The sequence below is a fragment of the Pseudochaenichthys georgianus genome, chromosome 24 (genome assembly GCF_902827115.2).
Source record: "Pseudochaenichthys georgianus chromosome 24, fPseGeo1.2, whole genome shotgun sequence".
In the NCBI taxonomy this organism is placed as follows: Eukaryota; Metazoa; Chordata; class Actinopteri; order Perciformes; family Channichthyidae; genus Pseudochaenichthys; species Pseudochaenichthys georgianus.
The window spans coordinates 16974836-17119014 of record NC_047526.1 but is presented as its reverse complement, the minus strand read 5'-3'; the positions used below and the strand labels follow the sequence as shown (position 1 = coordinate 17119014).

At 42.0% G+C, this 144179-nt stretch overlaps 1 protein-coding gene across 1 annotated transcript; it reads left to right on the top strand.

The window, feature by feature from the left end:
- Positions 1-43567: 43567 nt before the first annotated feature.
- Positions 43568-104079, top strand: syndig1l (synapse differentiation inducing 1-like). The gene is made up of 4 exons (XM_034075412.2): positions 43568-43858; positions 54955-55615; positions 86795-86932; positions 101249-104079. The coding sequence occupies exons 2-4, from the start codon at positions 55112-55114 to the stop codon at positions 101405-101407; spliced, it is 801 nt and encodes a 266-aa protein (XP_033931303.1). The 5' UTR covers positions 43568-43858; positions 54955-55111; the 3' UTR covers positions 101408-104079.
- Positions 104080-144179: the final 40100 nt, after the last annotated feature.

Genomic DNA, 144179 nt, shown 5'->3' with positions numbered 1-144179 from the left:
AGAGAATACAGGAGAGAGAAATGAGTAGGTAAATGAAGTGTGCACCACTGATGATCATTCTCTTTGATGGTGTATGGGTATAGCATCGAATAGACTGTGCACTCATTAGAAGATCAGAACAGAGTGCCATTTCCCTCCAAATGCCTGGTGAAAGCAGGCCAAAAGTTAAGATGACAAAACCTTAGAATATTACCCCTGCTTTATCAGCAAGATAACGCAAACTTCAAAGTCCATCTTTTTATGTATAGCCCCTCTAATGACAACTGACCGGAGTCAAAGGGAAGATGTGTCCCAGCACCCAATGGGGACATGATGTCAAAAATGTCACCTGTATGCTGTATGCTGAATGCTAGGGCAAATATTGCATCCTTTTAATACTTTGTAGTAGGTTTCTGGGCCACTGCAAGTGTCAATGCATTTGCAATGTGTGATGAATTGCCAAACTCCCTTGGTTCTAAAAGTGAGGAAAAAAAACCCTTCTAAATGACTCTAAAGTGCATTGTGTGATATGTGTTTACCACATATCACAGCTACCATCACCGAGTGATTCTCCTCTTCCGTCCTCTGGGTGCAGTTTGTCCTTTGATTTGTTTCACTTTCACACACTATAATGAACATTTGTGAAAATACATAAAAGGGTATTCGCATGCTTTCATCTCCGAGGCAGATTAATATCAGCCAGAAGATTGGTATTATCATGTAAAAGATAATACAAACTGCCTCGGATTAAAATGAAACCATATAATTTAAATACACTTTTTGTTGTTCTAACAATCTGTGTGTGTGCGCCTGGCAATGCTTTATCAAAGAATAGGCTTCCAAAAGCTTTCCGAGTGTGTCGCCTTTGTAATCTGCTTGAAATCATGAAGCTAACATCACACTTGCTCCTCTTGCATCCTCAGAGGATGTTGACGGAGGAGGTGGTACGGGGGGATAGGGGCTTCGAAATATTAATGAAAGAAGGTAGAGAACTCCTCTCTATTATATCTATTTTTGAAAAGCATTGGAAGAGGAGGAGAGGGAAATAATTGAAAGCGGCAGAAGCTAAGGGTGCATATTGATTCATTAGAAATTATTTGTAAGCTTAGTAAAATTCCCTGCTATCTGTCTCTGCAGACATGAAATGGGTATTTTACAGACACAGTGGGAAGATGATAATAATAATAATAATAATAATAATAATAAATAGTATGCTCTGTCCATTGGATCAACAGATGGACGAACAGATAAACAGAGAAGCATCATGTCAGGGTTGGGGAAAATAGGACCCAAATGCAGATTGAGGAGGGAAGCGGGTTTCAAAATGAAACAAAATGAGAGCTTTATTTACAAAAGCTGAAAAACATGAATCCATGAACAGGTACTGTAGCACGAGGTAGCATCCAAACAAAAGGTGACTGTGACCAACATGAAGGGAGACATGAAAGACAAAGAATGAACCGACAGGGGAACACAGGAAGAGACAAGACTAAATACAGGGAGGGGTAATCACGAGACGAGAAACAGCCGGGCAGAGGAGGAGAAACACAAGGGCAACAGGTGAACACAATTAGACAATCAGACACACCAGGGAAACGACAGGGAGGAAAACACAGGGAGAAAAGAACAGCAAAACAAAACCCATTACCAGACAAAAAACTAAAACCGTGACATGACATAAGAATCGTGACAGAACCCCCCCCTCAAGGGACGGAATCTAGACATCCATAAACACACAAACAAAGTCCAAACTTCGAAAAGGGTGGGTGGAGGGGGTCCGGAGGACGGGTCTCGGGCGAACTCAGGGGGCCGGGCATGAGGGCGAAGGCAACGGCTGGAAGAGTCAGGGGGCCGGACCCGAGGGCGAGGACCACGGCCGGGAAAGTCAGGGGACTGGGCTCGAGGGCGAAGACCGCGGCACTCAGGGGGCCGGGCTCGAGGGCGAAGACCACGGCTGGAAGAGTCAGGGGGCCGGGCCCGAGGGCGAGGGCCGCGGCCGGGAACGTCAGGGGGCCGGGCTCGAGGGCGAAGACCGCGGCACTCAGGGGGCCGGGCTTGAGGGCGAAGACCGCAGCTGGGGAACTCAGGGGGCCGGGCACGAGGACGGGCAGGACCTGGTGGAACCCATGGCGGGTCAGGCGTAGACGGGACCCTGGACGGAACATGGGCTGGTGTCAGTGGGACCCACGTTGGAGAAAGGGCTGGTGTCGATGGGACCCGAAACAGGACAGGACATGGTGTTGGCAGGAAACCCGGCGGAGCAGGTGTCGGCGGGACCCCTAACAGGACAGGATATGGTGTTGGCAGGAAACCCGGCGGAGCAGGTGTCAGCGGGACCCCCAACAGGACAGGATCTGGTGTTGGCAGGACCCCCGGCAGAAGAGTAGTTGGCGGGACCCCCAACGAGACAGGACATGGAGTTGGCAGGACGCCCAGCGGAACCTCCAACGGCACAGGACATAGGGTTGGCAGGACCCCCGGCAGGAGAGTAGTCGGCGGGGCCCCCAACGGGACAGGACATGGAGTTGGCAGGACCCCCAGCGGAGCCTCCAATGGCACAGGACATACGGTTGGCATGACCCCCGGCAGAAGAGTTGTCGGCGGGGCCTCCAACGGCACAGGACATAGGGTTGGCAGGACCCCCGGCAGAAGAGTAGTCAGCGGGACCCCCAACGGGACAGGACATGGAGTTGGCAGGACCCCCGGCAGAGGAGTAGTCGACGGGACCTCCAACGGCACAAGACATAGGGTTGGCAGGACCCCCGGCAGAAGAGTAGTCAGCGGGGCCTCCAACGGCACAGGACATAGGGTTGGCATGACCCCCGGCAGACGAGTAGTCGGCGGGACCCCCAACGGGACAGGACACAGAGTTGGCAGGACCCCCAGCGGAACCTCCAACGGACCAGGACATTGGGTAGGGACTTGAGAGGAGACTCGAGAGGTGACTTGAAAGGGGACCTGAGAGGGAACTCGAGAGGTGACTTGAAAGGGGACCTGAGAGGGAATTCGAGAGGAGACCCGAGAGGGAACTCGAGAGGAGACTTGAGAGGTGACTTGAGAGGGAACTCGAGAGATGACTTGAAAGAGGACTCCAGAGGGAACCCGAGAGGGAACTCGAGAGGAGACTCGAGAGGGAACCCGAGAGGGAACTCGAGAGGAGACTCGAGAGGGGACTTGAGAAGGAACTTGAGAAGAGACTCGAGAGGAGACTTGAGAGGGGACTCGAGAGGGGACTCGAGAGATGACTTGAAAGGAGGCTCGAGAGGAAACTCGAGGGGAGACTTGAGAGGGAACTCGAGAGATGACTTGAAAGAGGACTCCAGAGGGAACCCGAGAGGGAACTCGAGAGGAGACTCAAGAGGGGACCTGAGAAGGAACTTGAGGGGACTCGAGAGGAGACTTGAGAGGGAAATTGAGAGGAGACTTGAGAGGTGACTTTAGAGGGAACTTGAGAGGTGACTTGAGAGGGAACTTGAGACGGTCGGTACGCCGACAGGACACGGGGAGCTGGCGTCGGCCGGAGAGCCAACAGGAGACGAGGGGCTGGAGTCGGCACCATGGCTACAGGGTCCGGTACTGAAGCCGGAACCATGGCTGCTGGGGCTGGTTCTGGAGCCGAAACCATGGCTGTTGGGTACGGAACAGAAGCCTGGACCCTGGCTGTGTGAGCCAGGTAATGGAGCACGGAAGCATGGCTTTGCTCCACACTGGTTGCTCCCCTCCATTTACCATAGTTGCAAGCCAGCAAGTAGGTACATGAATACAACTCCACTTCAAATGGATCATCTGCTGGGTCCTCCATATTTGGTAGGTTCATTCTGTCAGGGTTGGGGAAAAATAGGACCCAAATGCAGATTGAGGAGGGAAGCGGGTTTCAAAATGAAACAAAAGGCGAGCTTTATTTACAAAAGCTGAAAAACATGAATCCATGAACAGGTACTAGCACGAGGTAGCATCCAAACAAAAGGTGACTGTGACCAACATGAAGGGAGACATGAAAGACAAACAATGAACCGACAGGGGAACACAGGAAGAGACAAGACTAAATACAGGGAGGGGTAATCACGAGACGAGAAACAGCCGGGCAGGGGAGGCAGAAACACAAGGGCAACAGGTGAACACAATTAGACAATCAGACACACCAGGGAAACGACAGGGAGGAAAACACAGGGAGAAAAGAACAGCAAAGCAAAACCCATTACCAGACAAAAAACTAAAACCGTGACATGACATAAGAATCGGGACACATCAACAATCAATAATCATTTTTAAATGTCCATGATAGGGAAGGGTGTATTAAAAGTGGACAACATGCAGAAAGGAATCTATGATAATGTTTATTACTGGAAGCACACATCATATAAAGGAGTGGTGTTTTCTTTGACCTTTTACCTAGCAAGCCATTAATAATCCTTTTTCTGATATGCTAACATAATGCTAATCATAATGTGTGTCTTTGTAGCGTCATGAGTCCGCTGAGACCTCACCCTTTAATCATGGAAGAGAACATATTTAGCCACCTTGCCATGCCCTTCATTTAATTTCAGCACATTGTCACCATCTTTATGCTAATATTCCATTAAACTAATCGGTGTGCTAATACGTGTAAGCAGACAGTTGCTATGAAGAAACTCCCGTCACAACATGTTTCTATAGTGTAGAGCACGCCTTACCTAATATGTGGCCTGTATGGATATTTTTCTCACATGTCAAATATAATGTTCTGTCCTTTTGTCCTAGCGCTAAGAATAAAGTGTCTTCATTAGCTAAGTGAGTTGCGAGCTAATTGTGATTTCATACATCAAATTAACTAAAAGGCATTGTGCATTGCAGCAAGGGCAAAGACCTTTATTGCAAATATCTGCAGCTGCCTTCAGGATGTCTTTACAGAATTGCATTATGGTCCACATCTATTATATAATGAAAACAACATTTGGGATGAAAAGCGTTATCTTTTCACAACATTGCTGGAAGAATTAAACCTTGTAAAACAATGAAAAACGTGTCATGTGATATCTTACCAAGAGTTATTCCTTATTCATTGTGCATTGTCCTACACATTTCCAGCAAAACATGTATTTTTGCATTGTTTGATGCGTGAACAACTTACAAAATAAACTTCCTTCTTCACTGGAAACAACTTTGTTTGGCCAAGGCAGCAAAACTACTTGGTATTGTAGTTTGGGATACATAACATAACATAACAAATTAATCACATTTATGATAAAAAAAACCCTCCAAAGTGGCAATAAGTGTGGAAGATAAGTGACAAATATATTAATTTTGGTTTCCTACAGGACCCAAACAGAGGTCTCCTGGGTAAAAGTAGTATTTGTATACCTCCATCATCTCCTTACATGGACTTTGCTTCTTTTTTCTAACTCACCATTACATGGCTTGAATACAAATAGATTTTCTAGGTCAGATATAGAATACAATTAATTACTTTTAGTGGATATATCTAAAGACAGTGTATGAGAACAGTCTGACATTGATGGGGGTTGTTTTTTATTTTTGCTGCATTTGTGTGTATACGTGAATATTTGTGTGTGTGGGTGTGTGTGTGTGTGTGTGTGTGTGTGTGTGTGTGTGTGTGTGTGGTGTGTGTGTGTGTGTGTGGGTGCGTGCGTGTGTGTGCGTGCGTACGTGCGTGTATGTGTGTGTGTGTGTGTGTGTGCGTGTGTGTGTGTGTGTAGTGTTGTGTGTGTGTGTGTGTGTGTGTGTGTGTGTGTGTGTGTGTGTGTGTGTGTGTGTGTGTGTGTGTGTGTGTGTGTGTGTGTGTGTGTGTGTGTGCATGCCTATCCAGATACTGCTCTAGCCTCACCTTTACATCTCCTGTGCATTTAAGATCTAGCACACAACAGAGTTGACATTTTCTCTGTTGGATTTATCTCCGTGCTCAGAGACTCGCGCCTAATGTTCCAGACACAGAGCACTGGAGGCTCGTTCCTTCCTGCAGAAGGCTGTCAGTTCCCATAACATGCCCCCTATGACTTAATTGAAATGCCAAGCAATGGGAAAGGTAATTCAGAAACACATCCTTTTGTTTTAATCATAGACTTGTCAGATGGAGAAATTCATAATGAACTCTCTTAGTGGTCATATAGGAATTTACATGAAAATATATCCATCCTATATCTTAAAATGTCGTAGATCAAGCATGTGAGGCTCATGCTAATGAATCTATAACGACCTAAAAGACTGGTTCCCTGCTAAGTTAAGAGAACATCTGTTTGATTGGAGAATAAATGTGCTAACTCAAATGAATGGTGTGAGTGATTATTCACACCCATCGCCAAATGGTCGCCAAATGTCTTTTGACAACAGTAGTAAAACAATTTTTATTCCCAGCAATTATCTTTTGATTTATTGCTAGAATCATCATCCGTAAAACACCCGTTGATTATTTGGCATTCAACTGAACACTCATTTTCAGTGTGTAATATGCAATATTTTATACACTCCATTAATGTTGTAATATGCTGAATTGGGCAGGAACACACAAAAAATATATAAATTACTTCAATTTCAAGTCACGATTTCATATTTATTTGACATGTCCTGCATCATAAAAAAAGGTGCAATCACAAAAGAATGCATAGAATTATACAGATTATTGTGCAGAACAAGTCGAAGACAAAAAAAGACATGTGACATGGCTGTCAGTTGTCTGCTTGAATAGCTTGCATTCGTGGCAATTCCTGTGACAAATGTCTGTTTGTATTGAAAAAGCATCTTTTAGAAAACAAAGGCAGCTCCGGGAAGACACAAAGACCCAGACATGAGGGATAGACAAGAAAACAAAACACATCAAACCCGATGCCAAACATGCTGCATCTCATAATACTCTATCCTAAGCAGACACTGTCAATCTTTGTCTGTCACTCAAAAAGCCAGCTTTCTCCTGGCTATTGAGATTATTTTTTATTTAAGAGACAGAGAAGAGAAAACACAGCATTACAGGCAAGGTATGCTTATATCCTCGTGAGCATTTACAGCCTACATAAACACTGGTGAAATGCAGCGAGAACAGACAATAAGCAGATTTAAAGACCCAATTTGGTTTCGACAATGTTGTGCCGCTTTAAAAATAGCCTTTACGTATAAAGCCATTTAAATGGCTCGGCCTGTTCCTGGCCTTAATTGAGCCTGTTCAGCTTGCCACAGCATAATGGAGAGAAAATTGCCTCTGCATGCTCAGGGATGAGGATGTTTGGGAGGCAGGAGCAGAGTGGGCTGATGTCGACAGAAACAAACACAAATCATGCTATTTTTGCCCGGATTGCTCAATTTCAATATTGTGCTGATATGAGAAAATACTATATATAACTCCAGTGTCTGAAAAATATGTTCATAAAAAGCTACAGCAAAAGTAAGTATTTTGCGCAAGCATGGCACCTAAAATGCACAGTGGACTATTAACAGCTGTATGTGATATGTAGCGCTATTAGTTTGCTCACATTTATGTTCCCGATGTAGCACTGGCCTTTTAAGATGTGATCAAAATCAGTTTAAAGAAATACGCTAGCACCTACTAACATCACACTTTCTGAAAGAAGAAGAAGAAAAACATTCTCTAAGATGAACATCATTTAAGTTGTTAGCTCAGAAGGGATTCATTTACAGTTGTATCTTGTCCTGGGGTTAATAGCACTTATTGTAAATCGCTTAGGTCAAAATGGGCAACTAAATAAATTGAATGTGGCATTTATTGCATGCGTTCCTGTTTTGGATGGATTTGGATGTGAATCATACCCATAGGACAACAATAATCAGCTTCTTTCACTTAATGCATGCTCCCAGGATGATACACTTTTGATTTAAATGATTGTTATCCTCTGTTAAAGCTCTGGTATTATTATGCGTTTTGAACATGTAGTGTATCAACATAAAGAACAGTGCAGGGCTGCAGCAGAGCTTTGGACTCTCTAGTCTTGTTTGTATGTATCCCCTGCTCTCTCATACATCAAATTAGTGCGGGTGTGAGTCACTGCCTGTATGTGTTGTCAGAAATAATGTCAGAGCACTCAATATCATTTCAGTGATAATCTACGATGTACCGAGAGCAGGGTGGTGCTGGAATACTGATAACATCACACTGTTATGAAGCTAGAAAAAAACAACAATACAGATGAATAAATCTCCCCATGACAGGACTAATGGCTTGGCAGCTGTATTAATCAATCCTCATCTGTAGAACATGTCAGATTTATGATCTTCTCAAAGAGTTGTGCTTTGTCTCTGTCCGTCTACTAAACCGAACCTGATGTATAAGAAATTGCAATGGATTTGTACGCAAAAAGCAGACGTGCTAATTATGTATTACTTTACTCTTCTGAACTCTCTGGATGTGTTTTCTATTAAATTATGACATTGACCTGCCCAGAGGAAAAGTTAAAAGAACAAAACAAAGGAAGAGACCATGTGTCTGCCCGCATTGATATGTCATTTCTCTTACATTAGTGTATAATGGAAATTAGAAATGCAAATGACAAATATAGATTTAAATAACACCGTGAATACCATGCAACAAAGGTCATTCTCTCCGAGTACTATGTGGCCTTTTCTCTCTTAAACAGCACAATAAATCATGTTCTTTCAAAGAAAAATTATTTTACCAAATGCAAATCCTTTATGCTCTGTAGCCTCTACTTTTCAGACATTTGTGAGAAGTCAACCAAACTTTCATTTAACTTCCTGTCTTCTATTCCACATTTCTGAGGACTTTGTTGCAAGCTGCTTTATAGAAAAGGTAATTTCATTACAGCACAACCACTCAAATCTCAAACACCCCCTCGCTGTCCTCCATTTCAAGCAATGTATAATACACCCTGACGTTATGCATGGACCAACATAAAGTCAGATATTTTTAATTGAATCTACAGAGACAAGGCTTTGACAGCCAAATTCTCTCAGCATGGTAGAGTAACCCCAAGTTTTATTTTCAATATCCACCTCCAGCTGAGTCACCCAGTCATAAGGTCCGCAGGTGGAGGGTGTCATTACTTTTTTGCAAAGTGAGAGGAATTTCATTGCTCCACGCATAACCCCCTTTATACGTGCTTTATGAGGCTTTCATTGAATTGGGGCATTAACGAGAAGCATATGTCCACAAACCTATTCATTTATTTCAACCCCTATGTGATTCAGTTGTGAGCGTGCTGCTACAGTATAGCTGTGAACACAAAATCACAGCGCAGTGAAGAGATGTAAGTATGCCTGTTATAAATTAATAGGCCCCCATATTCAAACAGAAGGGTGATAACTCTGCAACACTTGACACAATTATTTTCACCAGAGCAATTCATTATTAACAAGTCATTTTATGTTAGGGCAAACATTGTTGGGAAATAAAATAAATAGAAACTGTATGCGTTGATCTACCTTTGACCTTGCAATCCCAAATGTAAATAGTCATAGGAAATGAATTTTAAAAAACGCAAATTACAAACAAACATAACGGAAATATATATTTGTAACTATTTGATGAAATAGCCACATCTACATTTTGTTTAAAGAGGACATATTATGCTTATTTTAAACAAAAATGTGTATTCTTTGTCTCTGGACATACTTACTGTACATTCAAGGTGTTTCAAGCAGGGAGCGAGAGAATCTCCCTCTGGTTTTATCTTTGGGATTTTACCCTTTGGAGAACATTCACATTCACACAAACCAAAATAACACAGTAAAGGAAAGAGAAAGCCCCAAAAAGAACAATAGGGCCTCTTTATATACACTGAACAAAAATATAAATATAACGCTATTTTTTTTGCTCCCATTTTTCATGAGATGAACTCAAAGATCTAAAAACATGTCTATATACACAAAATAACCATTTCTCTCAAATATTGTTCTCAAATCTGAAGAAATCTGTGATAGTGAGCACTTCTCCTTTGCCGAGATAATCCATCCCACCTCACAGGTGTGGCATATCAAGATGCTGATTAGACAGCATGATTATTGCACAGGTGTGCCTTAGGCTGGCCACAATAAAAGGCCACTCTGAAATGTTCAGTTTTATCACACAGCACAATGCCACAGATGTCGCAAGTTTTGAGGGAGCGTGCAATTGGCATGCTGACAGCAGGAATGTCCACCAGAGCTGTTGCCCGTGAATTGAATGTTCATTTCTCTACCATAAGCCGTCTCCAAAGGCGTTTCAGAGAATTTGGCAGTACATCCAACCGGCCTCACAACCGCAGACCACGTGTAACCACACCAGCCCAGGACTATGGGCTCAGAACAGTCTCATAATACACACATGCACACAGAAGGATTCAAACTTGTATTTCCGGATCCATACTTGTGTTTTTCAATGCACACACAAATGTATTCCGTTTCATATACATGTAAATAAAATCCAAATACAGAAAAAAGTTTTACATATGTATTTTTGTTCCTCACATATTAGTTTCCCGTTTAAATCCCCTGAACCTGCAAACACAAACAGCTTTCTGTGCACGGATCGCTGTGCATTCGTGTGTGGGTTTTTTGAGACTCCCCTGACTCTCAGCCGATTCTTACTTGTAATTTTTTCTATCTATAGCCAATCAGATGTCTCCTTCATTCTAAGCCAATCACATGAGCGCACCCCCACGAGGGGAAGATTACTTCATATACGCATTTTGCGCAGTCCGGTCAGCTTGCTAAACAGAGGGCGGAGCTTCAAGTGATCATGCAGAGCAGTGTGTCTCCGTTAGACTCAGCAGCTGATCTGATCTCTCTCTCGCGTCCAGCTATACTTCACTCGCGTTTATGTCCATATCGATCAGATCCAGCTCTCCTGATCGGCCTTTATAGAGAGCACCGATCAAACTATTAAGAGTGAATATCGGCCGATAATGACCGGCGGGGCTCCGTACATGCATACATGAAGTGCTACGTCATGAACGCAAGAAATCTACCCTTGTGGGGGCGCGCTCATGTGATTGGCTTAGAATTGAGGAGACATCTGATTGACTATAGATAGAAATAATTACAAGTACGAATCGGCTGACCGTCAGGGGAGTCTCAAAAAACCCACACACGAATGCACAGCGATCCGTGCACAGAAAGCTGTTTGTGTTTGCAGGTTCAGGGGATTTAAACGGAAAACAAATATGTGAGGATCAAAAATACACATGTAAAACTTTTTTCTGTATTTGGATTTTATTTACATGTATATGAAACGGAACACATTTGTGTGTGCATTGAGAAACACAAGTGTGGATCCGGAAATACAAGTGTGAATCCTTTTGCGGATCATGAAATACAAGTGTGAATCCTTCTGTGCGCATGTGTGTATTATGAGACTGTTCTGAGCCCATACAGGACCTCCACATCCAGCATTTTCACCTCCAAGATCGTCTGAGACCAGCCACTCCGACAGCTCCTGCAACAATCGGTTTGCATAGCCAAAGAATTTCTGCACAAACTGTCAGAAATCATCTCAGGGAAGCTCATCTGCATGCTCTTCGTCCTCATCGGGGTCTCGACCTGACTCCGATTCGTCGTCGTAACCGACTTGAGTGGGCAAATGCTCACATTCGATGGCGTCTGGCACGTTGGAGAGGTGTTCTCTTCACGGATGAATCCCGGTTTTCACTGTTCAGGGCAGATGGCAGACAGCGTGTGTGGCGTCGTATGGGTGAGCGGTTTTCTGATGTCAATGTTGTGAATCGAGTGGCCCATCAATCAATCAATCAATCAATCAATCAATCAATGTTTATTTTTTAGCCCAATATCACAAATGTTAAATTTGTCTCAGTGGACTTCACAGTTTGTACAACATATCAGTATGACAATACGACACCCTCTGTCCTTAGACCCTCACATCGTACAAGGAAAAACTTCCGGAGAAAACCCACAGTTTTAAAGGGAAAAATGGGAGAAACCTCAGGGAAAGCCAAAAGCCAAAGAATTTCTGCACAAACTGTCAGAAACCGTCTCAGGGAAGCTCATCTGCATGCTCGTCGTCCTCATCGGGGTCTCAACCTGACTCCGGTTCCTCTGGATCGGCGTATACGACAGCGTGTTCCAGTTCCTGCCAATATCCACCAACTTGGCACAGCCATTGAAGAGGAGTGGACCAACATTCCACAGGCCACAATCAACAATCTGATCAACTCTATGCGAAGGAGATGTGTTGCACTGCGTGAGGCAAATGGTGGTCCCACCAGATACTGACTGGTTTTCGGACCCCCCCAGACCCCCCCAATAAAGCAAAACTGCACGTTTCAGAGTGGCCTTTTATTGTGGCCAGCCTAAGGCACACCTGTGCAATAATCATGCTGTCTAATCAGCATCTTGATATGCCACACCTGTGATGTGGGATGGATTATCTCGGCAAAGGAGAAGTGCTCACTATCACAGATTTTTTCAAATTTGTGAACAATATGAGAGAAATGGTTATTTTGTGTATATAGAAAATGTTTTAGATCTTTGAGTTCATCTCATGAAAAATGGGAGCAAAAACAAAAGTGTTGCATTTATATTTTTGTTCAGTGTAGGTAAAGTCTATACATTGTAGAGGTAAAAGTGTGCATGTAAAGCTTAATATGTCAAATATGTCAAAATGAGCTCAGCACGACATCTGTTTGAGCTAGAGACCAGTAAAGCTTGGTCCTGATTCTGTGTCTTGTTTTGCAGTAATTCTGGTTTCCCCAGGTGTGTGTTTCTCTTGTGTGTGTTTCCAAACTGATTCTTGGCTGCATTAGACTCCCTTGCGTCCTCCAGCACTCAGTTGTGACATTTCCTGCTGCAGTCCCTCATGGTTCATTCTGACGCATCGAGAGATTCCTTCAGATGTCTGCTCACAATGAACTCCAATAACCGCCTTTCTGCACTCTTAAGGCAGGTTTACATTGTCAATAAAGGATAAGGGTGCTAAATATATGCAGGTAGGTTGCAACCCCTTTGAATTTGGCATTTTTGTTGACCTTATTTAAATAGTGGAGTTTGTTTGTTACTGTCAGCTCAGTATCACAATTATGACTCATGACTTTCTTAATGATTTAAAGTGTGTCTTCATGTCTTTGTTTCTTGCCATAGTTTCAAAAACAAAGTGCTGTGATAACCAACAAACGGATGTGGTTATTAAAAGGCAAGAGACCAATGGGGAAATGAAATGCAAATGATTAGATGATTACGCACTTGTTACGAATGGGTGAAGCAGGTAGGACTTAAAATGCAGAATAACGAAAAGCGAGCTTTATTAAATAAATTAAAGCTGTGGCAAAACAAGGCAGAATCCAAAATATCCAACACCAACGAGCAGCACAAGGAACACAGACTGTGGAATGACATGGAGGGGAAACAATGAACCGACATGGAACACAGGGGAAGACTAGACTAAATACACAGAAGGGTAATCACAGAATAAGACACAGCTGGGCAGGGGAGGAGAAACACAAGGACAACAGGTGAACACAATCGGGTAATCAGGGAGGGAAACAGACAGGCAGGAAACGGGGGTGAACACTTTACACAATAAAACCCAAAGACAAGAAAAACACCAACACAGACAAAACTACAAACGTGACATAATGTGAGAATCGTGACAGAACTCCCCCCTCAAGGGACGGATCCCAGACGTCCCAAAATTAAAAGGTCCAGCAGGGTGGGTGGAGGGGGACCGGAGGGAGGACACATAACTAGGGCCAAGAAAGGGTGGGTGGAGGGGGTCTGGAGGACGGGTCTCGGGCGGACAGCCCGGGAGCAAGGCAGAGACCAAGGACGGGGTCTCGGGCGGAAGGCCCGGGGGCAAGGCAGAGACCAAGGAGGGGGTCTCGGGTGGACGGCCTGGGGGCAAGGCAAAGTTCAAAAAGGGGCGAAGGCCACAGCGGGCAAACTCAGGGGACCGAGCATGAGGGCAAAAGCAGCAGCAGGAAGAGTCAGGGGGCCGGGCCCGAGGACGAAGACCGCGGCTCTCAGGGGGCCGGGCTCGAGGGAGAAGACCGCGGCTCTCAGGGGGCCGGGCAGGACCCGGTGTTGGCCGAACAGGAACCGGAGCCAGTGGGACAGGCTTCGGCAGGATCCCCCACGGAAGAGGACCAGTAGTTGGCAGGACCCCCGGTGAGACAGGTGATGGTGGGGCCTCCAACGGAACAGGACAAGGGGTTGGCAGGACCCCCGGCAGAAGAGTTGTCGGCGGGACCCCCAGAGGAACAGGACATAGGATTGACAGGACCCCCGGCAGGAGAGCAGTCGGCGGGACCTCCAACGGCACAGGACATAGGGTTGGCAGGACCCCCGGCAGAAGAGTAGTTGGCAGAACCCCCGGCAGGAGAGTAGTCGGCGGGACCTCCAACGGGACAGGACAAGGAGCTGGCAGGACCCCTGGCAGAAGAGCAGTCGGCTGGGCCTCCAACGGCACAGGACAAAGGGTTGGCAGGACCCCCGGCAGGAGAGCAGTCGGTGGGACCTCCAACGAGATGGGACAAGGAGCTGGCAGGACCCCCGGCAGGAGAGCAGACGGCGGGACCTCCAACGGGACGGGACAAAGGGTTGGCAGGACCCCCCGGCAGGAGAGTAGTTGGCGGGGCCTCCAACGGCACAGGACATAGGATTGGCAGGACCCCCGGCAGGAGAGTAGACGGCGGGACCTCCAACGAGATGGGACAAGGAGCTGGCAGGACCCCCGGCAGGAGAGTAGACGGCGGGACCTCCAACGAGATGGGACAAGGAGCTGGCAGGACCCCCGGCAGGAGAGCAGACGGCGGGACCTCCAACGGGACGGGACAAAGAGTTGGCAGGACCCCCGGCAGGAAAGTAGTCGGCGGGGCCTCCAACGAGACAGGACAAGAAGCTGGCAGGACCCCCGGCAGGAGAGTAGACGGCGGGACCTCCAATGGGACAGACATACGATTGGTAGGACCTCCGGCAGAGGAGTAGTCGACGGGGCCTCCAACGGGACAGGACATGGAGTTGGCAGGACCCCCAGCGGAACCTCCAACGGACCAGGACATTGGGTAGGGACTTGAGATGTGACTCGAGAGGGGAACTAGAGACGGAACTCCAGAGGGGACTAGAGGAGAGACTAGAGGAGGAACAAGAGGGACTAGAGGAGGGAACTCGAGAGGGGAAACTAGAGAGGGGACTCGAGGAGGGACTAGAGAGGGGACTAGAGGAGGGACTAAAGGAGGGACTAGAGGAGGGACCTCGAGAGGGGACTGGAGAAGTGACTAGAGGAGGGACTAGAGATGGGACTAGGGAATTAACTAGAGGCGGGACTTGAGTAGGAACTAGAGATGGAACTCGAGAGGTGACTGGAGAGGGGACTCGAGAGGGGACTCGAGAGGGGACTAGAGAAGTTACTTGGGAAGGGACTAGAGAGGTGACTAAAAGGGGGACTGGAGAAGGGACTAGGGAAGTGACTAGAGGAGGGACTTGAGAAAGGAATTGAGTAGGGACTAGAGAAGGGACTAGAGAAGGGACTATGGCAGCCGGAACCATGGCTGCTGGGGCCGGAACCATGGCTGCTGGGGCCGGAACCATGGCTGCTGGGACCGGCACTGGAGCCGGAGCCGCTGGAGTACGGGCTGGAATCCTGGCCTTGCATCTTCCAGAGACCTTTTGGAGGCTCCGTGGACCTCCAAACGCCAGACGGGTTCCTGAGAAAAAGTCTGAGGTTGGAACTGGAGCCGCTGGAACCGGAACAGAGGCCTGGACCATGGCTGTGTGGGCCAGGTAATTGAGCAAGGAAACATAGCTCTGCGGGCCGGTACTGGTGCATGGATCCATGGCTGTGGAAACCGGAACTGAAGCCGGGATCATGGCTGTTGGAGCACGGGCTGGAATCCTGGCCCTGCGTCTCCTAGAGGCTTTTTGGAGATTCTGTGGACCTTCAACAGGACAGTAGTTGGATCCCAGGAAAGGGTTAGAAGCTTGTGCCAATTCCTCAGGGCTACTTGAAAAGGTTTGTAGCCACTCCGGCAACAAGCTCCTGAGCCAGGGCTTGCGAGCAACCTCCCGGCGTGCCTCCTTCAAAGCAGCCTCTTTACCCCGTCTAGATGAGGCGTTCTTCCAGGTGTAAAAAATGTACTCCAAAGAATACCCAAGACATTCCGCCTGTGGGGCCAAAACATCGAAATCTGCTGAGTCCAAATTTGGTCGGTTCATTCTGTTACGAATGGGTGAAGCAGGTAGGACTCAAATGCAGAATAAGGAAAAGCGAGCTTTATTAAATAAATTAAAGCTGTGGCAAAACAAGGCAGAATCCAAAATATCCAACACCAACGAGCAGCACAAGGAACACAGACCGTGGAATGACATGGAGGGGAAACAATGAACCGACATGGAATACAGGGGAAGACTAGACTAAATACACAGAAGGGTAATCACAGAACAAGACACAGCTGGGCAGGGGAGGAGAAACACAAGGACAACAGGTGAACACAATCGGGTAATCAGGGAGGGAAACAGACAGAAAGCAGACAGGCAGGAAACGGGGGTGAACACTTTACACAATAACACAGGAAACCCAAAGACAAGAAAAACACCAACAGAGACAAAACTACAAACGTGACATAATGTGAGAATCGTGACAGCACTAGTCTATATACGTAAATAAAAGGACAATATTAACTTTAAATAAATAAAAGGACATTAGTAATTTGGTCAAACTACAGGGCGTTTATACTGCAGAGGGAAAATGTAAAAGTGAGCTTGGAAATATATGGAGAAGAAGAGCAGCACAATATACAGGAGGTAGAGAAGCACTAACCTCCTGAGAGGAAATCGAACTGATCAGCTGAGTGTCATCTTCAAACGGGAGGAGAAGTGTGTCAAACATGTAAATGTGATCACCAAGAATTGACATGAGCACTTAGGGATACCATATGGGAAGACTATTTTTAATCAAGATAAATCATTAGCCATCTTTTAGTTGGCACTGAAATCACGACAGTGCTGTGTTGCTGACGCTCATGTAATCTTAAATAGATTTAGAAAAATGCCATGATTGATTGCATGAAATTGTGCCTGGCTCAGAACTACGGTTTCAGAGAATGTGGTGTTGAGAAATACATCATCAGCCACTTTTGTAAGGGCAATTTCAGGCAGTTCCAGTGAGTCTCAGAGTCTAATCAGGCTGAAAATACTCAAAAGGATTATAAAAAAAACAAAGCTATGCAGCAATCGGTAAGATAAACATTCAAGCATTTGAGGATGAATGTGACCAGACGTTTTGCGATGCTTGACATCCTTCTTTCCACGCACACAAACTGTATCGAGTTCTCTCCCATTAGAAACCTGGATATCACCTTGTCTAGACTGCTGTCCGTCATGACCACCACAATGGGAACGATGTTCCAAATTCTGCCAGAGCTGCAGTCTCTCAGATTTCTAACACAAGCTGAAAATATATCTGCATGTCAATCCTGATTTAAGAGAAGAAAATAAATGCTTAAGTCAGCAAGGGCATCAAAAAAAGACTACGTCATTTCCCTTCCAGCATGGAAAGACAATGTTACAAGCTGGCTCCTCTTTGCAACAAAAGGAAAGGGAGTTTCAAAAAAAGGTGCCCCCAAATCATCCTTAACAAACAAACAAAACCCCTTGAACCTGGTGTACAGACAGTTTAAAGGATTTTTATTTTGTATTAAACTCTGGAATACCTCTCCCCTGGCTAACGGCCTATCCAGTACTATCTGTCTTGTGTCAACCCTACCTGCATGCCACAAGAGGTGTTTTAAACACTAACCCAATGACCCGGTAAAGCCCCGGCAAAGCTATTACTCACCAACAGCCACGGACGTGTACCCATAACAATGTCAAATCGTGTTTATGCACAAAAATACCGAAGACAACAAACCAACAAGCCCCGCAAAGGAGACAGTGTTGCTAATGCCTACCAAGAAAGGTAATTCCAAAGTTACCCCTTGATGCCTTACACCAGGAAAAAACTGTTTGCTAATATCCTCGTTCTTGGATCGGACGAGCCTCCATTTGTTACAGGCTGGCTCCTTAGAAAAGAAAGAAAGGCTTCAACAAAAGCTGCTAAAAACTCAAATGTATTTATAACCTCAAAACCAGTCATAATTCAGATAAGATAAGATGGAGCTTTATTCATCCCTGTGGGGAAATTCACAAAGTGCAAACTGAGGAGGGCTGGTGTGGAGCACAGGGAATGGCAGCCGAAACCACAGGGTTGTCACAACATGGAATTTCATTTATATACATTATTTTGAAAAACCATGGGCTAGTAAAGAGAACTGTATTAAACATTTATGTAAAAATAAGTGGTGATAGAAAAAGCAAAAGACATCTGGGACAGGGGCCTGAAATATTTTAATATTGTTCCCTTAAAACTAGGAACTGTTTGATATAGTTTAAAAATGTACACAGTTTTCAGGATTTGCACATTCGTTGAGCTATAATCTTGAGCTCCATGGGGTTGGTTTATTTTTTGTTCGCTTGTTTTCTTTGTCATTTACTAGTTTTGCCTTTTGTACTCCAGTGTATTGTTTGCCTTTTGTGGTTAAGCATCTGAAATTAGGCATGCTATCCTCTCCACAGAAGTCCAGCCATTTCGGTAGAGCAGATGACATCACCACAGAGAAAACATATCTAAAAGCTCAAACTGATTATTAGAATCTTCCACAGGGAGCCGCATGAAATATCAATTGTGCCCTTTGACTGGCATTTGGACATGCTGCTCAACTGATTACCCAAGGTAGCCAGCACTGTATTCTCTACAAATAGGGCAACACTGACATGCTGTTCATTAGTGAGGCCAAGTAATCAAAGGGACACAGGCCCTCATTAAACAGTTGCCAATCACATTTCCAGGATGTAGTCAGAAAGAGCCGCAGGAGGATTTTGCTCAGCTCTAAGCTAGGGGAAGAAAGTCGGCCTGTTATTCTGACAGGCACACTTCTCGAAACCAACTGAAGGATGCAAATGTAAAGTTGAGTTTAATTTTGTTCCATGCTGATTCTTAACCCCAGAACAACAAGATTCACCTTCCCTGAAAAGAAAGATGAAAGGGACTGCACCAATTAAAAAAAATTACAGACTATTTAGAATTACAGAGGCTCATTTTACTTAGCTGCAATATATTTCCATTAGGATAATTCAATTTGCGGTTAATTAATTGCCAAGGAGACTGGGCTCCTGCAGTCATTATAATGCACGCCGAGGCATTTGCTGGGGACACTTTTTTGAACATCGATGGTTCAGTTTGTTGTTCAGTATTCACCAGTGGGTCGGTGGTGTGATCGTAAAGCAATCTTTAGGGGTTATCTGTGGTCTCGCAGGCAGAGATGCTGACTGGTTGGTGGCTGAGACAGTTATTGTCAGGCACAGCACAACAAACCCTGACAGGTGGTGGAATCAAAGAACCAGAAAGAGAAGCTTAATAGGACACCCAAAGGCTGGCAATGATGCAACAGAGATGGAGAGGATCCTGATCAAAGAGGGGATGAGCTGAGAGCAGTCCCAGAGAACTGAAATAGTATCTAGTAGGCTCAATATGAATGCAAAATACAGGCAAGATACCATATAGAGAACAATACATTCAATGTATTGGCAATTTGAACACTCACAAAGAGAATATTGGCTTTATGGTCAGTGTTTTGTATTCATAGACGTTGATCATAAGTCTCCTCCATGCCTATAAAACTGAAACCAATATAGAAGTGCCTTGCACTCGCATTCTTCCAATAGCCTGGTGGCAAAAACAATACATTTTTTATAGAAGTCTACGAGAAAATTACCCTACTTTGCACTTGATTTATTACCTCAGTAGACTTTTACCTGATGAGTTTATGGTCTCAAACTCAAGCTCATTTGGTCAATTATGGTCCCATTTAGACAACAAAGAAGCTTATGCTTTAGTATGTGGCTGCATGTTGATGCACTATAAGGTGTTTTTTCCGGTTTAGGTGCTGCCCGTTTTTTCATTTTAGAACTATAACCCTTTCACAGTTTGGTTTAGTTTGGTAAGACAAAACTAGAGGACTCAAAACCGTGGTCCACAAACCAATGGGAAATGTCACAGTGACTTTGCCCACTACACATAATGAGGCTATGCTCTGTGCAAACAAACATTGTCAGATCAACATAAGGCTTAAGCCTCAAACCATGTCTTTACTGGTTCAACTTCAGGCCAATGCCTTCTTATTCTCCCTTCTCTTTTCCTATCATTAAAAGGGTTTCACTTCAATTACACTTTGTTGTAATAATGACCGTTATTTCAACTCAACGGCTGCTCAGAGCTTATCAGTCATACCATACCACAAGCCAGTCCACCCAGTTACACAATGGAAAGGTTTACTGAAGACAGAACACATTTGTGGTTATTTAATTTTCTTATCATTAAAACTCATCATTAAAATAACTGACAGTGAAAAATTACTATTCACAGTTGAACCACCAAACCATGTTCAGTTTGCTCTGACAAGAGATTTTGTCGTAAAGGATTAATCTCAGTCTGAGGTTCTGTATGCCTGAATGAACTTTTCTCGATTTTGTTCAGCTTCTTATGTCTACTTCCACTTTTATGCACCAGAATTCATTCATCTGAGTTTGAATAAGAAATTAAAATTGTAATAACTTACTTACAGTCAGTCTTACTCAGTGAGTGGTTAACAGACAGAGATATTACCTAATTTAAAATAAAGATGAAATATGAATCCTATCATGGTATAAGCAATTAACTTTTGTTTTAATTTCAGAAGTGAGTATTTACTGATTTATGAAAACAATAAATATCCAGTGGTCTGAGGATTATCAGACTGGAGACCTCACAGTGAAGAAGATAGTTATTTTTAGCAATCTAATACCAAATTAAATGGATCTCTGGTTGAAGATGAAAATTGTGGCATGATTTTTATAGCCAAAAAGTGGGCAAAATGCCAATCTCAACCAGGAACCCAGTACTGTTAAAAATAAAATGCCCAATTCCCAATACAGCTTATTAGTAAAAGGCCAGTTACTATAAACTGAAGGGTTCTCACAAGCGTAAAAACAATTAGTGTTTGACATGGGGGTGGGCAAGAAAGAAAGCATTATTTAGCCATGAATGTACATTAAAGACAAAGCTGGGTTGGAGAGATATGTCTAGACACGGTTTGTATTGAGAGCCTCAGTGCATTCTCCACTAATCTGCTATGACTGCTCTTTTCATATTCAAATCACAATACAAGTCATGAAAGACTTTCAAAGTCCTTTTTATGGCAGAATAGTTAGAACCAAGGATGAGTCCACTTTTAGCTTGAGTTTCTTCAGACCTTTTTTGTTCTCTGTAACGTTGGAAAAAGCATAAAGCTGTGTATGAAAAGCTACTGTGATATGTTCTCGTTAGAGTAACCTCTCAAATGAATGGCATACCATTTAAATCACCAAAGCAATGTCTTATATTCAAATGCACTTGAAGGCAAAAGATTATAAAAAAGCAATTAAAAAATACCATTTGGATTTTCTTCATGTGCCCAGTTCAGAGGGATGCCAATGGTGTGTTGATAGCATGCATCTTCACAGCTCAACATTCTCTTTCAAAGAGTGTGTAGGTGTTTCGCTATAGTATGTGACTGATATTCCTACTGATCTTACCGTTAGTAGAGAGTTTAAAGCTCACAAAATCTCTTTTTTTTGTTTACCTTGAGGTGGTTGTGTTTAGTATGCTGCATTTCAAACGTTCAGCTCTTCTGCAAATACCATATTACACACATGTAGCAAAGGTAAGACTCTACTCATCTTGCAGTTAATACCATATGAACACACTTTAGCCCGGGGGTCACAAGTACAAGTATATGGTGGTGAATTTCACTTGAGTTTCAGCAGATTCCGGGTAACTTTTATAGAAATAGATTATTATAAAACATATTATTACTTATTACCATACTATTTGAAACAGTGGGGTAATCAAGACCAACTTAATCAAGTCCAAGTGGTTCAAGACCAAGTCCAGTTGAGACGGAGTCGAGTACTGTTCAAGACAGCAATAGGAACAATTGTTTTTTTCAATGCTAATTCTCTAATCTCATGCATAACCATGCAGGAGTAAAAAGGAGATTACTAGCCCAAGGCACAAGGCAAGACAAGTTCCAGATTTAGAAAACATTGGATTCCAGTCCGAACCTGAAACCAAGTACCAGATTTCAAACTTTCCCTGCCACAAAGTAAAACCAATGTATTGCAGGTTGGTTGCGGGTATACAGTTGTAAAGCTGGTTATGTTAGTTTAGCATAACGACTGTTAGCAGGGGAAAACGGCTAGACTAGCACTATCTTGGTAAGTAGTATCAATCTTCTCATCTAACACTCTGCAAAGAAGGAAAAACGTTTCCCAAAATGTCAAACATATTCCTTAAATGTACTAGAATACATACAGTCGACTGAATTCCTATATGTATTATATTTACACCATAGAGCAACTGTCCTCTATCAGTCCTGATGTTCAATGTAAGCGCCTTGTGTTAAAAACCATTATCGATGTTGAGGTTCAAGAACAGATGGCAATTCACCCATATTGCCAGCAGCACATTTCTCCTGTTGTGACTTAACTAAATTGTGGCATAAACAACTATGATTTAATAACCTTTATGTAGTAGGTGTCAACATGAATGTTTTTCAATTTCAAAATTGATAGACACCCACACACACACACACCTAAACACTCACAATAATACATGCAAACAATATAAACACTGCATAATGCATGATGATGTACATCAGTGATTACCATCTGTAAACATCACCATCATCTGACTCAGCTGTATAAGTTATGGCTTCTCCAAACTTTATTTCTACATTATTGCTCATTTGTATTCCCTACCGATCTTTCTCGTCAATGTCTGCCGAGAGGTGAGAGTGACTCAGATGTTGTAACTCTGAGCACGACACTGTAGATGAAGCCTCTACCTTCTTAACTCATTTGGGAGAAGGTCTCTAAAGGTGACAGATGAAACCATGAGGGAAAGGCAAGAAAAAGAAAAAAAGGTGAGAAGGGAGAACAAGGGTTTATAAAGACGAGCTACCGCAGGTCTTAAGGAATTCTCTCCATGCGTCTGCCATTATCCCAGTGTGCCTGTCTCCTGTCTCGAAACAGACCTGTGAGCCGCTGAGCCCAGGGATATTAATTTGCAGCCTTAATGTTTGGTGGCAAAGGAATTGGAGTCATCTCAACACAAACAAATTGCATCTTGCAGCTCATCTGTGATGCAAGTCATGCCTGAAGCAGTGACGTGCGGTGAGGTTCATGGCTGGTGAGGCACTGACTCTTTAGAGTCAGATTTACAAATATTATATTTTGACCTTAATCGAAATATTCGGTTATTTTCAAAAGCTTTTTTAGTCTGATGCTTCGATTAATTTTAAACAGATCGTTCAACAAAAGGATACCCAAAATCTAAATATTGGATTTTTCTTTCTTAGTAAGATCCCATTTTCATTACAATTGTGGTCTTACTTTGACTTGAAGATGAAGTCCATGCTATCCTTCTGGACAACAATCTCAATTACTTTTTTGTAAAAGTCCTCCTTATCTTCCTGTAGTTTCAAAAGTCTAATTTGTTGTTTGCGTCTACTGTCTGTGCGTAGAATAACAGTAGCAACAAGAACCTGTGGGCTCACTTGCGCCCCCTTCAGTGCGGCAGAGGTTATGGCTGCCTCCCCTGGTACTTTTTTCATTGCCGTTGTATGATGAGAGCAGCGAGCCTAAATATCATATATACGTGAAATAAGTTATTTATAGACTATGGATGGCGAGGATATGTACTAAAGGGATCTACAAACATTACATTGGTGACCTACAGTGAGATGGTAACAGGCATGCGTTTAGGGCCCGCTTTCCAGCTAGTTCACCGGCCCGTCCACACAACGGCGTGCGTTGAAGCTTCAACGCTTCTGCCCATTCACTTTGAATGGGGTGACGTCACGTTTCGCCGAACTGCATTGTGGGAGCGAAGCGTAGAATTGCTCGCGACGAAAGTTGAGCAATGTTCAACTTTTGAAGCTTCGGCGGAAGCGTCAGCCAATCGAATCATATGCCAGTACAAGCTCTAGCCAATCAAACCACGTGCTTGTGTGTCCGGGGCGGGAGATTCATGTGATTGGTTGTTGGTCGAGTTTCAGCCCCACCCCCCGCCGGCAAGCGACAACGCACGCCGCAGTGTGGACGGGCCGCCACGTTTTGTCCACACGGCAGCGTGCATTGAAGCTTCAACGCTTCTGCCCAGAGGTGGGAGTAAGTCCTACATGTGCAAGTCATGAGCAAGTCTCAAGTCTTGACCTACAAGTATCAAGCAAGTCCCAAGTCACTGTGGTGAGAGTCAAGCAAGTCAAGTCATTGCTCAGGTCAAGCAAGTCAAGTCAAGTCATACGAAATTCTGATGAATAAGCACAGTTTCCGCATTTAAATCACAGTGGTTATGAAAATGGATTTAACCCACACTATGATCTTCATTACATACACAGTTAATCATTTGAAATCTAATTTAGACCGATGACAATCATATTAGATTCATATTAACCCTAGAACTGCAGACAATATAGCTAGGACTCAATCAAAAAGTCTGTTCAAAAAGGCACAATTCCAGGTAAGAAAATCATATATGGCATTTGCCATTACACATATTTAATTAAAATGTCTGTTAACACAAGAACCGCCAACAGCGTCAGCACCTACATAGATATCATTTTCAAATCATTTAATTTGTTCCTCTTCATAATTTCCTTATAAACTAAGTAGGACGATTTAAAACTCAGTTAATTGGTTTAATTTAGAAATTGCTTCAGTTTATCACCATAACAGATCAAAAAGTTCAGATTCATTTTTACAATAAATCAAGGAATGATAAACTTCTACAAACAAAAACAACATAATTAAAACATTTAAACAAACTACTAAAAGTAGATGAACTACATTATTCAAAAGTTTACAGTAACTTCTGATAATAACACAGGGGAAATAAACGAGGCATCTCTTTTCCTCTCTCTCTCCCTCTCCTGACAGCCCGTCAGTATCAGGGTTAGTCAAAATGAATCCCTTGGCGGTTCTAGTGTTCATTTACCGTTTTGTCTACTCTTTGCAATGCTTAATCGATTTGAAACCAAGTCTAACGTAGCTTAAACTTAAACTCAACACATGCACGCACCTTTCTCTGTGGTTTTCTTTGTAGTGACGAATTAAGTTGGATGTTTTGGTGGTCGTGTCACTGATCTGTATGCTGCAGACCCTGCATACCGCTGTTCTCTTCTTATTACCGTCATCGACAAAATAATCCTTGACTCCAAATTTCATTATTTTTGGAGTAACGCTAGCCGCTGCCATGTTAACTGAGACTCCTGCCTTCTAGTGGGTTGCCAGGTTTGCGCGCATGGTGCTATACTCACGTATTTCGAAAAAACTAAACGTAATATCTCACTACAAAAACAAACGCAAATATTTCATTTTAAACAGTCAAGTCCTTTCAAGTCATCTATCTCAAGCTTAAGTCAAGTCTTTTATCAATGTTAGTCAAGCACGTCTGAAGTCAAAAAATATGCGACTGGAGTCTGACTCGAGTCAAGTCATGTGACTCGAGTCCCCACCTCTGCTTCTGCCCGTTCACTTTGAATGGGGTGACGTCACGCTTCGCCGAACTGCATTGTGCTTGCGTTGCTCGCTGCAAAAGTTGAGCAATATTCAACTTTTGAAGCTTCGACGGAAGCGTCAGCCAATCGAATCATATGGCAGTACAAGCTCTAGCCAATCAAACCGCGTGCTTGGGACGGGACCCCCTCATGTCCACTGATCCGCCGACCGGCAATCAAGACATGGGGATGTCTGCCGCAGAGATGGAGCCCCTCACTGCGGTCTGGGGCTCACCGACAGCGGCACCCGCAGAACCGGAATCCCGCGCCATATCAGGCCGAGATCCGGTGGTGGCAAGAAACGCGGGAACGGGGCCCCACGCTATACCAAGCTGGGGCTCCCGACTGGACCTCACCACGGTTTCACCCGCGGAAGATGTCCTGGAGTTAGACTGCATGGAGGACGAAGAGTACACCTCTGAGTTCCTCCTGTCTGACTCGGATGAGCAGGAAGACGACATCTTCATGTCATCGACTCAGGCTGCAAAGCCGGGAGCGATGGCTGCTCCCCCGGGCGACAGCACACCAGCTTCGCCCTGTCTCAGTATCGACCTACAAGCCGTGTGTCAGCGCGCTGCGGCCAAACTAGACATCCCATGGCCCGAAGTGGCCAAGGAGACCTCCAGGTCCCGTTACGAGGGAAAACTTTTTTCCCAAACAACGAGGGCAAAGAGGCAACTCCTCCCGGTCTTCCCGGAGATGTTGGATGAGGTATCGGTCTCGTGGAGAGACCGGCCCTTTAGCAACAAGGCCCCAATCCAGGGTGCCCACTCCCTTGACTGTGACGGTATGGAGAGGCTTGGCCTGCTCCACATACCACCTATGGAACCGCTGGTGGCAGCCCACCTCCTACCGAGGATGGGCCAGCCGCCAAGCAGGAACCCCACGCTGCCAGCAAAAACGGACCGATTCCAGTCTACCATGACGGAACGGGCCTACAGAGCCGCAGCATTGTCCGCCAGGGCTCTGAACGTTTCCTCGATGCTAACTGCATACCAAGCGGAGCTCTGTGAGGATATGTCGAGCAATCCTGGACCGGCCACTCTGGACGAGATAGCCGCGGTCACAGACATTTGTCTCCGTGTCCAACGCTGCGGCCGTCCAGGCCACGGGCAAGGTAATGGGGATCATGGTGGTGCAGGAAAGAGCTAGATGGCTCAACCTCACCAACCTCCCAGACCGGGAAAAGGAAGATGTGCTTGACATGCCCATCGTTCCCGAGGGGATTTTCGGCTCCGCTCTCGCTTCCATGCAAAGGAAGTGCGAGTCGAAAAAGAAGGAAGACGAGGCTCTCCACCTTTGTCTCCCTCGAAGGGTCCAGCCGCGGCCTTTGCAACGGCGGCCCTTCGCCCACGCTGCACCGCGCTCTGCTGGGTTCAAAGTACCAGGACAGCAGAGGGCGCAGCCCGCCCCGAGTCCCCAGCCCAGGCAGGAGACGAGGGCGAGTTGGTCTAGAAAATCTCCGGTTCTGGCTGTAGCCCAGGCACAGCCGACCCAGAATTTCGGCCAGCAGGCGAGGAAGAAGAAGCGAGCGGCCTGACAGCCCCTCCTTCTCCCCTCCGTGACGGAGCTGGAAGTTCCTTCCCCGGCTCTAAATGTGTCCCCGCCGCCTCGAGAGATGCCTCAACGCCATCCTCAAGTCCGCACAAGACACATGTCATATCGTTATTGTCTGAATAAACCATTTTCCGCTGACGCATCCAGGCTCCGGCCAAGGGCGCAGCCCAAGAAAATGAAAAGAAAGACAATAAACAGTCCGTTAACCATAAATCCCCTTCTGAGAGCAGCTACGGCCTCTCTCAAAAGGCGGATAATAAACGGGTCTGTGAAGGCACCACCGCCACGCGCATGCGCAGTGCCGGTTGGGGCTTTAAGGGCACTACCGCCACGTGCGTACGCAGTGCCGGCTAGAGCTGTAAAGAACGGCCCGTCAATCCTTCCCCTTTCAAGAGCAGCTACGGCATCTCTCAAAGGACGGATTATTGACGGGTCCGTGAAGCCACCGCCACACACATGCGCAGTGCCGGCCAGGGCAAAATAAGATATACTGCTGTTTCTGGTTTAGTTTACGACGAATATTATTTTGTTATTGTTTTGATATTTGTAACACAAAAGTGATGGAAAAACCCCACAGCAACACAGAAAAGATGGTCTTAACACGACCCAGCGGTCTAGTAGTTAATAAAAAACAATAATATCAAAACAAAATATGACTACTAATTTATTGTGAAATTAAAACAGAACAGTAAAAGAATAGTTTCCGGTCTATTCTGATGCCCGATCTCTGGAGATAAATAAAGAACTATGACAGATGTGTAATATTTAATGCAGCCAAACCATTTATTACAATGCATTCATGTGATGACTTTCAAAGAGTAAAGCAAGCACTGCTGAATAAAGTATGATTTTCTCTTTTACGAAACCTTTACATGGAATGCAGTTGGAGGTCAACCAATCAAAGAGCTTGAGGACTGATCACGGGGTTTGTCAAGCTAAGCACATGGTGTAGTCCCAAACGATAGCTGAGGATTCTGGGTAGTGTAGTGTCTTCTGCCATCCAAAAACTCCGAAAAAATCATCTTTGTTTCTCCGAATTGAAGGGGGAAAATACAAAAGCATTGTACACAATTCAAACCAATCAATGTTGTGTAATTAACAAGGACAATTTTGTGTTTTTTAGTCGATGAGTAGTGCAGATATCACTGTAAAATCAATCGACAGTAAGGATAATTTTTACTTCCGGGTGTACAATTCTCCGTTATCCAATGGGAATGGACGCTCGTAATACAATACAGGGGACATGATCATTATCTTTTAAATAACGTTAACTAAAGGGAACAATCTATTTGACACAGCTGAAGCTCTGGCCTTCCTTAAAAACTAACACATTTAATAAAAATCACAGTTGCATTACACACAATGCACTGTTTTTTGAGAACACAAATTCGTAACTAATGTAATTTGGGGAGGTGGCAGAGACAGTGGATGAAACTGGTAGGTTTTCGCCTGTTTGGGGATTTTATATCCAGTTTACTTCGTTTTAACATTGCTATTGCTTTGTATGACGGGGGCGGGCGGGAGATTCCTGATTGGTTGTTGGTCGCCTTGGGCGCGAGAAATCGCCAAGCCTCAGACACGCGCAGCTTCAAGATTTTTTGATGCCTGTAGTGTAGACGGGCCGTTACTGTGGGCTTACGAGAGGCAGAGCTCGTCCCTGCCTCACTTCTCATCGCTACCCATAGTCGTAGTGGAGCTTGGCAAATTTGCTGATTTTGACTTTAAAAAGCGATTGGAATCATACATAAATCACACTTACAACATAGATCAGTGGAGACATTTTATTATTATTACTATTTAGTTTGTCTTTAGTTGTTTTTCCGTTACATTGGAGTATGACAGGAGAGGCTCTGCCTCCCCTGACTGCACGTCGCTGGCCTGAAGGTACGAGCTAAATTACCCTGTCCGGCAAGCAGAGGAGGATATGACTAAATTCATTGTCTTTATTGCAGTTCAGTGGTCAAACGGGGCTCAAAACAAAAGTAGTGAAGAAGGGAAGAGTTGCAGCGTATGATACATATGATTGATTGATTGAGTTAGGGTTATGGTTATGGCTAACTTATTCTGCGTTCCAGCTATTCAATGGTCAAGCTGGGTTCAAAACAAAAGTACTAAAGGAAGAAAGAATAGCTGTGAATGATACATGATATGATTGACAGGTTTCTGATGGGTTTCCGAGTGCAGCTGGAACAGTGGATCGGAATCCATTTGTCGGATTTGATTGCAGTCATATTGAGTTATAAGGAAAAAGAGAATACCGTTGATATGGAAAGAAACTGAAATACTGAGAGTAAAAAAAGAAATAACAGTCACTTCAGGGCAAGAACAGAAGGTGGTTTGTGAAAAATGTTGAAATGGAGGTGTGATCAGTGTTTCGGAACACTCAGGCTATTACACAGCCTGTCAGAGCCACCTCCCTTTGTGCTTGCCCTTTTTTCACTCCCCCGATGTCCATCCTCTGGTCACACCTCAGCAATGTTCTGCTACAAGACTATATTTGATCCTCTCACTTCCAGGCTGTTTGTTGACCTTTTTTTCCCCCTCCTCTTTCTCTGTAGTGCTCATGTTCACATGCCAAACACAAAATACATTGCTCATGAAAGGAAGAAAGTGTCAACACTTAAGATTCCTCGCTGAAAACATACAGAAGAAGCATTTTCTTTGAAGATCAAACTGACAGGTTGTTGTCCAGACTCCACTTATGTACTTTTAGAGAAGATCTCAGATAATGACATTGGATTTCAGAACTGGTACAATGCTACCTTCGAAGTTCAGATACTTGAACCATGTATTAACCCAGCAGAGGCTTGAACTTTATTTAACCAGTTAAACCCCCACGGCCCTGCGGGCAAGAAACAGCGTCTTAGGGCTTCTTAATATTTAGCAAACTATGAATGTGTCATACCCACTTAACGGGAAGAAACACAGCTTTCAGACAATATTAACCATTTTTAGCTAAACGAAACAATAGGGTAATAACAAAGGCTCTAAATTAGCCCTGAGCAAAAACATGCTAAAGCACTTAGCACAGAACTCAAGGTAAAATACCCTTATTACTTATCGGATCTGCACATGCAAGATATTGATTAGCAAACTGGGATTCCACAGATTCCATACATATAATTATCATCACTGAGCGATCAGAATTCGCGGCGAAACGACAACAAACAACAACAAACAAATTAGCTTTACGGAGCCAAAACGGCTAAAAACGTCTTACCTTTGTTGTTTTCTGATCAAGTTGTGTTCAATGGCATTACAAGGAGAAAAACGCTGCTGAAGGTTAATCCATAGGTTAATCCAATGTGTCTGTGTCACTTTGAAAAGATTATTGATAATCCATCATTCCATTTTTATGTCAATAACGGAGATTTCATATTAGCTGCTACAATAGCTAGAGTGTATGACAACTTCTGGTTCCGGGGCATTCTGGCTGCGCATCACTCACACACCAATGGGTAATGTTTAGATTAATTTAGGAACTTCCCCTCGATTCTACTGGCTCTAACGGTTAGAAAGAGGTGTCAATCATCAAAATCGACCGAGGGGGGCCAAAGATATGGAAAATGCACCCAAATGACCCCAGAAGTGGGTTTTTTTTTCTAAATCTCTCTAAAAAGGTCAAATGTCACTTATTTTGCATCAATGTTGATACAGGGTACTTATTATATGTTATAGTTTGGATTCATAAAGCTTTTAGTATACTATCCCATCATTCAAGGGTGGTTTTCACTATAAGTAATGTTTTTGTTTGGGACGGACACTATAATTTACATTTTTTTGCATTTACATGTTCAATCTCAATTTACTTTAAAATAAAACAATTCTATATTGATTCTGATTTTTCTACATCCAACTCACAGGTTTATCATTGCTTCGAGAAAAAAGATTATTCATTTACCCCTTTTAGAAGTGAAGATATAGTCATTTGTTCTGGGAATGTCATTTTCGAGCCTGAGGCCTGAAAAACCAACACACTCTCACTCCATAATCGTCCAGGAGCGACGTTTGGTCAGTGTCCGTGGCGTGCAGTTGTGACGCTCCTCGGCTCCTTCAGCTTCATAAAGGGACGCAAATAGCTTTCAACTGAATGCAATGTATTCCCATCTGCGGCGGGATTTGACGCTCATGGAAGCACGGCATTCGTTTGTGTCGGCTGCCCTTAAAGGCAATGTGAGCGTCCATTCTCATTGGATAACGGAGAATTGTACACCCGGAACTAAATATTCCCCTTACTGTCGATTGATTTTACAGTGATATCTGCACTACTCATCGACTAAAAAACACCAGATTATCCTTGTTAATTACACAACATTGATTGGTTTAAATTGAGTGCAATATTTCGTATTTTTCCACTTCGATTCGGAGAAACAAATGTTTTTTCGGAGTAAAGGATGGCAGAAGACACTACACTACCTAGAATCCCCAGCTATCGTTTGGACTACACCATGTGCTCTGTTTGACAAACCCCATGATAGTCCTCAAGCTCTGTGATTGGAGAGTGTGCTCCGAGGGTTACACCGAGCCAGTGGCGAGCCGTGACTTTTATACCTAGGCCCTCTGACCCCTCCATCCCTAGAAAAAAAGGAAGAGATATTACGTCTCAACGTATATTTCAGCGGAATATCAAAACAGTGGTCCGGGGTGAAACGCATCAATGACAGCGACCCTCTACCACACAAAATAACATAATGTATACCTACACCTATCATGACAGGGCACACACAGCCAAGTAGCAATTACAAATGAATTAAGTCGGCACGGCGGCCCGCATTGAAAATGACTTAGGCCTACCTTTGATGATCAAATCACTGAAACACAAAGTCCATCCTCCTGTTCTTTTGGATGAAGCACTTCATGGCGGGGTCATGCAGCTGATCCTTTGCCACTCCAATTTATCATTGTAACTCAATCTTGAAAATGACTCGGTTAATAATTTCGCAACGATGTCCTCACTATCACTGAAGTGAGCCATCATGAACGAACTTATGCTAATTATAAATCTATCGATCATAAATCTATCGATTAGATTTATGATTCGAAAATAATAAAAGTAGGGTAGACATGTGGATATTATCCGGCTGAACAAAACGTGCATTTATCTAACAGGTTCGTTTTCCACAGACCTTATTTCGAGCTATTTTCCAAAACCCTATGGAGAAATCCCACTGCTTTCTGTCGAGGGAATCCGAGCAAAGCTTACTTCCGGGTTTTAGGACGCGTCACTTCACCACTTGCATAGACCTCACAGCGGGCGGAACTTGTCATAAAGTCCGCGAAAATAAAGCCCGCCCATTTAGAGGGAAGATATGATTGGTCAATTGTACTGTCATTTGACATTACTCTCTCATTGAGTTACTATGGCGGGCCCTCTGTGAATCTACAGAGGGACCAACAAGCCCTCCGGTCTTCACATAACTCGCAGAGACGGCATTTAACCCTTCACATTCCAACAGAAACTGAACAGGCAGATTCGAAGGATTTATTTCTTTTAAATACAATTAAATCAAGTTATTTTGGTAAAACTAATGAAAAATGTAACAACAACAAAATATAAAAAATAATATTTAAAAAAAACGTTTTCTTTTTTAATGTTTTCAAATATTATTTTTTAGAATATCTTAGGCCCTCACAGAGGGCCTAGAGGGCCCTGACGGCTCGCCACTGCACCGAGCCTCGAACAGCACTGGAAATGGGATGGAACCACGGCAGACTGTCCAAAACTGGATTTGAACGGGTCCACCGCGTCCCCCCTCCCCCACCCCCAGAACTACACATGCTGGCTATTGTGTTTCGCAACATGTTCTCTATCTATGGCACGTCTCTACTGGGAGTTGTAGTTTTAAAAGACGTTTTCGTAAATGTCCCATAATAAGAAGTTGCCAGTATTAAACTGTGTACATCCCTGGAGGTTTAGGGGATAGGAAACACTCAAATTTAAAACATATAATTAATAAATGGGTGAAAATTGCTTGTGCCCATAATGGGCAGCATTAATATATATACACACATGCCAGCTAAGGTCAGAAGAGCTTTATTTAACAGCTGGTCTTATGTTTGTGAACCCTGTTGTTAATTGATAACATTACATCACATATAATTGATAAGCCTGAAACATGCACTTGTCAAGGTTCAGAGGCAAATTTTGCAAATATGGCAATAGCCATCGATCAGCTTAACCAAGTTGGAACATTTGCGTTACATCAGCATGTGTAACAGTTGTAAATATGCAGTTTTGTTTATTTGTAAATCATTTAGTATAATCACCCAAATTCTGTGTTTTATATTTAACAATTCTGTGTTCTTTATTGATTGTTCAATACCTGACAAGGCCGGAGATTAAATATCTACATACATCTTATAAGAGTATAATACATTATGTATAATATCAGTTAAAATAAGTGCTTCAACATAGTTAACATTGCTGGAGGTATGCACACATATTGATAGATGTCTTGTAATGCACTATTGAGGAACCTGTGACCCAAGTTTTTCATTCAATGCATAACTACACCATAGTTGTGTAGGCCTATATGATATGTCAATAAACCTTAGAAAATATTGAAATATTGAAAGGGATGTGCAAAATACATTATATACAGTCTTTAATTAACTATTAGTAGAGAATAACGAGTAATGAATATACTTTATAGGGATCCTATTCATATCTAATAATAAAAATAATGAAATTCAATAACATGCTTTAACCACTAGGTGTCCCTTTATATCAGCTGTGCACCTTTATGGTGTAAATACAGCCTATCTACCAATTGGATCAAATATAAAAGTCAGCCGAATTAGTGTTGATACTGCAAGGAGACGTATTGTGTGAAGAGAAATGTAAGATGTTGTTTAATGGCTGATATATTTATGATCCACGTCACGTTTTCAGTTCCTCATGTTTGTCTATAAGTCTTCTCATCAGTTCTCTATAATTACAGAACTACGGCAGATATGTAATATTGAATGCAGCCGAACCGTGTATTACAATGCCGTTATATGATGACTTTCAAAGAGAAAAGCAAGCACAATCGGAATAAAGTATTATTTTTTTTTTTTTAAATGTTTTCAGTCTGTTTCAGGTATTTGTTAATGAAGATCTGCTGTGAGATGTGAGACTGGAATTGCACAGGGGAAAATAACGTAGGCTATCTTTAGATGCGGATTTTGTTAAACTAATATGTTTGCGCTGTGGACCAACACTATACATTGACGGGGAAGGGGGTAGCAATAAAGATAACACCATTAAACAGTTACACAACATAACAGAAATAATATCGATAGCAGCGTCCCTAGCAACCACCTTGGTGTCAGGGTTTAGTGCTAGTATGCTGTTAGCTGTTGTGTTTTAGTGTTTTGTCTATCGGTCTGTTGATAATAATCACTATACTCTCTCTCTCTCCAGGTGTCGGCACTTCCTGTCCGTGTGGCACCTGCTAGACTGATTGTTGTTCCCGCCCCTGATTGTGTCCACCTGTGCCCCATTACCTAATATGTATATTTAGCCCTTCTCTCCCTTTGTCTGGTGTTGGTTCGTCTTGTGTTATCGTTAGATCCATGCCTGTTTACCAGAGATCGATATTATAGTACCTAGTAGATCCTAGTGATTCCATGGAGAGTCCTAGTAGAACCTAGAAGTCCTTGATAGCTTTGGTTTCTTTCCAATAAAGAGTATTACCAAGCAACAGAATCGAGCATCTGAGTTCTTACGAGCCCATCGTATCAGAACGAACCAACCTAACAAGATGGACTCAGCCGATTCTACAACGCTAAAGACGGCCCTGCACGTGCAGGGTAGACTCCTTCATCAGCATGAGGAACAGCTGTCAGCTATTAACCAAGGGGTCCAGAGTTTTAATGTTCGTCAAGACAACCTTCAAGCTACTGTGTCAACGGAAATAAACCTACTGGCTGAGAAGATGCGGGAAGTACTCACTCATCTCGTGGCAAATCCTGGTGTTCCTGCGGCACAGTTTTCCGGTCCAGCGGGGGTCGGGTCTGCTGATATTCCCGTTCAAGTCCCCGTACATTCGCCTACGATCCGCCTCGCTTCGCCAGAGAAATTCTCCGGAGAATCTGGAAACTGTCGTCCTTTCCTGGTGCAGTGCGATCTCCACTTCAAACACCAGCCCGCAGCATTTCCCACCGATCAAGCTAAGATAGCTTTTATTGTTTCTCATCTGACGGGGAGAGCGGAAGCCTGGGCAACAGCAGAGTGGTCCCGGAACTCGCCTGTTTGTCAGTCATTAAGACTGTTTTTGGAGACCATGAGCAAGATTTTTGATCTGACATCACCCGGGAGAGAGGCAGCGAGAGCCCTGGTGAACATTAAGCAGCGGCAGAGGAGAGTGATGGATTACGCAATCGAGTTCCGTACTATGGCAGCGGAGAGTGGGTGGAACTCAGCGGCTCTCTTTGATGCCTTCCTGCATGGATTATCGGATCCCATAAAGGATCAGTTGGCTCCATTACAGCTGCCTGAAGATGTGGACTCGCTCATCGCCATGGCTATCCGGGTTGATCAACGTCTAGCTGAAAGAGAGTGGGAGAAAAGAAGGAATACAGGATCCACTCCACCTTTCAGACAGGAATTACCGAGGGAATACAACGCTTGGCAGAGGAATTCCCAGTCTTCACCTCCAGAGCGACCAGCGCCCCCTATCGCCGCGGAGGAACCGATGCAGCTCGGTAGAGCCAGACTCACTCCGGAGGAGCGTCAGCGCCGTCTACGGGAACGGCGATGCTTCTACTGCGGCCAGCAGGGTCATGTTTCGGCAGCCTGTTCAGTAAAAGATCGGGCTCATCAGCGGGAAGGAGGACGCTGGTGAGCCGAGTGACTTCCGTCGACTCTCCAGTCAGAAAATTAATGCAGGTACAAATCAAACTTGGTGATAATACTATGACTCAGGATGCATTAGTCGATTCTGGGGCTGATGAAAGTTTGTTAGACTGGGAGTTGGCTAAAAGTTTAAACTTAAAGGTCGTTCTTTTAGATCAACCCTTAGAGGCTAGTGCCTTGGACGGACGCCTTTTATGTACTATTACTCATCGCACGGAGCCCATGGTATTAGTTATAGATCAGGAACATCGTGAGCAAATAAGTTTTCATTTATTTAACTCTGCTCAACATCCTATCATTTTGGGGTACCCCTGGCTTGTTAAACACAACCCTCACGTTGACTGGCAGACAGGAAAGGTTAAAGGGTGGGGAGTTGAGTGCTCTCGTTCATGTTTAAGTAAAACAGGGTTGAGTAAATTGCATGGATCTAGTAACTCTAAGCAGGGGTCAGGCAATAACACTGACACTTTTTCTAAGCCTTCTGACTTTCCTGATTTGGCTAAAATTCCGGCGTGTTATTTAGATATCAAGGAGGTGTTTAATAAGACACGAGCTACTTCTTTGCCACCCCATAGACCGTACGATTGCCCCATAGACCTTCTGTCAGGCTCTACTATTCCCAAGGGACGGTTGTACTCACTTTCTGGGCCAGAAAGGGAGGCCATGAAGGAATATATCGATTCTTCACTCAAAGCTGGTTTGATTCGGACATCTTCATCCCCAGCAGCGGCAGGTTTCTTTTTCGTGGGGAAAAAGGACGGGACATTGAGGCCCTGTATTGACTACAGTCCGCTAAATCAGATCATAGTTAAGAACAGATATCCCCTTCCACTCATCTCTACGGCATTCAAACTGTTACAGGGAGCTAAGATATTCACCAAGCTTGACTTAAGGAATGCTTATCACCTTGTGCGCATCCGGGAGGGCGATGAGTGGAAAACAGGTTTCAATACACCTACGGGACATTACGAATATTTGGTGATGCCTTTTGGATTTTGTAATGCACCTGCTGTTTTCCAAGCCCTCATTAATGATGTGTTAAGAGATTTTCTGAATGTTTTCTGTTTTGTGTATCTCGATGATATTCTCATCTTTTCTCCAGATGAAAAAACTCATGTTAACCATGTGCACCTTGTTCTTCAGAGACTCCTGGCTAACCATTTGTTTGTGAAGGCCGAAAAATGTGAGTTTCATGTCAACTCAGTGTCATTTTTGGGCTTTGTGATTTCCCCTAACAAAGTGGAAATGGACCCAGCTAAGGTCAGTGACGTGGCTAATTGCCCAACACCAGACAATAGAAAGAAAGTTCAGCAATTTTTGGGGTTTGCTAACTTTTACAGACGTTTCATATGCAATTTCAGTGCTATTGCCTCTCCTCTCCATGCCCTTACCTCTCCCCATGTTCAGTTTGTGTGGAATTCACAGGCAGAGAAATCTTTCCTGGAACTGAAGAGGAGGTTCACCACAGCTCCCATCCTGACGGTACCTGATCGCCACCGACAGTTTGTGGTGGAAGTGGACGCCTCCAACGACGGCACTGGTTGGAGGGAGCGGAGCAGGATTTCCTGGTCTGGACGGATCACAAAAACCTGCAATACATCAGGAAGGTCAAACGCTTGAACTCTAGGCAGGCCAGATGGGCTTTGTTCTTTAATAGATTTAGGTTCACTCTGTCATATAGACCTGGTTCACAGAATGGAAAGCCTGATGCACTCTCCAGAATGTATGATCCTGAGCCATCCCCCAAGAGTCCAGACCCCATTCTGCGGCCAGACCGAGTGATCGGGAGTGTGACCTGGCCCATTGAAGCTAAGGTCAAACAGGCTAACAGCGGGAATCCTGTTCCTAAAGGGTGTCCTCAGAATCGCCTGTTTGTTCCAGGGACACTTCGTTCTAAGGTGATTCATTGGGCCCATACATCTGTTCTTTCATGCCATCCTGGAACCAAGAGGACCCTCTTTATGGTGAAACACAGATTCTGGTGGCCTGCTATGGGGAAAGATGTGGCAGAATATGTGGCAGCATGTCCTGTGTGTGCTAGGAACAAGACGTCTCGTCAAGCTGTGGCAGGTCTTCTCCGACCTCTGCCCATTCCCAACAGACCATGGTCGCACATTGCGTTGGACTTTGTGACAGGATTTCCACCTTCGGCAGGTTACACCACAGTACTCACAGTCATTGATCGTTTTTCCAAGATGGTACACCTCATCCCCATGTCCAAATTGCCTACGGCCAGAGAAACAGCACAGGCCATGTTGTCCCATGTTTTCCGTATCCATGGTTTCCCAAACGATGTCGTTTCAGACCGAGGCCCACAATTTGTTTCACGTTTCTGGAGGGAGTTTTGTCGCCTGATCCAAGCCACTGTGAGCCTGACGTCCGGATACCATCCCCAGTCAAACGGCCAAGCGGAGAGGATGAACCAAGAAATGGAGACCTGTTTGAGATGCCTGGTGTCCCAGAAACCTACCACCTGGAGCAAACATCTGATTTGGGTTGAGTATGCACACAACACCTTACCCACATCAGCCACCGGAATCTCTCCTTTCCAATGTGTCCATGGATACCAGCCTCCATTGTTCCCGGAGCTCGAGCAGGAAGTTATCTTACCATCAGCACATGCTCTGGTTCCCCGCTGTCGCCGGGTATGGAAGGGAGTTCGCCAGATGCTGCAGAGAAGTGCGACCGGCATGAAGAGGTTGGCTGACCGAAAGCGATGTCCATCTCCTAGATACAAGGTCGGTCAACGAGTGTGGTTGTCCACCAAAGATCTTCCTCTGCACGTCCCCTCCAGGAAACTGGCTCCTCGGTTCGTTGGTCCATATCCCATTTCAAAAGTGATTAATCCTGTTGCTGTTCGCCTATGTCTCCCAAAGTCCCTCAAGGTCCACCCCACGTTCCATGTCAGCAAGCTGAAACCAGTTTTAGAGAGCAGACTGGTTCCCCCCTCCACACCACCGCCACCTCCCCAGGTCATCGACGGAGGTATCGTCTATACAGTAAAAAAGATTCTGTCAGAAAGAAAGCGGGGTAGAGGGAGACAGTTCCTGGTCGACTGGGTAGGGTATGGAATAGAGGAAAGATGCTGGATCCCGGGCAGCTTCATTGTCGACAAGTCCCTTATCACAGATTTTGACAGACTACGGTCTCACTATTCAGGGACGTCTGGAGCCGTCCGTAAAAGGGGGGGTACTGTCAGGGTTTAGTGCTAGAATGCTGTTAGCTGTTGTGTTTTAGTGTTTTGTCTATCGGTCTGTTGATAATAATCACTATACTCTCTCTCTCTCTCTCTCTCCAGGTGTCGGCACTTCCTGTCCGTGTGGCACCTGCTAGACTGATTGTTGTTCCCGCCCCTGATTGTGTCCACCTGTGCCCCATTACCTAATATGTATATTTAGTCCTTCTCTCCCTTTGTCTGGTGTCGGTTCGTCTTGTGTTATCGTTAGATCCATGCCTGTTTACCAAAGATCGATATTACAGTACCTAGTAGATCCTAGTGATTCCATGCAGAGTCCTAGTAGAACCTAGAAGTCCTTGATAGCTTTGGTTTCTTTCCAATAAAGAGTATTACCAAGCAACAGAATCGAGCATCTGAGTTCTTACGAGCCCATCGTATCACTTGGTAACAATGAAAACGTTCTATGGATGCAATTTCAATGCAAGTAATCTTCGTAATAACTAGCATGTACATGTACATCCACTGCACACATAATCTGAAATAACAACTCATATTTCTCGCATAAAATGACATCAAAACGCATTTTAATGGCCAAACTAACTTTAAAATAGGCATTTTCCACCGAGAATAAAACGAAGTTCGGCCATGTTTTCTTTTTCTGCAGGGAGAAATTTGAAGATCACGTGACATAGACTCCAGCCATTGGAATGAATGGTGAAAAAAAACGGGGTTTGTCAAACAGAGCACATGGTGTAGTCCAAACGATAGCTGGAGATTCTGGGTAGTGTAGTGTCTTCTGCCATCCTTTACTCCGAAAAAATATTTGTTTCTCCGAATCGAAGGGGAAAAATACAAAAGCATTGCACACAATTTAAACCAATCAATGTTGTGTAATTAACAAGGATAATCTGGTGTTTTTTAGTCGATGAGTAGTGCAGATATCACTGTAAAATCAATCGACAGTAAGGGGAATACTTACTTCCGGGTGTACGATTCTCCGTTATCCAATGAGAATGGACGCTCACATTGCCTTTAAGGGCAGCCGACACAAACGAATATCGTGCTTCCATGAGCGTCAAATCCCGCCGCAGATGGGAATACATTGCAATCAGTTGAAAGCTATTTGCGTCCCTTTATGAAGCTGAAGGAGCCTAGGAGCGTCACAACTGGATAATGACCTTCATTTAACAGTGGGACAACGTATTTTAAGGTCAAACCCTTATACATATATAAATTATAATTGTCGTATCTACATTGAATCAGAACACAGCAGTGCAATTTGTGATCATATCACATTTATAAATATATAAGCTAGAGATAAAATGAGTCCATCAACTCAATAGCATCAAATTGCTGCACAGTTCAGTTTTCAGTTTTCATATCCACAGCTTTAATATATCTCCCCGTCACTCTTAATACTTTTAGAGATTTTGTTGATTTTTTCCTTTTTTCAATCGCACTATTCTTCAAATTATGTCCGACCTTCTTTGAACTCCAAAACATGGATTAAAGCATCTCATGTGCTCATTTTTTTTTTTTAACGTGCACACAGAAAATGAAGTCTGACAGAATTTGGATCAGTCGGATCAAAAAAACGTCTAATGATGTGTGGTATTTGTAGACCAACAACAACAAAAACACATTTAAAACAAGAAGACAGCTAGCCATATATAAAACATAATGATGTGCGAGTGCATGTGTGCTTTAATATATTCTATAGCATGAATGGTAGAGATAAGAATAATTGTCTCACTAATGTCTGGTAGGGAGGTGTAGAGTAAATGATCAGGCATCAGCTCCACCTACAGGGAGCTAGAAATATGTAATACATGAAAACCAATTCTCCAGATAGCTGATAGAGAACAATAGAGATGTCTCATGTGGCAGTCTTTTTCTATCTTTCCAATTACTTTAAGTATTATGATTTCTTTGCTATAGTTTATGAGGGTCAAATTAGGTAACTAGCATAATTGAAGGTTTTAAACTTGCTGAGATTGCCAGCAACTTATATGGACCACTCTGAGCAATTAGGGTCATAATTTGTGTACAAAATAAGGAAAAAAGGAAACAGTTCCATAATTGTCAAGTTCTTGGTTGGTGTCACTTTTCTTAGCAGGCCCTGGGGTGTCTCTATAAGAGGGTTCAGAGGGGTGGTTCCATAAGAGAGGATAGTTTTGATGGATTTTCATATCTGCATTTAGTGTAATAATTGGATCAAAGAAAGGGAATAGGTTTTTGGAACAACCATTTGTATAGCTTCCTCTTTGATATGTTCTTATGATTTAGCACCTGGTTGCTACTTTTTTAAAGTGCTTAATGCCCAGAAATGTCTTGAAAAAATAATAAAATCGAGGCAGAAGGCTGCCGTATCTCTAAAGCCCCTGTCACACTGTCCCGAAATTGACACCCGATGGACACACGATAAAGGAAATGTTCAAATTCGGCTGTGATCGTAGCAACATCGGGCCATTCGTGAGGGCATCTAAGCCATCGTATGACCGCCGGTGGAGTTTCTCAGACTCCGGCAGCAACTTCGTGAGTGGCAACTTCGTAAGGCACTCGTGAGGGCATCTTGTCAAATCATGTCATCTTCGTGTTATCATCAGTGCATTCACCCTCACTCTGATCGGGGCCAATTCAATATTGGTGTGTCCATCGGGTGTACATTTTGGGACAGTGTGACAGGGGCTTTGGCCCCGAACCACACACGAAGGCAACATTTACATTACATTTAAGACATACAACTGCAACGAAAGTAACACAAACAATTATGTTAAATACTATGATACAGTACTGATATTTCCGACTTTGTTCTTTACTTTATCCGTCTTTATATGTAGAAGATATTAAGTTTTCTCCGTCATGTTGTTTCCATAGCAACAACAACTTCCTGTCAACTCGCCTTCAAAATAATATATTATATCCTTTTTAATTTCACAGAACACAATTTGGGTTATTTACATAATATGTTTACATGATTTTGTTGTGCAATAAAACAACCCGACACACGATAAAGGAAATGTTCAAATTCGGCTCTGATCGTAGCAACATCGGGCCATTCGTGAGGGCATCTTAAGCCATCGTATGACCGCTGGTGGAGTTTCTCAGGCTCCGGCAGCAACTTTGTGAGCGGTGGCAAATCTTTGGCATGCCAAAAAATTGCAGAAGGACCTTGCGAAGATTCATTTTCGTGTTGAATTCGTGTGTCCATTTTGCCCTTCGTAAGGCCATCGTGAGGGCATCTTGTTATCATTGGTGCCATCGGGCATTCGGCCCGATCAGAGTGAGGGTGAATGCACCGATGATAACACGAAGATGACACGATTTGACAAGATGCCCTCACGAGTGCCTTACGAAGTTGCCGCTCACGAAGTTGCTGCCGGAGCCTGAGAAACTCCACCGGCGGTCATACGATGGCTTAGATGCCCTCACGAATGGCCCGATGTTGCTACGATCACAGCCGAATTTGAACATTTCCTTTATCGTGTGTCCATCGGGTGTCAATTTCGGGACAGTGTGACAGGGGCTTAAGGCCCTGTCACTGTCACACGGCCTTTAAGAGACACCACCACACATTTCTAGTGGGTTGAAAGTGTTGATTAAGTTCAGTTAAACATGTTTTAAACCAAACATATTGTGCCTTCAGTTTGCCTTGATAACATACAATACTTACGACTCAATAAGCAGCAATCAAAGTTATGTCTAAGATATCTAAGAAAATATTGATTAAGAGTTCATGTTTAAAAAAACTTAAATACTCAAAAGTCAACTTTTCTGCAGCATCACAATTGTTGTTGTGACAGATGGATGGAAAGATAAGCAAACAGCCCCTATACTGTTTAAGATGTTGCTATAAACCTGATTGGTGCGTGAAAGCAGGTGACATCACCGTTATCCAATTGGGCCACGTCCACTATGAGCCAGTGAGAACAGCCAAGACAAAAACTCAACTGTCATGTGAATAATATGAATAATACAACTGTTCTAAATGTCTAAAAGATGATTGGTCGTGATTGTGTAGCTCGTTGCTGATAATAAGTCCAAATAAGTCTCCATTAAAATCATTCCATTACAATTTGTCTTTAATTCCTCCATCGACTATTATGGTAAACTCAAGTACCACTTGTAAGCATTTATTTCAGTGTAGGCTCGCCATCTGCCTCCAAACTGTAGCTCCTGGTTGCCTGAAATTATTTCTACTGTGTTGTCCAAGATGGGGCTGTGATACTGCTGTCTGGTGATGATTTGCAGGAAATACATACTCTGTTAGTGAACTACCCACTACACACAGTGGAAATATTCCGTGAAAGTGAGCGCATGCATGCAGGGAGGGTGAACGCTGTTTCTGTTTTGCGTGCATCGGACTCTCCTCCTCTCCAACCGCGCCTGCCTCTCTGAACCTATATCTGAACCCCCCCCCCCCCCCCCCCCCCTGTCTCACAGAGGGTGTTTCAACTTTCAGAAGGCGACAACATTTCAGTCGACTCTCAAGGTAAACGCTCTATCGGCGAGGGAGACCTTCATATTTATAGGAGGAGAGAGATAACGAGCCGTCTGTGTCGGCGGCGTTTTTTGCCGAGCGGAGACCTGCTCAGTTCCGAAATGATTGGCTATTTCTTGAAATGAGAAAGTCTCAGAAATATATTTTTCTCTGGGCGACACCGTCAGAATCCCAGCCATAATGTACAGGCGGAAACCAGCGAGTGTTTGCATCCTCAAAACAATATTTGGATTGTCAAGAACTCAAAGGTAAGGCATTCAATTATAAATAAAAAGCTTAAAACTGCCCAGACTTTTAATAGCGCGCAAAATGTAAAACTGCAACAGTGCAATCAGTGTGTCTCATAATGGGCAGTACATTGTGTTAAATGTGCAAAAGGTGTTTTGTGTCATTGTTTAATAGAGAGCATCGCAGTGTGTGTGTGTTGTGATGGAGGATATTGTTGATTAAGAACTCTGCACACAGTTCCAACCTGCGTCTGCTGGAGCATAAATCTCATCTCATTGTCTTTGTCTGTGTTGTGACCTGAGAAATGCTCATCTCTGGGCTTTGTACTGTAATATTTTAACACTTTCAATATCAGGGAGTGCATTCCAAGAACATTTTTCACTAAAAAGGGAAAGGGAGCTAAGAAAAAAAAAAGATACAATATATGTTTATGTTATTCTCGTGATTTTCATAAACTGCTGTATGAGTTGCAACCAAGATTTAGCAGCGTGGGGGAAATAAAGAGAGCATGCAGCAAGGAGCGTATGCCATGTTTCTCTATGACACACACACACACCACCACACACACACCACACACACACACCACACACCACACACACACACACACACACACACACACACACACACACACACACACACACACACACACACACACACACACACACACACACACACACACACACACACACACACACACACACACAACACACACACACAGAGAGAGAGAGAGAGAGAAAAACAAAGCTATCTCTGCCAACCGTTCCCTCCACCCCTGGTGCCTGCAACAATTGGGAAGGCATAAGTGATGTCAGTCTGATCGCTGCTTGAACTGCAGTCCTAAAAAACCTTCCCCGGAAAGTAGTTGGTTTTCAATTCGTGGAAGATAAAAACGTTTTCTAAAATCAATTTCTCATTCAATCCACTACAGATTCATTCCACTGTGTTGGATTTTGAGTGTTTTGTTTACTGCTGTACTGAAATGAGTTGCCATCTATCTATCTATCTATCTATCTATCTATCTATCTATCTATTTTATCTTTGAAAAAAACGATATGATATTTGGTCTGCTTCAATACAATTTGATTCAACTCACAAAAAAGGAACTTAAATATAATTTGCTCTGTATAAATGAATTCATTTCATAGACCTGCCACATTTCCCCCGTTTAAGCATGGTTTGGATGTTTAGAAAGGAGGTGCAATTGGACATAAATGGTGGCACAACCATCAGATTTTTGGAAGCAACTATTTTAAGTATGATTATATGTTTTGATTTTGCATCGATGATATTGTATTGTCGAGTTGATACATCAATCTATAATGATCTATATCAATGTATCGTTATTTCACCATCCATCTATCCGTTTATCTACAAACAACATGACATGCACTTTCACAAATGCCAAGGAGGAAAAACACAATCTACATTCTCTTGCCTTGCCATCACCTCCTGACTTCCATGATCAATAGGCAATGAAGGCAACTTACCCAGAGCCTTCCTCCCACTATAAACAAGCCACTCTGTACATGGCTGCTATTGACAACAGCATCCAATTGAATTATTCAAACACATGTGGAGGAGATTTTCAGTGGAGGATTTACACATCAAGCAACACTTTAAATCATCTGACGGAGGTGTGGAAAACACTAAGCCGAGTGATAAGAGTGCAGCTGTACACTAGACAAGAGTCCTGACTCCTCTGGTGAAGGCTCCTCTGCTGTGGCTTTAATGTTTTATCAGGTCCGCAGATAGACGTGCAGACAGAGGGGACAGAATATCAGCAGTGGCTGCTCACACAGGAATAGGATTCAGATTAATTTCAAGTGGATTATGACATTTAACACAGTCTTCTTTGATGATAATAGTTCATAAAGGGATCAGTCAACGCGGTTATAAACCCATTACTCACTTCATCCTCTTGTGTCGCTTAATCTGTCGGTGGACTTTCATGTGCTGGGGGCCAGGGGGTAAGGTTCACTGACGAATGTGCTTTGGGATGCATTTGCATTTTCCGCAAGGAGCTCTCATGCATTTCCCCCTGACCTGTGATCATCAATAACTACCTGGCGTTACCTTATTATGCACATTATACGCCACCCACCGTTTCCGAAATGAAATTACAGAAAGATGAAGTTGTTGTTGTCGAGTGCAGAGTGAGCAGAACTCCAGGAAAATATCTGTGGGAGACACAGGCCGGATGAAGTGGGTAGGTAAACATGGCCGACAGATAAGACGCATTGGTATTCAGCTGCATCCAGCCACACTGACTGATAATACCCTCTCTCGGCTGCAGGGTCAGAGGTCTGAGGTTGATTGGCAACGGGCTGACACAGGGAAATAGACTGTGCTGACTGGGGTGTAATGGGGTTGAAGCTCACAGACGTATCAGCTTGGCTGGCATGTTAGCGATGCCACGGTCTCACTCTTAGCCTCGCGCCCCTGCGCTTACAGGTTGTTCACAAATCTTTTAGCCCCTTTGTCAAACACCTCTGGGCTCGATCACACGGCAACACTGCAGCACACAGGCCCCTGCTTGCCTGCTATCTGTATTGCTGGATTGTTTTCCTTGCACACAGAGAAGTGCTCTGCCTCATTCGCTTTCAGCTGTTCCTCCAAGCTCTTTATACCTCCCAGCAGGGTTCGAGTTATAAACTGAGCTCTAAGGGGGTCTTTAAAACTAACGCACACACACACACACACACACACACACACACACACACACACACACACACACACACACACACACACACCACACACACTTGAATACTTTATTTGGTTCCACAAATTATATTACATAAGACAGGGAATCATATATATCGGGGCTAAGCAGCACAGAACACTTAGGGGAACACATAGCATCTCCTTCTCAACACAGCTAAGCTGCCAATAATAGCTGAAACAGAGCAATATTTGGCAATTTGTTTGGCTTTTCTCTTTGACATTCCAGCAATTCTCGGACCAATCATGGTGCATTTATATACATGGCCATGACTTCTGAATATAAGTATGCTATAACTACACTTGTACCCAAAGCTGGTTATCACATCGAGCATTGGTTGGTATTTGATATACTTGTCCTGGAAAGCCTGGTCCATGTACAGGTCAAAGGCACAGCCTACTTCTAATATTAGCACCTCCCTGTGGTTGGTGTCAACAAAAACAACATCAGGTGTATTTGGGATGTTAGCAAAGACATCATTTGTAAAACCAAACCATTCTGGTAGCACTCTAGCGTGCTTGGACATTGCTGCGCTAGATGGTAAGATGTTTCGTACCGCATCAGACACAATGTCCACAATGCGGTCATGACGGGCTATGTACAGGCATTTGTATGCATTACATCCATTTGTTATGTGTGCAATGGATTCTAGGTGTTGTTGTGAATCCTGATGGTTTAAACAGAATGGAGTGTGAATATGAGGGTACCAGGTGGACAGATTGTACTTAGTGGGTAACAGAGATGTTCACAAGTCTTTTTTTGCAAGTCCAAGTCAAGTCTCAAGTCTTTGGTCACGAGTCCAAGTCAAGTCTCAAGTCTTTGTGGGGTGAGACTTGATCAAGTCTCAAGTCTTTGGTCACGAGTCCAAGTCAAGTCTCAAGTCTCTAAAAAAATAAAAGTCTCATGTCTCTTCTGGTTGTAATAAGCCTTCTATTGTCTGCTGCTATCCGTCTGTTAAGAATACTGCACAGCTATATCTAAGCAATTCAAAGCATTTACTGTGTTATTATACACTGGGTCTCTAATGACATCTTTTAAGTCTACTATTAATAAACATATTCCTCTATCCTCTCACTCAAAGCCAGTGTCATGGTAACCTGATAAACCTGTAACATTAACGTTACGTGGTCAACAATAAACCTGTAACCTGCCTATAAATCCACAGATGTATTTATGTATGTAACTATGTATGTTTCTACGTTTAACGTTAGCCAGTAGATGGTGGCAGCGGAACGTAATGATTAACGTTACCGACCTTTTTTATGTCATGTCAAGAGTTGGATGTCGACGCCACTCAACTCAAACAAGTGTGACAAGCAATTCACTAATCTTTTCAAATAGTCAGTTACAAAGCTAGTAGCAAGCTAAGTTAACATTACATAGCTGATGCTGAGCTAAACATGTTTGCTAACCGTCCATGCGTTAATGTGACTGACCTCTCCGGGTGACTTTTCAAGTGCCTGATGAAATCCGACGTTGTTGCGCCATCATCCTTGATTTTGCAGACTTTGCAGTGTGCGCTGCTTTTGTTGGTGCCGCCGGCGTTTTGTTCGAAGTGTTTGTAGTTGAACCTAATTACAAGCGGTACAGCCGCAGGTGTGCCGCCGGTCGCTATTGTGTTACTACGAGGTAGTAACAGAGGCGCGCACGTCTGCGTGTAATGAGCCCGGCTAAAGTAACTGGATGGCCTACCTGCCTGTCAGCCTTCCATCTGGGCACAAACTTATCTCGTGCCCTCATTGGTCATGTGCGCGTTCGTGTGTGTTGGAGGAGGCGGGCTCTATAAGGAAGTAGCAGCCTCTAGCAGATTATCTCCGGTTGTGTATTTTCAAATTCCAGCGATCTCGAGCCGGTTTCTCTCAAATGTACCTACCCCACCTTTAATACGCCAAAAATAGAAAACACTATGATTGTTCACGAGTCCCAACACACGAGTCCAAGTCGAGTCTGAAGTCTTTTGGTCACGAGTCCAAGTCAAGTCTTAAGTCTCTGTGTGCGCGACTTAAGTGCGACTCGAGTCCGAGTCGCAGACTCGAGTCCCCATCTCTGGTGGGTAATACCTGCAGTCTTGCTTTGATGGTAAATGTCAGAACATCCTCACCAACAGCGGCGTTCTTAAACACTGAGTGTGAGACTGAATGGTCAGCAAACCCCAAACAGGCTAGCTTTCCCTGTAATCTGAGTCCACACCAGTGCTGCCTGATCTCAGACTGCTTCGTGCTGATCAGAACCCTCCTTGCAGAGTCTCTGTGCAGATCCACAGTCTCTTCCTGAGGTCTTGTGATGTCGGCCTTCACAACCACACTGGGGTCAGTGATCAGTTCATCAGAGACGGGGACTTCAGTCTGTGTGTTGTTGAGTCTTGTCCATTTCAGCTGGACTCCAGTCCGATTGCAGAGGTCATTGAGATCTGGCCAGTCAGACCAGACCCCGAAGCCCCTGGCCTGAGAGTCCAGTTTCCCAGAGTCTTTCCTCCTGAAGCCGAGGAAGTTGTTCTGGTCTGCGCTGGTCAGGGGGATCTTCCTTCTTTGTAGATCCAGCAGGAGAGAGGCCCTGGCCATTTCTCTTACGGTGACATCATCATTGTTAAGCATGTGGTTTGAGATGTGGATCAGGTGGGCTAGCCTGGTGGCTATGTAGGTCCACTCGACATTGGGGACTCCCAGCCCCCCCTCTCCACATGGGAGAAAGATGATGCCCCGTGTGGAGTGTGTGTTGAGGCCCACCCACTTTCTGACCAGCTGGACAGTTTTGTTTGTCATTTCTCTCAGTGCCTTGAGAGGGATGTGTACATTGGCAAAGAGATGTTGAATTTTAGCCAAAGCCACCTCTCTCACAGCCTGGAACTTCATGAGGACGGGGAGGGGGGAAAAGTCAATCAGGTGGAGACGATGGAGAAACTCTGTAGTGAGCTCCTCGACCTGCTCCCCCCACTCGCCAGCAATGTTAAACCTGTGGCCAAGGTATGGGTAGGTCTCATTACGGGAATACACCTTAATAGGTTGGCCCATTACAAGAAAGGAGGGGGGCTTGTCGTTCTTGGCCTTTTCTTTTAGCCTATTTACCTCTTTAACGTAAATAATACTCATTACATTGACACATGCATTATTTGTGATTAAAATAATGGTTGTTGGTAATGTATTAGCGACCCCCACAGATATATGATTTCACTGCATCCGTGGGAGCCCTCCTTATGGGAGCTCAGCTCCCATTGGCTCCCACATAACTCGAACCCTGCCTCCCAGCCTCTTCTGTCTACATGCCCAAAGGCACTCAACTAGAGAATCGCATAAGGATTATCTCTCTCTGCCGTTCTCCCTCCTCTCTTACTCTGTCTTTTATCACTCTCTTTCTCTCACACCTCCACCCACTGGTGCACATGTATATTTACTCACAGCCGTCCATGCACAAAACACAAACGCCCACATACAAATGTGCACACACATAAACACGTGTATTATTTCTATGACTCTCCACTGATTTCGGAGGTGTCCTACATTGCTCAGCTCTCACGGAAACAGCTTATTCACACTTGTATTCCCATTTGGCAAAATAAAAAAAATAGCCCCTCTTTGCACTCTTTTCAGCAACGTTTTTGGAAGCATGACGAACCAAAAAGATTTCTTAGAGCATCCCTAAGTAATGACATGAAAAGTAATCCACTGTCAGCTTGTGGATTTTGTGCAGAGCAGAAGTGCAACAGTGGCAGAAACAGGGATGTACTTAGAAGAATCCTTAAAGTATTATGGCTATATGCATTATTGTGTTGTCACGATACCAACATTTTGGTTTCGATACCGATACCAAGTCAAGAATTGCGATTCCGATTATTTTTCGATACTTTTCTTAAAAAAAGGGAAACAGTCTTAAATGTAATTATTGTGCTTTATATTTCAAACCATAACCACATTGGTAAGTTAGCGAAAAATATAGCCATATTAGACAGTTATCATTGCCATTAATTGCCTCGGCAAACTACGAAAAATGTTAATTTGTCACAAAATAAATTACACTGGTTTGACTTAGATTTGAGGGCATGGTCTTGAACATGATGTAATTATGTTATCTATCACATTCGCTAACCTGTCTGTCTTTAAATTCTGTAAACAGCTCTGGATGCCAGTTGGCGAGGTGCTTAGCCAAGTTTGATGTGTTGGCTCCCTTGGTTTGCAGGGATCTAAAACATTTCTCACAGACAGGCCTCGTGGTGTCCGTAGGCTTGCCCTCACTGTCAGAGATATAGCTCAAATACTTCCGCATTTCGCTTCTGGCGTCTTTTTTGTCAACAAGCCGAGGCGCAGCGGCAGTTGCACTCCCACTTGCAGCCATGCTTCTCGTTTTCTCACATGCTCTGGCAGCTAGCGCGTGCATGAGAGAGGGGAGGCACTTAGAGCGTGCTTGAGAGGGGAGGGACTGCAGGCACGGCTGCAGTGTAGGGAGTGGAAGCAGAGCGCTGAACACACAGCTCTTATTAACACGGCGCTTTCTCACCGGAGTACTTTCCCCCGTCATTCTTAAAGTACCGATACTAATGAAACGGAGGAATCTGAATGTTTTTAACGGCAGGGTATCGCGGTACCTTTCAAGTATCGGTACACCGTGCAACACTAATGCATTACCATGGATGGATTAGTGAATGCTGGCACAGGACCAGGGGCCAAATTTAACGAGCCACCATGACCTCAACCAACAAAATGTTAGTCTTACTTAACGGAAGGGACTCAATATACCACAAAGACACATTAAACGACTACAAACACACCAAAATGACTAGAATTAAATGAATGACTGCTGGAGAGAGACACAACAAGACCACAAAGAGACTCACAATGACATTTAAAAGGGGCAAAACAACCACTAAGAGATGCAAAATGGCTGCAATTGGACACAAAGTTACTACAAAGAGACACAAAACAACTGCAACGAGACTTAAAATGCCCACAAAGAGAAAAACAACAACAAAGAGACATTACTACAATGAAGCACAAAATGACTACATAGATAAATCAAAACAACTACAAAGAGACACAAAATGGGCGAAAACACACAGATAAAAGAAACTCAAAAGACACTGAAACAATTAGTACAAAATGACCTAAAAGAGACAACAATGGAGACACATGAAAGAGTAGATACACATTTATAAAGCCTGTGTGTGGGCAACTATGTTTGTGGTGGGGCATTGTGTCTCATAATCTGCCAGTGTATATGACGGCCATTGGACCTCTTTAGACTAAGAGGGAGTGAGTTAATTACAATTGATCTTTATGTCTTTATTAGGATCCTCATTAGCACTAGCATGAGCATTGGCTATTCTTCCTGGGGTCCTCACACACACAAAACATACATAAACATACATGCAACAAAATGAATACAAAACAGCTCATCATTTCATGCAATTTACAGTGCTGTATGAATTGAGAACTAAAATAGTCATCCAATTATCACCATCCTAAGGCCAAACAAAAGTAAATACAAATAAGTATACATAATAATATATGCATACATAGCCACAGGCACAGTTCAAATGTACTTTATAATACTTAAATAATTAGTTAGCAACCTTTTCAAATGTACTTGAGAATGTTCCTGAATGATATGGACGGGTAAAGAGTTCCAACGGACCATGGCTCTGTACATGACTGTTTTCTGTCCCATATTTGATTTAGATTTGGGTAATACGAACCTTCCTTCTATTGCATGTCGTGTTTGATAGTTATGTTCAGTATACTGCGCTATAAGCCTTTGTGATAATATCTGTTTGCAATACCTTATGCCCTTTGCTTACTTAAGCGATAACAAAGTAGTCATTTTGATCCGAGGCTCCACCACCAAACTCTGAATCATAGGCTCTTTTTAAAAGGGCAACAGACTGTCATGTGTTGTGAGGCAGTATCCGTTTGAGCTGGAAAATCCCACCATCAAATCTAAAGAGTGGCGTAGAGGCCAAGCCAGTGGAAGCATGTTCTCTTGCAGGCTGTCTCATTGGATTATGGTTCATCAAAGCCGAGCTCCAGTATTAATGCGGTGGTGATTTATTGATGTTAAAATGCTATTTGTAGCCCTTTCAACTTAAGTGGCTATCCTCTGATTTGAAAAATATGCTTTCTGATATTCAAAAAAACTTACGAGGGTGCGTTATTTAAAAGTTGCCTTTGACACCCAGTTGGAACCAAGGAATAGAAAGTAGTACAGATTAAAAAATGTACTTCATGTCCTCAAATTCAGTTTTTATTATGCGTCAACCCTATCTAAGGTCACAGCCAGCAGAGAAACTTTTAAGAACTCTTTGGACTTGAACTTGTTTTGAGACCATCCTGCCCCAGAAAAGCAGCAGTGGATGCAACAATAGCATCCTGAGCTGATGCAAGCCCCTTGCTCATCTTTAGTTTTTCATGAGAATTTGTTCATAAACCTAAAGTACTCACACTTTACCTCAATGAACTCAGGAACTGCAGAAGTGTGCGATCCCTTGAGCTAAACGTGGACTAAAGTGAGCACTGGTGTGGAACAACAATGTCAGCACATTCAGACGCAGGAGGTCCAACAGGGAGCAAACGTGAAAACTTTGTCGGCTGTCCGGTGCTTACTGAGCTAAAGGAAGCCCTGGGAGTGTGGGGCTTGTGTTTTATTCATGGGGCAGAAAACATGAAAAGTAAAGCAAACAGAAACACGCTACAACGGGGGAAATGAGGAAGAGAAAGACACTTAAAGAAAAAAAAAGAAAATGCAACATAAGGTAATCTAGGATGCAAGTAATGACTACAGTATACTGTAAATAAAACCAGTTGAACCATTACATGATATTTAACAGTGAATAAAGAAAGAGGTGGAAGGCAAAATTACATTTAGACAGTTTTCTTTACAAGAAATAAGATAGAAAAATCCCGACTTTTCATTAGTCGTCTTGAACCTCTCTCGGAAAACATAGTGGATTTCTCTCCTTTTACAATAATGTATAATGTAATGTAAAGGTTAAGAACATTGTTTAGATGAATCAAAGATGTTGTTTATTTCAAATATAAAGGAATCCTCTACAAGATAATGAACCCGTGCACCACAATGTTTTTGGCAGTATGTTTAATCCTATTTTCTGCAACTGTAAAATCCCTCTATTTAAGCATTTGTTGTTGGGAGAGGGTTATAATTTGGTTTTGATTCTTGTGATAGTTATGCAGGTGTTGATGTACCATCATAACGCAATATGATTCACTATTGTTGTGGAGAAATTGGAATTCTGGCCAATCTCCACCTTGCAATGATTAATAGAGCAAACTTGATATATATATAAATTCATTGCAGCACAAATCTGTTATCAGACCTTGGTACAGCATGTATGCAATAGTTAAGATGGACCATAAAAAGGAAAGAAACATAACCTTTGTTTAGATTCATGCACTGTATCCACTTTACACATAATCACCTATAATCACGGCACCAGGGAGGAAGCAAAGCAACATTGTGTAACCCTCAGTGCAGACCTTTTATCACAGGAAATGGGAACATCATCAAGGTCTTCATCTTATCTTAACCTCTGAATACTGGGGCTTCCTCACATAAAGCTTGCCAAGCGTGAAGGACTCTGACCCAATTACATACTCAATCTGCCCCCTACCACCACCACACCAAACTCCATTCTTAAATCAAACACTTTAAGGTTTCTTTAAATCTGTTTCAACACAAAACATCAGGTAACTCAATTTGAGGTCAGACACAAGAATTGTATCAAGTTCAGTTGCTTATAAGATTACTATGTTTATGTCCATTGGTGATACAAATGAAGTATACACTGAGCTATCTTCAGTAACTCATTATCAAAAAAGGAGTTGGCAGCCATTCATATTTTGTCATTTTTTGCATATTTAAAATGTGTTTTAAGTGTTTTATGCTCATCTTCAATACTTATAGATTCACATAGTTATGAACAAGTGTAAACACTGCAAAACCAATTAAGGTGTAGGAGGCATTACAGTAACTGATCCTTATCAGAAAGTCAAGCTAATGACATGTTGATGACACCTAAGAAAACCCAAACAATGGAGCAATCACATCAAATTATTTTAAAGTAGATGGCAACGCTTTGATGTATTGCTGCTACTACTGCTCTGGTGTGTGTGTGCGTGCGTGTGTGTGTGCGTGCGTGTGCGTGTGTGTGTCAGTTACTTAATGTGTCTAGAGTCAGGAGGCAAATTAAACTTAATTGAATCATCTGCAGCTTTCGGCAGGCGGGATGCTGTAAAAGTTGTTGCTGCTGAGGGAATGACGGCCAAACTTTGATCAGATGCGAGCATGTGTTTGGGTAACTGTTACCTGCTGGTAGATGTCAAATGAAATCCTCCTTCCAGTTTTTACATTGGATCTAAAAGCTCTGCCTGTCTCCGTTTGTTTCCTCTTCAGATCTCAGTGCTGAATGCCATTGAAACCTTGACTGACATCAACGCAGGCCAGTGAGCACCACATCCCGTCTCAGTTCACCTGTCACTTTCCCCTCTTCTACAAGAGCTAACGTCACTAAAAAAAAGCTTCTCCCGGTCACCTTTTGACCCCCGTTGCTATGGAGAATCTCAGTGAGCTTCAGAACCCGTTGTTGGACAAAAACAGTAAGCACCTGGTCAACGGTTACGGGGGCGACTTCCCCAATAACCAGTACCAGGAGAACATTATTAACTACTATGCTGGAGGTGGAGGGGAGGGAGGGGGAGTAGGAAATGTAAATAACGGCAACGTAGTGAGCGGAGGTAGTTACAACACCAACGGGAAGATTAAATCTCAGCAGCTTTTAGACGCCACCTCGTTGCATCTGGCGGTCGAGGCGTTCTACCGGCCCAACTTCATCCTGTACAAGGAGGACAGTGGCAGCATCAAGGCTAAGGAATACAAAAGCGAGTGCTGTGAGACCACGTTCACAGAGAAGAAAGCCAAGGAGGCGTCCAACACAACGGGGGTGGACACGCCTGCCACAGAAGACCCTCAGGCCAAGCTGCTGGAAGACGGGGAAAACATCAAGATCCAAACGGTCTCCTATGAGGTGGAGGAGGAGGAGTACGTGGAGTACGAGGTAAGAGAGAAAATGCATGGGTGGAATATATAAGGAAAACAAGAAAGCTTGCGTTTGAACAGAATTTGGCGGCTATTGATATTCAGCTGTTATGGTATAATTTGATTTAGTTAAAACAAAAACCTTGTATTGTGGGTAGCACTTTAATTCATATTATGTAGATTTCTGCCACTAGGCGTCAGGTTTCTGTAGTGTTGTAAAGTAGTGTGGGATCAAGGGATTTTCTCTTTCTCCAATTAAGGATTTATTTTTTGTTTATCTTATCCTGCAGCCTAATTATCGGAGGAGTCGATTAAAACAGTAGAAACACTGAATAAAGTCGTTTTATGCTAAGAATCAGTGTCTCTCAAAAGCAGTTTGGCATACAAAAGGGCGAGGCTGTAATCTAAATGCTTTAGTTTGTTAAATTCTTATTTATTAAATTCTTATTTCAATAAATTAAGATTCAAGAGAGCAATCTCCCCCGCTCTAAAACGAACTGACCAGTTGATTAAAATTCAAAATAAAGCTGTTTAAAATGTGTGTGTACAAAAGGTCTGGGGGGAAGATTCTGCAAAAGTTTGTGCATCCAGTTTAAGATTCAGACATTCAATGAGTACAATCTTTCATCTGGTGAACAAATATATTACCAAGATCAATAACATTTATTGTAAAAATGTGACTTAAAACTGGATAAACTGACAACCACAACACATGGACAAAGGAGGTACAGCACCATCACAGCGAATCAAATTAAACAGGATGTTACCTTGAATAATGTTGTGTATTTGTGTCTTTTTCTGGTTTAAAAGTGGTTGGTAACAGTAGGGATAATGTAAGTTCACAACTCGGCACGCAGAAAAACAACATATTTTTAACTTAAACGGCAGTATTATGCTTTATAACAGTGTAGACCAGGGCTATTCAATTAGTTTGGAATGGGGGCCGGTTGATGAAAATGATCCAAAGCAAGGGGCCGGGAAAAAGATGGCTTGAAATATGAGCAATCATATTAAGAGCTTTGGATACAGTAAATACTACAACAGCATAGTGGAGTGCATATATTGTGTTTAATTAAATCAAATAACATAGCCCCAAGGCCTTTATAGATCTAACTGGCAAGTTCAGAACTCATTAGGCCTACATGTGAAGCTAATTTAACCATCAACATCATTTCATTATATTTAATTTAGGTGAAATGATCTAATCATTCACGCAGAGATGCAATAAATGACAGGAGTTGTCACTACAGTAGCTTGTAGGTGGGTTCGAAACCCGAGCCCGCAGAAGTTTTCAGGCATTGTCTTCCCCTCTATCTCTCAATGTAACACCCTCTCTGGAATAAAGGCACTCAGGCACTTTTTTTTTTTAAAGTAGATTGCTTTTACTTTTTAACATTATAATCAAAGGGCCAGTAAATATCACCCCGGGGCCGGATTTGGCCCGCGGGCCGCCAATTGAATAGCCCTGGTGTAGACCATCAAGGACTCTCAAATAATCCGCACATTTCTATACAGATGAATGTGTTTTAGTTAAGTTAGAGATTCTATGGCAGGCGAAGTGCATTACTTTGGAGGTCAAGGAGAAACTGTGATCCAAGTGTTTTCAATTAAAGGCCCAGAACATGCTGATATATCAATCTAACTGAGGCTTAGACACATGTGTTGTGTTTGTTCTCAATGTGACAAAGAGTGAGCATGATTGTATCCCTGTGGTATTTGTACGCTTGTATCATTACATGATTGGGCTCCACGCCTGGATCGGACTGACATTTTACTAACCACAAATCCCATTTGATCCACTGACCTTGGCCTTAATTCCCAACACTGGTCAAATTCACCGTCAGATGATAATAAATCACCCATGCCTGGCTCACCAAGGGATATTAGATGCTACAGTATTACACTCTCAACTGGCGCGGCCAATAGCACAGAGCTCTCTAAAGGATTTAGGGGATTGGACATGCGAGATAGGTTGTGAAGTTTGACCAATGTCCTGTAAGACCAATAGACTGACTGCCACACACTGAGGGAGGCTGCTAGAATGAATACTGTGATGAAAATGAAATTGTAGCTGCTGAAATTCAACGTGACACTGGTACATATAGTCTGGGGACAATGCATTTCACATCATGAAGAAAGAAAACAAAAACATGTTTTCTCTCTCACTTCACTCAGAGAAAGAGAAAATAAAAACATAGATGTACAGATGCATAAGAGCAAATAAATAAAAACATGGATGAATGTGTTTTCACTGTACCATTTCACTGGTAAATGTATGTGGATGCACAGAGAAGAGTAGAGATGAGTTAGACACAATGTTATTGCACCAACTCGAAGCTCTTCAAAGGTTAAGTGAACCCATTACCATATTGTTCATATATTCACACTTCCTCTTCACAAATGAACAGGCACATAAAAAAACAGCATTATCAGTGCGGAGATGCACAGAGGGACTTATTATGTATCCTCCCAGCAGCAGATTGTTGACACCACAAAGAGCGAGGTGTTTCCACAGCCTGCTCACAGTCTGACACAACGCAACTTAGACTAGAAAACTCCCCTGCTGATACTAGCAGGCGTTTCAGCACTAAACAAGGTCCGTTTATTAAAACCTGAATCTGAATTTGAAGCAAACACAGAACAATTAATCTCCCAACCTTTTGTATCTTTCGTTATTTATTGCCTCCTTTCTCCTAAGGGGTTTTACCAAATGCTTTGAGGGCAAAACATGGTTTTGTGGGCTTGTTTGAAAATGATATTAATTATACTAAAAAGGTACCGTTTTGAGTTTTCTTTTAAACAAGCAAATGCTGTGTGTATTCTCGAACTATAGCTGGTGTGTTAGAAGGGTTTCCTTTCTCATAAAACATTAAGAAAGCTGATTTTATGAATATTTAAACATGTGCTATACACACACATGTTTGCTACATGCGGTGTTGCTCGTCGCTCTCTGTGCTCTTAACATTTCTACAGACTGTTAATCTGATGAACAGCGTGTAACTCAAAGCATTATGTTGCTCACAACACCGACAACAATAGGATTCAAAGGACACATCATTGTTACAAAGCGCTAATAGAGGTCAGAAACTGAAAGGGCTGATTAAAAATGCCCATTTAAATGTTACAACAGCAGCAAATTTGCCTTTTTGTATTTTATTCTCTGAGCTTTGATATAAAGACTTCAGGTGAAGTTCATATTTTTGAAGCTGTTTTGAAACCGGGCACTTTTCTTTGCTCATACTACTAATAGGTAATAACTTCTAAGGGTACATTTCAGCAGGAAACATATGGAGTCCTGTTTTTATGGGTCAATTGACATCATTATTTAAATAAAACACTGCAACGGGATTACAAACCCAGGGAGATCTCCCAAAATCTCCCAAATCTCTTGGCTATTGAATGAATTGATTATTTTTATGAGGTTTAACTGATGCTTAAATTGGATTAAATTGAATACCTGTTGGTTCAAGTAAATCAGGGGCGTAATGTGTGAGCATACAAACAGCACAATCATCATATCAGTCAGTGTGCAGTGCTTAAATCCACTACATTTACCGACTGAACCTTCACTTGAAATGAAGCACAGCTGAACTGAAATATATCTCCAATTCTCTTTGTGAAGGCGGTACTAAAGAAGAAAGGTTTAGGTAGGGAGGCTTCCTCTACGGAGGGAAGGCTTTTGAGATTGACAGGGATGGAACATGATGTCCAATTTCTGGTCAAACTAAACTGTTCAGTTCTTCTGTCGCACAGCAGCTTTGTGGGAGACTTTTAGGAAGCTCTCTCTTTGAGAAAAATATAGTTGTTGCACAGCATGATTTCTCACTATTTTTTAATGGGTACAGTATGACAGTAAGGCGGCTTGATGCAAGAATACATGATCGTGCAGCTTATGCTACAATCAGTATGACAGTTAAAGAACATCTTCAAAGGTGTTCATCATGACTGACATTAGTGTTCAAAATGTCAGTGCTTCATGGTTTTATCTGTGAGAGAATAATTCTGTCTTACTCCTGAGATATTTAACCTTTCTGTGTGGGGACGTTTACGACCAACCCTAAGTAGTTTGTTATCTCCCGTAAGGAATGTGATAATGCAGTCTTGTGATGTTATTCTCAGTTTTACTATCGGTCATAGAGGGTTTTATGACTGTGAGAACGCTGGCTTTCTAAGCCCCACAGACAGGTGATTGAGTATTTCCAGATATCGGGGATATCTCCCGTGTTCTCAGTGTTTACGAGCCATCCCCCAATATGTGGATTAACTCTCTGTAAACTAGTTAAATGGTCTATCGAGAGATAGGCTGGTCAGAATTGATGTGGCAACCCACCCGGGCAGTCAGAACCTCTGGCTGCTCTTTGACTTGTGATGTGAATTTCTCCGGCCGTATACTTGTAATAAATATCAGTGATTGACATCAAAGCTCCAACTCTCCTCGTGTCTCTCTGAGTCCTGACTCTCCATTGCTGCAGAAGTTTCCCTTACATTATCTTTTCAGACATTTGTGTGAAATTGTCAAAACAGGCTTTATTGAGTTATGATGAAGAAATCAAGGGGTTAGTGAGGTGACAGTGTCAAACATTTGCACGTGCACTGCTCATTAGCAGGGTTTCTCCCTAGCTGAAGTTTAAATTGTCACACAAACTTGACATTTAACAGTTATGATATATGATTTAAATGTTACAAATATATAGCACCTTTTCAAGAACTGGGATGAGTTACTTTGAGTTGGGGTGACTGATTTGTTGTGTGACAAGGCCTAAAGTCATTTCAACTGTGTCTTCAGAGTTTTTAAATCCCTCCCTGTATGCAGCTCCGCCTTAGTGATTCATATTGGTTTGAGAACATATTCAGTAAGATGAAGTGTTTTTTACCTGATTCAGCTCAAAGCACGAAAAGTCTCAATCCCTAAAAATTACGTTTTCCACAAATCATGTTGCTTGACTGAATCTGCTTCTTGTACGATGTCTAATCCATAATCATCTTAATCCGGTGATGTGGTGCAATACAGGCATTCAAAAATGAATATTGCACATGTTTTCTGAAAATCAGCATTTTTTAACTATAGCTGAGACAAAAACAGTGACAATGCCAGAAGGCTGATTTACCTATAGCTTACTTGGAGATTAGCAGGCTTTTCTTCAAACCAAAACACTCATGTTAATACGGTTCAATATGTAACATGCTGTATAAAGAAGAATTACACGGAGCAGAAGTATTTTATGTGTACTTACTTTACTAATACTTGGAGGAGGACTTAGCTTGAGGAAGTGACAGAAGGGTTTAAGAGGTACAGTCTGTAATGGAAACATGCCGAGACTCGCCAGGTGTTACACACAATACGGGAAACTGTGTGAAATAATGAGCTTTAAATCCTCACCAATTCATAAAAGGTCCTTTACTGGAGGTGGAACAAGATGTGCTTGTGATTCTTTCACTTTAAATTGCAGACATTAAAAGCCTGCCCTTTTCAGAACCCGACATGAAAAATGGAACAGAAAGAGAAAATATTGCAGTGGAATATAACACTTTATTTTCTAAACGGATTCATTAAATGCAGCACGAACTTCACTTTACAGGTCAATAACAGCTGCAGAGGGCAAACCTTTCATTCCAGCCTTTTATTATCATTTTTTTCATATACATTTCCTGCAAAGGTTTGAACAAAATGTATTCTCACTGTCAAAAACATTTTCGTGCCTTGCAGTAAAGCTCCACATAACAATTTATTACCTTGAAATAACAAGAGACTTATCTGTTTATATACCCTTAAGCAACAACACTTTTTACCCTCCTGTTTCATTAACTTGCACTTATTATTCCCTAGTGGTTATTAGAAAATAATCAGTGCAGTGTGTAAGCATAGTTTATAATATACGTGAGGGTACAGAGAGCACTATTCCTGCCGAAGTGCCTCCAAGCAAGGTGCTGGATGGCTCACAGCTGCAGTTGTGCACTTTACCCGTAGAAGATTAAAGCCAAGAGAATTTTGCTTTCAGAGGCCGAGAAGCCATATAGATAAAGTCCTTCCATATACTGTAGGAGGTGGAGGAACAAAACAAAAAATGAACCTCTGCTGTGTCCTTTCATCAGCTCCAGCCTTCACATGTGTACAGTAAGCAACAGAGGTGTGCCTCTTTCCACTTCCTGCCAACTAGAGAAAGCTTCTTTGATTTGCCTCTCCATCCATTTTCAAAAGCACATGACACACTGTATACCTGCTGTGAGACAAGCATTATCACCTCACTCTTTCATGTCTCTGTGAACCGTCAAGTTGCAGTTTAAATCCAAACTGTAACCACGTTATAATCTTCTCATATTAGACGTATGAAATTGTACTACAAGTAAATGAATTATCAAGTTATGGCCTAAAACAGGTTTTGTGAGCGCACAGTAATCTTGACCTTTGACCAGCAATTTTAGATATGTCCATCCTTGAGTCAAGGTTTGTGCTAAATTTGAAGAAATTCCGTCAAGGCAATCCTGAGATATCGCATTCATGTAAAAGTTACAGACCAGAAAACATGAAACTGATCTTTGCTGTTGCCGGTGCAGAGGCCTACAAACTCTGCCAACAGCAGATGACATCTGAGAAGCAAAGCTGTATTTATATCTATTCTATCTGAAGATTTCTAAAGCGTGAAACGGTGATGTGATTGATGTCAGCACCCAAATTGCAAAAAGTTAACAGGTAGCATTTATAACCTTGGAGAAATTGCTGCTTTACTTCATACTCTTCTGTCGTCTGGCGACACAATGTCAATGACAACAAGCAAGTTGTGTTTATTGCTTTGCATTCAAAGTTATAGTGGGGAGTAGGTGTTGATGGAGCTGTATTTTCAAAAACTAAAATGATCAGTGTTGACGGAAAGCTTTTGAAACTCACCTGACATTGTGTCCAACACAGTGCTGGCTGAAGGGAGACAGCAAACCTAAGTCGACTCGTCAAGACAGTTGCTTGGATTTGGAGAGCAGCGAAGAAGTTCATTAGAGAGAAACAGCAAACGGCAAACAGTCCAAAGTGGGAGGCAGTGTCGTCTTTGCAAGTCATCTCAGTGAAAGAGAGAGAAGATGCCCTAAGAGACATCTTTCTTGCGGCACAGCAAGGTGCATCCTTCCCAAGTACAACCACAGACAGGCTAGTGGTGTACAGAGACCAAGAGACTGGCTTGTTGGTCTGTGGGGGTCGCGTGCAGATCTTCAATGAAGATAAAGTTGCTGTCCCCATCTTGTCGTATGAAGCCTGGGTATCAACGCTGTTAGCACAAGAAGCCCATGAGGAGAACCACGATGGAGTGGCCGGAACCTTTCTCAAGATGAGGAGAAGAGCATGGGTCGTGAAGGGTCGGAGGATTGCTCAGAAAGTGGTCAAAAACTGCATGCTCTGCAGAAAAACTAAAGCAAAAAGATGCCAGCAAATAATGGGTGATCTACCTCCAGAGAGGACAGAACCAGCTGCCCCCTTTGAATACACAACAGTAGACCTCTTCGGACCATACCAAGTCAAGGATGATGTCAAGAAAAGAGTATCACTGAAGGTTTGGGGAGTTGTGTTTTGTTGCATGGCTTCCAGAGCTATTCACACAGAGCTGGTGAACTCTCAATCCACTGAAAGACATTCCCAAGCTACCCTGTTCCTGTCACAAGGCCTACCACAGCAAAAGCAAATCACCAAAGATCGAAAAAACTCAAAGAGGAGATCGCAGCGACAGTTCTTCACAGAGACGTCAGGCGACTGGTCGTCTTACTTCCCGCTGAAGAGCAGAACAAAGCGTCAGACCCAAGTTTACCTTTGTAACATGCGACCTCCCAGGTGTCTCCACTGGAAAGTCGAGTGGGAGGTGTGAAGTCAACTTGAAATATCCTCACAGGAGATCAAGGGGTTAAAAAGTCAGGCTGATTGACAGAGTGGCAGCTGTCTGAAATCAGTCTCTAATTGCTCATCAGCGTCGCTGCCCGTTTAAAAGCAACGCACCAGAAAGAAGGCAGTAATCCAAGCTGGAAAGGGACAAACTAAAGAGCGTGCGTCCAGCAGCAACAACGAACCAGCAGAATAAACGTAGAAGAAGCAGCACTGGTGCAGCCATACAAAGCTGGAGAAGCGGCCGGTGAGAGACGAACTGTGTGTTTAGTCAAGTCATACAACTTACCGTTCATGGCGCACGTTAGAACGTGCGTTCTAGTTCAGTGTCATTTGTTTGTTTGATGTCCTCAAGCTAAAGCAGCATGATTGTTGATTTAAAAACGAGTGTGTTTTGTTTATTGAGATATTGGTAAAAACGGTTTGCATGCTGCTAAGAATTCAGTCTATTATATTTGCATTTTTAATGAGACTGCATAAGTTAAAAACTGTTTAAAACATAATTTATAAAAATACATTAAAGTAAGAACAATATTCACAAGTGTTAAAAAAGTATATGTAAAGCATGTATTTTTTCATTTATTATTTGATGTGCATTGTATTTACAGTAATTATTTTTTATTTTTCATTTAAGGTTTTTTACCTTACAACTTACAACCTTACAACATAAGCTGTACTGCAACAACAAATACCAAAGTAAAGAAAAACTCAAAAGAAACAAAGTTGTGGTCATTGTACGAGTGAAACCCAGTGAAAACCTCCTATGGACTGTACCATCCCTTTCAAGCGGGGAAAACTGCAAATATACCCAAGGGCTTGACACTGTTGCTCATTGCTAAACAAAATAAGATGGGGACCAGGAGTTATGTCAGGTGGATCTCAGATCTCTGTATGTGGAAACACCTGCCAAAGTTTATACATGTTACGACTGAAAAGACTTTCAGGAAGAATAAGTTTAAACCAGTCATCCCTGTAAAAAGTGCTGGTAGCCTGAGATTGAGAAGCTGGTTGGGGGATATTAAAGAGGCCCTATCATGCTCTTTTGGGTTTTCCTTTCATGCAGTGTGTTGTATAGGTTTTTGTGCATGTAAATGCCGTGCCAAGGCTTAAATCCCAGAGCTTTCTCTATTTGAGTCAATCATGTAAATAATGTTTATTCCCGCAACATAATGGCATCACTACTTAACACTCACGCTTCTATTGGCTAGCACATTGTACGTGATAAGCCAAGGGGTGGGACATCTGTAAGAGGTTGAACAATCAGCGGACTGGGCTCTGGTTTCAGACAGAGGGTAAAAAGAGATACTGCAGCACAGGCAGTATGAGAGAAATAAAGAGCTTTTTGAAAATTAAAGCACGGAAACATGTCTCAGTAAAGTAAATACAAATATGAACCTGAAAATGATGAGAAATGTAGACTAAAAGTGCGCACTTGACCACTTACAAAGCAAACGTATGTATTCATAGGTAACTAATTAGGAGAAACATATAGCAGATGAAATACGAGAACAATGCTCTGTAGCCGTCAACACACTGGATATCCTGAATCTTGCTCTGATGCATTCAGCTCATTAAAATGGAAAAACCTATTTTCACCTGCATAAAAAAATAGCACCCGAGCTATGGATAGGACTCGCAATTTCTATTTGTCTGCCATCTGTTACACCGTCTCTAGTGCATGATATTTGCATTTATCAGTCTATTTCATATTCACATAATGATACAAACACGGTGGTTCTCTGCCACTCTGCAACCCTTTCAATATAAATAGCCTCTCCTCAGCTTTTCTGATTGAACCCTTCTTATTTAAGAACAGGCATTGTTGTGAAAGACCGTGGGTGTGGGTGTGAAATCAATAGTTAGATCAGTTTTTTAATAAAGATATTCCAAACTGCCCTCTGCCTCACCTCTGCAGCCTTTTAAATCAGGAGGAGTTATCCGCTCCCACTAAATTTGAGGGGACAAGAGCGCTTTCGTCTTCATTAAATCTAAAATGTGGTCACGCTGCAGTTCAGTGCGCACATATTGTTCCTTTCCAGAAGGGTCCAATATGAGCCAGTGTCATGTACTCTATAGTGAAATCTCTCAGAGATATCCCATTTCTCATTAAGCAGTAAATGACAAACTGATGGTCAAGCCTTTAGCATTGGATTTTAAAGCTAGCTCTAAATAAATATCGATATTTATCCCATGGTTTGAATGTATGACTGGGAAGCTGCTTTCCTTGGTTCCAGTAAAAATAACGTGATAGAATAATATTGCTGAATGACGATTACGTACCAAGAAGATACAGTACATGGTTTTAAGATCCATTTTCATTCCCACTTGGTACAAGTTAAGGAGCTAAAGTATGAGACCATGTAGACCAGGAGTGTCCAAACTACGGCCCGGAGGACAAAAGCGGCCCGTGGACCATTTTGAATCGGCCCCCAGCTAATTCAAAAGGTATAATGACTTAAGTATAATAAACTTCTGCTTGTCTTATATTGTACTTCAAATATATCCCACAGTATTCATGTGTTAATAAGCCCAATTTTCAAATAAATTCAGTCAATTACAGTTGAAAACATGTTCTAACATTTACATAACAACCTTGAAATATACCCTTCCTCTTATTATAAGCAATCTGAAGCTTCTGTTTTAAGGAATAAGCTGCTAACAAAATAAATGAAACCCTTTGGAGAGCTGTGATATAGGGTGTTGTTTTTCTTAAAGCATATTCAAGTATCAAGAATAATTTACCTACATTGGATTGATTATTCTAACTTATTACTGAACTTAAGAGGTAATATACCTCTAGTGAGTGGCCCAGCCCTTCGTATATTTGTCTGTATGTGGCCCTCGGGGGAAAAGTTTGGATGCCCCTGATTTAGAACAGTATTGTGACTGCCTTTTCAGCAGGTCTGATTATTGTGAATGATAAGACTTGCTTTATTGATCCCAATTTGGACTATCTGTCGAATAAACACCATGAAGGGCAATGTACATGAAGTGTGCAAGAAAATGCATTCAAATATAAATGTACAAGGTACAATGTGAAACTTAATACTGAATAATGGTTATTGGAGGGAAAAGGGATGGAGTCTGTTATCAAAGAGCAACATAAGAAACTCTGAGGCTGGCATCATGATTAAAATTACTCAGAAAAGTGAAGAAAAAGACGCTGAATAACCCTTCCTCTATTTCATAAATAAGGCCTTATACTTAAGAAGCAGTTTGCTTCAATGTTATTTAGTCACACTTAACATGCTGTAGGCACAATGCATAAATACTTAATGCTAGCTGAATGACCATCATTAATCATTGGGAGGAGGCACTCACCACCACCTCAGCAGTTCTTTAACCCGGGACCATAGCAATAGTGAAAGGTGCAAAAGGATTGGTTTTCTCTTTGTGTTAGTGGGAGTTTGCAGCACAACAACTCCATCCTGTACATATGCGGCCTCAGGCCAGGACCACAGGTACACAGGTATTTCTTCAATGTAGCTTTCTTTCTCCACACAGAGGCGTTTTAGGTCACTGAAAGACTGACCATTTGCAAAACCCCTTCCAGGGTAAAGATTTACAGCAACTCTGTTTTCAGGGTTGACATGAACACAGGGAGACATTTTGTGCAATGACGCACGTCTTACCTTGCTAACAGGAGTTTTTGGAGAACTAGGGAGGACTAACCATGTTTTCAAAAATACCTATGAACATTGGACTAGGCCTCAGTGGGATCTTATTCCTGTAATATACCAAACATTGTCCCACCTTTAAAAATAACTGAATCAACTACGGCATCTGTAGCACGTTTTAGGGTAAACAGTTATGAAGTGTTTATAAGCCATTAAGTCTGCACCATGTGTAATCTCAGCAATTATTTTTAACATGCTGCACAACATTAGAAAACATTGTGTTCCTACTCTGGTCCATACACTGAGATATAATTAGATAATAAGGCATAATACAAAATGTATAATGTAAAAATAACCTCGGGAAATATAAAACAAATGTGTAGGTTTTCCAAGTGGCCACACTGAAAAAGGTGGAGTAAGAAGACCACCATTTGGGTGAAGAGATGCAATACAGGTTCAATGTGGGGATCATTGTGTATGTAAAAGTGACAAGAACAGTTTATAATGGCCAGATTTATCTTCATCAAATAAACTTACGTTTTATATTTAAAATGTATCATTGTATGCCAAAATGGCTGGTCTGAATAACATTTTAAGTATAAAAAGTGTGAAACATTTGGTTATAGTAGTAAGTAGAAATGCAGTACTAATTAAAAAAAGTAGGAAAAATAAAGATTATCCTCATTTTTGCTTTTAAAAGCTCCTGAAAAGAAATAAAATACCACAGCATTCTGTGTCTCTGCCAAACTTCCCTGCTTCGTTAATCCTCGCCTGAAAGCCGTCTCAGAGTATTAAAACTAAATAATGAGAGCGATATGCTTCTGTAATGCAGAGTTATATCACCCCCTGGGGACGATTACATGTTCTCTGAGCAGTTTCTCAGGGGACAGTCTAGTAACGATTGTCCATCAGTCTGTTGGATTATGGAATTTGAATTGTTATTTAAAAACAAACTAAACAAACATAAGGCTTTTTGCGATGTATGGAAAATAAGTGGACAGATACTATACTCTTCTGCCTTACTCTGTTGCTCTCCATTAGGTCACTTTATCATTGATGTGAATATGTGATTGAACCCTGCAATATGCAATATTAAACTGCTGTCTGCTGAGGCTAATCGATTACACCCTACATCAGGGGTGCCCAACCAGTCGACGGGAGATTCCCAGTCGATCGCGAGATGTGTCTAAAAATAGAACAACAATACTCTGTTTTATCGTTAATGTCCTATAACATAATCTTCCCGTGCCAGAATAATGCACTTGAACGCACCAAAGCTTTGTGATTGGCCGGCGTGACCCCATGTCAATTCCTGTTCATTGACTTTAGCTCGGCATTCAACACCATCATTCCTTCAAAACTGATTACCAAGCTCAGTGACCTTGGCATCGACCCCTCCCTCTGCAACTGGATACTGGACTTTCTCACAAACAGACCCCAGCATGTTAGAATAGGCAAGCTCACATCCTCGAATCTCATCCTTAGCACTGGTCTCCCACAGGGCTGTGTGTTAAGTCCCCTCCTATATTCCCTCTTCACACATGACTGCAAACCTGTATATGGCTCAAACACCATCGTTAAGTTTGCAGACGACACTACAGTGGTCGGGCTTGTCAGCAACAATGACGAGACGGCATACAGGGAAGAGGTTGAGCATCTGGCAGAGTGGCGCGCTAACAACAACCTGGCTCTCAACACCAAGAAGACGAAAGAGGTCATTGTGGACTTCAGAAGGAACAAAGACGGCACGCACTCCCCAGTCCATCTTAGTGGAGAAGAGGTTGAGCGGGTCACCAGCTTCAAGTTCCTGGGAGTCCACATCTCGGAGGACCTCTCTTGGACCACCAACACCTCAGCCCTAGTCAAGAAGGCTCTATATCTATAGGCACTATTTTGCTGACGTTGTCCGTGTCAACAGGAGTGACAGTCCGCACACACACAAAACAGCAATTATGGCAGAAGCAAAAAAGCCCAAAATATATCATTTTCACTCCGAGTGGGAGGATGATTATTTTTGTATCTATTCCAATTCAAAGTCCATCTGTCTCATCTGCAATGCGAGCGTGGCTTTATAGAAGAAGGGTAATTTAGGAGCGGCATTTCAAAACAGTACACAAACGCTACGAGACAGAATTCCCTCCTAATTCTATACACTCCCAAAAGGTGAGGGGCCTGAAAGGACAGCTAAATGCACAGCAGTCCATTTTCACCAGGCCCAACAACAAGAGCAAGGCTGCTACCATCTTATCGTGTCAGTCACGTTCTTGCGAAACACATGAAGTTTTTCAAAGACGGCGAAGTTGTGAAAGAAGCATTCCTCGAGGCTGCCGACGCGCTTTTTGGGGACAGTAAAAATAACAGTAGCACTTCAACAGGTTTTTGATATAATAAAAACTCAAGTTGGATACCGTTATTAATCATCTGTAAGTTTTAGTTTATTTGAACTTATTCATTATAATTATTGGACAAAATGGTATAAGAATGCAAACTTAAATGTATTATAGTCTATCAATTCAGGTTAAGAAACTAGTGTTGCTTGCATCCTATTTTAAAGGCATTTATTTGTATACTAAAATGCAACAACAAAAGGGTTTGATTCTATTAATTTTGTCTTTTGTATTGCACTTTGGCAGCAGATTCCTGTGTAGCTTCAGATCTGAGTTGTCTTATTAGTAAGCCTAATTTTAATGGCAAAGAAAGGGTTCAGAGTATTTTCTTTTTTCCCTGTGTCATGTGGCAGCACTGTTCAATGTGTCTTGAAAACATTACCCACTGTAGTGTGACGTGTGAATAAACTCCAACTCTATCAACAACACTGTTGTGTGACTTCAGTTAAATACTTGTATGTGTGTAGATTAGATAGAGGTAAGATAAAGGATCTGCAGTATTTTATGGAGTATTAATCGTACAAAGGTCAGTTTTATACAAGTAGAAGTGTGTATTTACCTGGCAGTAGGCTGTCAGTAATGGCTACGCCTCTCTATTTGGACTGGTAGATCTCGGCAGACTGGCAACTTTAAAAGTAGCTCTCGGTTCAAAAAAGGTTGGGCACCCCTGCACTACATTATGGATGCTATAGCTGCTTCACTCTAATGCTGCAATCTCACAATGTTAACATGTTTCGGTTTTACAGTCGCTGATGAGTTTGGATCCTGCTTTTTGTAGGATAAATGAATGAGTGTGTTCATACAGGCCTAAAGTTAATATTTATATTGTTAAACGAGTCCCTTCTGCAGGCCTCTGGGTCAAGGGTAGACGTGTGTGCCTTTGCTCACTGCAAACAGTATGATTTGTAATGCAATGAGTATATTATTATTATTACCTCTGCCAAGAAGGTTATATGTTTGCTCTGTTGGTCTTATAGTGTGTTTGCCAGTTTGTTTGCCAGCAGGAGTACAGAAAAAACTACCAGATTTCATGGTACTTTGTGAATGGTTGTAGAATGAGCAAAATGTTCGAGCTGATCTGAATAAAAGGTGGATACACAAATTAATTGACGTAATGTTATATTATATAGGTTTTTGTCCAAGTAAATGGACTGAAAAAGGCTAAAATCCCACAGTTCCCACACACACTCCCTGCCTGAGAAGCCTCCATTGGGTGTGTGCTTTTATTGGCAAGTGCTCCGACACATTTCATTGTAACTTAATAGGTTAATAGGCGAGACATCTGTTATCATTGTATAGACGGCCAGCTGACCAATTAGAGCAGACTGGGTAAAACGAGGTGCTGTTGCACAGGCAGTATGAGAAAAAAAAAATCTGTTTGAACCTTAAGCATGGAAACATGTCACAGTCGAGGCACAACACACTTATATGAACCTGAAAATAAGCATAATGGGGCCCCTTTAATCCTCTGAGCTATAAAATACAACACATAATCTTTTCAGTGTCTCATTAAAACAATAAAGCCAGAAGAAAAACTTCCTAATTTGGGAAATGGGACAATAAAATAAGCATGTGAATGCACCATTGGTCTAGACCAGTGATTCTCAAACTTTTTTCAATAATGCACCCCCTTTGAAAAAAAAATTCAGCCAAGTACGCCTTGATCAACGCAAAAACTATTTGTCAGGGGAAATAAGCCTATAAAGAGGTACAGTACAGCGCTGCTGTCTGATTTATTAAAACAACAGCACATGAGAAACACTTAAATGACATTATAAATGTTTACAATTCATCACTAAATTAATGGCAAACCAATTTTAACATCATGCAATAACACGAAGACGACATTAGTTGCATTGAAGTGATCTTTTTAATAAGTTGTACTTACAATTTAGTGAGAAACATGGGCTTGTGCTTCACTGAGGATCTTTGTCATTCTGACAAGGAGGCAACTGCAGTTATTACACTTCATGGTTTGAAATATGTGTAACCGCTTAAACTTAGTTACTTTTCCTAAAAAAAAATGTTTCATTAACATAAAATAAATCTCACGTACCCCCTGCAGTACTCCAACGTACCCCTAGGGGTCCACGTACCCCCATTTGAGAACCACTGGTCTAGACCATGTCTGCTCCAAGTGTGATTATAGTGTATCATTTATCAAGTTGTTTTTAGTTGTAATTTGTATTCATGACCTGAGTTAACTTCTATGGATCATAGAAGTGTAACAATTCTTCATCTTAAACGAAGTGTCATGTGACATGTACTGTATTGCCTGTGTGAGAGAATACAGAGAATACCAAGCGTGATGTGCGGCATTTCCCTGTTGTAGCCTCATTACACCATCCTAATTTGCACACCTGTCAACAACAGGCCACAGGGCAATGGAGAGAGAGAAATAACACATATTTTGTTCCTTAATTCACTGTTTGAGAGGACGGCATGATGACAAGGCTCTTATTATTGTGATCACACGTGGAGACGGAGAGTCCCTCTGAGGTTCCTGAGGGCAATGGACCTCTAGGGGCCCAGAAACTGCGTAAATCACAAGGTCGTATGAACCGTGCGGTGAAGCTTTTTATTTCTTTTTACCAGATGTCCCCTTTGGATGCACTCACACCGCCAGATAAATTACAAACCCTTAAGACAACACCCCAGTCACATCTGGGGGCACGGGCTCCTAAACCTGGAATGACTCAACACGACCATCTGCAGACTCGACACGGCGTGTGGTGCTGCATTAGAACAGACTGAATATTAGTTTTGGCTAGAAGTTCAACAGACAGGGAGGCCAGATGACCAGCAGATGACTCTTATGCAAAGCGAACATACGCCATGTTTTGTAGATATATAATTAGATAACAGGGAATCATTAAGAGACCTAATGACACTGCAACGTGTTTTTCATCAACATCAGACATTTTTGAAATAGTAACCTTTTGTCACACACCTTAATAATGCATTGTAATCTGCCTGTAGCACTGTATAATTAGAGTTATAAGCACTCATTATCATTAACAATGCATTCGAAAAGTAATTATACCACGCAGTCTCACCCAGTCGCAAGAACAAATGTTGGCAATGCTCATTTTTGTCAAATCCCAGATGTGTTGAATGTCATTATATATATATATATATATATTATTATATTTTTACCGCCACATCAAGCAGTTTAATCATATAACTCATTATAGGTATGCATTTTAGATGTGGGCTTACCAGAATGTCAGTGATAGACTAGTTATTATGCATCATGATACTTTATCAGTCATCATAAAATGCTTTTAAATGATTTCATCGGTCAGAGAACAATGAATGATAGCAAAGTGTAAGCTATCACGCATTATAAGTATGATTGTTGTGCATTCTAGACATGGGTGTCATAGAAAGTGTTAACTGTGACATCAAACTTTGTTTTTGTGATTTCCAATGACTACTCACTCTCTATCAGGATTGAAAATGTGCTGAAAATGTCATTTCGTGCCGTATTTCATCTTTAATGGCACTCATTAACTTTGCTTATCCATTCAGTAATTGAATTCCCTTTGGTTGTGAAGAAGCTCCTTTCTGCATCTCTCTATACCTGTTACGAACTCAGACACTTAGGATGTAGGACCCAATTGCACGACCCGGGAGACAGAGGTAAAGTATTTGTAAGATACTTTATTTTCCAATACAGCAGTGAACAACAAAAAGGGTAACTATCAATCTCTAGCCGAGATGACAAAAATAGAGAACAAAAAATGAAAACGCTCACGTAGTGAGGAATGAAACTTTTCACGAGCACAAGAAACATCGACCTGGCCATAGCATAAGACAATACAAACTGACAAAGAACACTGGGAGACAGGGGAATTTAAGCACAGGGTGACAAGACACAGGTGGGACCAATCAGGGGCGGGGCTGACACTGATGAGCACAGGAGACACAGGATGGATGACAGGTGCAAACAATCAAGAAGCCTGGAATGAGAGAAAGCAAACATGAACCTCTAGCATTTCTGTCGGTGCACAACAATACCTCTACCTTTGTGTAGCTGCACAGTAAAGCCATTAATTAATTGAATTTCAATCGCTGGCTTTTGCTTCATATAATGGTTGAAAAGACAATATTAATATCGGTTGGTGCTTTAATAGAATTCAGTGTGATCACTCATGTGTGTTTGTGGTGTGTAGTTTGCTATCTCTTATATATTTAGGTAAAATAGCTCAATTTCTCAGATCCAATAGATGTTTTTCCCCCTCCAGCTTACAACCGTTAATTGTAAAAATGTTATCTGACTATGTTGGATGTGGTGTATGGCATCAGAGGAAGAAAGATATTCACATGTTCCCTATAGAGCCCTGTGGCGTCAAATTAAATAAGTCCGCTCTCACGACATGAATTGAATTCAAAGCATATCACAGACACATACATAAAGAAAACTGTCTGTTTGATATATCTGCAAGGACAATGAGACATTTATTATTATTGTTTTAATAAAAATATTGTTATTGTTTTATTAAAATAGCCAAAATATGTGGTAACTCATTTTGTACAACAGGGAATTTACACAAATACTCCAGCTAGATACTGTGTTTGTGCACTCACAACATACCAATAATTATTTATTTATCTGTCATAACTAAGTCATGAACTGGGATGATCTCTGTTGCGCTCAGTTAGAATTGGTAAACAGGTTAGTACACAGCAAATACAAAGAAAAGTAAATACATGTGACACCCTGAGAGACACTTTGAACACAGTGGACGGGTTCAATTGAAAGATGCTTTTAAAATTCATATTCACCCTCACGCCAACTCCATATGATTACCTGTCTCCCACAGGAGTTATGGCATGAGACATTCAGTTGACATGAGGACAAAAAAAGAAAGGCATAAAGACAAATCTCTGTGGAGAGTGGAGAGCAGCAGGGGGATAAAAAAAGGACAGGGGAACATTTCCTGCATGTTGTGGAGGCAATTTGGAAACAAATACATTACATGAGCCCTCCTCTTGGTTATGCTGTCATGGCAGAGTGGTGAAACCATCCATTAGTTCTCCATTACCTGTCAGCCTGTTGCCACAGGTTGACAGGATTTACGCCCCACAAGACATATCTGAGCGCAGCGAGCACCACGGCATGCATAGTCATTAGGATATTCTGGTATAGAGGAGGTGGTGAGCGAATGTCAGCACACACATGCTCATTAAAAGTCAGGTAGGTCATCCGTAAACAACATTTGGTGTACTTTAAATCAAGCACAACTTCTCAGTAAATCCAAAGCCTGTCAGTTCGACCTGCAAAACCTTTGCTTTGCACAGCCTTTTCAGAGATTTCATTTCATAGATGCACTTGAGGAAAAATAAAAGATAATAGAGTGGTGCAGGAATGTGTAAACACAACCTTGAAAATAGTTTAGCTCGGCTTGAAGTCAATGTTGTTTAGTTTGTTTTTGGTTAGAAGCCTGAAATAAGGTTTGTAGTTAAGACAGGGATGTTCATGTTTGCTTCTATGACATAAAATACAAGAAATTATACTAATTGTTAATGTCTGAGGTTTTTATGTGTCCTAAAAACGACTGAATGAGAGACCTAAACATAATCACACGGAGAATTAGCCGCTTTTAGCTTAGCGGTGTTGACGTGCAGTCATGCGACGTGATGTAGTTTGTCTATGGCCCAGTGTTAGGTATTTACTTCAGGTTATGCTTTTTTCGCTTAAAAAATTATAAAGTAGTGTTTCTATATTGGACTACTTTACTGAACAAAACATTTAAGTATCATAAACATTATATATGTTATTTTGTTTTACTTGCTTGTAAGCACTAACAGCACCAGGAAAAGCGCTATATAAATGTAATGTATTATTATTATTATTAATATAAAGGGAGTCCTTGTGTAGCTAACCCCTACAGAATCCTTTCACCACTCTATTGTGAGATCAAACTCACATGCAGGTCTCCCTTGAAAAAGAGATCATTGATCTCAATGGGATTTTACCTGGATAAATAAAGGTTTTGAATTGAATTGAACATTTTGCTCCATGAAACGGCTTCCCAGTAGAATTGGGGGCCGGTTTTAATTTACTTCGAATCTCCTTGAAAGTGTTATGATAAATCACCTTCCTGCACATCCAGACAGCTCTGCATGTAGCTTCCTGTACAGAACATGCAGGCCTGTCCGCAGCTCGGCACCGAATACAGCTGACCTCATTGTTCGCTCGCCTGACTGACTTCCTCTGCTTCTTTCACTTTTCTCTCCCTTCTCCGTGGTATAGCCGCAGCAACCAAACAGCCAGCATTTCTGGATGATGTATGTTTTCATTCTCCAAACAGCCACAAGGTTGTGCAGATATTGTCAGTAAGCTCTGAGGCGCAGAGCAGAGCTGAGATTGCGATATATAATTAGCTGAAGGCCACGCAGGCAGCCTGACATTATGCAGAATGTAGGCTGTTTCATTCTCATGTGTTATTCAATAATTGTTTTGGCTTCGCCTTGCATTTTGAAGAGAATGAAAATATATCGATCATCTCTGCAGGGGTCTATGTTCACAGCTTCCACCAGATTCATACACTTCTCAGCTTGACAGTGCAGAGACAGATAAGAAAGATTTTGCTTGCTCGTTCACTTTTGGAGATTAATATACTCCATTTGTCCTTTAGGATAGTTCTATTTTTGGATTTAATTTTGAGTGTGTGTGTGTTTTCTCTTCCATTAGTGGGCAGGGCCCTCACACATGTCACCCACCCACCCACTAATCCCCACCATCAATCTCGCAATATGATTTTAAGGGCCACATGTTATTTAAACTAATTGAAAACTGTTTCACCCCTCAAAGCAAATTCATTCCCAAAACCCAGATACATCAATTTGACTTTTAATACAAAGCAAACACTGCACTCTTGCTTATTGAAATGAAACACTTCCAGTGCACACAACATCATTTAGATGTTTTGGGGAGAGTGGTCTGAAGTGCCCTTGTTCATTTAAATTATTTATCCACAAAAATATGCCGGACCAGGTTTTTTTCAGTTGAGGTTTTCCTAAGAAATAGCTTAACATTTAATAAGAAAGCTCAGAAGGATGCTATGGTGCCGCGGCGCCACTGGTTCTCCTTAATTTATTTTTAACTTGGCTCAAATGTAAATAAAGGAATAAAACGCCCCCCAAAGAAGACAGTAAACAGAATTTCTATGAACGATGCTGCTTTGATTTCTCAGCAGCCAGACAACCCAGAGAAGTCTTGAAATTCAGTACTAAAAGGGAACCATTAGCCCAATGCAAGTCAGTTATATTTTTTTATAGCAAAAACACAAGCCCTCGGAAATGTTTATCCCACATTGACATGGGCATTGGTGTCAGCTGTAGCTTTGCTGGAAGACTCAAAACAATGTAAAGACTGATTTATATACCTTGGTAAAATATTAATCTAGAAATCCTGTAATCTTATGATTTGATATAAAAAACAAAGTTCATTAGGTGCATATCCACAAAAACACATGCAGGGATTTAGAGTTTTAAACCAACTGACAAAAAAAAGGATTATATGCCGTGACAAGATGTCAGATTATGTCCATAAAAATGAAAAACAAGCATTTCATTTGTCGGATTACCATCTCAAATGTGATTATTGGACGTTTGATAATGTTCCAATGTTGTGCCTGATTCCCTCCGTCTCTGATTGAAATATTCAGCTTCATATTGAACTCAATTTCTTTGACGCAACGCTACATTGTTTGCCTCAATTTCTTTCCTTTCTTTCTCGTGTTCCACACTCGTGCTGGATCATCCTTCAAACAGGATGATGTGTGAAGGATGCAGCTTAATGGTGCATATATCAACCCCAGCCTCAATCTGCGATTCCTTTTCATTACGGGCACCGTGGAAAAATAAATCTCTATTCTTAGTCTTCCCTTTGTTGTGGGGGAAAACACACTTTATATCTACGTTGTTTGCCCAAAAGTAGTCATAAAAAACTCTGAAAAATTGTAATGAACACTGACACTTTCTGCTGTGAATCAGGACTCAACCCCTAAACAGTTTGCCGATATACGAGAGTCTACTCTCTTTTGCTGAAGGCGTTTCAGTTCCTGGTGAGGAATGTTGTGTGGAGCGTGAAATAATTTCATAAAGCTTAAGGGAGGAGGTGTGTTTGATTCATCACTATTTCGAAATTGATATGGAGTGTACTGTCGACCGTAGCTTTCTTTTAAATGCCATCTGTTGTTTGGGATGCCAACATGTAGGATTCTGCATATCACAAAACTAATGAGAAACTAATGGCGCAGCACAAAAAAGTCCATGAATGCGAGCTGTGACATTACGTGGAAGGAAATGATCCGGGCATGCAGTGACTCGTCTAGGTTCTGTTTCCCATTACACAAATGGCTTCTTTCTTTTTCAATAAATGCAGATTATTTTTTCTCCCAGTCGACTTAAAGATCACCTCTTCTGAAATCACAATCAGAAAAAAATACAAAGTCAAATTGATGCATCCTGATAAACACACGCACACAACTTATAGAAGTAGACCTTATAACAAAACTATAATAAAATATTATAAAGAGGAATCATTTCTACCTGTGCGAAGAAAACTGTTTTATTAACGAAACTGCCTCGATCCACTGTCTGTCTGCACACATACATCAACAATGATCACCTTCACAAAACTTCCAGCCTCTCCTCCTCCAAAAAACGACCAAATAGGTTGATTGTTCAGCAGCTTATTACGACCTATAGTCACGTTTTAAAGTTTAGCACCTCTAGTGGTTGTGTAAGAAACAACAATTTGCGGCAATTGCAAACGCTCCGGTGTGTCGTTTATTCACAAATAACCCTCTCTGGAAAATCCTAAATTGTAGAATAGTTTGACCATTAAAATGCTTTTTGATTAGATTTCTAGCGAGAAGTGTATATTGTACTTTTAGAATCCACGTCCAGTGGATGTGTATGATCTACAGTTTCATAGATATTACGAACATGATTTGAGGTCTCGCCAGGAGAATGTGTATATGTGACCCGCTCTATCGAAATCAGTCGGAAGTCGCAACGGCTCATTTAAAAATAAACGTGGATTTGCGTAAAAAAATAGTTTTTCTGGGTTTGGGTGTTTTGTTTGATTTTAAATAAAGTCTTGGCTTTCAGAATATTAAACTTTTATTTCGAAAATCACACGATAAATACATTTTTGAAGCTTGTAAAGGGAAGATGACAGGCACCTCTCACTCGCCACTCTGCTCTTCCTTTTTCTCAAAATGATGACTCGGTGATAGTCATTATATAATGTGACATATTTTTCTTAATATTTGGAGTACAACAACAATCCTGATATAATTAGAAAGCTATGAATCTCCTCTTTCAAACAGTGTATACAACTCAAAATGTGTCTTCGGGTCAATGCGACTGATTTCGATGGAGCAGGTCACATATACTACGTCTTTCCCCTATTCATTTCTATTGACGGCAGCGTCAAGTTGGCGTCAACCCTCATGGGGTGAAAACAGTATTTCCGGTCTCGAAGTTTTCATAATAAAACCGGAAGTATTCCCCTCACTGTCAAATTATTTTACAGTGATATCTGCCATACTCATCCACTAAAAAACATTAGTTTATCTTTGTTAATTACACAACATTGATTGGTTTAAATTGTGTACAATGATTTTCTGTTTTTAACCTTCGATTCGCAGAAACACATGTTTTTTGGGAGTTTAGGATGGCCGAAGACACTACACTACCCATAATCCTCAGCTATCGTTTGGGACTACAACATCCACTTTGCTTGACAAACCCAGTGATTAGTCCTCAAGCTCTGTGATTGAGGACTATTTACAGAGCTTGAGTGGAGTGCGCCAAGGTTACACCGAGCTTCAAACAGCTCTTTGAAATGGAATGAAACCACGGCATACTATCCAAAACTGGATTTGAACGGGTCCAGTCCCACCCACCCCCCCCCAGAACTACACATGCTGGCTAATTGTGTTTCACAACATGTTCTATGGCACGTCTCTACTGGGAATTGTAGTTTTAAAAGATGTTTTAGTATTTCCCATAATTAGAAGTTGCCAGTATTAAACTGTGTACACCCCTGGAGGTTTAGGGGATAGGAACACTCAAATTTAAAACATATAATTAATAAATGGGTGAAAATGGCTTGTGTCCATTATGGGCAAGGCAAGTTTATTTATGTAGCACCTTTCAACACAAGGCAATTCAAAGTGCTTTACAAAAAATGAAAGACATTAATAAAATGGCATTTCAAATCAGTCATTAAAAAGAAAAGATAATAAAATAAACATTAAAAGAAAAAAGTTAAAAGTTACAGTGCAGTCTAAGATATGAATAGTTCAATTAAAAGCAGCGACAAAAAGAAAAGTCTTCAGCCTGGATTTAAAAGTAGTCAGAGTTGCAGCGGACCTGCAGGTTTCTGGGAGTTTGTTCCAGATATTTGGAGCATAATAACTGAACGCTGCTTCTCCATGTTTAGTTCTGACCCTGGGGACAGAAAGCTGACCAGTCCCTGAAGACCTGAGAGATCTGCATGGTTCATAATTTAGCAGGAGGACAGAAATGTATTTTGGGCCTAAACCATTCAGTGCTATATAAACCAGCAGCAGTATTTTTAAATATATTCTTTGACACACAGGAAGCCAGTGTAAAGACTTCAGAACAGGAGTGATGTGATCCACTTTCTAACGGCCCGTCTACACTACAGCGTCGACAGCGTCGAAAGCTCCAAGCTGCCCATTCACTTTCAATGGGGTGACGTCACGTAGCCGCGCTTTTTCGCCGAACTGAATTGTGGGTAGCAGAGCGAGGCGTCTCAGGCGTCCCAGGCGACCAGAAGTTGAACATTGTTCAACTTCTGGTCGCCTGGACGCCGGAGTAGCCAGCGCCAGCCAATCAAATCCTGTTTCCCAAAATTTGACAGCTGAAGCCGTAGCCAATCAAAAGCTAAGCCGTCTAAGCTGGGAGAGATATCCCGCCGTTCATTTCTATATTTCAAAAAAAGTCGGAGGAGAAACTAACTATCGCCGTAGCGAATCACCCGGTTTTGTATGACCAGACCCTCTTCACCTACCGGGATACAAACCGGAGGAACCAGGCATGGAGGGAGGTGGCAGAGACAGTGGGGGAAACTGGTAGGTTTTCGCCTGTTTGGGGAGTTTATATATATATTGCTCGCATAAAATCCCCGGGGGTTTTTGCTTTGTATGTCGGGGGCGGGAGATTCATGTGATTGGTTGTTGGTCGTGTTGCTTGAATAAAATCCCCAAGCTCCAGACACGCCCATCTCCAAGCTATTTTTGAAGCTGTAGTGTGGACGCTCCGTTAGTGTTAGTGAGGACTCGAGCAGCGGCGTTCTGAATCAGCTGAAGCTTTCTAATTGATTTTTTAGTGAGACCTGTGAAGACACCATTGCAGTAGTCGAGTCTACTGAAGATAAAAGCATGGACAAGTTTTTCCAAATCCTGCTGTGACATTAGTCTTTTAATCCTAGATATGTTCTTTAGGTGATAGTAGGCTGATTTAGTAACTGTGTTAATGTGACTGTTGAAACTCAGGTCAGAGTCCCTGACTACACCTAGATTTCTGGCTTTATCTGTTGTTTTAAACATTGCAGACTGAAGCTCAGCGCTAACTTTTATACGTTCTGCCTTGGCTCCAAAAACCATTACCTCAGTTTTATCTTTGTTTAATTGGAGAAAGTTCTGACACATCCAGTCATTGATTTGTTCAATGCACTTACTCAGTGTTTGAATTGGAGCATAGTCTCCTGGTGAAATTGTTACGTAAATGTGTGTGTCATCTGCATAGCTATGGTAACTTATTTTGTTGTTTTTCATTATCTGAGCCAGTGGTAGCATGTAGACGTTAAAGAGAAGAGGCCCCAAGATGGAACCTTGAGGTACCCCACATGTCATATATGTCAACTCAGATGTGTATTTACCTATAGAAACAAAGTTGTTTCTGTCCTTTAAGTAGGATTCAAACCAATTTAGAACTGTTTCCGAAAGTCCCACCCTGTTTTCCAGTCGGTCTAGTAATATGTTGTGATCAACAGTGTCAAACGCAGCACTAAGATCTAATAATACTAAAACTGAAGTTCTGCCACCGTCTGTGTTTAAGTGGATGTCATTGAAGACCTTTACAAGAGCAGTCTCAGTGCTGTGGTTTGGACGAAAGCCTGACTGGAACACATCGAAATAGTTATTTAAATGCAAGAAGTTACTCAACTGTTGAAAAACAACTTTTTCAATGATTTTACCTAGAAATGGCAGGTTTGATATGGGCCTGTAATTGTTCATTACTGAAGCATCTAAATTATTCTTTTTTAAGAGCGGTTTAATGACTGCAGTTGTCAGGGCCTGTGGAAAAATACCTGAGTGAAGAGATTTGTTTACTATATGAAGTAGATCTGAGGCCATGCAAGGAAAAACATCTTTGAAAAATCCTGTTGGAATTATATCAAGGCAGCAGGAGGAGGATTTCAGAAGTTGGATAATGTCCTCTAGTTTTTTATCATTAATCTGATGGAATTGTGTCATGATGTCTGAATTGATATTAGGTGGACACTGGACATAGGGACAACACATTTGCTGTACCTGATACAGAGGCACTGACTGCTTGTCTGATTTTCTGAATTGTGTCAGTGAAGAAGGAGGCAAAATCATTGCACGCCCTGGTGGATAGAAATTCAGAGGCTACTGACACTGGGGGGTTAGTTAGTCTGTCGACGGTAGCAAACAAGGCACGTGTGTTGTTTTTGTTTTTGGTAATGATGTCAGAGAAGAAAGACTGTCGTGCGTTTTTACATTCCAAATTATAAAGGCCAAGTCTCTCTTTATAGATTTCAAAGTGAACCTGGAGATGTGTTTTTCGCCACCTGCGTTCAGCTTTTCGACATTCTCTTTTTTCTGTTTTCACGGTCATGGCCTTTCTCCATGGAGATATTTTCTTGCCAGACACTTCCTTTACCTTAGTTGGAGCAATGGCATCTATAACATTTTTCATTTTTGAATTAAAATGATCTATTAGCTCATTTACTGAGATGTTAGCAGGGGCAAATGTGGAAGAAAAATTCTGAGTAAACATTTCCCTAGTATTTTCAGTTAAATATCGCTTTGTGGTTACCTCTTTTTGAAAAATGTTGTGAACAGAAATAGAGCTCTCAAAGAAAACACAGGAATGGTCAGAGAGTGCAACATCAGTCACCACAAGCTTAGAGATGTTCAGACCCTTTGAGATAATTAAGTCCAGAGTGTGGCCCTTATTGTGTGTGGGCTCCGTCACATGCTGAGTCAGTCCATAGCTATCAAGAACACAAAACAGTTATTTAGCCCCTCTGTCCTGGGGGTTGTCAACATGGATGTTAAAATCACCAACAATGACTAGACGGTCAAAGTCAATACACACGATAGACAGCAACTCGATAAAATCATCAAAAAAGCTTGCACAGTATTTGGGTGGTCTATAGATATTTAGGAACAGAGCTTGAGAGGAGCATTTCAGCTGAAGGGCCACATATTCAAAAGAAGCAAAGTTCCCATAAGATGTCTTCCTGCATTGAAGGGAATCATTGAACAGAATAGCAACTCCACCTCCTTTCTTATGCATTCTGTCCTGACTCATACAACTAAAGTTGGGAGGGGTTGATTCGATAAGAACAGCTGCACTGTTATTTTGTTCAATCCAAGTTTCTGTTAAAAACATAAAATCGAGATTGTGCTCAGTGATAAAATCATTGATTAAAAATGTTTTTCCCGCCAAAGACCTGACATTTAATAAAGCTAGTTTAAGTTCATTAAACACACAATCAGTCAGGTTTTTTGTAACAAGCTGTGGCTGACATGGAATCACTGCTAAATCACTTGATAAACTCACACAAACGTTTGAGCGCTTCCTGTATCTAAGATGATTCACTGCTCTTAATCTATTACCTATCAACACAGATATCGGCAAAGCTGCTGGCAGGAAGGGCCCCGGCATGTCCTGGAAAAAGTTGAGAGTGCCATACGCCCTTGAGCCTGGACCCAGAAAATATCAGTTTGCAGCGTTTTGTACACACACATCCCTATCAGGCTTTGAAGGGGAGGGAGGACCCACCACCCTGCTCCTCTCATCATAGGAGGGCAGGGTGAGGGCTACACTGTAGGAAGGGGAGTTTGGAAATCTGCTTCCATCTTCCTTGTATTGTTTTGGTTTGGATGATTGTGGTAGGCATGGTGATGAAGGACAGCATTAATATATACCCACATGACAGCTAAGGTCAGAAGAGCTTTATTTAATAGCTGGTCTTATGTCTGTGACCCCTCCTGTTGTTAATTGATAAGCCTGAAACATGCACTTGTCAAGGTTCAGAGGCAAATTTAGCAAATATGGCAGTAGCCATCGATCATCTTAAGATAAGATAAGATATACTTTATTGATCCCAAGTTGGGAAACGTTTTTTTGTTACAGCAGCATGTACAATATGCAATTTATTGTTACTTTGTAATTCTACTCCACTACAATTCAGAGGTTAACCTGGTATTTTTACTCCACTACATTTATTTGTGTTACTTTGCAGATTCTGATTAATGATCTGAAATATAAACAACCCTTAAAGCAGACTTTAGTTACACCTGAGTAAAATTCCAAGTGCCAAGATAAACTTTGCAATATATTAGACGTTAAGTACTTTGTCAGGCTTAATATTTATCTGTAGATACCCCCAACGTTTTTTTCTTATTCAAAAGAAGACTTTAACTTAAAGTATTCTTTAATGTTTAAATAAAGCTTAGTTTGTCTGTTTTGCACATCCTCCTATTAATATCTTTGGACGTCCTCCACTAGCTGTTTTATTGTAGAGATCACTACAGTATTTTCTTGATATTTTCTATTCTATATTTCTATCATTGACCTTCTACTTTCCCCCTATTTTGTATGTGGGCTACTCTTAATATTTAAGTGTTTTCATCAAATATAACATATTCAATACAGAAATTCAATAACGTGCTTTAACCACTAGGCGGTGCGGGTTAAAAAACTGTCAAGTTTACAGTGTTAACACAATAAATTATACTTTATGAAGATGTTACAAATAACACACAGCATACAATGCCATAATAACTTTGTATTATTAGTGTAGGACACTTATATATATGTATAACATCTGAAGATGTGTAGTTGTATTAATGTTTTCACATAATTGTACACATAATTGTATATTATGTCACATATTATAGTTCTACACATTAACATCTGAGGTATATCCGTCATTTAATAGTAAGCTATTGAAATTCTGATTCCATAGATGTGTCTCCCATCACCCAAAACCCCTGACTATTCTCTCAACTCAGTATTTACATTCTTTAATTCAAAGAAAATCAGTAATATCTTTAAAAACTTCAAGTCCTTTTCTATAAGCTGTGCACCGTTATGGTGTAAATGTAACCTATCTACTAATTGGATCAAATATAAAAGTCAGCTGAATTACTATTGATACTGCAAGGAGACATATTGTGTGAAGAGAAATTGAAGATGTTGTTTAATTGCTGATATATTTATGATACACGTCACATATTCAGTTTTGGCGGCATTTCTTCCAGTTTGTCCAAAGGTTTTCTAATCACGGCTCTATAAATAGAGAACTACGGCAGATGTGTAATATTTAATGCAGCTGAACTGTGTATTACAATGCCGTTATGTGATGACTTCCAAAGAGAAAAGCAAGCACACTCGGAAATAAAGTATTATTCTTTTTTCCTTTGTTTCATGTTTTCTGATTTCACATTGCATAAACACCATATCCCAACGTGCATTGCGGCTAAAACATCCAATCACTAAGCTTCAACGATAGCTGAGGATTATGGGTAGTTTGATGTTTTAGCAAAAAAACCTCTGAAAAAATAAATATGTCTCTCAGAATCTAAAGTGAAAAATCTATGGGAAAAACACAAAAGCAGTGTACACAATTTAAACCAATTAATGTTGTGTAATTAACAAGGATAAACTGATGTGTTTTAGTGGATGAGTACGGCAGATATCACTGTGAAATCATTTGACAGTGAGGGGAATACGCTTTTATTGTCAAAACTTCGAGACCGGAAATACTGTTTTCATTTTGTTTTAGGAGGGGATTCGAGGAAGGGAAATTAGAGAAATGAGAACGCTTTAGTCACGTTCTCTTGGCGAGACCTCAAATAATCTTCGTAATATCTATCAAACTATAGATCCTACACATCCACTGGACATGGATTCCAAAAGTACAATATACACTTCTCGCTAGAAATCTAATCAAAAAGCATTTTAATGGCCAATCTATTCTACAATTTAGGATTTTCCAGAGAGGGTTATTTGTGAATATACGACCCTCTGGAGCGTTTGCAATTGCCGCAAATTGTTGTTTCTTACACGACCACTAGAGGTGCTAAACTTTAAAACGCGACTATTGGTCGTAATAAGCTGCTGAACAATCGACCTATTTGGTCGTATGAGTTGGAGGACTTGGAAATGGATGCCCTGTCCAGTCGAAGGAGCGTGCTACAACTTAACTAAGTTGTAGTTTAAAAAATAGAAATGTACCAAAATGTCTGCTTTTGTTTCACGAGAGCTACAACAGTCCTCAATTCTGAGAGTTACAGTATGCTTCTTGCATAGAGTTTGCGGTTTGTTGGTCGTGTCGGGTTCTGGTGATTTATTAATACATATTTTTGCATGTTGGGCAGTGTGAAATGGCTCTCATTATGTGCTGGGAGCAACTGGCCTGCAGCGGGCATCTCTAATGAGCACAGCCAGGAGGACGCTGAATAACAAAGCTGCTATGTCGTGTGTTTTTAGACTAGAATGTGTATTGTGTATTTAGTTTAAATGAAATGTTCAATTTAATCTGTTGACAAAACAGTTTGTTTTAATACAGGACTAAGACTAGATAAAAAAATAACTGACGAGAGAGAAAATATATGAAATATTCAGGACTAAAGATAGACCAAAATGTAATGATTTGTCTTCAACTCAAACTAGAATTAAAAAATAAAAATAACTGAAATGTCAGTACAACTAATAAACAGAACCCTAAACGTAAACGCTGCCCGGATTAAAACTGGTTGCAATTGATAAAAAAGTGTTTTCTGTAGATGAAAGAAATAGGTCGACATATTAGAAAACACTCCTAAACTGAGAAGATCTCTATTTGAAGAGAGGTATCAATATTTTAATCTACTCTTGGACGGATGCAAATAAGCCCTTCACTCAAAATGTCAAACTACTTTTTGAACATTAAATGCCAGATTTGTTTACCCATTTGCTCACCACTCATGAATTGCAACATTAAGTGATGTGTGTTTTGATCGAATTGCTGTTTTTATGCACAGACGGACTGCTCCAGCGACAGCGAGAGTGAGGACAACTTCATAGTGGTCCCCCCTCGAGACCACCTGGGCCTGGCCATCTTCTCCATGCTGTGCTGTTTCTGGCCCCTGGGAATCGCAGCATTTTACTTCTCACAGGGGGTGAGGACACACACATGGGAACACATGCATGCATCGCAGACAACTATAAAGACGTGATTTTTCACACATGCTTAAGGACACAGCATCCGTTTGTTGTTGTGCCTCCTACCACACACACAAGCATACATGTGAATACCCAGCAGTATGTATGATTCATCACAAATATCGGAAGGCGTCTCACATAAAAATAGACTGACAGCTGACTCCCTAACTGCCAACGCAAGGCCGCTTCTAACTGGGCAAGCCATCAATACCTCAAGGCCAATCTTTAACACTCGCTTGATGCTCTGTAAACAAGCTGTAATCCGCCATGAGGAACAGTATATAACTCACTATCAAGGCTCTTTTATCTACAACCCCCCAAAAACAAGAGCTGCTAAAACTACGAAGAAAAGAGATGGTCTTTGAACTATTGGTGTTTTCGAGGGGATTGAAGATGGATCCAATTAAAGGTCAACCTACGATTTTAACGTCAGTCTCTCAGACACAATAAACACCCTTGGTTTGACTATTTGAAATAAGTATTTGTTGAATGAAAAGGCAATAGAAAAAACAACAATTTTTTTATCGGGTATTTTTTATTCTTTAGGACTTCAAACTGTAGCCTATGCTTTGGTGCTCAAATATTAAACCGAGTCTTTAAGTAGATATATCGCTTGGGTCTTCAATTATGAAATGGTTAAATATCAAATAGTGATGGCTTGCTAGATATATTTCACTTTGCACGAGATCATGTGAGAATTGTGGATCATGAGCTCACTAGAAAATCCATATTGAGAGACATGTGTTCAGGTCCGAGAAACCAATGATTCGGATCATTCAGCGTCCTGTGAGGAGCTACTGGCAACTACAGATGTGTTTCAGTATGTGTGATGGGACGCAGGCAGGCATCTGTTCGTTCAAAACAACAGTGGAGGCTCCCAAATAGGTTGACATGGATGCTCTAGCAGAGTCAGCTATCAGCATCAGACCGGAGAAAATGTACTGAAGAGCAAGGAATAGCATCGAAAGCTTTTTTTTTTGTATACAAAAAATATGTTTTTCATTTCTCCTGCCATGTTTTGCCAAGAGTTTGATTGACAGATGAGTCATCCAGTCCCCTGCCAAGCATTTTTTGAAAGCTTCCCAAACACTTTCCAACTGGTTCTTTGTTACAAACCATGTGGTACGTCAGGTAAACTGACATTTTCTTGACGGAAACATAAAGCCACATACAGTGGGGCAAAAAAGTATTTAGTCAGTCACCAAATGTACAAGTTCTCCCACTTAAAAAGATGAGAGAGGCCTGTAATTTTCATCCTAGGTACACTTCAACTATGAGAGACAGAATTGGGGGAAAGAATCCAGGAAATCACATTGTAGGATTTTTAATGAATGAATTGGTAAATTCCTCGGTAAAATAAGTATTTGGTCACCTACAAACAAACAAGATTTCTGGCTTTCACAGACCTGTAACTTCTTCTTTAAGAGCCTCCTCTGTCCTCCACTTGTTAACTGTATTAATGGCACTTGTTTGAACTCGTTATCAGTATAAAAGACACATGTCCACAACCTCAAACAGTCGCACTCCAAACTCCACTATGGCCAAGACCAAAGAGCTGTCAAAGGACACCAGAAACAAAATTGTAGACCTGCACCAGGCTGGGAAGACTGGATCTGCAATAGGTAAGCAGCTTGGTGTGAAGAAATCAACTGTGGGAGTAATTATTAGAAAATGGAAGACATACAAGATCACTGATAATCTCCCTCGATCTGGGGCTCCACGCAAGATCTCACCCCGTGGGGTCAAAATGATCACAAGAACGGTGAGCAAAAATCCCAGAACCACACGGGGGGACCTAGTCAATGACTTGCAGAGAGCTGGGACTAAAGTAACAAAGGCTACCATCAGTAACACACTACACAGCCAGGGACTCAAATCCTGCAGTGCCAGACGTGTCCCCCTGCTTAAGCCAGTACATGTCCAGGCCTGTCTAAAGTTTGCTAGAGAGCATTTAGATGATCCAGAAGAGGATTGGGAGAATGTCATATGGTCAGATGAAACCAAAATAGAACACTAGATGTGTTTGGAGGAGAAAGAATGCTGAGTTGCATCCAAAGAACACCATACCTACTGTGAAACATGGGGGTGGAAACATCATGCTTTGGGGCTGTTTTTCTGCAAAGGGACCAGGACGACTGATCCGTGTAAAGGAAAGAATGAATGGGGCCATGTATCGTGAGATTTTGAGTGACAACCTCCTTCCATCAGCAAGGGCATTGAAGATGAAACGTGGCTGGGTCTTTCAGCATGACAATGATCCCAAACACACCACCCGGGCAACGAAGGAGTGGCCTCGTAAGAAGCATTTCAAGGTCCTGGAGTGGCCTAGCCAGTCTCCAGATCTCAACCCCATAGAAAATCTTTGGAGGGAGTTGAAAGTCTGTGTTGCCCAGCGACAGCCCCAAAACATCACTGCTCTAGAGGAGATCTGCATGGAGGAATGGGCCAAATGTGATTTTCTGGATTTTTTTTTCTCATGTTGTCTCTCATAGTTGAGGTATACCCAAGATGAAAATTACAGGCCTCTCTCATCTTTTTAAGTGGGAGAACTTGCACAATTGGTGGCTGACTAAATACTTTTTTGCCCCACTGTAATTAAAAACATGGCATTTCCAAAGAGAACAAGTATGTGAGGTTTGAGAGTGCGACCTGTCACGGTGTGACGAGGCGGCACTGTTCATTATGAAGCTTTTGACATTAGCAAACTGCACATAATGGTGGTTTAATGAATTCAACTGGACTTCCTGCCTCAAAGTCGAACACGTTTTAAAGCACACACACACTAGAGACAGGAAAGCTTTCCAGTAAATTGGTCTGCTTTTGACTATAATTTCTTATCAAAAGCTCGAGCATTTAGCTGACTTATCTGCGGGGGCGAGGAGTCCGAGGCAGATTAAGGCGGTCAGTGAATTATCTTGTCAGGAGCTCATTTGATTATTCCTGGATAATTATGGGGAAGTGATGGCTGTGTTTAGGGATGGATGGCTTTTCTACCAAACTCACTCCTTTAGAAGGTGCTGTCCACAAGAGCTGTCAGGAAAATATACGGTGGGAGTCGGGGATCGCTTCATTTTATAGCTCAATAACCCACTTCACTGGTCTTCATTATATCCAATCATTCAGGGAGCCCCCGTAACTAAATCAATTAATTCTGGAAGGATTGAGACCAAGAAGATTGTCAGGTTTAAGCAGAAGATGGTGTGAAATGTGTATATCGGTGTGGACTTCTGTCCTGAGAAAAGTGTGAAGCGATATGTACTGAACAACAAAGTCAGTTCATATTTAAGGATGAATTACATATTTTTTATAGGAGTAGAAATCTGCCTAAAATAACGCAAAGCAACGTTTTAACACCTTATCTGCAAACAGCTTGGCTAAGTATACCCTAAAGACTCAGACCCTTTTTTAAATCAACTTTAACGTAATTTAAGTTACTTGAACTGTAAGGATTTCATTGTATGCTACGTTAGACTATTGCACTACATTTTAAATGCTAATATTGTACTTTTTCCTTTCCTACATTTATCAACTGGCAGCTTTTGTAATTAGTTACTTTACAGATACATTTTATAAGGTAATACAACATAAAAATCAAATAACAAATAAACATTGACATATAAATAAAGGTTTAAATATCCAGCAGTACTCAACAAAGTAATTTAAATAAGCTATAAATTGTGATATACAATTAATGCATCAATAATCATAATCCAGTAATTGGACATACATAATACTAAATGCGTAACACATACTTTTACTTGTGGTACTTATGTATATTTTGATGTCAATACTTTTGTACTTTTACTAAAGATCAGAGTACTTCTTCCAACACTGCTACAGGGTAACCAGATGCATTATGGGATATGAGAAGGGCAGCAGGAAGTGGCGAGAGAAAAAGTTTAGAAGTGATAGCACATCAGCTTTGTCACTTACTCTGAGGACATTTACAAACAAACAGCTTAGCGACTGTAATAGAGTGTGAGGATCAATAGTGTTTTTGTCCCAATGGAAGGTCAATCCTCTTCAAACAGAGCGAGCCGCTGCATGGCTTCCCAAGGAGAGCGAGGTCATGAGGGAACACACAGAAATCAACATGCTGCTTTGAACATGCCCATATCCTATTTGCCAAAGACTACATCCTTAATTCTGTGTAATGTTTTTATGGTAAATAGTGCCATTTTAGGATTCACCGCCCGCACACAACTCACGATGACAACCATGGGTATCTGGGGGAAATTAGCTTGCAGCATTTGATTGGGAAGCGGAATTGAGTTTCAATTATTGCCACTAATAGGGTGAGTGTTTTGTTTTGAGATGCTGATAAATGTTTCTCTCGGCTCTGAGACATCTGTGCTGGAGACTGCAGTGTTGAGGAGCCGAAGCGATTCCTTTCACGATTATGCAAATAAGACTCCCCTGAAGTTATCTTTCGGCTTACAAGTCGTAATAATGGATGAAAACGAATGAGCTAATTATTGCAAAACGGGTTTCTGTATTCACTTGCGTGTCTGTGCGGGGGAGTTGGAGAGACACCGCACAAAAAGCATAGAGAGAAGGAGAGAAACAGGGCTTTGTGTGTTGTTTATTTGCAAGAAAAACCTGTAAAGGGTGCTGAATTAACTTCAGAGAGCGCGTCGCAGCGTGAGTCTACATGCAGCTCAGTCTGAGATGTTATCTTTTTCTCCATGACACCACATTTCAATCATTTTGTCAAGGTTGTGGAGATAAAGCCATAATGCTTCTAACCACTTTCCTCTCAAGGGGATTCAAGGAAAAAAATCCACACAGTGACGCTTGTAAGGCACATTATACAAAGCTGATGCTCACGAGCACACACAATTACTACACATGTTTTCCACATAGTATTCTTTGTTATATCCCTCGGAATGTGTTCATTTTTAGGTGGAGAAAAACAAATCAATTTGGTGCTTCACTGGAAAAATCGAATAATAAGCGACATAATTGTCGACATCACTGGAAGGAAGCTGAATTGAAGGGCACGTGCCCTTCAATTCAGCTTCCTTCCAGTGATGTCGACAATTACACTGTCCACCATTACATTATGTCTCTTTTCTAGGATTTGCTCTTCCTAAAGACCTTGCTGTGGGGGACTTTTGTTTCAATAATTACTGTATTGACATGGAAGCCAGTGGCTCTGCCTTGAATACGTCCTTTGTCTAGATTTGCTTTCTGACCTTTCGAGGCATTTGTCTAAAGAGTCTTTTTTCCTGGCTCTCATCTGGATGTCTTTGTCTCACACTATTAGGCATTATCCTCTCAACCCTTCCTGGCACTAATGAAACAGTTCACAGTGGGGGAGTGTTTTTCTCTACTAGCAACCATCGCTGAAAGCTGGGTGGACGCACGCTCGTGAACTGTTAGTGCCGTATTATGCATGCCCACTGCACCTCGCGGGAACGCGCACAGCGTAAAGCAAATACTCACAGACATTTCAATGATCTGTTCGGCAAAGTTAGGTTTGGAAACTATATAATTTCCTTGTGGGCGGGCATGCATAACACCAGAGCCCCTCTGCGGGGAAACTTTGGCGCTGTTCTTAGTTTGTTCTAATCCGTCAAAATGACGGACGGCTTTTAGATTTTTCCGTCATTGTAAAAAAAATCTGTCATAGATGGAAAATATTCGGTTAACGCGACCTCTGGTTCGAAATATGAGTGTAGGGAGCTTAAGAGTAATATAAACATACATGTGCAAAAGCATAAAATAGTGTAAAAAGGAAACCAAATTGTGTGATTACTAAAACACCTAGAAGGTCACCACAATAATATCATGTCATTGACATGATATCAACATTACATATTTTCAACATCACAGTTATCATGCGACATTGCGTCACCATAGACCTGTGCCATATCTGTCTTATTGTTCTAATGTTATCAGGCTTAACACATCAGACTTTGTGTCAAATCTTATTTAAATCTAGCTAAAAATTGTACAAAAGACGAACATAAATTCAATTCAATTCAAAACCTTTATTTATCCAGGTAAAATCCCATTGAGATCAATGATCTCTTTTTCAAGGGAGAGCAGCAGTAGGTTCCACAAAGTATGTAGATGGGAGTTTGCTCTCTTGTGTGGCTGCTTTGGCCCTGATGCATTACTGCGGTGCAAATGAGCAGAGGCTATGAATAATACAGTAATTTTAAAAACCATTCCAGGTACTTGTACAAATGAAAAGGCATAAATATTCATTTAAAAGACAAATGTATAAAAATAACCAAAGAAACCTGGCACATAAATAAAAAAGGTAGCCTGTGGAAAAGCAGTTTTTTGTCACCATTTCAAATTGGTTTGAATAATCCTAGATTTGATATTACTCAACTGTTAATCTCTCCAGCGTGTGTTACTGCAGGTTCTCCCTTCAGTTATTCGTTCACAGTACAACTCAAAATAAGGGAGCCACAGGGTCAGGTACCTGAACCAGTTGGCTCCTCTCAGTGAGGAACAGCAATGGCTCCTTTCCAAAGTCTTCCCAGATGTCTCGCCAAGCGTCTCATTCTGTTACCACAAGCAAGATTAGGCATCCTACAAACTAATCTCACAAGAGCTACTTTTATCCACAGTCTGATGGCTTGGGAGGAAAATTGAAGGTCAAAACAAGGATTCGTGTCGAGCCGTGCTTTCCTGTTTATTCTTCTATTCACTTCCAAAATCGAAATAAACTCTGCATCTAACTCTAGCAAGAGCAAATAGGAAGCGTAACCTCGTCAATTTGGAGCGTCCACTTCTGAAAGGAATGGGACACACTTTTAGAAGAGACGACCATGGTCTCAGGACTGGAGGTCTATTGCCTGCTTCATCACACTGACACACACTTATTGTTCAAATTAATTCAACTGAATAATGAAGGTCGTTTCACACAATCACACGGTACATTTCAAACTGTGCTGGGATACATTCAGCACAATATAATGTCCAATGTATTGTGTTATCCGCAGGGACGTGCACAGACATTTGGAGGGGCTATTGCTCTAAACTGGAAAAAGGGCCTCCCCCCGATAAAAAACATAAGACCTTTTGAAAATTGTAACTTGTTTTTAATGTAAAATAAACCAAACGATTATTACATCAACTAAATTGAACAGTAATTCACATCTCATAACAAAATAAGCTAAGGCGACTATTGCATTCGGTAACTTGTTTTTAAAAATGCAAACCAGGCACATTTTTAGTTGTGCGGTCCATATCTCAGCAAACATATCTAATGTTAGTAACTATTAAAGACAAAATGGGGACAATTCTGTTCTAATGTAGTTTGACCAGACCATTGTAACTGCTGTGCAGTCCAGACATAAAATAGGGCCTCTAACTAATTACCTTAAATAAACTCACTAATTAATTAAACCACTTCAATACGCATTATTCTTATTCTTATCATGAGCGCAGTAACGGTAAGGTATCTAATTACTTAGTTATTTAGTATTCCATAACTTAGTCACGGAGATGGTCAAACTAAAGTGGTAGAGACATGGCAGAAATCCTACAATGAAGCGGGACATTGAACTCTTCACCCGTGAGAGGGCGATCAAGAAAAGAGAGCGAGCGACGCTTTGAGGGAGTTTACAGATGAAAAGACGCAGAAGCTCAATAACAACAAGTAGGCTATATTTAGGTGATTTTTTGTAAATAACTGACTGTGTCAAGAGGAAGTAAAGTCCCCTGGGTTGTCCCTTATACCCTAACTGCCATGAGACAACTCAAAATCAAGTTTCCAAAATCCGACACTGAGGTGGTCTTAACGCACCGGCAGATGACATCGCTGACAAAGTGTGTTTCCCGCAGCGAGACGCTACAATACTAATTGTGGGCTTATCATGTTGATTCGGCCACAACAGAACAAATAAAAATGAACTCTTGCTCTCTCCAGAGGGGCAGGTCAGCCAAAAAGGCCAAACGGGCCGTTGCCCGGGCAACATTAGCCCGTACCTGTGCACGTCCCTGGTTATCCGTACAATACATTATGGCTCTGAAACAATTTCCACTGTGCGTGTAATTTCTGCCCCGGCACTGGCCTCTATTCAGCTATGTGAATGAAAACAACAAATCAAAACACAAGTATTTCTTCCCTGCATCTCCCTTCTGTCATGACATTTCATTCAAATAGCCAGATAGCTAGGGGAAATACAGCAGGCAGCAGTGTAAACACTCAACAATGGGCAGGATATTCAAGAGAAAACACTGTTCATTATTGTCGTTTACAAGCAAATTAATCATATCAGCTTTTGTATACAAGGAAAATAACCCTTTTAGCATCAATTACAGTTACACATCTGGCTAATTAATAAACCTGGCCCTCAGTGGGATGGTTTACTTTGTATCATTAATAAGGATGCTTTATTTAATGCTCTTAAATAGGATTAAACACTGAAAGCAGTGTGTTTACAAGAAAACTCCAGAGGGCACTTTTAAGTTTTAACTTAAGTAATAGAGTATTTAAAGCTTCGGTAATTACCGTTCTAACATTGTATTTGGGTTCCGTTTGTATGTCTTTATTCGAAAACACCTCTGGGATTCCTTTGGAGAATTCCTTCAAATGTTGCACCAGCACTTGGACTCTATAAGGAAATGATCAGATTTTGCTGGTGAAAGGTCAACATGTTTTTGGCCATAATTGAATAATTCATACACCAATTAGGACAATTTTATATAAATATCTAATAGGAAACATGATTAACGATTAAGCCCCAAGCCTGTTTTTCAGGTCTCAGACTTGAAAATGACATTCCCAGAACAAATGACTATATCTTCACTTCTAAAAGGGCTAAATTAATCATCTTTTTTCTCAAAGCAATGATAAACCTGTGAGTTGGATGTAGAAAAGTCAGAATCAATATAGAATTTTTTTTTTACGAGTTTTTTGACAAACACGGATGTTAAAGGCATTGACATACAACAGTAAGGAGGTCATTTGTTTTTTAAATCTTCAATACGTTTTAAAGGGGACACTTTTTGTTACAAACTAACAGAGAACCTTTCCCCGACTCCACTGAAAGCTATCAGGTGTGTTATATTGCAGTGAGGCAGAGTAAAACAACTGTTGTTGAATGGTTAACACCACACATAGGATCTATATGTGCCTATAGTGGGTTGTAATAATGCATTATAACCTTAAATACATGGTAACTGGGTCATGCTCGTGGTGGTTGTTGTCTGGGAAAATAAGCAAGAATCGGGGGGTTACGTATTGTAACCTTAGTATATAAGCACAGGCGGGGCCCTCTACTGAACTCTATGGGTACTACTCTCAACCATGCTATGCGAGCATTCACACACTGAGTTTGTATAAACGTAGCAGGCCAATCAGGGCGAGCCTACCTGAATGCAGACAGGGCCCCTAGATAGAGGGCTCCACCTGTGCTTATATGACTAGGGTTACAATACTTAATCCCCCGTTATATCTCACACAGGCTCCGCCCTCTACTGGGCTCTATGGGTACAGTGGGTGGAGCCCTAATGGATAAACGCCCTGTCGTCCAACGACATCGACCCATCACACTGCCCCTGACCGGCCTTTGGTTAACAGCCACCGCACCCCAACTTCCTCTCATCCGGTTGAGACCGTGGAGAAGTCGGGGCCACAGCTTACTTGGCTGGGTAGAGCACACTCACACACGCTTACCTCGTATGTGTGCATGGAAAATAGTGAGGAAGGCTCTCCCCGCCTGCCTGTGGGCGGGCAGGGAGAGACTGGAGAGAGCTCGCACACTCTCTTGGCCGAAGTCAAGGCAAACAGCAAAGCTGTTTTCAATGACAGTGCCTTCAGGGAGGAGAGCTCCAGAGGCTCAAATGGTTCTGTGACCAGAGCCTTGAGCACCAACGGCAGATCCCATTGTGGGCTGGAGACATGCACCACTGGCCGCTGTTTCCTGACCCCCTGCAAACGCGCCATAAGCGGTTGACTAAAGGCCGACCTGCCCCCCAATCCCTCATGGCAGGATGAGATGGCTGCTGCATACACCTTAATTGTGGAATAAGCAAGCCCCATGTCCACCAGTATCTGTAAATAGGACAGAATAGAGCCCAACGTACATGATAAAGGCTCTAGACTCCTTTCTTCACACCACCGCTGGAATCCCAACGACTTCGTCCAGTAACAGGCTGTGGTGGATCCTGCTCTTGCTGCCTGGATAGTCTGAATAACTTTGTCAGACAGTCCCCCTTGTCTCAGCCTGTCCCTCTCAGGAGCCTGGAGAGGTTGGCCCAGAGTGGGTAACACCCCTATTGCACCTGCTTCCTGAGACAACGCCCCCCAGACCTGAGGAACCGTCCAGGGCTGGTCCACCATCATCTGTGTCACCACTGCGTACCACGGCGCCAAGCGGCGACCTGGGGCTAACAGGATGACTGACAATCGTTCTCGTCTCACCCTCTCCAGGAGGGGGAGAATGAGACGTGAACGTTGCTGAACGTGCATGGGGATAGGGAGTAGCCAAATGGTAGTCTGTACTTGTAGGCTACCCCCTGGAAGGCAAAACGCAAATACTTTCTGTGCTTTGGAGCAATTTTCAACATGAAAGTAAGCGTCCTTCAGGTCGATGGTTGTGAACCAATCTCCTCCTGGGATGATAGATTTTCCTGAATGGAGGAGGGACGCTGCAAAACTGGAGTGAGTAACCCAGTCTCAGAGTCCTGTCCATCCACTCTGTTAATACACCGCTGAGCTTCCATTCCCCATAAAACTGTGTTAGGGGACATGCAAGCAGCTGTGGAGCCGCAGCTAAGAAGCTGTAGTACTCTCTGGTGGCCTACTCCGCTGCCAAACCTTCCATAAAAGGAAGTTTGGCCCATGGGGGGCTGACACAGAAAAGGCCGATTTTCTACTGAGGTCCTTGAACGCACCGCGGCACGCTCTCGTGGGGCCGCGGCTCCGTCATAATGCCGTCTCTTTGAAACGGATATTATGAGGAAATGTTGAATTGTGGAGAGAGGTGACTCTACGATAAATGCAACTGAATGCATTTTTTACACACACATCACTCAAGGACTAGGGTTACAATACGTAACCCACCGTTATTCTGCAGAGGTCATGAACACACCGCGGCCACTCTCACGGGGCCGCACGCCTTCGTATTAACGCTGTGTTTCACATTCAATGGTGAAATGCATTAATCTGAGCTATTATACCTGGCAAGGTGGGTTTTCTGACAACAGCACGCCGGCAATAGCGTATTTTGAACCCGCACAGTGCTTTGACAGCACTTTCTGAGGTGGGCTGTGGACTTCCATGGACGCCGGACCTCCATGGACGCCGGACCCGGAAGTGCCAGACAACGAGAAGTCCTCGTCATCCTCCTCCCCGGAAAACGGAGCCATCTGCCCCGCCGGAATGGCAAACATGGATGGCACCACCTCGGCCATATCCTGGTCCCCCAAACACTCGAAGCAGAGGTGATGGGGATCGGCGCCCGCTATTAAGCCAGGGCACGAAGGACAGGCCCGGGTCTCTAGAAGTGGCGACTCCTTGACGGTATGATAACTTCTTTCTTCTTCTTTCAAACGTTTTACTTTCTCTGAGGTGTTGTCCTGCTCGCTGAAGAGAAAAGGAAAGTATGACAGGATCAGTAGGCGTGGCCGCCTTATATACTAGGCTTGTTTGAGACGAGTTGCGCCTCGTAAGTAGACGAGAATAGCCGATGGCAGCCGGGGGAGGTCTCAAAAAGCTCGTCTGAAGTCGGACAGCTCGGAGTCGGCTTCGTCTTCTTCTTCGTCTTTTTCGTCTTCTTCTTCTTCTCTCGGTTTTTTGGCGGATTGCAAACAACTTTAAGGTGCATACTGCCACCTCCGGAGTCGGCTTGACTCGGTTTGCATTTATAAAGAATGCACACATGTGTTTAATCGTTAATGTCAGATATGTACTAAGTAAATACATTTGTTCCTGCTCAAGATTAGATTCAACTTTATTGATTCAACTTTATTACACCTGTAATATGTGCAATAACAATAAAGTTGAATCTAATCTTGTCTCAGTACCTACTGAGACAACGAAATGCAGTTTAGCTTCTAACGGTGCAACAAGCAGTAAAGTGAAAAGTAATGTACACAATCTACAGAATAAAATATAGAATGAATTGAATGATGAATAAACAGTGAGGGGTATGAATAGATATCAGACTGTGAGCAGTATGAACAGTGTGTATGAATATGCTAAGATATATAAAGTATGAAAACGGTAAGCGGTGCAAGTATAGTATAAAATATATGGATATTAATTTCATGATGATAAACATTGTGGAACAATGATGAAAAATGGGAATGGATGTGGCGACGTAAAACTGACACAAAACAACAACAAACTTTTGACGAGCCAATTGGAGAGTTTCATCACCAGCACATGGTAAAAACCACCAATGAGCGCTCAGCTCGAGATACCAGCGAGTCGTTTCCCATCAAGCATTTCGCTTCCGCAGCCAGTGGAGAGGAACTGCGCCGCCTCGCTCTCAAGGCTGCGGGCGTCTTTGTCCCGCGAGATTTCAACGTCTCATGTAGGCGAGCCTCCAGAGCAAATCGGACAAAATGACTAACCATCATGCAACGCACTAGCAAGACGTTGATCGAAATTGCGCAGGTCTGCGCAGGTCTCGCTTGTCTCAAACAAGCCTACTGTGTGCCTTCGCGCATTCAGGTAGGCTCGCCCTGATTGGCCGGCTACGTTTATACAAACTCAGTGGCCCCGTCTGAGGTCGGTTAAATTAAATCCTTGCTTCCCTCACTTGCGTCGTTTCCCTGTGACTAGTCCCTCCCTCCAGGGAAGCATGGAGGGACGCAAGGAAACCACGAGAAGCAGGGAAATGAGTTTTAAGAGCAATGGGACGTCCTTTCCTCCGGAGCGTCACGTGAAGCGATGTCCGTTTGTGATGATGCCGCACAGCTGTTCGTCTGACAGCAGCTCTGTCCCAGTTATTTCCACACACACCCCCGCCACACATTTACTGACACAAACATTTGTATCATCTGTTGTAGACCCCAATAAATAAAATCAAATAAGAACTCATTCTCAAAAAAGATAAACGCCATTCTTAAAATGTATAAACGAACAATAGTTTGATTAATATTGATTAGAGTGCACAATAGAAATAAAATAATTGAGAGAAGAAAAAGAGATATGTTATCTATCAAAACCCAGTTAGATTAACATTCATTGGATTGCACACTTTGTTTGTTTGTTTGGATATGTAGCACATTAACATTTTAATAGCACTTAATGATTGACTGAATGGAAATGACAATAAATGAAAATATAAAACGAAAAAAGCGATCATGAAAATGTTTCCAATAAATGAATAAAATGATTTTTGACCACTTTGTTTTTTAGATATATCATATGTGTAACTATATGATACTTGAATTGAAACAAAACACAGTTTAAACTGAGGAGTGACTCTCGTGTCGTGAGTTTCATTTATTTTCTTCACTCCGCTGGGAAACTGCTCTCATGTCAAGAAGCATGAGATCAGTGCATGCACTGCATCGTCCAATCAGTGAGCGGTACACAGTAAGGGGGCGGAGCGAGTGTCTGAGGATTCTATCGGAGGATGGTCTGGTGGCTCCTCCATTATCGCTCCTCGATCCTCCGGCAGAAATAAGAGCCATGGGACGGTACTCAAGATGGCGCAGACAAATCAACTTCCGGTGAGACAGAGGAGCGAGGAAATGAAAATAGTCGACCTGAGACAGGGCCAGTGTGTGAATGCTCGCATAGCATGGTTGAGAGTAGCACCCATAGAGTCCAGTAGAGGGCGGAGCCTGTGTGAGGTATATGTTCTTTATCTGATTTTAACAGCCCTTAAAATGTTGAGCTTTCACCTTTTTGCATAGGTTTTTCTTTTTTAATCCTTTTTTAATGTTGTTGACCTAACAAATAGCAGCACTGTCAAAATGTACTTGAAAGATGTTTATTCATAACTTAATCTATTCTGGTCTTTGTCAAATGTCATTTACCCGTAATGAAAAATTATGATGAATTTATCATTCAGTGCTAGCAGCCGATACACCCGTAACCTGCAGTCCTTGACATTTTCACACTAATTGCCATTTTTAATCCTGCCATGCGTGATGAGCTCTCCTGGGTTACGCCGAGACGCTCGGTCTATAAGCCCATCCTCCACTTGCATGTTTCCCTCGCACTGGCACAGAAATAACAGACAGCTTCTGTAATTATGGCTCTTTTTTAAAAATGGGTCACCCTTTTCTCTTGACTACCTCCAAACTGTATCTGACTTTCTTCTTCTCTTGCTTTTTTCTCCTTTTTCCAGACCACCAAGGCAGTGAACAAAGGTGACTTCCCACTGGCCAACATCGCCTCCAGACGCGCTTTGTTCCTCGCTGCCCTCTCCATCACTATAGGCACCGGTGTGTATGTGGGGGTGGTGGTTGCTCTCATTGCCTACCTTTCTAAACCAGGACACATATAGCAGTGGCACCGTCCCTACAATACATCTCCGGGGAACCATGGAAGAGAATAACCCCCCTCATGGGAACGCCGTTACTCCTGCAGACTTTGAGGAAAAGTTTGTTTCGGGGATGTACAGTTTTCCCCCTCCACCTTCCCTTCTTTCCGTCTTTCTCTCCCTTCAGGCCATCTGTCAGCAAAGATTAGCCACAGTGACTGGAGAGAGGTCAAGCTGGAGGGGGACAAGAAGGGGAATTGGGGATAGACAGCATTTTTTTTTCGTTGTGACAGTTTGAGTAATGGTTCCATGTTGGAGTCCAGTTTGCATCCCATCAACTTAAACCCCTGTTGGCTTCATCCTCTTTCGGCTGGTTTTTAACTTCCTGGACTCCTAAAGACACATCAAGAAGATAACACTTGGAAGATCACATTGCACACTTAAAGAGTACACAAAATTGAGGTTGGGGAGGGTTAAAAGATTGACACAAACCGCTCTTAAACTAACTTTATGTTGTGACTTTTTGAGTTAAAAATAAGAGCCTCTCTAGTGTACTGTCATCTTAGTTTACCACCCAGGACTGTCTTTAATAGACCGTGAGCTGCCCTCATTGGCTCAGAAGTACCAAGGCTGTGTTGGTCACTTGGCTGACTGACTCGCAGTAGATTGCTCACATTTTCTCGAATTGTGACAAAGGAGGGCTTCATTTCTAGAGAAACTTCAGAAAAAAATAAAGAACAACTCATTTCAATCAGAGAAAGAGCCCTGCGGTGAAAAAAAGAGATCAAACATGATCAGAGGCGTCTCATTGAACAATATGGCATGAGTTACAAGGATCTCAATGGAGCCTCGGGCCTATACTAAACCTCTGAGAAGGTGTCCATCCATCAAACAAAGGCTAACAAATCTAACAAAAGCTGTTCATGCCAGATAAGGTTTGCCTACATAAATGCAAATGTGCTTTGTTTTTATGTTTGTCTTTCTAGAGGCACCTTGATGAAATTTGCTTTAAGGAATGTTCATGTATGGCCTTGGAAGTAAAGCACACATGCGAGGTGGCCATATGGTCAGACATTCAGGGGGAAACGGTGCACAGTGTCTCCCAAAAACGCTGCTCCTGATGAGGGAACGCAAAATGAAACATCAGCCGTTAACAATGGGCAGGAAGTTATAAATCAGGTAGATAATGTCATTAAAAGGCAGGCCTTGCGTTTCCTTCAGGGCTGCGTGTATAAACAGAGTGCGTCGGTCTGACAGCTTTGAATTTAGCTGTGATCAATTATTCTTTGCATGACGCGAGCTATACAGCAGTATACTGCATACGCATGATTGATTGGATTAAGAACTTGTTTTTGTCACATCATAAAAAAAAAAGGCCCTAAATTAAAATTGATCAGGCGGTGAAAGGGGCTTATATTTTGTGCAACGCTCAACATTCCCCAATGCAACTATTAATAAGAAGGACATTTCATAGTAACAACGCTCCGAGACACTTTGTTCCTTCGCAATTTCAAGAGCTATTACTCTTAAAGACAGGTTTAAAGGTTTAAAGACAGACACGCGACAGACAATTTCACTGATTTTCTTTGTATGAAGGGCTCATTAATAACGATTTTAGTTTGTGTTTTTATTTCCTACATTCAGGCAGATGGTAGTTCAATCCTCCAGAGAAGACATTATACACTTAGTTTCTCTGCGCAGGTCATGCATTAGTCATACCTGACATTTATGGTGCACAATTATCTCCCTGTAATGGCTTTTATTTTTTTAAGGAATGTCTATTGTCTGGAGCATAACCCTAAAATAGCACAACCACATTAATTTCACTCATAAGCCACTTTTAGCGTCGCTGGTTGCTGTCAAACCCTGCAAGTAAACAATCCATTTAGGCATCCTCGCCTCTGTGAACATGTGAAAACAACCATGTAAGTCTGTTCTGCTGTGCTAATGAAGAGTGAATATTGCCTGTATGCTCCACGAGGGGAATATTCCAACACGCTTTGCTTGAATAAAACTGTGGTAGGCTCCCAAGACTTTTCTTTGAATGTTATTGTTGGCTGCGTGTATGAATAAACATTGAGGCAGTCGGATAATGACAAGCTGAATGCTGATTCATTTCGTTCGGGGCCCCTTGGAATCAGCTCATTGAGTTTCTATTCATCTGAAAAGCTGGTTATTACAATGTAAATGTTTGACCTCCGACCCCTTTGATGAGCTACTGATTCCACACCAATGTACGCACACATCATGACCATCACTGTAACTATACTGAAAGACTCTGTCCGTCCGTTCCATCTCTTTGAGAAGGTTTTATTGCTGATAACGATGAACATGCGTTGTGTTATGTAGCGTATCATTCAAAAATGATGTGTTTTTATCTGGCTTCTTTGGCAACCTGGTATTGTGCAATATGTTACAACAGTACGTGGGTTTCAATGCTGTTGTTATTTCCTTCTCATTGTGATGAGTAAATGTACACATCCGCACAACAAAGACATTTGCTGAATGCATTCCTCAACGCCAGGGTGATAGTGCTCTCTCTGTGTCGTGCCCTAATGCAATTAAAGAAGATTACATTTTTTTATTATGTTTCGGGATTTCTTTCTGTGTGAAGGCAACATAGTGCAAATAAAGACATGTTCAAATGTAATAACAAATAAATCAGAAAGGAAGGATGTCCTTTCCTAAAAGCAAAACATATTTCTCTCTGTGATTTTTTATAACATGAAGCTCTGTATCGGATTTATATCCCACAAATGCTCAACGACCTGAGAGAATTGGCCCAGTACTTGAGATGCTCGAGTTGTCCTGAGAGCGAAAAGCAAACACAGACTGAGTCACGAAGTGTGGGTGGTTTTTCCAGAAAATAGAGAAAAGAGGAGCAGCTCTGAAATGTAGCAGTGTTCTCATACAGTAGCTGTGTGCAGTAAAGTACACCTTCCTTTGTGCTGTCACCATCATGGTTATTGAACATAAACGCTGATCCGCACTCCGCTCAACACACCGAATAATACGGGTACAGGACAGACTGACATTTCAAACTGTGCCTTTATATTATTTTGATAGTCACATTATGCAGTAACAGAGCATTAGGGGGTTGGGATTATCAGGTATGGTGTATAATCTACAACAGAGGTGCCAAACCTTTTCTATCCGACATACCCTGACAGCTCTATCAGATAAACCCGACTACCTCTTCAGACGCCAGCCAAATAGTTTTAATACATGGACTATAAACGGGATAAACTACTTCAGCTGTTTATGTTTACTTTTAGATTACTATTGTAATACTATGTTTACTTTATGCTGATATTTCTAATGTTTATTCAATAGTTTTAACCAGCTAATTAAACCGTTTCCTTTTATTATTGTTTAACAATTTGAACTGCATCCATTTGGGTATTAAAAGTTGTACTTATTACTTAAAGCTAACTACTGTATACTAAAAAAGATAGAAGTTCATTACTTTAACTATTTTACAATTTTTTGGGTTATTATCTTACTATTTTAACTGCTTATCCATTATGCTAGTGTTTGCTAACCGTTAGTCTCTTCGCTTTTGTTCATACCTAATTTTTAAACTATCAATTTTAAAATAATGCATTTATTATTGAAAACCCATTTGTTTACGTTTTATTTATTTCAACCATTAATTCATAACTTATAGCCAATAGTTTTACGGCAAATTGTTTCATTTTGGTTCAATTGTATTCATTAATCACTAATAAATAATAAAGACCTTTTAGAACATTAAAGCATGTAAACAATAAACATGTCACAGTAGAGGCACAACATACAAATATGAACCTGAACATTTGCATAAAAGGGCCCATTTAACACAATTATGTGGATATACTTGCAATGAATCACTACTTCTATTTTTGTATAGGTCATTTGAGTTAGAAGTAGCCCCCTCGGGTATAACACCCTTGTTTTAAGGCCACAAACTCATCCCAGGTAGGAACTAAACCCTGCAAAAAACCCAATCGTTTTTTAAGAGCCGAGGTACTGTGGTTTGTGTTCATGCAACAACGGTTGGTGTGAATGCAGCACTAGCTGGTAAGAGCTCTCATTACAGGAGTGAGTAAGGAGTGAGTCACAAGCTCATGTCTTTGTCAGTGAACACGCTGCAGCACAATAAAGGATGTTGAGATGCTTCCCTAGTCATCAGGGGTGAAAACATTTTCATATAAAACAACACAAAGAGCATGCTCCAATTGTTTTTCCTCCTTTGCCGGGATATGCTAAACACCAGACACACAGGAGTGAATTAATAAGAACTATAGATCAAAGGAAGTCTGTTGTGTTTCCGACAAACAAGAAGGTGAGGAGGGAAATATTTCACTTGTCATCCGGTTGTTCTGTCTGATTTGTGCAAGAGGGATTTAATATTCTCCCTTTAAAAATAATTTGTGTAGTTTGAGGATCTTCAGGAAAAGGGCCTACAGCTAAAGCCTAAAGCTACAAATAGAGTCATCACAAGCTTTCGATTATTACAGAACACAGAGGGTTTTTTACTCCAAAAAGCCGTGGTGGGCGTCTGACTCCCCCAGTTCCTCTCATATGTGGATGAGTCAGTTTCCATCATTTCAACAAGCATTTCTTGCCGGCATTAGCGGATCATGCTGGAGATTATCGGGGTAGAGAAATGCCTGGTTGTATTTGTTCTCCTTGTGTCTCTAACTGTAAGCTACAATGCTAAACTGTAGTCGTCTGCAAGTGCATTTCTTGGTATTGGTTAATGTATTTCACTCAATAATGGTGTAATACCCTGGAAACCTCCACTGTATAAGCTCTCACACTGGCCCACACAAGACAAGAACTGTCAGTGGAGCTTTACAGCCTCCCTTTACAATGTTCACAAGTGGATTAGGCAAGGAGTGAACAGCTTCAACGGCAATTTTAAATGTTATCAGCCCAATAAAAAGGTGTTATCAGTGGTTATCGCTGACATTGTAATACATCAGAATAGCTAAACTGCACCTACCAGCCTACATGGTGGCCGGCCAGTGAAAACTATGTGGAAGTTTCAAAAAGGCATCAGTCTCTTTGAGGGGCAGGTGGGCTTGTTTTCTTCTCTGTCACGTCAATCAGGTACGTACCAACTTCTTTGATGATGACAATTTTCAACCTGGAGTCAGACCATGGCGTCTAACTGAAAGATGCAGTCAAATTGAGTCATCCAATGAGCTTCACAACGGCTATTCAGAGACCTATGGGTGATGTAAAGGAGACTACTCCCATATTCTATATACCGTATAAAGCTGTAGCGCATTGTATTTTGATTGAAACGTTTTGAACATAAACAAAACAGCTATTTTGGGTCTAGGCAACACAAACTACATATTAGGTTTTATAACTACATTTGTAAAGAGAAAGTGAACTAAACATTGGGCGATCTCCTCCTTTGATTGGGCGATCTCCTCCTTTCAGTGATTAACTGTGTGAATAAATGACAAAACCTACTAATTGTTGGTGTTGCAAACCCCTGGTCACCCACAACTATTAGGCTGAAAATTATGACTCCAATTCAACAGGCTGACAACATTCAAACTGGTTGCTTAAACATTCTGGTACAATTTGTGATTTAATTAATGATTGCATGGTACTTGTCCCCCGATTACTTTGTTTACTCTTTTCTTAGTGCTTTTTTACGGCAGACAAACGTTTTGGTCTACACAATTGGATACAACAGCAATTACAATCCAGGACATAATTTGATTGAATTGTTTGGCAGGCATCTTTGTTGTTTTCCCAACCAGACGATTGAGGTTGTATTACGGAGTATAGTCCTGAGGTTTCAAAGTCCTCTCAAATCTTTTAGAGGTTTGTTATGGGAGAGATAAGTGCCTTCAAGCACTGGCGTAACAAGGTTGTGATTGGCCCCGGTGCAAATATTTTTTTGGTTTGTTCTAATATCAATGCTTGGTTAACCTACTGGATTTTAGGTGGTTCATGATGCTGCCTTTGTTATTCCCAAAATGCTAATTTTAGTTTTTTAATGGAATTGCTTGGGGCATTTAAAAGGTTTTTGGACAGCTTGCAACCTCAGACAAAGAGGCTCATTTAGCTTATGCGACTCAGGCAATTTGTAAAAATAGCACCGTGAACAGGTGCTGGTTTTTAACATACCTTGTGAATTTGTAATGAAAGACTATTCGGAGAAAAGGGAGCTTAGAGTGGGCAGTGGATGTCTCAAAAGCCCCAAACCATAAAATAATAAAAGGCACGCAGATGTTACGATCTCCAAATGTTCTCATCTTGGAAGACAAGACTAGCCGGGGGCTGTTTCAGCTCCATTTCCAAAGCAATCCCTCAGGCTACGGCCATTGATCAACAAAATCATTCTAGTCATGAAGAAACCCTTTGGTACAAACACATACCCATCTCCATACTGAATGCTGTTGGAGCTGTACCTTTTCTTCCATTTACAGGCTCTATTTTTAGTCTGGATATTCTCTGTGAGTATATTTACTCTGCTTATCTCTTTCAATGAGCAAACCTTGACGGAGAGAAGGAAATTGTGTCCCTACTAAATATCACTGATTATTTAGTAGGGACACTGAGCTGTGTTTGTCAGTAATTCATGAGAAATAATTGGAAACATGTACAATCTATTGAGAGACGTCCATCAAATTTTGTTTGGCAGCAGTTATGATCGAAGCAAATTAGTGCTTGTTTTGTAAGCAAAACACAAAACTACTGCACTCATAGACAAATCTAATCATCATAAAAACAATTACCATGGACGTTTGATTCCGGGCATCATAGGAAATAGGGGAAGCTCGTTAATTGTGAGAGTGGACTTTTCTATTAAAGAAATGTCAGTAACAATAATGAACTTGTGGCAATTTCGAGAAAGGGGTGATGCATGAAAGAGCCCTTGAGTGAGATTGTGCATTTATTTGCAACTGTTTTTATCTCATTTTACCGTGCGGCAGCAGTTTCTTTATGCGGGTAGATATCGGGGATGTTAATGCTGTTGAAGAGCAAGTGAATAATGCAGGTCTGTCTGATAACTCTCATACACAGAGAAAAAACACTGTCATCCATGACTCGACGCACCTCTCCGAGAGTACATCTGTAACTTTCCAGGAAACTCCCATTCAGATGCAATGAAATTGTTTCCACCGAATAATGTTTTCACATAATTCTGGCTTTTATCTCGCTCCTACACTGTAAGGGGGGGAAAGGGGGCATCCTGGAACACATTTTATGGATTTGAATCCCTCAGAAGAGAGCCAGAAACCTCTGTAAAGATGTATTTATTAACTCAAAAGCAAGAAAGGGAAAGCGGAGTCGGAGAGGAGGAAACATGAAATTGTACAGAGGAATCTATGTGTGTACAGCTATTCAAAGTTGGTTAGAGGCAGCTGCTGTGCAACTTACAGTAGGGGAACATTTTGGAAGATAAGATTAAGTAAAAAGACTAGGCCCCAGTTATCAATGTGGATAACAGATTACTACAAGCTCAATTAAGCATTACAGGCCTGCTAACTTTTAGAATGGAACACTTTCTTTACTTGGATATTCAACGTTTAGTAAAATGTGATTATCCCTAAAGAAGTTTCAGCAAGCACCCTGTTAGCGTAGCTTAGCATAACGATTTGAGACAGAGAAACAGCTAGCTTGGCTTTGTAAACTAAATCCATTTAGCAACTTCAGCTTAAACCACAACTTCATTCTATAATATATTAACACTCTGGTTATTAAATCAATGTTTGTTGATTTGTGAGCTTTAGGGATGCTGGTAGGCTGTGTTAGTTTTGAACATGCTGGTGTTTCCCCCTTGTTTTCCAGTCTTGTATTGGCTCCTTCGGCTGGGATAACCAGCTATTGGCTTCAACTTCTTATTAACCGCACAGAAATAAGAAAGTGGTATTCTACTTTAACTCTCAACCAAAGAAGGAATAAGCATATTTCCCAACATTTGAAACTATTAATTTGAAGGACAAATTCAAGTCCTGAGAGTCACGTGGGCAGAATGAACACCAGTGAATCCACTTTATCACTGGGACTAAAGAATTACAAAAAACACCCCCTGACATCCGGCTTTTGTCCAGTTTACAGTGGACACCCTCAATGTTGTCCCTTTCCTGTCTTGATGCTATGTTACACTTGTCCAAGTGAATTTGGACAAAGAACGCGTACCGAAGGCGTCCCGACTTTTACGTCCGCTACGTCGCCTGCGTCGGCTACGCCGCCCGCCTACGCCGCCCGCCTACGCCGCCCGCCTACGAACACACCGCAAAGACTGCAGTTGACGAGTGGCAATAACTGTCATTACCAGCAGGCAGCGGTAGTGTGTATTCGTCATTCAAAAGAGGCAACAACCGGAAGACAAACTATACACCGAGAGAAGAAGAACAGGCTGCGTGATATAAATAAACAACAAATAGCGTCTGGGTTCCATTTTCACTCTGTCTCGTCGTTCGAAAACATGTAAACATAAAAAATAAACTCTTGCATCCAGGTGAGATGAAAATAAAAAAGATTAACCGTCTGTGTGTGCCTTCTTAATCGTTTGTTTTGGTCCCTCACTTCCGCTTCGCTTCTCATGCACTGACTCGCTAAGCTGAACAGCCAATCAGAGTGATTTATTTGTCCCGACTTTCTTTGGCCTCCCGGAGGTGTGAAAATGTGCCGTAAAGAGACGACAGTGCGGGACACACATTACATTACATTACATTGCATTGCATTTAGCTGACGCTTTTATCCAAAGCGACTTACAATAAGTACATTCGACCAGGAAGACACAACCTTGAAGAAAACAGAATCATATAAGAACATCATGTTTCATAGAGCCAAACATTTCAAGTGCTACTCAACTGGCTATAGATAAGCCAGTCCTTTATTAGTATATAAGTGCTCTGTTAGCAGTTCTTTGTTAGTCATTCTATCGCTCGAAGTGGAGTCGAAAGAGATGAGTTTTCAGTCTGCGCCGGAAGGTGTGTAAGCTTTCTGCGGTCCTGATTTCAATGGGGAGCTCATTCCACCATTTTGGAGCCAGGATAGCAAACCCACGTGTTTTTGCTGATGGGAACTTGGGTCCCTCTCGCAGCGAGGGTGCAGCGAGTCGTTTGGCTGATGCAGAGCGAAGTGCACGTGCTGGGGTGTACGGTTTAACCATGTCCTGGATGTAGGAAGGGCCAGATCCATTCGCAGCATGATACGCAAGTACCAGTGTCTTGAAGTGAATTCTAGCAGTTACCGGAAGCCAGTGAAGGGAGCGGAGGAGCGGCGTGGTGTGGGAAAATGTAGGAAGGTTGAAGACCAGACGAGCCGCTGCATTCTGAATGAGCTGCAGAGGTCGGATGGCACATGCAGGTAGACCAGCCAGGAGGGAGTTGCAGTAGTCTAGGCGTGAGGTGACGAGAGCCTGGACCAGAACCTGCGTCGATTTCTGGGTCAGCTGGGGGCAGGCCCGGACTGGCCATCGGGAGGACCGGGAGGTTTCCCGATGGCCTGGCCTGTTAAGTGGCCTGCTGGCCTGAGGTTTTTTTTTTGTATACGTATGTCTTGTGAACGCAATGCTGCGCAAATGTGGGTCTGACTCTGCCTCACAGAGGGTGACTGGCTGTCTACATGATGTGACCTGCCGACATGGCCACTTTCATACAGATCATACTCGATTGGTCTCTGTGTGTCATTCAAGCTCGGGAGGGTGTGTGTTGTGTGGCGCGAGCGAGTGAGATAAACCGCGCACACCGGTTACGTGTATTGTTGTTGTTGTTAGCATCTGTTGCTAGCTAGCTGCGCTAATGGATATAAGGAGCTGTTTCAACAACAAGGTGGAGGAGAGCCCTCTCCTGTCAGACTGAGAGGCTGATAACTACAGCTTAGGTGAGGTAAAGGACTCTTGAGTGTTTAGTTTAGTGTTTACTCTGTGGGTCTCAAACGGTTTGGTCACCATTTATGTAAACACATATTTCCATTTGAGGGGGGAGTGATTAGCAAAATATGCATGAATAATAAAAAAAAAAACGTTAACTAGGTGAAAAAAGGTAAGATAAACAATTAAAACTTGTTGAGAGCTAAAACTAGTCTTTGCTGCTGCCTCGGGGTTAGGAGGAGCAGGGGGAGGAGAGGGAGACAGGTGAGGCTGATTCAGGAGCACATACACACTAACAACTACAAATGAACCAAAAACAAATAAATAAACAAGTTTCAATGTTTTTTCATATTGGATATGGGATGTTATTGGTTATGGCCATGTTATTATGATTTTATGATTATTTAAATGTATACAGTTATGTTTCATATGGGTGTAGTCTCTTTATTTCCCCCTCAAAATGCACCAGATTGATGCATTTAAGTCCAACATTAAGAACAAAATCTTACCGGGGGAGCATGCCCCCGGACCCCCCTATAGGATTTGAGGTCCACCCCCGCTTAAAATATGTTCACATAGGTTCCTAAATAGATTTGCAATTTTTTTTAAATAGTAACCCATGTCCATATGTTTATTTTGAGGTAGTAGATTTAGAGCGCTATCATTATGGGCAGCAACGCTGTAAAAATTGACAAATAAATCCAGCAAAATGGCACAAAAAACTGGTAGTGGCCTGGCTGGGTGTATAATTCCCGGCCTGACTTATTGTCCCAGTCCGGCCCTGGCTGGGGGCGTATCTTCCTGATGTTGAAAAGCGTGTATCTGCAGCAGCGGGTTGTAGCAGCGATGTTTGCAGTGAAGGACAGGTTGTTATCCAGGGTCACACCCAGATTCCTTGCAGTCTGGGTCGGGGAAACAACAGAGGTGCCGATGTTGATAGTCAGGTCAAGAGAGGGACAATCTTTTCCCGGAAGGAAAAGCACTTCAGTCTTGTCAAGGTTGAGCTTGAGATGATGAGCGGACATCCACTGAGAGATGTCAGCTAAACAAGCAGAGATGCGTGCGACGTCCTGGGTCTCTGAGCGGGGAAAGGACAGAATTAATTGGATGTCGTCAGCGTAGCAGTGGTATGAAAAACCATGCCGGCTAATGACAGATCTGAGCGAGTTTGTGTACAGGGAGAAGAGGAGGGGACCAAGAACAGAGCCCTGAGTAGAGCGCCGTGAATGCCCGACTGCCTCTGACGGCCTCTGACTCCCAAAATCGGGTTGGTGTGTAGCGGCCTTTAGTCGCTTTGGATAAAAGCGTCTAACAAGTAACATGGGTCCCTTGAAAGGTGCTATATAAATCAAAGCTATTATTATTATTATTATTATGTAATGTAATGTAATGTAATGATACAGATTTAAAGATCCCAAAATAAAATATTTCTCGAATACAACTGATTTACATTCTGACAGGGTCATGAATACACACAACCTAAAAAAAACACAGCCGTTTAAATCTGACGCCGTGGGAAAAGCACATCAGTTAATGTTTTAGTCGAGGTAAAAACTAATCCCTTTTCTTTTTCCATATTGGCCTTTGTGTGAGCTCGGCAGAGATGTTCACAAATCTTTTTTTGCAAGTCCAAGTCAAGTCTCAAGTCTTTGGTCACGAGTCCAAGTCAAGTCTCAAGTCTTTGTGGGGTGAGACTTGATCAAGTCTCAAGTCTTTGGTCACAAGTCCAAGTCTCAAGTCTCTAAAAAATAAAAGTCTCATGTCTCTTCTGGTTGTAATAAGCCTTCTATTGTCTGCTGCTATCCAGTCTGTTAAGAATACTGCACAGCTATATCTAAGAAATTCAAAGCATTTACTGTGTTATTATCACTCCTATATATATTAGCATACAGTATCAGTACTGATTAGTTGTTTGTTATATGATCACTTTAAACAGGCTATTGCAATGCAATGAGGAAAAACATCACACTTTAGCTAAATGCAAACAACTTATAAGCAAAACACTTCAGAATCAAAAATCAGTATCACAAATAGTTTATTAATCCCCCGCAGGGAAACTGTGTTAAAAGTACTTAAAAGTAAACATTTGTTCTGTGCCTTTTGCAACTAAAAAACTATTGCTGCAATATTATCTGAAATATACTGAACTGGTGATATTAAAACATGACCTGTTCCAAAAGAGATATCTACCATTAACACCATTTACCAGCCAAATGCTGGTAAATCATGCAAGTGGCTGGTACTGTATGTTGCACGCACCAGCCAAAAATAACAATGGTAATCTATTGAGTGGCTGGTAACATTTCAACATTCACTAGGCTAGCCATTTGGCCAGTGGACAAAAATGTTAAAATTTGACCTCTGCAACCGTATTGTTTAATTACACTGGGTCTCTAATGACATATTTTAAGTCTACTATAAATAAACATATTCCTCTATCCTCTCACTCAAACCCAGTGTAATGGTAACCTGATAAACCTGTAACATTAACGTTACGTGGTCAACAATAAACCTGTAACCTGCCTATAAACCGACAGATGTATTTATGTATGTAACTATGTATTTTTCTACGTTTAACGTTAGCCAGTAGATGGTGGCAGCGGAATGTAATGATTAACGTTACCGACCTTTTTTACGTCATGACAAGAGTTGGATGTCAACGCCACTCAACGCAAACAAGTGTGACAAGCAAACATTCACTCATCTTTTCAAATATTCAGTTACAAAGCTAGTAGCAAGCTAAGTTAACATTAGCTGATGCTGAGCTAAACATGTTTGCTAACCGTCCATATGCATTAATGTGACTGACCTCTCCGGGTGAGTTTTCAAGTGCCTGATGAAATTTGACGTTGTTGCACCAGCATCCTTGATTTTAATATTGCAGACTTTGCAGTGTGCGCTCCTATTGTTGGTGCCGCCGGCGTTTTGTTCGAAGTTTTTATAGTTGAACCTAATTACAAGCGGTACAGCTGCAGGTGTGCCGCCGGTCGCCATGGTGTTACCATGAGGTAGTGCGAGAGGCGCGCACCTGACGTTTCAGAGTTTCCTCAATGTTAATACGCCAAAAATAGAAAACACAATGATTGTTGACGAGTCCCAAAACACGAGTCCAAGTCGAGTCCGAAGTCTTTTGAGCAGGAGTCCAAGTCAAGTCTGAAGACTCTGTGTGTGCGACTTAAGTGCGACTCGAGTCCGAGTCACAAACTCGAGTCCCCATCTCTGGAGCTCGGGTCTGTCAACCCTTCCAGGCAGTCACGACTGTCTGTGAAATGAAAAAGCTATATTCCTTGTGACAAAGAGGAGCAGGGTGCAGATTAAACATAATCAAATGGACAACTCAAAGCGACCTGCTCAGAGTGCTGCGGGTGTCTGGTGTGACAGATGCCATTCCTAAAAGAAGTGCCTTCAAAAAGCAACCATTTTTCTTTAACATTGGCGATAAATGGAACAGACTGTTTGTCTTCCCTCTGTTCGAAAAATGTATGCTTTTCATGGCAGATGCGCCGGTCTTCCTGTGACACAAGTTGGCTTAAAGGGGCTTAGACCTTTCACACGAGCAAAGGTATGGCAGCTGCTGCTAATAAAAACAGACGCTTTGCAACAAGCGGATACACAGCAGGGAAAATATAGGTACCCATTGCTTTTATGACTATAAAGTACCAATTTGATTGGGAACAAATTGAGAACAAAATCAAATGTCTAAAAGGCAAAACTGTCTTTCAAATGTCAAGGTTGCAAGAACACTACACACAACTGATGGAAGACGGATCAATTATTTCCTCTCTTTTTTGCCGTTCCCGTATCCGCACATATATGAAGTCATTAAATGCCACTAGTGTGTGGGAGCCAATTTGATAGGAGATCCTACAAGATAGACTCCTCTTTATAATAAAGTAGTCATTAAATGACACACTTAATGCTAAAACAGATGACATGCAAAGGACTCAAGTAATAAATCTGTCCACTTTTCTTTAACACCATTCAGATAACTGTCACATTAATGATTGCTAAAAGATTACAGCATTTCAAAATGACATCTGGACCTCCTTGTCTTCAAGTGTGCTCACGCTTGATTGAGTTCCCAGCATCTCGGTGGGAGTTTTACTACAGTCTCCTTCGGGTAGATGAGGCCTACAATAGCATGCAGCTATAGACAACATGAAACTCAAGAAGTAACACTTTGAATAATGCACCAGCCTCCCACACACTCACGCAACTTGCCGCTGCCATTATCTTTAACAATACACTCTGTGGGAACACCTCCTGCAGCCACCACTTGCAACTCCTCCTGTTGCTGTAGACGCCATATGTAATTGTTTTCTTTCAAACATGAGTCTTCCTGTAATCTTTCTGAAGGACATCTCCATTATTACCGTATCAGCGGGTGAACCAGCGATCGATCTTCCGATTTGTTTCAGGTAAGATTTCTCTGCTTAAATTAATGGTGGTACACTTGTTGTTCTTCCGGCTTAGAGATTATTTCCAGGATGCTGCACTAAACACCTCATTTTTCCAGCTGGAATCAAATGTCTGATTATAATCCTGGCTAATTGCTTCAGACTCTTTCATTAGCAGCAATGCTCCTTTTTTCAACAAATTAAGACTCAAACAACACACAGAATTGGAAGAATTTGCTTCCTCGTGTAAAACGAAAACGTAATTTCTCTGACACATGCAGGTTTGTTCCACTTGAAGCACATGAACTGGTCTGTTTGAATTGCACTTAAACGTATTGAATGTGTGAGTACAGACAAAAGCCAGCAACTCAATGGAGCTCGCCAGGATAAATGCTGCGTTGTTGCTATAAGCGCGCACATTTCACAATGACAAGGTAAAAGGGGGGTTAGCTACATATATGATTGTAACCTGGGGTATGATACTGAGGCTGCGGCCCCACGAGGACGAATTCGGTCGTTTGCGTTACTGTTTAGTGTCATATAGACCGTTCGGCCACACGAGGACGACCGAATATGGCACTAAACGACTGAGGAAACGACAACGGGTCCCAAGGTGGATAGAAATGCATACGCCACTCTCTGGGGGGTCAAACAGCTCCGTGTGTGCGCCCTATACGGACATTTTCAGATCACTGATAGTGATTGCGCAATAGCCCCGCCTCTCCCCACCTCTTCTGCTCCCTCCGCTTACCCCGCGCCAGTGCTGAAGTGTTTCGCCACCAACAACAACAACAATGGCGGATCGCAGAGTTGCTATCGTGCTCCGGACGCTATTGACCATGCTACAGTTGTTTGTGCAACATCTACAGCAATAATGATGAGGCAATAGCCCCGCCTCTCCCCACCTCTGCTGCTCACCCCCACGTCAAAGTAAACTGCATCCTGAATTCAGATTATTTATCTTTCTCTCGCGAGTGAAGTCTAATCTGACAGGACGGAGACACGCAGCTCTGCCCACCTGCAGCTCCTCCCGCTGCAGCAAAACACACACTTCAAGTCAGATCATCACCCTTAGCTATTTTAATTACCTCTCAAACTCCCTAAACTAGTTATAAATATGTTTATTTTTTACTGTCGGCCGGGTCACTCATTACTGGATCAGCTGCTGCATGAGACAGACACTGACGCTGTCCGAAGAGAAGGAGGAAAAAGAGAGGCTCCGTGTATTTTATCATTATATTATATAGAGTCGTTATTCATTTGTTTTAAAGCTCAATAAATAACAAAGAAGACCTTTGACCGGCACTTTTATAATTTTGTCCGGAAGATTTCAACTTTAATAAACGCTGACTGGCGAAAAACTCTGCCCGGTTCCCTCGGCCCCCACCGCGGAGAATAAACAGAAGGGCAACCATGACAACCGTGCTTCTTCGCTGCTTTTGTGGAGGAAGTTACAGCGCCACGTAGAGGCTCCTGCATATGTACTGCAGCTTCTCCAGCGGTTGGAGCTAAACGGAGCGGTCTCGTGTGGGCAGACACTATCCGGATAATTATTGCATGTGGACGGAAGCCGTTTGCGATTGCGTTTGCGTTAATCCTATGCGTTTAGCCGTTTTCGTCCTCGTGGGGCCGCAGCCTCTCAGACAGCTTGGCCATTGAGCACAGCAAGGTGCGAGTTGCAACAATCAGCTGGTGGCAATGGGAGACCTTTAAATCTGAGACCACTTACTCAGTGGTCTGCGCAGCGAATGGACTGATCGCTTGTCGGAAAGGCTGTGAGGGAGTACGAAAACGCTGCTGTACGTACAGTAAATACCATCAGCAGGACGGCTCGGGACAAAACAGGTGAAAGAAAAAGAGCAGGCTAATTCCGAAAGAGCCATGTTCAACAGTGAAATAGAGAGAGAGAGTGAAGGGAATGAAGACGAAGCCGCCTGACAGACAGGTATAATTTACTGCCTTCCTGCTGACTCTCACGTTGTTGTCTCCGTCCCTAATTGACAGTCAATTGTCTTCCGATGACAGCCCCATCCAATGGTGAGTCAGTCCGCGTGAAGGCTTTGTTGACATCCCCCGGGGCATGGCCAAGTTTACGAGGCTCCACTCCGGTGACAAATCAATCTCTCTTGGAGACATCCTTCCTCCCCCTTTGGAGAATCAGGCCCATTGTAGACGTGAGTTTGTGAGTGATGAACACGGACACACCTACACCACAGAAAATAACATTTTAACATTTTAAAAGAGGCTGATTGCAGTATCTGTGATTTTGCACTTGTTATGTTTCACAAGAAAGGATAGTGATTACAAGGAGGAGAATGGATGTGTAATAAATGTCAGGTCATGCCGTGTTTGGAGGCGGACTGTCCAGCTGCGTGGATTGAGACTCCAGGCTGGACATAATGGATGTTAAGACAGCTGTAGTGTTTCTAAATAAAAAAATATACACTCTCAGGGCTCTGAAAAGGACAGAAAATACAGGGATCTGCTGTCAGCTCCTGACCCTGTGCTTTTGAGCATGGTGCATTAGCAGAAGAGTAGACTCCCAATCAATTCCTAATTATGCTGTGAGCAGAGGAATCCTACTGTTAGGGTTATTTTAGAAAAACTCTTATCCCAGGTCAAAGGCTGCTTGTGAAGCATGGCAAGCAAAATCAATGTATTGATGATGTTGCCGAAGCATGATGTTACCACAGCAGTGTAAATCGCACTAGATATTAGAGAGACTCGGAAACGTCAGCTCAGGCTTGCTTTGCTTTGTTTGTTCTGTGTATAGAGAAACAGCTCAGGTCCCGAGGTTCCCTTCAATCACAGCTGTTGTTGTAGATGAGTTTTTAATGCGAAATCCCATCTCCCATCATCGATGAGAACAGCTTGATAAGGGTGTGTGCTTGGCTTGGTAATGAAAAGATGTGCTGTCAGGCAAAAGGGCAACACCCCACAACACCTGTCCAATCAGCCGCCACGGCCCAGCCCTAAATGGTTTCCATCAGTGCTGCTGGTGTTCAGGAGTTCTGAGCTTGCAGGGAAACGCCAGTAATTGGCTTCTGTTTGTTCTTGGCCTTATCAGCGTATTACTTTCATGGATAACTTGGAACTAATTCATCAGAGTGTGTGTGTGTGAGGGTGCCTTTCACTCACGCTCCCTTTCACTTTCTTTCATTTTTTTTTCAAGCACCAATTTTTTTTTCAAGCACCAATTTTTTTACGCGTTCTGTGAGCCCTTTAGAACTGTAGAAATGCAGATATGTAGTCGGAGAAGTGGTCGAGATAAACGCTTTGTGTATTTCCCCGTTTAAGAAGCTTTGTTTTAACACGCCTAATCCTATGGTTTTGTCTCACACTGCCTTCGCTGTTATGTTCGAATGTTTACAATATGTGTCTGCTGGCTGCCCCGCAGCATCTCACGCTCATTTGAATACAAAATAACACAATTTCATTTTTTCAAACACATAGCTATGTTCAAATAATTGCTTTGATACAATCTTGGAATTTCATCTATTATTGCCCGGGGAATTTCATTTGAATGGAAACTGAGTTTACAGAGTGTTTTTGAACAATGAGGCTGGAATCAGCTCAGAATCACATTGTTGCAGATAAAGAACACGGAAAATATACATCCTTGAAACAGGGGAAATATGATTAACCCTGGTGCTCGATTGGAATACTACAAATATCAACAACCAGACATGACTCTCATTACTGTGTTGATTTATTCAATCAAGGGCATGTTCTTGTTTCATGGCAATGTGTGTCACATTTCAGTTATATGTTCAATTAACCACTGTAAGACTAAGGCCTATAAACAGCCACAAGCTAAATGTGAACAACCTTGGTGACCAAAACAAATACATCACCGGTTCTACAGGCCTGACCACAGCAGAGATGTGTACCTAAGATGTGCCCAGTCTTTACCCACGGTGCTGACCCTATAAGGATCACCATGATCCCATCTATGCCTCCACAAACGTTTTGATTATTCAACTAGTCACAATGTGTAAAACGTTCGAGATTACACAGGGTCTCAACATATGCTCGTAATCTGAAACAAAAGTGACACCATGTCCAATCAAGGATAAACCAATAAACATTGTACATCACGCTCAACCCAGCATCTCAGAAATGTCGTCATAATTAAAATGGTGAGCACTTTTTTTTCTTGTTTTAATTCGATGTCTTTTCACCCTTATAACCCACACATACAGACTATATGACAGAGGAAATCTCAATAACATCAGAGGAAGAACTACCGGACAAAATGAGAGTTTGAGAAGGAGGAAAAAGGAGGAGAGCCGGGATGGTAGCTACACTAACCCAGCTAGGACAAGACGCTATTTCACTACCCACCCAGCATACCCCTGGCTGATGTTGGTTTCAGGAAAATAACAATATATTACACAACAAGGATAAAGGTATTGCTCATGAAAGGTGGATTGCAAGACAGAGATCCCGTAGGACAAGGGTTAGGGTTAGAAACGCATTGTGTGTTTGCAAAACTGATGCTTGGTTTCCGAATGTCAAATTTGATCGAAATCTGTTTCCCCTCTGTCGAATTTTAACACGGGCAATATTATCTGGCCAGAAAATACCTCTTTGCCATTGTTCCTGCTGTTTACATTCTGCAATAATGCACCTCTGTTTTATTTTGTCGTGTTATTCATGGGCAGTATGAATGATCTAGAACTCCCTTTTGTTGTGCAACACTGTGCTACAGAATGACAATGATCATTGAATCCTTCAATTCTTAATGTCTCCAGTGCCAGAACATCTCATGAACCCTCAGAAGGATCCGTGCGTGCAATTTACAGATAGTGAGAGACCAATACGCTTTCACACAGATGTCTACTATCGCTGTTGCATTGAGCAGAGTCCCTAAAGTTGGCAGAAAGCCCTCCGTCCTGGCTGTGTAAAGCCATCACGTAGTTGTTTGTGTAGGGTCTTTCCCACTAGCTCCATTATTATACAAGATGAACAGCTGCTGTGAGCTTCTCAGGGATGCTGTATGTTATGCATAACATACTAAAGTACACACGCAAGACAGAAGTGCTGCATTTCCTCCAGAAAAATGCATTAAGGTGCACAACCAGACGAGAACATAAATATTGGACTACTGCAAACTACTACAACCCTGGATTATGTTCAATGTCAAGGTTTTGACTACGTTTGTATACATTATCACAGCATGGCAACTATGTTATGGGAAAGACCATGGAAATATTATTTAGCTATGGTCCATGAAACAACAACCTGAACGGTAATGTTTGGATAAGGGTGTGGTTACAGTTTTTTTTTAAGAAGATACAAGTCTATTGTGATAGAATGGAAATTCCAGGCTTCTGCATTGAAATCAGATTGGGCTTCATCATCCAAATGATCATGTGATTTTCCCTGTTTGATTGTATTATCAACATGATTTCACAAGCAATATGCTAAAACAAAAAGGCCCACATATTGGGTACCTCTTTCCACAACAACAACCAACCCATTGTCAGCTGGATGACCTGAAGTCAGTGCCTGTAAGAAGTCTAGGAGTTCTGGCAGAAGGGTTAGGTCAGCTTGATGGAAGCAAAGGAAGGAAAAAGAGAAAGCACATACCTAGTTTCTTGATTGAGCGGTGGACTCGGGACCGTCCTGCAGGGAAGCTCGCTGGCGATCCATTAACTCGAGGGAACAGAGGGAACGTGCATCATTAAGCATGGAAAGCATGTGACCAGACTTTTGGTATTTCCCACAGATGTATATTCATTTTACAGGTAATTCATATGTCTTCATATAATACGAATATTGGCAGCGTAGTTGCTGTTTTTAACTTGCTTGATTAACCTACAAAAGTATGATAAGGACTGCCAAAGAGAAGACAATTTAAAATTCCACCTCAACAAAAACAGGTGGTAATTCACATTCAGTTTATAAAAACATACATAATATGTAATGCATGACAAGATACTGCACAGTTATTTATCGTACAGGCAGTGGTGCCATTTACTATTGGAATAAATATATTTTTAACGCCATTTTCAAATAATTGCATTTGAGTGTTCTTTTATGGTTCATTATCCAAAAGGAACTCAAATCTAATGGAGGTATTCTATTATTTAAGAACCAGTAGGGGATCATATTTGGTGTATAAAACACATTGACACATGTATTTGTTGATGAAATGTATCCTTATGCTTCTGCCTAGCATAAAGTGCTTTCCCTACAAACCTATCGTTTGAGCAGCGGCTCATGGGAGTCCCGCCTTATCATTCCCCCCCCACCCTCTTCTCTCTCCTCGGCCTTAGAGTGTGGGAGGAGTGAAGAAGGGCCTCGCATTGATGCCTAGCACTTTCAAATGGAAGCCCAATCGACTGGGGATGCGTGTTCATTTCGTACACTTGATATCTAACTCGGGCAGACAGACACACAGCATGGAGGTCTGTCTGGCTCTGTTGACTCTGTGGGATCCCAATAGACTCAAACATTTACACAGGGTCCAGAGGGGAGCAACTGAGGCGGCTTATGATGTTTGAAAACACACACATGTAGATATGTGGAGATGTTAGGGCCTACACATTTGTCACAGATAAATGTAAATACATACTTGAATATATCAATGCGTGAATAAGCTGTTCTTATTTCAGTGAAATACTGTCATTATAGACCCCCTGTAATTTTATAAATAGCTCAATGTTATGTTTTCATGTCCTTCTGATATTAAATGGATTGATTTAAGAAAATCAGATTGACTCCCACTTACATAAATCTCACAAAAAGCTCTCAGCACACTGGGGGTCGGAATTAAACACACATTAATACAGCGTTCATATGACGAGCAGAAACAAATGTGTATATATTTGAAAAAGCTATATACATCATTTAGAGTCAAGGGATGAGACATACTGTATATAAAATATGCACGTATTATGCAGGGCTATCGACCTTTTACGGCAGCCACCTGTCACTTAAAGCAGAAACACACTTAATTGTGTAAAAATCTAAGCCTTAATATATTTATATAGGTGTGTTATATAATAATTCACCCGCCTACAAAGAGTGATGAAGAGAAATTAAGATCAAAATGTTTGTTTACAAGGTTGTAGACATGTTTATTTCTGCGGAAACGTTTTAATATGAGGGTCTATGGAACGTTACCATTTGAGGGACTGCAGTTTTTGGCATTTCCATTTCCACAGAAAATCTAGGATTAAAACTGGAACTTGTAATCCACTTTATCTTTACATTTGCAAATAGATGGTAACTGCTATATTAATGTCATCGATTGCATGGATATATTAAACCTTAATGTTGAGGTGCATCCATAAGCAACAATCCTTGATGTTCTTGCCTATATTTAAATGAATTGAGAGTTTAATCAATCAATCAATCAATCAATGTTTATTTATATAGCCCAATATCACAAATGTTACATTTGTCTCAGTGGTCTTCACAGTGTGTACAGAATATCAGTATGACAATACGACACCCTCTGTCCTTAGACCCTCACATCGTACAAGGAAAAACTTCCAAAGAAAACCCAGTTTAAAGGGAAAAATGGGAGAAACCTCAGGGAGAGCAACAGAGGAGGGATCCCTCTCCCAGGACGGACAGACGTGCAATAGATGCCGTGTGTAAATTGAAAAGATAATACATTTGCAACATAGGTAGTCCAAATGTTTGGAAATGCATGTGTGTATAATAGGAAGATGAATCCACGAGGATATCCATCCAGGACCTATGATCCAGGACCACAGCCACGACTCAAGATCCAGCGCTCGCGATCCAGGACACAGGACCGCAGGATCATCCATGACTCCGGATCCCAGCGTATATAGACACCAAAAAGAAAGACATTTGGGGAAGCTGGGTTAATCGGAACATGAGTGTACACGGGTATAGACAGAGAGAAGGAAGAAGTAAGATGTCCCCCGACAAACTAAGCCTATATCAGCAAAACTAGGGGCTGAATCTAATCAGCCCTAACTATAAGCTTTATCAAAAAGGAAGGTCTTAAGCGCACTCTTAAAAACGGATAGGGTGTCTGCCGCCCGAACACAAACTGGAAGCTGATTCCACAAATGTGGAGCTTGATAAGAAAAGGCTCTGGCTCCCATTGTACTTTTAAAGATTCTAGGAACAACCAACAACCCTGCATTCTTGGAACGCAATGCCCTAGTAGGACAGTAGGGTATAATGAGTTCTTTAAGGTAAGATGGCGCCTGCCCATTAAGGGCTTTGTAGGCGAGAAGAAGAATTTTAAATTCTATCCTGTGTTCTATAGGGAGCCAGTGTAAGGCAGCCAGAACAGGAGTAATGTGGTCCCTTTTCCTAACTCTGGTTAGTACACGAGCCGCAGCATTTTGAATCAGCTGAAGCGACTTGATTGACTTCTTGGTACTCCCTGATAATAAAGAGTTACAATAATCCAGCCTAGAAGTAACAAATGCATGGACTAGTTTCTCTGCATCGTTTTGAGGCAAGATATGCCTGATTTTTGCAATGTTACGTAGATGGAAGTAGGCGGTCCTTGAAATTGATTTTATGTGGGCGTTAAAGGATAAATCCTGATCAAATATAACACCAAGATTCCTTACAGTCTCACTGGTGGCCAAATTAATGCCATCCATAGTTAGTATGTCTTTAGATAATTTGTTTCGTAGATTCTTCGGGCCAAGTACAATAACTTCAGTTTTGGTCGTGTTTAACATCAAAAAGTTTAAGGTCATCCACGTTTTTAAGTCCTTAAGGCAGTCTTGAATTTTATTTAGATGATTAATTTCATCAGGCTTGATTGATAAATATAGTTGAGTATCATCCGCATAACAATGAAAGTTTACAGAATGATTCCTTATAATATTGCCTAACGGAAGCATATATAATGTGAACAAAATAGGTCCGAGCACTGAGCCCTGTGGCACTCCATGGCTAACTTTGGTTTGCGTGGAAGATTCATCGTTAACACGTACAAACTGAGAGCGTTCAGATAGATAGGACCTAAACCAGCCTAAAGCAGTTCCCTGTATGCCAACTAAGTGCTCTAGTCTTTGCAATAGGATATCATGGTCGATAGTATCAAATGCAGCACTAAGATCGAGCAAAACAAGAATAGAGACAAGTCCCTTGTCTGAGGCTATTAGAATATCATTTGTGACTTTAACCAGAGCTGTCTCTGTGCTATGATGTGTTCTAAAGCCAGACTGAAAATCTTCAAATAAATCATTGTTTTTTAAGTAATCACACAACTGTTTTGCGACCGCTTTCTCAAGAATTTTTGAGAGGAACGGAAGATTAGAAATAGGTCTATAGTTGGCTAAAACCTCTGGATCGAGGTTGTGCTTTTTAAGAAGCGGTTTTATCACTGCTACTTTGAATGATTGTGGAACATAGTCTGATAATAAAGACATATTCATAATATTTAATAAAGAAGTGCTAATTAATGGAAAAACTTCCTTCAACAGCTTAGTTGGAATTGGGTCTAACATACACGTTGATGGTTTAGAAGAGAGAATCATTGAATGTAATTGTTCAAGGTTAATGGCTGAAAAGCATTCTAGTTTACTATCTAGTGTAATATTAGAACTTACGATTCCGGGAGCTGTTGATAACACTATACTGGTCGAAGGCAAGAGGTCATTAATTTTGTTTCTAAGAGTAACAATTTTATCGTTAAAAAAGCACATAAAATCATTACTACTGAGTGCTAAGGGAATAGAAGGCTCAATCGAGCTGTGGCTCTCTGTCAGCCTGGCTACAGTGCTGAAAAGAAATCTTGCATTATTCTTATTCTCATCTATTAATGAAGAGTAGTAGGCTGCTCTCGCTTTACGCAGTGCTTTCTTATATTCATTGAGAGTAATATGCCAAATTAAACGAGATTCTTCAAGTTTAGTGGAACGCCATATCCTTTCAAGTTGTCTAGACTTTTGCTTTATTTTGCGGGTTTCGGCATTATGCCATGGAGCTAATCTATGTTGTTTTATTTTCTTCTTTTTCAAAGGAGCAACAGAATCTAATTTTATTCACAGCGCATCTATAGCACTATCAACAACATGATCAATTTGGGGTGGTGTACATTTTGTATAAGTTTCCTCCCCTACATGCAGACATGCTATCGAGTTAAGTATTGGTTGAATCTCTTCCTTAAATGTGGCTATAGCACTAACAGATAGGTTTCTGCTGCAAGAGCTTTTGACTAATGCTTTGTAGTCTAGTAACAGTACTTCAAAAGTTACTAAGAAATGGTCGGATAAAGCAGGATTATGCGGTTCGACTAATAGTTGCTCAATTTCAATACCATAAGTCAGAACAAGGTCGAGAGTGTGATTATAACAGTGGGTTGGTTTATTTACACTCTGACAGAAACCAACAGAATCTAATATAGAGTTAAATGCAACAGTAAGGCTATTTTTATCATCGTCAACATGAATATTAAAGTCACCTACGATAATTACTTTGTCTGTTTTAAGAACCAAAGTTGATAAAAACTCAGAGAATTCTGATAAGAATTCTGAATAAGGACCTGGTGCACGATACACTGTAACAAATAAGATTGGCTGCAAAGTTTTCCAGGTCGGATGCGTAAGACTAAAAACGAGGCTTTCAAAAGAGGTATAATTACATTTTGGTTTAGTATTGATAAGTAAACTTGAGTCAAAGATTGCTGCAACTCCACCTCCTCGGCCCGTGCCTCGAGCAATATGAGTGTTGACATGGCTGGGTGGAGTGGCCTCATTTATGCTGACATATTCTTCATGTCTCAACCAAGTTTCAGTGAGACAGCATATATCAATATTATAATCTGATATTAAATCATTTACCAATATTGCTTTAGATGCTAGAGATCTTATGTTTAAGAGACCACATTTAATCTTCCTGTTTTGTTGCACTGTAGTAGTTGTTACATTTACTTTTATTAGGTTATTATGTATGACACCTCTATTAGGTTTTACCTTAAATTGTCCTTGGGCAGACACACACACCGCTAATATTGGGTATTTTATTGGGTTCGGGATTCCTATGGGTGACTGCCTAGGAGAGAGCGCAGAGAAGCGTGTAAGACTGCGACTCTGCCTCCTGGTCTCAACTCCAGTTTGTCATGGATTACGTCCACAAAGCCCTGAAATGTTTGCCGAAATGAGATCTGCACCTTTCAAAGTAGGGTGAATGCCGTCTCTCTTAATCAGACCAGGTTTTCCCCAGAAGGCTGTCCAATTATTTACGAAGCCCACATTGTTTGCTGGGCACCACCAAGACAACCAGCGCTGAAATGATGACATGCGGCTATACATGTCATCATTGATCAGATTGGGGAGGGGACCAGAGAAGATTACGGTGTCCGACATTGTTTTAGCATAACTACACACCGACTCCACATTAAGTTTTGTGCATTCTGATTGGCGTAAACGAACATCATTACCACCGACGTGAATAACAATCCTACTGTATTTACGTTTATCACTGTGGAGGCTTCGGTCTCTAAATTCACGTGTCTCATAATAGAGCTACCAATAACCAGAGTTGGCTTCTCAGCGGGTGTCTCGCTGAGTGGGGAATATCTGTTAGATACGTGAACGGGTTGGTGGGGACCTGCGGGTTTCGCGTTATGCCCCTTCTGAACAGTCACCCAGCCTCCCTGCTGCTCGGGAGTTGCCGGGGGACGGCTAAGAGGAGCTACATGCTAACATGGGCTTTACTTTAACTGAGTTACTTTCTAAGATGCGGAGCCGGGCTTCTATGGCTATGATTCCCGCCTCCAACCTAACAACTATACTACATTTAACACATGTATCCTTACCAGTAAGGGAGGCCGGGAAGTAACCAAACATGAGACAGGAAGAGCAGGAAATAGCACCAGAAGGTGGGGAAAGAGCCATGGCTAGCTATCAAGCTAAAGTAGCTACCGTTAGCAAACCCGAAAAGAGTGTAGGCAACTGTGGAGTTACAGTCGCTAAGAGACGGAGAGTTGTGAGTGCTTAAGCTGTAGTAACGTGTGATTACAACGTCAGGCAGTTGCCGTGATCAAGAGTTTTAAAACGATCGATTAAGTTTAAGTTAATAAGCTATCAGCAACAGAACAGGCACACGGGATACCCGGAGATGAAAACAACAACAACCGGAAGTTACAACGTGCAACGTGCTCACCGCAATAGGTTCCTCCTTCCGCTCACTCCACTCCATTTTAAAAAATGCCTATTCATTTCTTAACCAATTAGCCAATCGACAGACAATTATGCAACAGCTATTATCAAGAAGAAAGTCCACATCAAGTATGAGCTTCTTGATTGTGAGGACTTCTTGCTTCTCTTTATCTCACATCACATTGCTACTTTTATTTATTCCATCCTCCCAATACAATACATCTGTAGTCCTAGTTGTGTTAAAGGTCCCATGACATGCTTTTCCAGTTATTACCCCTCTCCTTGTGGGATAGCTTTTTTTGCATGTAAAAGGTCTGCAAAGTTACAAACCCTCAAAGTACACCCTGTAGCGAGTAAAACATTTTTTTCTTCCTGGTCATAGTGACGTAACGCCGACCAAATGGACCAATCCGCAGAGCTCCGCAGAGCTCCACACACACACACACACACACACACACACACACACACACACACACACACACACACACACACACACACACACACACACACACACACACACACACACACACACACACACACACACAGCCTTATCTTTTCTCAGCTGCTGCACCGCGGATCTCCACACACACACATGTGAGTGTGTGTATGTGCTCAGGCTGAGTTCCGCGGTGTCTCGCAGACCCCACGCAGCATCCAGGAAACGACACCACCAATCGAGCTCACACTTTCCACTCCTCGAGCCTCAAAGGGCGGAGCAGCAAGCCCCGCAACGTCCTGCTAACACGGCACCCAGACCCCACGCAGCATTCTCATCTGTTTGTCATTACTGGTGTCATTTTCTGGTTGCTAACAAACGCCACATAAACACTGATGTCCAGTTGTAACGGTGGTTGACTAATCAGAACAGAGTGGGCGAGCTGACCAATCAGAGCACAGTGGGCTCATAGGGAGGGGGGGCAGGAGCTCCAACAAGGCGTGTAGGACAGAGAGTGAATACACGTACTATACAGAGATGCTATCTGAGAAACCAATGTCATTTTGGAACAATGTCAATCTATTCTAGTATATCTCACCAACGGAATTATGATCAGTAGAAATGGCCATGTCATGGGACCTTTAAGTTGTGTATCACAGGCCGTGTGTCTGTGTTACTTTAGCATAGTGAACACCAACATAAGTTATTATTCATTTTTAAAGAAATAAGAACTTGATTGATTTATTAACATATGTCATTCAAATCAATGTATTGGTCATGTTTAACTTCAATTGACAAATGTTTGTTGCATGTCCCTCTATCTTACCTGCTGGTCATGTGTCCAAACTGCCAACAGGAAGTGAGAGCACCCAATGGATTTTAAAGAAGAGGGAACTCAGACTGTACCATTTTCACTACAGGGGGGTTCATTTTTCCTTTTATGTATTTAAGGTACCCTAAACAACCTGTGTTGGGGATACTAGAATAATTATTTAGAAATTGTTTTTGTTTTATCCATATAGAACAGTTACTTTTTCAAGAGTGTAAAACCTGATGGAGTGTTTCAAATAGACATGTTTATGTTTGTATAAGTAGATGTTCAATGTCAGTGTGAAGGCTTTTATGTATTGGCCATGCATTGGACGGCATCACACTTACTTTAAGTATGTTTTTTCCATGAGCATCAGCATAAACATGTAGTTTGATTTTTGATTAGCTTTCAAGTGCCTCATTTTGACAGCCATGCTGAGAGTTAAATGCACTGGGAGAAAAAGCTGGATTGCAATTTCACCGTTGGTCACCCCTTTAACAGCACACCTTCATTTACATAAGTGTTCGTATGTGAGTGTAGCCACGTGTGAATGTTGCACGTGTTGGCTTGTGTGTTCGCAGTCTGCAGCTGCACTGATGTTGTGTGATCCATGCGGGTGCAGGTGGCCCATATTGGCGAGCTTTGCATGCATATGAGCGTAAGTTATAGCCTGTGATCCTGAGCACAGCTGGGATGTGGCAATATACTCAGTTTCAAGTTTAGCTCAGGCTATTCATACATCATCCCTGCAATGGAAAGATCCTACAGTCATTTGTGAGACTGCACACTTGGGAAACCAGCTCTATCTTCAGAGCAAGTTGCACTCAATGTCCCTGAAATTATGCCTCTGGGGCCCTTTAGAATTAAAAGTGACCTTAACAATAACTGATCTCGTAATGGATTACTGTATTCTTCAATTTATTTAAAGTTTGATCAGCTGTGACTGTAGGTGTGTCAGTTCAGCTCGGGGATCATGTGGGTGGTTTTGTTTTTCAGAGCTAAGATGAAAAGCTTTAGGATGAGAAGAAAAAGCCCCTTTATTATTTTTTCAGAGAGATTTATGTGCAATCTTCCGCAGGGCCGGATGTCGGAAGCCAGTAATCTCAGCCATGGATTTAGTGACAGAGTCAAGGCGGTCAACAACCTCTCCATCCACACTCTCACATGTGATAAATAACCTGATCTGCAGTGGGACACCACAATGCTCAGCCATGTTAGAGCTGACAGCTGCATGTGAGCACCTTAAATGTCCATTTATATGTCCATTTATATGTGTCAGATTTCCACATATGCACGGCGGCATTGTTGTCGGCACTCTGTTTGAAGAGCGTGTTTTTTTCCTCCCACTCTCCAAATGACATTTTAACTGAAAGCTATTGAAAGGATTTGAGTGATGACAAATGTTATTTGAGAAGAGGAGTGCATTGCATAATTATACATCTAAATGGTAAAAGGATAGTAATTGCAGGTACACTCTTTAATAGACCCACATTTCAGATGAACTCAGATGATCTCCTCAAAGAAATCAGAGAAAGTTCAGAGGAGAATTAGTTAGTGTCAGACACAAATTGTCACTTTAAAAAAATAGCAAAAATTGAGGATTTTTGTTATTGATGATCATTTAATGAAGACAACCCCCTAGTATCACCATCATTGAATTACTTTCTTTTTTCAATCTATCCACTCACACATCCTAATTCTGATTATTCAGCACTGCCCTGTGTCCTCCCATCTCTCTGAACGCTCTTTCAGCCGTATACATTGAAAGCCCCTGGGACAATTACCGAGACACGTTGACATGAAAATGTAATTATAATGTCATTAAATGATAATCAAAAACGAAACCATCATAATCCCAGCATGGGCCACTACCTCCACAGTTGGCTCAGTCAACTACAGGGCATAGCAGGACATGGGACTGGCGCTGATAAGTAAATGGTTGCATGCTTCCAAGCTGAATTTAGGATTGTTGACATTGTAAACATTATACCAGACAAACAAACGCGTGTTAACTTTCTGGTGTTAGCATCATTCACCCACTCAGGGCCGGCCCTGACCAATTTGCTGCCCTCGGCAAGATTTTAGCTGGCGCACAGAAGCTGTATACCAGGGCTATTCAACTTCATTAGCAAGTGGGCCAAATAGGAAAATCACTGGGGGTTTGTGGGCCACACAATACTTTGTCAAGGAATCACTACAAATAACTCTTGCTTACAGTAGTGTTAATATATACTAATACATTAAATGAACTAGTCAAGTGCATCCCTTTTTTTTATTTAATTGTATCAACAGAAATCATTACAGAAAGCAACCAGTCCATAAAAAAGTAGGAAAGCTTCGGTTACAAGGCTTGACACAAAAGTGCAAAATGTTGCATCTTTAAAACTAAGGAGACATGAGGTTTTTTCCCCCAACAGTTCCATGTCCACTAATGTACAAAACAAGATGAATATAATAAAACAGTATTCATCACATTAACAGTAAGTAGCCCTGTGTATAATATCCTCAACACTTCCAAGCATACATAAGGTGCATTGAAGACAACAGAGGCCATAAAATGCAATAGTAAATGCAAATAGAACATAGTAAAACAATAGCCATCAGACTCACAATAACATTCATATCTTGGAAACATTTTTACAATTTTCAAAACAGTAAGTAGGCTTGTTTGAATAACCATAAAATGAATGACCATTCTGTCATGTTTAGCCTGTGAGAGAAATTACACTGCCTTGATTTAGCTGTTTCAGCATAGTTTGGCACCTAAGTGGTAAGAGCAATCCTGAGACACTCATGCAACTTCTCATTGGTCATGGATCAACGTGACCTTGTTTTGATGGCATTCATATGAGAAAAGCTAGACTCACAAGTATAGGTAGATCCAAATTGTCAGTATAAGCAAGGCCACCTTCCTCATTGTTGGCCACTTGACTCCGTTCAAATTATGCTAGCAGTCCCTGTACTTTCCTTCTCCGTTCCTCTAAGCCCACGGGAAGAAAACTGGCAGAAAACGAGCCGTGATTTAACACAAGTAATAAACACACCGGTTTATTACTTGTTGCGGCTGGCAAAGTAAATACATATTTGTCAGTCCATTCATTCTGGAATTGACGATTTTACGAATCAACTTTACGTTTCTTGGGCTTGGAGAGACATCTTGAAGCAGTTGTTAACTAAAGTACTTTCTCTGTGGCCCGCGAACCTAGTGTGTAACATAAGTTTGACTGAGCCAATGACAAGTGCGGACACAGTGCGTTTTTTTTTTTAATGAGCAGAGCGCGGCAGGCAAAATAATGGATTCAAAATAATTCAAATGAATGGAAAAACCAGCGTTTTCGCCGCATCGTCGGATTTAGTGTGATCAGACATTAGTTTTATTTATGCTATTACGCATATGCCATTTTGATTTGCAGGCAACCTCTTGTGGGCCAGAAAAAAGTTCTGAAGGGCCTGATTCGGCCCGTGGGCCACTAGTTGAATAGGCCTGCTGTATACGTTTTTTGGGATATTGATTTATTTTGAATAAACACAAATACAAAATGAAAACCTATAATTGCACACTAAAACCATTATTTCAAAAAAAGAATAATTTCACATGAACCTCTGGTTTTTACTGGGGCTGGGGCAGTTCAACTTGATGGGGGGGGGGGTGCGCCATAGTTTATGGGCAGGGCTGCACATAACTGGTGCGCAAGTGCCCATGCGCACCTCCGCCAAAAAAAGAGCACCGTGTCATTTGAAAAAAGGCGCATTTGCGTACCAACATAGAGAGAGAGAGAGAGAGAGAGAGAGAGAGAGAGAGAGAGAGAGAGAGAGAGAGAGAGAGAGAGAGAGAGAGAGAGAGAGAGAGAGAGAGAGAGAGAGAGAGAAGAGAGAGAAGGGAGAAGAGAGAAGAGAGGAGAGAGAAGAGAGAGAGAGAAATATATTTGCGAGTTGCATATGAACCTATGATATGAACTCAGGGCCGGCCCGTAGCACTGGCGTAATAGATGTTCGCCTCGGGCGCCAGATCTGGGGAGGCTCTGCGCTGGCAGCTCTGGGAGAGAAAAAAACATTTTTGACCGTTGGAGCTCATCCAAATTTTCGGCCTTGATGTAACGATATTCACAATTAAGTAAATGTAACACCCTTTTCACCCCGGTTACACGTTTCATTTGCCCTGTATGATGGGCGCTGTAAGTGATGAAAATGGGGGATGTTGGCTTATCTGGCGCCCGCAGCTCACAGCCAAAATGCGAGTGAGCGAGGGAGAGAGGGAGGGTACCGGCGCTGTTGTTATTAGAATCTGGCGCTCGCTGCTTTAACGGATATAAGAAGAAGATGTTTCTACAATAATGTGGAGGGAGAGTCCTCTCCAGTCAGACTGAGAGGCTGATAACTACAGCTCAGTGAGGTAAGGACTCTGAGTGTTTAGATAGTTAACTTTAGTCTAAGTTCAAACGGTTTGGTCACATTACATTACATTGCATTTAGCTGACGCTTTTATCCAAAGCGACTTACAATAAGTGCATTCGACCAGGAAGACACAACCTTAAAGAAAACAGAATCATATAAGTACATCAGGTTTCATAGAGCCAAGTATTTCAAGTGCTACTCAACTGGCTATAGATAAGCCAGTCCTTTATTAGTATATAAGGGCTCTGTTAGCAGTTCTTTGTTAGTAATTCTATCGCTCGAAGTGGAGTCGAAAGAGAGGAGTTTTCAGTCTGCGCCGGAAGGTGTGTAAGCTATCTGCTGTCCTGATGTCAATGGGGAGCTCATTCCACCATTTTGGAGCCAGGATAGCAAACCCACGTGTTTTTGCTGATGGGAACTTGGGTCCCCCTCGCAGCGAGGGTGCAGCGAGTCGTTTGGCTGATGCAGAGCGTAGAGCACGCGCTGGGGTGTACAGTTTAACCATGTCCTGGATGTAGGAAGGGCCAGATCCATTTGCAGCATGGTACGCAAGTACCAGTGTTTTGAAGTGAATTCTAGCAGTTACCGGAAGCCAATGAAGGGAGCGGAGGAGCGGCGTGGTGTGGGAAAATTTAGGAAGGTTGAAGACCAGACGAGCCGCTGCATTCTGGATGAGCTGCAGAGGTCGGATGGCACATGCAGGTAGATTAGCCAGGAGGGAGTTGCAGTAGTCTAGGCGTGAGGTGACGAAAGCCTGGACCAGAAGCTGGGGCGCTTTCTGGGTCAGCTGGGGACGTATCTTCCTGATGTTGTAGAGCGTGTATCTGCAGCAACGTGTTGTAGCAGCGATGTTTGCAGTGAAGGACAGGTTGTTATCTAGGATCACACCCAGATTCCTTGCAGTCTGAGTCGGGGAAACAACAGAGGTGCCGATGTTGATAGTCAGGTCAAGAGTGGGACAATCTTTTCCCGGAAGGAAAAGCAGTTCAGTTTTGTCAAGGTTGAGCTTGATTAGCGGACATCCACTGAGAGATGTCAGCTAAACAAGCAGAGATGCGTGCGACGACCTGGGTCTCTGAGCTGGGAAAGGACAGAATTAATTGGGTGTCGTCAGCGTAGCAGTGGTATGAAAAACCATGCGGGCTAATGACAGATCCGAGCGAGTTTGTGTACAGGGAGAAGAGGAGGGGACCAAGAACAGAGCCCTGAGGGACCCCTGTAGTTAATTGACAAGGGTCGGACTCGGACCTCTCCAAGTTACCCTGTAGGTACGGTCTTTGAGGTATGAGGTGAGGAGGGAAAGTGCAGAGCCTGAAACTCCAAGTTCTTGGAGAGTGCGAAGGAGGATCTGATGGTTCACCGTGTCGAATGCAGCAGACAGGTCCAACAGGATGATGACAGAGGAGAGGGATGCTGCTTTGGCAGTGTGCAGTTCATCAGTGACAGCAATGAGAGCAGTTTCTGTGGAGTGGCCTGCCTTGAAACCAGACTGGTGCGGATCCAGAAGGTTGTTCTGATGGAGATAACAGGAGAGTTGTTTAAAGACAGCACGTTCAAGTGTTTTAGACAGGAACGGAAGGAGAGAGACAGGCCTGTAGTTTATAACATCAGACGGGTTGAGAGTGGGTTTCTTTAGGAGAGGGTTTACTCTTGCCTCCTTGAGACTGTTTGGAAAGTGACCAGAAGTTAGAGAAGTGTTGATGAAATGGGTGAGAAAAGGTAGAATATCAGGAGCGATAGTCTGAAGGAGGTTTGAAGGGATAGGATCCAGAGGACAGGTGGTAGGGCGGGCAGAGGTAATGAGGGTAAGAACCTCACTTGGCGAGAGAGGGGAAAAGGAGGTTAGTGTGCGGGTGGAAGGAGGGTCTGGTGACCCATCGGTGAGTAAAGGTGAGTCAGAAAAAGAAGAGTGAATATCATCAACCTTTTTTTCAAAGTGGTTAACAAAGTCGCTTGACAGAAGTGAGGAGGGGGGAGGGGCTTTGGGAGGGTCCAAGAGGGTGGAGAAGATGGAAAATATTTTTTTAGTATTGGAATAGGAAGATTGGATCTTATCTTGTAAGAAAGTGCTTTTTGCCTGAGAGATCGAAGCAGAGAAAGAGGAGAGGAGAGCCTGATAGGTTACGAGGTCGTCGCGGTGTTTGGATTTCCACCATTTCCGCTCTGCTGCCCTAAGGACGGTTCTATTAGCACGCAGTGCGTCATTTAGCCAGGGAGCAGGAGGGGACTGACGAGCCTGCCGAGATGTGAGAGGACAGAGAGAGTCCAGAGAGGATGAGAGAGAGTTTCCGCAGCAGAGTTTGGAGGCAGGAGTTGGAACGAGTCAGAGGAAGGGAGGGCTGAGAGCACCGATGAGGAAAAAGTAGAGGGGGAGAGGGAACGGAGGTTACGGCGGACAGGTGCAGGATGAGAAGAGATTAGTTTGTTATGTTTGGAAAGGGGTAGAGAGAATGAAATGAAGAAGTGATCGGATGTGTGGAGCGGGTTTACAGAGAGGTTAGAAGTAGCGCAGTTCCTTGAGAATATGAGATCAAGGACATTGCCAGCTTTATGAGTTGGTGGGGACGGAGACAGTGAGAAAGCAAAGGCGGTTAACAGAGATGTTAGTTCGTCTATCTTCCCCGTCTGGAGGTTGAAGTCTCCGAGAAGTACAGCGGGAGGGCCAGTTTCAGGGATGTGTGAGAGGAGATTATCCAATTCCTCCAAGAAGTTCCCCAAGGCGCCTGGTGGACGGTAGAGAACAACAATGGTTAATTGTATAGGATGGGTTACTGTGACGGCATGGAATTCAAAGGTGGAAGGAGTGAAGTTAGGTAGCTTGAAGAGGGAAAAGCTCCATTTGGGAGAGAGCAGGGGACCAGTGCCACCTCCTCTGCCAGTGGGTCTGGGTGTATGGGAGAAGGAATATGCTGTGGAGAGAGCTGCTGAGGTGGATGTGTTGAATTGAGTAATCCAAGTCTCAGTGAGAGCAAGGAAATCCAGAGACTGCAGGGAGGCGTAGCCAGAGATGAAGTCAGCTTTAGGAACAGCTTCACAATTTATGTAAACACCAAGGCACTCCTTTATAATTATTGGGATAAACAGGTTTGAAATCATTCCAATGTATACTATAGGACAGTAACCAAAAATATCCTTTAAAACTGGAGAGATAAAAAAAATGCGTAATTAAATAAATGTTAAGGTAAAATAAGATATGAATGAACAACACACTCTCACTCCCTAAGCGTCCAATAGCGACGTTTGGTCAGTGTCCGTGGCGTCCAATTGTGACGCTCCTAGGCAGTGATGTACCTGAACGCGTTCAATGAACGATCGTTCATGAACGCGTTCATATTTTGGGCGAACGTGAACTGAACGTACTGTATTTCCGCTAGATGAACGTAATTGAGAACGCGTTCATTCTCAGCGCTGTATAACGGCATTCAAAAGTGCGTTCATTCTCAGCACTGTATTATAACGGCGTTCAAAAGTGTGCCAGATTTCATATGCCTTTCAGCTGAAAACCCAGTTAAAACACACCTTAAACAGGCTTCAAAATAATGCGGAAAACCACCCAATCTGGCAACAGCAAGCTGCCTGTGACGCGTACGCGCCTGTCACCCCTGGCTGTCGCACTAAAATATAAATATACTAAATATATCAGACTCCTCACAACAAACAATGTGGAACCGCGGAACCGGCGAGCATTGAATGAATGAATGAATTAGTATGGACGAAGCCGAGAGCAGCTGCAGCAGCACTCGCTCAGAGTGAGACTCTACGGCAGGGGTGGGGAACCTCCGGCCTCCGGGCCGTATACGGCCCGCGAGACAATTTGGTACGGCCCTCGAGGTAATTTATAAACACACGCAAAGAATAAAAAAATGAAAGAAATCTAGACCGCAAAAAAATTAAACAAGCTAGTGCCTGTTTTTCCTGGCCAAGGTCAGGGTCCATGAACACAACACGAGCCTAACGTGTCATCACGTGGTATATGTCTCGACTGACAGGGTGCAGTTCTGACGGGGAGCACCAGAACGCCACTCCAGCACTTCAGAAATTGCAGTACCGATAAGTCCATACACATGCCGCAGTTTCTGCGTGTCTATGTCTTTAGTTGAAAGCCCAGTGGCGATCTGCTCATCTGTCATACAGTCAATAACTTTGTTGTTATCATTAGCATCTGGTTAGCTAGCTATGCTAACGAATATAAGAAGCTTTGTCTACAACCAGTGAGGTAAAGGCACATCTTTATATGATCATTATAGTTATAAAAAAAACAAGAGAATAAAGTAAACAGGTATAAAATACTATATGACAGTTATTAATAAAGAAGAATACAGTTTCAAAGGGGAGTGATTTGTCAAATATCCACAAATTAAAAGAAAATCTGCTTACAGTTGTGTTTGGGTGTTGAGAGATGTGTCCATAGATCTCCTAATGTTGCTCTCATAGTGCAAACAATCTTGCCAGGGGAGCATGCCCCCCGGACCCCCCTAGAGGAGGTTAGGTCCCCCCCACTTAAATCATGTTCACATGGATAGGAAACTAAATACATTTGCACACATCTTGTGTCCATATCTTTCTGTTTTGGTGGTCACGCCACACCCTGCACGTGCATGCATACGCGAGTCATGGTGAGATATCTGGATTAAGAGGTTGCTTTTTCTTTGCACAGAATGAAATGAATGGGCTGTGTAGTTTTTTTAAGCAGAGGTCAATAACTTGTACGGCCCTCTGAGGATATTGTAAACATTGAAATGGCCCATTAACATCGTACAGGAGACAAATAATAGCTCGCAGCAACGTATTGAAAAAATAACTATGAACTATAAATTAGTTCATTTTTGAAACCATGAACTTTAGTTCAACATTTTGAATTATGAACTATGAACTGAACTAGTTCATTTTAAAATGTGTGAACTGTGAACTGAACTAGTTCATGTAGAAAGTGAACTTTCCCAACACTGCTCCTAGGCTCCTTCAGCGTCATAAAGAGACGCAAATAGCTTTCAACTGATTGCAATGTATTCCCATCTGCGTCGGGATTTGACGCTCATGGAAGCACGGCATTCGTTTATATCGGCTGCCCTTAAAGGTAATGTGAGCATCCATTCCCAGGAGTAAAGGATGGCAGAAGACACTACACTACCCAGAATCCCCAGCTATCGTTTGGACTACACCATGTGCTCTTGACAAACCCGTGATAGTCCTCAAGCTCTGTGATTGGAGAGTGTGCTCCGAGGGTTAAGCCGATTCTCGAACAGCACTTGCAATGGGATGGAACCATGGCAGACTGTCCAAAACTGGATTTGAACGGGTCCACCGCGTCCCCCCTCCCCCACCCCGTCCCCAGAACTACACATGCTGGCTATTCTGTTTCGCAACATGTTCTCTATGGCACGTCTCTACTGGGAGTTGTAGTTTTTAAAAGACGTTTTCGTATTTCCCATAATAAGAAGTTGCCAGTATTAAACTGTGTACATCCCTGGAGGTTTAGGGGAAAGGAAACACTCACATTTAAAACATATAATTAATAAATGGGTGAAAATTGCTTGTGCCCATTATGGGCAGTATTACTATATATACCCACATGCCAGCTAAGGTCAGAAGAGCTTTATTTAACAGCTGGTCTTATGTGTGTGACCCCTGTGATAACATTACATTACATTAATTGATAAGCCTGAAACATGCACTTGTCAAGGTTCAGAGGCACATTGTGCAAATATGGCAGTAGCCATCGATCAGCTTAAGATAAGATATACTTTATTGATCCCAAGTTGGAACATTTGCGTTACATCAGCATGTGTAACAGTTAAATATGCAGTTGTGTTTATTTGAAAATCATTTAGTATAATCACATAAATTCTGTGTTTTATATTCAACAATTCTGTGTTCTTTATTTATTGATTGTTCAATACCTGACAAGGCCGGAGATGAAATATCTACATACATCTTATAAGAGTATAATACATTATGTATAATATCAGTTAAAATAAGTGCTTCAACATAGTTAACATTGCTGGAGGTATGCACAAATATTGATAGATGTCTTGTAATGCACTATTGAGGAACCTGCAACCCAAGTTTTTCATTCAGTGCAGAACTACACCACAGTTGTGTAGTCCTATATGATATGTCAATAAACCTTAGAAAATCTTGAAATCTTGAAAGGGATGTGCAAAATAGTCATTACATACAGTCTTTAATTAACAATTAGTAGAGAATAACGAGTAATGAATATACTTTATAGGGATCGTATTAATATCTAATAATAAAAATATTGAAATTCAATAACATGCTTTAACCACCAGGTGTCCCTTTATATCAACTGTGCACCTTTATGGTGTAAATACAGCCTATCTACCAATTGGATCAAATATAAAAGTGAGCCGAATTAGTGTTGATACTGCAAGGAGACGCATTGTGTGAAAAGAAATGTAAGATGTTGTTTAATTGCTGATATATTTATGATCCACGTCACGTTTTCAGTTCCTCGTGTTTGTCTTCTCATCAGGGCTCTATAAATACAGAACTACGGCAGATATGTAATATGTAATGCAGCCGAACCGTGTAGTACAATGCCGTTATGTGATGACTTTCAAAGAGAAAAGCAAGCACACTCGGAATAAGGTATTATTATTATTTCGGTCTGTTTCCGGTATTTGTTAATGACGGTGTGCTCTGAGATGTGAGACTGGAATTGCACAGGGGGGAAATAACGTAGGCTATCTTTAGATGCGGATTTTGTTAAACTAATATGTTTAGGCTGTGGACCAACACTATACATTGACGGGGAAGGGGGTAGCAATAAAGATAACACCATTAAACAGTTACACAACATAACAGAAATAATATCGATAGCAGCGTCCCTAGCAACCACCTTGGTAACAATGAAAACGTCGCGATTTCCTGAAGTAATCTTCGTAATAACTAGCAAACTAAAGATCATGTACATCCACTGCACACATAATCTGAAATAACAACTCATATTTCTCGCATCAAATGACATCAAACGCATTTTAATGGCCAAACTAACTTTAAAATAGGCATTTTACAGGCCTGTTTTCTTTTTCTGCAGGGAGACATTTGAAGATCACGTGACATAGACGCCAGCCATCGGAATGAATGGTGAAAAAATGGGGTTTGTCAACAGAGCACATGGTGTAGGCCAAACGATAGCTGGGGATTCTGGGTAGTGTAGTGTCTTCTGCATCCTTTACTCAGAAAACATATTTGTTTTCTCCGAATCGAAGGGGAAAAATAACAAAAGCATTGTACACAATTTAAACCAATCAATGTTGTGTAATTAACAAGGATAATCTGGTGTTTTTTAGTCGATGAGTAGTGCAGATATCACTGTAAAATCAATCGACAGTAAGAGGAGTACTTACTTTCCGGGTGTAAAATTCTCCGTTATCCAATGGGAATGGATGCTCACATTGCCTTTAAGGGCAGCCGGCATAAACGAATGCCGTGCTTCCATGAGCGTCATATCCCGACGCAGATGGGAATACATTGCAATCAGTTGAAAGCTATTGGCGTCCCTTTATGACGCTGAAGGAGCCTAGGAGCGTCACAATTGGACGCCACGGACACTGACCAAACGTCGCTATTGGACGCTTAGGGAGTGAGAGTGTGTTGGAATGAACAACATAAATAAAATAAGTTACATTAATTTGTTATTTGCTATGGTAGGTTATTGGTTATGTTCACATACTTATTTGATTACATCCACTTTTCTAAGATGACAGACTTTCGACCCAAAACTAGCAGCTAATCGCAGACTCAACCAGAGAGAAAGAAGTAGGCCTACATCATCAGCTACCATGTCTGACAGAGAGGAAGACAGTGAGGAGAACAATCAGGAGAACAGTCAGGAGGGTAGTGATGACAGTTTGTAGGATTACTGGTCGTGCTAATGTTGTCTTGTGTTCACCTCTGCATGTGTGTTCTGTATTCACCTCTGCACGTGTGTTCAGTGCCGTGTGTCTGGCAAATGAAGTCAAGACCCCCTCAAAAGTTACAGTTTTATTTCATTTTAAGGATGAGCACCAAGCAACATCTCCAGGTGCTCCTTTGAGAACCAGGGCAAAAAAGTTATGTGCCACCCCGGTTTATGGCGATGTACGCAATATAGGCGTAGTTCTGTTAGTATAAGATAATAAGATGTACTTTGTTGATCTAAAATCGAGAAATTGTGTTGTTATGAAATTTAAAAAAAAATCTTTTTTTTTTCTTTTTCTCCCCAATTTGTGTTACCCCCCATGGATTGAAGCGCCCTTAGCATTCACCTATATTGCCTATGCCAAGGGCTGGTCCTGCACCCACTGTAGAGTCTGTGTGTGAAACTTTAATGTATAATTTTGTTTTTTCCTTGAAGAAACAAGGAAATGTCAACTTTAAAACCAGATTTTCTGAGGAATTACTCACAAATATTATCCCCAAAACAATGGGGATGATTAGTCCAGCAGGATTTATGCTATGATTCTTCTAGAAGGTTAATCAGTCTGTTGTATCATACAAAAATCCAATATTTTTTCAAAAGACAACAATATTCACCCTTTTCTAACAAAGACTCACATTAAAGCAAAAATACAAGGTTGGATTGTTTGTTGCCCTACTCATCACCCCTAAAACAAGTCTATCCTGGGTCAATCTGCAAGGGCAACACAGTCTCACTCCCTGATAATCCAATAGCGACGCTTGTTCAGGGTCCTTTGGCGTGCAGTTGTAACGCACCGAGTCCCCTTCAGCTTCATTAACGGACGCAAAGTGCTTTCAACTGATTGCAATGTATTCCCATCGGCAGCGGTATTTGACGCTCAGCGAATCCCCGCATCCGTCCATGTCGGCGGCAGTTAAAGGCAATGTGAGCGTCCATTCCCATTGGATAACAGGGAATTTTACCACCAGGAAGTAAGTATTCTCCTTACTGTCGATTGATTTTACAGTGATATCTGCACTACTCATCAACTCAAAACACCAGATTATCCTTAGTTTGGGACTACAGCATCCGCTTTGCTTGACAAACCCCGTAATTAGTCCTCAAACTCTGTGATTGGATGTTGGAGTGGCAGTGCACCAAGGTTACGCCGAGCGTCAAACAGCTCTATAAAAGGGAATGAAACCACGGCACAGACTATCCAAAACTGGACTCGAACTGGTTTTTTTTCAGAAAATTGCTTTTGTCCATAATGGGCAGCATTAATATACCCACATGACAGCTAAGGTCAGAAAAGTTTATTTATTAATAGCTGGTCTTATGTCTGTGACCCCTCCTGTTGTTAATTGATAAGCCTGAAGCATGCACTTGTCAAGGTTCAGAGGCACATTTAGCAAATATGGCAGTAGCCATCGATCATCGTAAGATAAGATAAAATAAATAAGATAAGATAACTTTTTGATCCCAAGTGGGAAATGTTTTTGTTACAGTAGCATGTACTACTACTCACTGCAACTCACCTCCCTCTGCTCCCAGCGCTCTGCTGCCACACACCGGCTGTCTGCGGAACTGCAGCCGGAGGAACTCGGGACAGCTCGTTATGTGTGGGGTCCTATGGTGGGGTCCCAAAACTGACATGGGAAATAGATTTAAAAGAAAGAAATAATAATAATAATATTAATAATAGGAACAGTGAAATACAATAGAAATTAATACTAATTTAAGTACACATGTATGTACCAATTTGTATTTCTTGATCTGTAGCTATTTGTTTGTCAGTATATCTCATTTACTTTTTACTTTTTTCATATTTTTGCATGTATTTATCACATTCACTGTTTATACTTATTCCCATATTTGGACCTTTTTATATTTATGTACTTGTGCACATAAATAATGTTTCTAATTATTTACAATTAAAAAATATATATATTCTGCGTTACTTTAGCCAACACTTTTATAAGGCCACTAGATTAGATAATTACGAAATGTGTAGATAGAATACATATCTTTCAGGTTGTTATTTTGTCATTATGTTTAATGTTTTATTTACCTTTTAGTGTTTTTATATAGTATCGGAACTTTGGAGAGGAGTTGGGAGACACACCCACGACACATTACGATCACATCTACAGATCAAGACGAAGCGAAGACAGCTATATGCCATACATTTTTGCACACATTCACAGTAAATATGTATTCAGTATGATAGCTGTCGAACAGAAGTTAAATTCATTTCTCACTTATTCTGACAATGTACTTAACCCCAAATAAAAGAACCCAATAAAAAGAGTTGTTAAATAATAGTGAAGTCACGTTGTAATAACAATAACTCATCTCTCTCGAGTTTTCCTTTTGAGCTTTGCCAAAAGCCACTGTGTCAATGGCTACTTGGGTTGCCGTTCGGAGTTGTCCAATATGGCGGACCATCTCGCACATGCGCACTGCAGATCTGGCAGAGCTGCAGATCGGGTAGTGACACCCCGAGCAGATATGAGCCTCATCCCAATACCCCTCCTCGACTCCTCTCTTCCCCTTTTCCGGGACTTGTGGGAATTATTATGTGCAATTCATTTCTTAAGGTTATACTAACAATTTTAGTCATGTTTAATGATCTTTAACGTCACTGAAACATATCTATTAAGAAAGCTATTTCATAAATGGCTAGATCTTGATAAATAACAATTATTTGTATAGTTTTGTGTTAAGATATTCAGGAGTTAAATTATTTAAAATGCACAGTCCTGAATGTGGGTTTGTGGTGAATGTGGGGATCTACAGGACACACATGTTCAGAGTAAAGGCTTTCACATTACTATCATTATATTTTTATTTAAATGTAGGCTACATTTGACACCAAAACGGAACACCAAAGCAGGACTAAACAA

What these genes read in the sequence shown, in the direction of transcription:
- syndig1l (XM_034075412.2), top strand. Translation starts at nt 55,112, where the DNA reads ATGGAGAATCTCAGTGAGCTTCAGAACCCGTTGTTGGACAAAAACAGT. An exon ending in AGGAGTACGTGGAGTACGAG is followed by an intron (nt 55,616 to 86,794) that starts GTAAGAGAGAAA and finishes TTTTATGCACAG; the next exon opens with ACGGACTGCTCCAGCGACAG. An exon ending in CATTTTACTTCTCACAGGGG is followed by an intron (nt 86,933 to 101,248) that starts GTGAGGACACAC and finishes TCCTTTTTCCAG; the next exon opens with ACCACCAAGGCAGTGAACAA.